Source organism: Mus musculus, chromosome 18 (genome assembly GCF_000001635.26).
Source record: "Mus musculus strain C57BL/6J chromosome 18, GRCm38.p6 C57BL/6J".
Taxonomy (NCBI): Eukaryota; Metazoa; Chordata; class Mammalia; order Rodentia; family Muridae; genus Mus; species Mus musculus.
This window is the reverse complement of record NC_000084.6, coordinates 30,239,384-30,383,562: the sequence shown is the minus strand read 5'-3', so window position 1 is coordinate 30,383,562 and position 144,179 is coordinate 30,239,384. Positions and strand designations below refer to the sequence as shown.

Genomic DNA, 144,179 nt, shown 5'->3' with positions numbered 1-144,179 from the left:
TAGGTGGAACAACAATATGAACTAACCAGTACCCCCTGATGCTCGTGTCTCTAGCTGCATATGTAGCAGAAGATGGCCTAGTCGGCCATCATTGGGAAGAGAGGCCCCTTGGTCTTGCAAACTTTATATGCCCCAGTACAGGGGAAAGCCAGGTCCAAGAAGTGGTAGTGAGTGGGTAGGGGAGCAGGGCAGGGGGGAGGGTATAGGGGACTTTGGGGATAGCATTTGAAATGTAAATGAAGAAAATATCCAATAAAAAAAGGAAAAAAAAAGAAAAAAGTAATTGAGAAGTTGATACACATAAGTGAAATAAAAGTCTAAGATTTTGTAGCTGAGCGCAATGATGCATAGTTGCAATTTCAGCAACTAGGAAACTGAAGTGGGTTCTCTGGTATTTCCTGGACACAAGAAGCCACAAGAAGGAGGAGGTAAAGAAAAAGGACAGGTGCCATCACGAGTAGTGACCCCTGAAACGAGCAGAACCTCGACATGGACTTCCTGGTTACTGCTATTTTACTCTGGCATTACCTTACAATGCCATCAGCTGCTTCATTCAAATTAACCTTTACCTAAAAACATCGGGTTTATTTGTTCAAGGCGGAGAAAGAAGAGGAGGAGGAAGAGATGTTTCAAAGTTTTATTTAAATTGATCAGTGTCTTACTACACAGCAGAAACTTATATTTAAGGTTTGTTTGTTTGTTTTACTTAACAAAAATCATTTGCAATGTATCAGACACCCACGACTTGACATCCAACTCTGCAAAGCCTAATCTAAAAATAAGTAACGAACTCAAGGAAGTTGTCTAACATGAGAGATGGTAGCTTGTGGGTTTGCTATAGAGTACTTTAGGTGACATTGGAAGGACAGGGTCATTCTACGCTATTTCCCCGTTTTGGGTAATCATCATTAACAGTGACAGAACACAAATAGAAAGGAACATTTGAAACAAACATCATTATAGAAAGAGCGAGGGATCAAGGTCGTTATTCAACAGCCCACTCAACTGTAGTGGAAGAAAAACAACACCCTCAGCTATGGATTAGAAATGAGAAGGTAAGATTGTGTTCCAATCTGAACAATATATAGGATCAGAAGTATGTTAAGAATCAATTTTTTCCATTTGCTAAAACCCTTGTGGGTTTCAAATAGACTAATAGTGGAGTGAGCATTCGGGAAGAAATCCTTTCTGAGATTTAGCGACTCCATAGGAAAAGAATAAATCACGAACTGTATACAAGAAGGAACTTGATTTATTAGGTGCTGTTTCCCTAAGAGAAATATAAAATGGTCAACACATGCTGTTTTTAATAAATAGCTAACTAATATGTCCAACACCACCAACATACAGTCAAAACTGATCTTGTTCTTCAATTTCATTCTGAATATAAGAAATCGGGGGAAGGGAAAGAAATGCAGGGAAGAGAAGGCAGATTTGTATGAGCACGAATAAACTATCAGGAAAAAGACAAAAATGAAGGGTTGGGGGTATAAAGACAGGAAGCTGGCAAGAAAAAAAGAACATGTCAGAAATGAGGTCATGACTCAACAAAGAAACGTTGAGAGAGACAGATGAAACCATCATGCCCTACTAAGGTACTAGAACTAATCTGGGATCCTGATTCCAGATGGATTGGAACGCTGAAGATGGGAGGCACTGAAGACTTGCATTCAATGCTGGTCGAGCTTTAACATGGCAGTTGCTCTGGGGCAGCTTGTTAGTTTTCTGTAAAAAAAATCCCTAGATGTTTTCTTGTTGTTATGACCAAAATGCCTGATAAATGCAACTTTCAAAAAGAAGGGTTTGGATTCTCTGATAGTTTGAAAGTTTCATGCATCCCTTTGGGAATGCCGTGGCAGCAGGTGCACAGGTGTCTGCAGTTACACACGGCAAGAAGTGAGTGCTGGGCTAAGCTTGCTCCCTCTGTCTTATTACATCCCTGTTCTCATCCAATGGGATAGTGTCACTCACATTGAGGTATTCCCATTTTGCCTAAACCAGTCTAAATACTCCCTCACAAACATACCCAGAGATTTGTCTACTGGGTGATTACAGATCCTGTCAATTTTACATTATTAACAATCATACTCCAACTGTACATGCCAGTTTTTAATATAACAGAATGTCATAAGCTAGGATCTGGAACAAAAACTATTTCTCATAGTCAGAAAGGCCCGGATGGACAATGGAATATAATTCAGCAGTATAAAGAAATGAGCAATTAATCCATGGGGATAAAAGGAAGTGCTTTGCATGTATATTATTAAGTAAAAGAAGGCAAACCAAAAAGTTTAATACAATATGAGGCCAACTGCATGGAATTCTAGGAAACACAAGTCATGGCAATGTTCAAAAACCTATAATTACAAGAATCTGGGGGAAAGAAGCATGAAATTGGAGCATGGGAGACTTTTAAAGTCATGGAACAATACTGTGAAATACAGTAACCATGAGTACACGTCCCTCATGGGTGGAGGAACATGCTCACCCAGCATACTTCACCTCAGAATAAATGTTGCTTTGAATTAAGTGGTATCTAAAAAACAAAAAGCAAAACAAACAAACAAATAAAAGAAGCGAGGTAAGCAAGGTCACTGCCCATCTTGTTCCAGGAGAAAGGGCTCTTCTCACCAGAGATAGAACTAAAGGCTGAGAAAGGCTTGTTTGAAAAGAGACCTTATAAGATAGCTTCTTGCTTCTCTAGCCTTCTCCTGCATTGTGGTTTCTTTTCCATAATGCCACTCTTTGATCCACCTGCTTTATAAACATATTAGGCTTTCATTTTCCATGCAAACCCTCATATGTGTGTAAAATTGAGTGTGCTATTCTAAGAGTCTATTTTATATGAACTTAAACATAAATTGACACTAGGAGTCAGACTAATAATAGCTAATAATCAAACAGAAAAATTATTGTGTATATGTATATGTGTGCAGTTGTGTGTATGTGTACACATGCGTGTATGCACACACACAAGGAGATTAGAGCACAATCTCAGATGTTGCTCCCAGGTGCTGTCCACCATTCTTTTCAAAACTAGAGTCAGGGTCTCTTGCTGACTTGGAGCTTGTTGAGTAGGCTAAGCTCGCTGGCCAACGAGCCAAGCAATCCTCTTGTCTGCCTCCCCAGGGCTGAGATTACAAGCACAACATAATCCAAGACACGTGTTTTAAATGTAAGTTTTGTGAAACTACCCAATATCCTTAATCGGGCAGGGCAAACACGTTTCCAACAGGGCCATCTCTCCAGGCCTCAAATAAGAAGGTTACAGCAATACAATGTAATAAACGCTATTTCAGTGTGGTCTTTCCTAGGAAGGATCAACAGCATTCTGCTCATGACTTTTGTTGTGTGACTTGACACTTTGGAAATGGATTTGCACCCAGAAGGAATTGGTGCCTATGCAGATGGATATGGGATGGATATGGGATGGATATGGGATATGCAGATGGATATGGGATGGAAATAGAAGCAGAAGAGAGCTGAGGCTCTCCACTTCCTTTCCATGGCTAGCACTGAATCTGTCTCAGTGCTGTGCAGTCCTTAATGTTTACTATTCAAATTTCTGCGGTTACTCTAACCTTTACCTGCAAAGGTAAAAACTGCATTTCCATACGTAGAAAATAGCAGCAATACCTCTTCTGGGCATATATCCAGAAGATGTCCCAACGGGTAAGAAGGACACATGCTCCACTATGTTCATAGCAGCCTTATTTATAATAGCCAGAAGCTGGAAAGAACCCAGATGCCCCTCAACAGAGGAATGGATACAGAAAATGTGGTACATCTACACAATGGAGTACTACTCAGCTATTAAAAAGAATGAATTTATGAAATTCCTAGGCAAATGGATGGACCTGGAGGGCATCATCCTGAGTGAGGTAACACATTCACAAAGGAACTCACTGATAAGTGGATATTAGCCCAAAACCTAGGATACCCAAGATATAAGATACAATTTGCTAAACACATGAAACTCAAGAAGAATGAAGACTGAAGTGTGGACACTATGCCCCTCCTTAGAATTGGGAACAAAACACCCAAGGAAGGAGTTACAGAGACAAAGATTGGAGCTGAGATGAAAGGATGGACCATGTAGAGACTGCCATATCCAGGGATCCACCCCAGAATCAGCATCCAAACGCTGACACCATTGCATACACTAGCAAGATTTTATCGAAAGGACCCAGATGTAGCTGTCTCTTGTGAGACTATGCTGGGACATAGCAAACACAGAAGTGGATGCTCACAGTCGGCTAATGGATGGTTCACAGGGCCCCCAATGGAGGAGCTAGAGAAAATACCCAAGGAGCTAAAGGGATCTGCAACCCTATAGGTGGAACAACATTATGAACTAACCAGTACCCCGGAGCTCTTGACTCTAGCTGCATATGTATCAAAAGATGGCCTAGTCAGCCATCACTGGAAAGAGAGGCCCATTGGACACGAAAACTGTATATGCCCCAGTACAGGGGAACGCCAGGGCCAAAAAAATGGGAATGGGTGGGTAGGGAAGTGGGGGGGAGGGTATGGGGGACTTTTGGAATAGCATTGGAAATGTAATTGAGGAAAATATGTAATAAAAAATATTAAAAAAAATAGAAAATAGCATGCTACCTGGGTGAATACTCAGCTAGAGGCTGAGAGAGATTCCCCGAGGTTTGAGTTCTGCTCCCACTGAAACAGCAGCTCAGATCAAAGTGATCTGGTGGCTTATGTGGTGATAATAACGTTTGATATGTTACAGTGACATAATATAAGATGAGGACACACTGTGAGGACACACTGCCCTGAGGTCTTCTGCAGGTCTGACCCTGTTAATAGGACTAGGTAACTCAGGATGACCCCTTACCCAGAAGCCAAGCTGTATGATGGAGCTAACACCAAATCCTTTTTCTGACCAAACCACCTCCCATGGCCTCTGCCTTACCATTCGTCCTATAGAGATTCCGTTCAGCTTTGAAGAGGTTAACACAAGTCAGAGAAAAGGCGCTCAGAAGTTTTCTGCTTTTAATTTCTGTTTAATGACTTATTGGCCAGGGCACTATCATCTCATCCTACTAAGAGCCTTTCTTGCACAATAAACTGCTGTGCTTGGAGCCCACCTCGGCCCACAAACTCTACAATTAAGTGATCGTTTGTCCTCGGAGCTTGACAGAAGCAAGAATCTGAGGCGGGCTGGGAGGAGCTCCGATTTATTAAAGTAATAAATAACCTGCAAGCCCCCTCTCCCCCAGCCGCTGCCTCCCTTTCTTATTTACTTCCTTGTGCAGCATCTGAGTGGGGATACAGGGAATTTAATTGCTCAGAAAGACAGTTGTCTACAACAGTCGTATCCCAGAAACCATATAATAAAATTGGGGGCTCCAGGGCCAAGGTGGGAATGGTCCTACTGATGGCTGCTCAGCTCCTTAGCAGCGTCTCACTGTAGCTCTAGAAGTATGCATATTTCTGGGCAGAACCAAGCACTCACAGGCAGAGAGCAGTCCTCTGCTCTGAGCAGATAGGTTCTGCAGGGTGTGGTTCTTGCTGTCTTTGCCAAGGGCTCACGACCTATTTTAATTTGAATTTACATTGCTTTTTTAAAAAAATCATTCAATACATATTGCTCCAGATTCAGACATCCCTATTACCTTATACTCAACATTTTAAAATATCACTTTCTCAGACATTTTCTCTCCTTGTGTTGTAGTCTTTAAATTATTATCACATTAGCACATCTATAATTGGGAGTTCTGAAGCTCTCTGTGTAGCAGAATTCACCTCTCTCAAATATCTTCCTTCCCAGAGTCTTAAGTTACTGAAATTATTAATTAAAAGTGTTTTTAGAAAGTCAAAATAAATGTCATGTAGCCTGTTCCATCTGCTTTTTCTTTATTCATACCCAAACTTCACAAATGTATTTAGCTACTCTCCTTTCCCCAGCCTACAAAATAGTGATCTCCCATTGGCCACTATAAGAGACCAGTAACTTCCATTCAGACTTCCTTGTCCAAGTTAAGCTTGTAAATTTTACAGTACATGAAATGAGCTATCTTATCGTGAATAATTCATTGCTATTTAGTACAATCATAACATTGTACAGTTGTTGCTCTGTCTCTTCAGAAACATTTTCATCACTGAAAATCAAAGCCTGTACCACATTAGAAAGTTGCTTCCCACTTCCCCTCAATCAATACTTAGAAGCCTTTATTTCCCTGTGGATTCTCCTCTTCTATGTATATCAGAGGAATGGATTCATACACTCTGTGATAGCTTTTTGTGTCTGGTTTCTTGTTAGTGTTATCAAAGTCCCTCCCTTGTATATTGTAACATGCATTAGTACTTCATTTCTTTCTACAGTAAGTTGTACTTTGTTGTGTGGGGAGCCGCACTCACATTTGCCATTACAAGATGGCGCTGACAGCTGTGTTCTAAGTAGTAAATAATCTGCACATGTGCAGGGGCAGTTTTCCCGCCATGTGCTCTGCCTTTCTTGTGATGACAACTCGGCCAATGGGCTGCAGCCAATCAGGGAGTGACACGTCCTAGGCGGAGGATAATTCTCCTTAAAAGGGACGGGGTTCTGGCACTCCCTCTCTCCCTCTCTTTGCCTCTTCGTCTCTTTCTCTTCGTCTTTTCCTCTGCTCTCTTCCTCTGCTCTCTGCGTCTCTCTCTCTCTTCCTCTCTGCCTCTCTCTGCCGCGCTCTTCCTCTCTTGCTCCTGAAGATATAAGCAATAAAGCTTTTGCTGCAGAAGATTCCGGTTTGTTGCGTCTTTCCTGGCCGGTCGCGAACGCGTGTAAGACTGTTGTATGGACACACTACTATTTATTTAAATTCTAACAAAATTATATCAAAAGAATAAGAAAAGTAAACTAATTTTATAAGAGATCTTATAAATAAGGAAGGACATGGAGACCATGGAAGCCAGGGCCACGGGGTCCATAAGCCAGAGGTATAGCAACCAAGCCAGATGAATGAAGTTCAAATTAGAGGCAAGGAGACCAAGCCAAATGACTAGCAACTATGTCAGAAGCATAGAAAATGAAACATGGAAACCACTTCAGAGGCATGGACATAAAGAAAGCTAATGGGACATGGATCACAGAGGCAGAGTCATATTGACTCTGAAGTCAGAGACATGAAAAACATGAAAGTCAGAGTCACAAAAACTTGGATGCTAGAGGCTGAGAGGTCATAGAAGTCAGGAGCATAGAGATCTTGGAATCTAGGATTCTGAGGATCAGGAAACTAGAGTTATAATGACCATGGAAGCTAGAGGCATGGAGGCCATGAAAGGCAGAAGCATAGAGAACTTGGAAGGCAGAGTAATAGATACCATGGAAGCCAGGCCTGTGAAGACCATGAAACTCAAAAGCTTGAAGACCATGGAAACTAGGGTCATTTTCTTAGTTACTATTTTATTGCTATACAGAGACAAATTGACTGAGGCAACTCTTATAAAAGAAAGCATTTAATTAGAGGCTTGATTACAGTTTTAGTCCATTATCATGGTGAGAACCAGACAGGTATAGCACTAGAACAGTAGCTGAGAGCTTCCCATCTTGATCTGAAGGGATCAGGCAGAGCAAGAAACACTGGGCCTGTCATGGGCTTTTGAAACCTCAAAGCCTGTTTCCATTGACATACTTCTTCCAAAAAGGTCACACCTACTCCAACAAGGTCACAGCTCCTAATCCTTTTAATTCTTCTCAAAACAGTTCCACTCTCCGGTGAGAATGAATTAAATATATGAACCTATGGGAGCCAATCTTATTCACATGACCACAGCCACAGATATCATTGAAGTCGGCAGCATGCAGACGATGGAAATCAGAGAGGTGTCATAGTGTGTTTTTCCATTACTGTAGTAAAATACTGACAAAAACAAGTCAGGTGAGGAAAGGGTATATTTGCCTTACAGGTGATAGTCTGTCATTGATAGAAGCCAAGGCAGGAACTGGAAGCAGGAACCAAAGAAAAGGAACACAACTTAAAAGCTTATTTGCACTGGGTTGTTTATCTAGCTTTCTTATACAGGTTACCTGCCTAGGGATGACACTGCACCTAGTAGGCTGGGGTCTCCTCCATCAATTAGCAGTTAATAGAGTGCCCTGCAGGTATGGCCACAGGCCAATATTATCAAGGAAATTCTTCAGCATATATTCCCTCGACCCAGGTGACTCTAGGTTTGTGTCATGTTGACAACTGAAACTATGACATGTGGAGACCACTTTAGCATGAATAAAATACTTCCCAGGTCTCACAAATGGACAATGGTCCTAAATAATACTTAATATGTTGTGAATTAAACAAGAATTTGAAGGAAAACTGTAACCTCCCCCCACAGCCTGAAACAGGCTAAACCAGAACCTGACCTTGCTGCCACTAGGATGATCACCTGGGGTGGAGCCTGCCTCCCTAGATCACCCTATTGTTCTGCCACACCACTGTTCCTCTTCAACATACTGCTACCTGCTGAGAGGCCCCCCGGAGCTATTCTGGAAACTACGCCCTATTCTACACCTGCAGCTGGTTCCAGGAATGAACTGGCAGGAATGGACTCCCCCCCCCCCCCCACTCTTCTATAAGGCTTGTTCTCCGACATTAGAATTTGAACTTTGAACAGACTAGCATGTCTTGGTTCCATTGTTTCTTGACCTGCCTAGGCTCCCTCTTTTCTTCCAGATTCCAAGACGCCTTCCAGGCTCGAATCTGGACATGTGAGCCGCTGGCCAGCCTCAACAGAAAACTGAAACTATTTTGAGCTGAGTAAAAATGCAAAAAGAACATGTAAGGTTTTTTTTTGTTTTTTTTTTTGTTTTTTTTATTTTTTTGTTTTTTTTATTTTTTTGTTTTTTGTTGTTGTTGTTGTTGTTGTTGTTGTTTTTCAAGACAGGGTCTCTCTGTGTAGCTCTGGCTGTCCTGGAACTCAGTTTGTAGACCAGGCTGGCCTCGAACTCAGAAATCCTCCTGCCTCTGCCTCCCAAGTGCAGGGATTAAAGGTGTGCGCCACCACACCCGGCGTAAGTTTTTTATGAAATTATGGTGAGAGGAATACATAGAAATTTGTAACATCAATCACCTACATTAGGAAAAAATAAGGCTTCTAAGTAATGGTGTTAGCTTTAATCTTAGGACCATAAAGTAAGAATAATAAAGAAGGACAATATATGCATAAAATGAGAGATCAGAGTATAAGCATTGAAAGATCTAAATTCTGAGATTTAATAAGCATAATGTGCTCTGAGCAAGACACATAAAATTACTGGACACGTATTTAGTAAAGCTACAAAATCTAAGAAAGAAAAGAAATTATCAGGAAAAAACTATTATTTTCCTTAAAAGAAATGATAATTCAATTTGTCCTATATATTTGTACAAATAATAAAATACAGAAGACAGAAAAACTAATATCTCCAGAGTTATAGGAAGTAAATAGCAGAGCAGATTTTGAAAAGAACCAAAGTGCAAAGCAAAACATTTTCAGGAATACAAAACCTCCAAGGCCAAACTACTTGCAAACCATTAATAAAATGACTTTGTGAAAGGAACAGAAGAGGCTAACTAAAGCCCAGAGAAAGAAGCAGAACGCAGGCTACAACCAGCACAACATAAGCCTTGAAAACATAAGAATATGTAAGCATTAAATAAGAAAAGGTAATGATGAATATATTTGGGGGTGGTCTTTTAGCAAAGGCTTTAGGTATGGACATAGCTCAGGATAGAGTGCTTAGCATGTAGAGTGCCTTACTATGTCCTGCCTCTCCATTGTTGGGCTTAGGACATAGGGCAAAGTCTGAAACTGAGTCCACAGTTGTTCCCAGTCTCCTCTTTGGATACCCAGGTGTGGCTGGTATACTTGCTGAGACAAAGAGTCAGGAACCAGGGATCCAAGGTCTACCTTTCATATCAGACCATACCCTGGGATGAGCAGAATTCAGTCTGATTGAAAGTGAGGGGCTAGAGGGAAGAAAGCCTTCCTTGGGAGTCTTAGGCATGGCTCTTTAGTTGAGGATCCTTAGCAGCTCTCTGACACAATCTTTGCTTGTTCATACTTGTTTATTTGATGGTGAATATAATACATATATTTTATTAGGGGCAAACCAAGGATTATATATCTTTTGGGGGGAAGGACTACCCAAGGAGGAAAGCTCATTGGCTGAAGGTTCAAGGCTATGTAGATACCTCATTAACACTAAAAAGAACTCCAGGTGTCACTTTGTGTCATTGGCTGGCCATGGTCTTCTCAGTGGGGTGTTGTGGTTACTTGTTCCAGAGCAGGTACACGGATAGGGAATGACTCCATTCCTACCAGTCTCAGATCTCTGAGATTCCTGGGGTCTGAGCTTACTCAGCCTTGCCAGTTGTTATGACTGTTTGGTAACATGTTCCCACCTACCCTACCGTGGAGACCCTCCCTTCAATCTCCAAGGCCATTTAAAAACAACACATTTTAAATCTTTCTTGAATTAAGTATCCATACTTAAAATGTAATGGCAACCCCGGAAGGCAAAATTACATATATAACTCCCACTGTAGTAGAAGTGAAAAGGAACTTCAAAATCTTACAAAAGTCAAAAGAAGTTGTGAAGGTGGTTTTTAAAAATGTTTGGACTTTGCTGATGTACTGGAAACATTACCAAAGGAAGATAGACTTGCTTGAAATGTCAATTACCAATATTCATGAGGTCTGCAAGAATTTAGTCGAGGAAGTGACTTTGCAAGAGTTACAGAAAAAGCCCCAGGAAACAACTGAGATTGGCTGGCCTAGTCAAGGGGAGAAATGTGTTGAAAAGAAGGGCAAAACGCTAAGACAGGTAAAAGGCATTAGCCTCTTGGGCTGGGGTAGCTCCTTGATTAAGCCACTTGCTGCACAAAGATACCACGTCTGCAAACTCTGTGATTGAGAAACCCTGACCAAGGAATGAAGTATAAAGAAGAGTAGTGGAGTATGATTCTTGACATCAATAAACTTGAGATTTCCCCATGGGAGTAAGTGCACACACATGAATGCACACATGCATATGCACACACATACATGTATGTGGTGCCCACACACATGTAAACATTTATACTCACACATATGCACACCACCCTACACTTGCAATTTGAAAATCAGAAAAATATGTTTGTATCTCCACAAAATAAAACTTGTTAACTGAGATAGAGTCAAGAAGGAGAGGTGGTAGAGAGTCGGAAGAGAAGAGGAGATGCAGGAGTTAGAGGTGGGGGTCATCCTAGGCAAAGAGAAAAGCAGCACTGCGGTCAGCTACAAGGCAATCCTGGAGAAACCTTCAGGCACCTGCATACATGGTGGGCCTTCTTCTTCCTATTGGCCTCTTGTCTTTTGACTTTGAAGTGTGGTCTCACTCTGTGATGGTTTGTATAAGCTCTGCCTAGGGAGTGGCACTATTAGAAGGTGTGGTCTTGTTGGAGTAGGTGTGTCACTGTTGGTGTAGGCTTTAAGACCCTCATTCTAGCTGCCTGGAAGCCCGTATTCTCCTACCAGCCTTCAGATAAAGATGTAGAACTCTCAGCTCCTCCTGCACCATGCCTGCCTGGATGATAATGGACTAAACCTCTAAACCTGTAAGCCAGCCCTGATGAAATGTTGTCCTTATAAGAGTTGCCTTGGTCATGGTGTCTGTTCAGAGCAGTAAAACCATAACTAAGACACAAGCTGGTACTGGGATTGGGATATTACTGTGATAGGTCTAACCATGCTTTTGTCTGGAAGAATGTGAATTTGGGGACTTTGGATTTGGAAAGCAGTGTAATGCTTTAGATCGGGCTTAATAGGCTATCCTAGTAGGAATATGCAATCCTTTGTTACTGAGAGTGACTTGAATTGTGCAGACTTGGGCAGAAGAAGTTTCAATGGAGAAGAATTGTAGTATGTGGCCTAGAGACTTTTTTTGTGATGTTTTGGTGAAGAACATGGCTGCTTTTTGCTGTTGTCTGAAGAGATTGCCTAAGGCTAAGACAAAGAGATTTATATTTATTGCATCAACAAAAGAAGTCTCAAAAAAGCCCAACAGAGACTTTGTTCTCTGGTTAAGTCTGATGAAGAACATTTTGAACAAACATAGCAAGCTGAGAAAAGAAAAAATACAAAATATATAGTTTGGGTATTAAAGGGACACCAGGAAGTGAAGTGGAGCTGAACTTTGTGTTCAAGGATATTAAACTGAATTAAGGAAATAGTGTTCTTGGGGCAAGATTCCACCTAGCTAAATTTAGGTCCAGTAATAGTAGTATAAGCCTTTAATCCCAGAATGCAAAGATAAACAGATCTCTGAGTTTGAGGCTAGCCTAGAACAGAGCAAGTTCTAGGTGAAGAAAAACTTAAATCCAGGTTGGTGGGCATGCAGATCTCTGAGTTCAAAGTTCCAGGACAGCCAAGCTTAGACAGTGAAGGAGTTCAGAAACAGAAAACTAGTGATAATGTAATAAAATAAGGGGGCCATGTTCCATTCCAATTCCTGCAAGCAGCAGAATTTGGAAGCTTTGGACACATGGCTCTGGCTTTAGAGTCCAGAATAGAAGGGACTACTGCGACAATTGATGCTCGTTAACTGAAGCTAAGAAATTAGTGATGATTAAGACGAGACCAACATCACTGAAATGAAATCTGGGAAGTGCTTTCTGAGAGCACAAAGAAGCTGTGTTCCAGAAATAGCCAAGGTTGTATCTCATGCTGCAGCTATACTTGGTAATGTGTAAGACTAAATCACCTAGGTGGTACTGGTTTTAAAGACATGAAGGGGTAGTGAAGAGCTTGGAACTGTGAGAGGCCATGAAAAGCCATTGGTGAAGGTGCAGCTTCAGCTGTAGCCCAGGACCAAAGGGGTAATGCAGAGGGTTTGAGGTTTGGCACCATGAAGAGAATCTATGAGAGGCTATTGGTGAAGCCTAGTTTCAGCAGAAGACCCCATTATATTGGAGATGCCAGTACCATGGGATGATCACCAAGAACAGCAGTGGCAGAGGAGTGAATCAACCTGAGATGAGAATGCTACAGAGGACAGAGCTGGAGATATGTCACCAGCCCTTTGGAGGAACCCAGATGATTATGTGTGGATCCCAGACATTGAAATATGAAGCTGTAACATTGAAGTTGCCCTGGAGAGCCCAAGATGTTGAGATGCCAGATCTGTGGCCTATCTGCTGAGGAAAGCTGATGACAAGGAGTGGAACCATCCCAAGAGAAAGAAGTTTGTTGTAGTCAACAAAGACAAAAAAAAAAAAAAAGAGCTGGAGATCTGAAGACCTGACCTTCTTGAAATCAGACATGGAGATGCAGAGTTTGCCCAGATGGTTTCTTGTCTTGCTTTGGGAATTACAGTTAAGTTATTGGATGAAAGAAGAGGCTTTGAACTTTGGACTTTTAACATTGTTGAGACTGCTATAGACTATGGAGACTTTTGAAGCTGGACTAAATGTATTTTGCATTATGCTATGTTAAGGTATGGTCCCCATAGATTCATGTGTTTGAACAAGCCTATGGGGGCCAGGGAGTGGAATGTGATGGTTTGTATAGGATCGGCAGAGGGAATGGCACTATTAGAAGGTATGGCCCTGTTGGAGTAGGTGTGTCACTGTGGGTGTGACCTATAAGACCCTCATCCTAGCTGCCTGGAAACTAGTATTCTGAATGCAGCCTTCAGATGAAGATGTAGAACTCTCAGCTCCTCCTGCACCATGCCTGCCTGGATGGTACCAGTTCCTGCCTTGATGTTATGGACTGAACCTGTGAACCTGTAAGCCAGCCCCCATTAAATGTTGTCCTTATAAGAGTTGCCTTGGTTATGGTGCCTGTTCACAGCAGTAAAATCCTAATTAAGACAAATTCTATCCCAAAAGTTCTTATGGTGTACAACCTCAGAATTAGTGGGGTGAAGGGCAGAAAGTCTCACTCTTTTCTTTCTAAAATATCACACAGTTAAGTGCAATATTATTTTCTGTGCTGACTCCAGGAAAAACCTTCCAACTTTGTGTTTCTGAGTATCCTTGGGGCTTCTGTCTTCAGACCCAGTAATATAGGTTCCATCTCATTATCTGAACGTGTGATAGTCTTCAGTGCAGTATTCTAAAAATTAAACCTCTTTTGAAATATAGAACTGTAAATATTTTAAGACTGAGATGAACTCAATATGAGAAAGACTGAATTCTCCATTTCTGTCATCAGTTTATGTGAAGAATTGTAAAGATCACACACAGAAATTTCCACACAGAATCTCAGCTTCTACACAGAAAATTAGCTTTTACACACAGAATCGCAAGTTCCACACACAGCATCTCAGTTTCCACATGTTATATCTCAGGTCCCACACACAGAATCCCAGTTTCTATACAGAAACCTTACTTCCTTAATGAAATTCGGCTTCCAAGGTACTAGCCTGTTGAGATTTTGCAGTTATCAGAAAGAATGATAGACAGTCAAGAAGGAAGGAACTTAAAAAACGAGGGATCTTCTTTATCTTGAAGTAGAGTCAACTTTGAATTTCAGAGATTCCTGAGATGCAAGGAAGCCATGAAGACCCAGGAGGATGTCTTGTTGTGAATACAATCTCTAAACAAGTGTGAGGAGCTGATTTTGATGCCCTGGTACCCATGAAAAGCAGGTAAGCATAGACGTTGGTGTCTGTAACCAAAGCACTGCATGGTGGAAGTGGAAACAGCAGATAGACACTCTGACCATCCAGTCTAACCAAGACAGTGAGTTCCAGGCTCAGTGAGATGCTGTCTCAAAAGATAAGATGAAGAGCAGTAGAGGAAGACACCAATCACTGACCTCTGACCTCTACACACACACACACACACACACACACACACACAGAGAGAGAGAGAGAGAGAGAGAGAGAGAGAGAGAGAGAGAGAGAGAGAGAGACTATAGGAAGGAAGATAAGAAATCAACTTTTCTTGCTAGCTATAAGATAGCTCCTAGGGAAACCCTTTAAAAAGGACTAAAAGAAAAGGTTTAGAGATAGTATTTTCAAAAGAGATCTACTAAAACACATTATCTTCACAATAGAAAACTAGTGACAAAAAATAAAACAGATTTTTTTTTTATCAGCTTGGATGAGCCAGTTGATAAAATGTGGATATCTTAATTTAGGAAATATTCTAAGCATTTACAAGGGTTTTGATGAATAATATAATGTCTCTTATATGGTCACCATGAGAGTCTAACGACTTTAACTGTTTTCCAGACTTCAGAGTTTTTTGGTCTTTGCACATATGACAGAAGCCTTTTCCAACATTGTGTGTTCTTTGCCTCCTTAGAGATTCATGCTTTGACTATTTTTAAAGTTGAGCAGTTGTGCACTTATAATGTCATACATTTACCCATGGAAGATATTTATTTACTTGACTACCACATATTATATGAAAAGAAGTATTCACACACACACACACACACACACACACACACACACACATGCACACACACACATGCACACACACACATGCACACACACACACGTATGAAGCAACTTTAGAAATAAGGCATCTTCTGTATCTTTTTTTTTTTTTTTAAAGATTTATTTATTTATTTATTATATGTAAGCACACTGTAGCTGTCTTCAGACACGCCAGAAGAGGGCGTCAGATCTCATTACAGATGGTTGTGAGCCACCATGTGGTTGCTGGGATTTGAACTCTGGACCTTCGGAAGAGCAGTCGGGTGCTCTTACCCACTGAGCCATCTCACCAGCCCGCATCTTCTGTATCTTGAAGCAGGGTCAGCTTTGAAGTTCAGAGATGAAGGCTGGACTGTAAACAGTATTAAAGAATAAAAATAAATAAATAAATATTTTTAAAAAGAGCTGAAGATAGAAATTTGAATTTGAATACTTGTCTAGTGTATAAAAGAATCTAGGTTTAAGCCACAATGGATAAATGATAGGTAGATAGATAGATAGATAGATAGATAGATAGATAGATAGATAGATAGATATAGATAGATAGAAGATAGATAGAAGATAGATAGAGATAGATAGATATAGATAGATTGTAGATAGATAGATAGACAGACAGACTGATATCACTATATACCCATGAGGATGGCCACCATTCTGTAATGACAACACACCAAGTCCTGGTAAGAATGTGGAGCAACAAGAGCTCTCCTTACAATAGCACAGATACTCTGGAACACAGTTCAGCAGTTTCTTGCAAAGCTAAACATATTGACATCATACAATTTGTCAATCCATTTCCAAAATAAACTGGAATTTTTTTCACTTTAATACTTGCACATATCTACTTTATTCAGAGCTGCCAAAAACTGGTAGCAACTGTGCTATCCTTACATAGGAGAATGGATAAACAAACAGTAGCAAAACACATTTTAATAAACTATGAACCATGAAAAGACATGAAGAATCGAAAGCATGCTGTCAATAAAGTATGCTAATATAAAAGGACTAAATAGTCTACGATTGTAATTGTGTGATAGTTTGAATAAGGCAAAACTATAGAAGTGTTAACATAGGAGAGAGGTCCATGTGGTTAAAGGCTGTTATTTACTTGTCAAGGAAATGAAGAATGCGTATGCTGGGTGCTAAGAACTTAGAACAAGGAAGGGATTCCTCATGGCATAAGATGGCAAATACCTGTGACTGTGTATTCATCAGAACTCGTAAAACAATGCAGACACTGAAGCCCACTTAAACTATGAGTCTTGGTTAATGGACATCAGTTTACTCTTTCATCGAGTTTAATAAATGTAATGCAGAAATGCAAGACATTTATTACATATACTATCCTGAACGAAGAGGAAGCAGCTTATTAGACTAAACAGATTACAACTGATGTCTGTATTTATCAATGGAGGGAGATAGTTCATTTATGGAATTGCTTGTCCACAAGCAAGAAGACCTGAATTTGGATTCCCAGAGCCCTCTTAAAAAAAAAAAAAAAAAAAAACCAGGCCTGGTACCATATGCAGTCCTGGGAAATCAGATCCTTGGTCTTGCTGACCGATCAGTGAGGCTGAATAAGTGAGCTACATACTCAGTGTGAATGCTAGTCTCAAAAAGTATGACGGAGAGCACTTGAGGACGACATCTGATGTTGACCTCTGCCTCCACATGTGCACAGTTATGGGGAACACACACACACACACACACACACACACACACACAAGAAATTAAACCCACAGTCTGTCATGGCTGTAGGGCTTCAGAGAAAAGAATGACATACGGTGAGTCACTGGTTTGAATTAGAATAGAACACATATTAACAGAGCACAGAGAAAGAAGACGGCTGCATGCTGTGATGCTGTTCCTCATGGATGCAAATCGGAGAGAATGAAACTCCAAAGCAATATTGCTGGCCTCTGAGTTGTTACTCTTGTTATCAAAACCTTAACCAAGTGGTAGGACTTTCTGGTCAAGCATTATTTTCAGTGCTTGCCCTTGTTTCTTTAAGACAATATGTTGCCCAGGAAGCAGTCTCTTTTATTTCTGTATCCTCTGTAATTATTTTTAAAGAATCTAATCTTAAGGAACGTCTCTGTGTTGCCCTAAAAATAAGGCTCACATATTTAAAACACAAAAGCTTATCCCAGGAAGGCCAGGTTCTATCCTATGATCCTGGACTAAACTATGGCTGACAGATGTCGTATCCTACACATTCCCAATGCACACAATTGGGGCACAAAGAAGATGCACTGAGCTTCTGGCCTGCAATACAGAACCTGGGCAGTTGGCCTAGCAGCCATGCTTCCGCTCTGGCTTAGTAAGCACTGCCATCTAGTGGAAATGTACTGTATCTACGCTGCTCTGACAGCTGATGAGCTGTAACTGTGGAAGATGCTATACCATTTCAGCTCCGGGGGTTAAAAAGGTGAAGGAACACAAAGCCTCAGACATCTTTATTTGTCATACCTGCACTACAGAGACACGAGTTCATTTTCATTGTTAGGAAAAGAAACTTCAAGGCCCTGTGAACAGAGATAAATTTGGCCAAAAGCTATTGGTCTGCTCTTTTTATTGCAGTGCATACAAACCTAATTAGAGCGTTTGAAAGTTTATGAAGTGGCTAGCAGGAACCCACCAGCCTTTACTACATGAGGCCCACACAGGCCAATTAGGAGAGCAGAGTTCTGAGGCAATCTGTGGAGGCTGCCATTCTCAGTGAGAAATCAGATCAACTCAGCCATGGAGGTCATGGTTGGATTCCACAGAGATTGGGGGACCGGTGTGTTTTCCCTGTCCAGGGTCCTCTAATTGCTTTTCTGCCTCTGGGTTTCCTCTCTTTCCTCCTGTCTCATTCATATTCAAGACCATGATTGGAAACCTTGAACAGAAATGCAAAGTGCTTCTTAAATGTAGACAATTGAAATATAAATGTTCCTCTCATGCACTATTAATTATTTTATAGCCTCTCCAAGCACCTTTTGTATATCCAGCAGCCTAAATGACAGCCATAAAACAGGGAGGGTATTATTCCAGGGTTTCTTTCTCTGCCTCTCTGTTCCCCAATCTTCCCATCTGTACCCAAATGCCCACTGTCTGGGGATTGTGTTTTAAGGGGGAAAAAGCTGCATCAACGACACGGCTTGCTTTTCTTTCTTTGCCAAATGAGACTAGAAAGACCCCAAGATCTTTCAGTTGGCCACACCCAACCATGTGACTCTGACCAAGTTAACTTGCAGTTGGGTTGTAATTTTCTCCATCTTTAAAAGTCGGGAAACAGCAGCAACAGGAGATTGGGGTATGGGCCTTTAGTCAATAAAGTCCTGCTCAAGCATAGAGCCTAAGGTTGAATACCCAGGCCCTTTGTAAAGAGCCAGGGGTAGAAGTGTGTCCATCTCAATGCTGGGGAGGCAGATGGTAGAAAGGTCCTTGGAGTCCCTTGGCAAGCTAGCCTCCCCAAGGACCTTTTGTATATCTACACCAAATGAGCGGCTCTAGAGTCAGTAAGAGGCACTATCTCAGAAACAGAATAGCTGTGGGTGGACAAGGTAGGGATTGTGGGGACAGGGATTAGATAGGGGTGGGAGTGGGGATGAGAACGGGAGAGATCAGGTTGGGGCAAGACAAAGAAGGAGAGTAATGGGAGAGACTATTGGAGTTGGGGGTGGGCATCTCTAGGATGAGCTAGAAACTGAGGATAACGAAAAATCCCAGGAATCTAATGTTAGCACCTTACCATTACTTCTAGGCTCTGCCCAGCAGTTACCAAGCAACAGCCAGGTAGGCCTGGCTTGCTATAAAAGGGATTGTTTGGGAGGCAGAGGCAGGCAAATTTCTGAGTTCGAGGCCAGCCTGGTCTACAAAGTGAGTTCCAGGACAGCCAGGGCTACACAGAGAAACCCTGTCTTGAAAAACCAAAAAAGAAAAAAAAAAAAAAAAGGCGGAGGAGGGGGGGACCTGTTTGATTCTTTGCCCTCTCTCTTCTCTCTCTCTCTTCTCCTGTCTCCTCTCCTTCTCTGACTCTACTCCCTTCTCAAGTCCCCAAATATACAATACTGGAGGGTGGGGGTGCCTCAGCGTGGGCCTGATGAGGCAACCCTTCCCACCACACCATACTGTGCTCTATAAAACATACCCTTGGCTTTACAAAACACATCACCAATGAGGGTGACCTTACTAAGACTCCTAACAATGGGGAATATGGAACCTGAAGCAGCCGTCCCCTGTAACCAAGCAAGACTTTCAATGGAGGAATTGGGACATCAACTCAGTCACAAGGTCTAAGACCTACAAATTGTCCTGCCTACAAGATGTATAGGGGTAAAAGTGGAGTAGAAATTGAGGGAGTTGGCCCACCAATGACTGGTCTAGCTTGAGACTCATAACATGAGAACCCAATCCTGACACTGGTAATGACATTCTGCTGTACTTGCAGACAGGAACCTAGCATAACTGTCATCAGAGAGTGGCTTCACCCAGCAACTGATGGAAACAGATGCAGAGACCCACTGCCAAACATTAGGTGGAGCTTGGGGAATCCTAAGGAAGAATGGGAGGAAAGATTGTAGGAGTCAGAGCAGTTAAGAACATCACAAGAAAACCTACAGAATCAACTAACCTGGGCCCATAGGGACTCACAGCGACTGAAGCACCAACCAGGGAGCTTGCATGGGACTGACCTAGGCCCTCTGCACACATGCTGCAGTTGTGTAGCTTAGTCTTCAAGTGCTGTCTCAGTCTGTTGCCTGCCTTTGGGACCCTTTCCTTCTACTGGGCTGCCTAGTCTAGCCTGAATAGGAGAGGAGGGTGTACTGAGGTTTATTGCAACTTGATATGCTAGCTCTGGTTGATATCTTGCCCTTTTCTGAAGAGAAATGGGGGAGGGGGCTGCAAGGAGAGGTGGGAGGGCATCTGTGGGCAAGATATAAAGTAATTAATTAGTTGACTAATTAATAGAAAAGAGACCCTATCTCAAAAGTAAGGTAGAGAGCAATTGAGGAAGACCCCCCACCATTCTCTGACCTCCGAACTCATATACACATATTTGTACACACACACGCACACACAAATAGTAGCAAAAAATGGAATCAGTGACTCTGCTTTCCAGCAGCAGATAAGGCTATGGAGTACTGCTTCCTGTGGGCGATGTGACCATAGTCATGAGTTTAGAGTCTGTTAGAAACTGCCATTTAATAATTCAGTGACACAAATCAGAGGAGTGCCCAGGGTTTGTTCACAAGATCCTGTGGTTCTGTTTCATGCACAACATCAATTTGAGTGCTCACGTAACAACTTAGACCAACAAGATAACTACACACAGGTGAAAGGTTACCATCTTCCCTTTCGTGTCCTGTCTGCTTCCTGCTTGACCAGATAAGCATGTTAACCATTCAGGGCTTGCCATTTGACTCCTTTACCCACCACCTTTGAGAATGACAGCACACCGATAAGCTCCTTTCCTAACCCTGAAGGTACCTCACATCCCAGGAATGACTGATGCTCATCTGACTGATTGTCTCACGACAAGAGCAGAAGTGAGCATCCTGTAGGAAGCAAATTAGTCCCCAGAGTCCCTTTTTGACCACCTTGCAGAACCCAAACTAAGATAATAATCAGTCAGACCATGCTTTGACCGTGACTACTACCGGCCCCAATTCCTAGTTCCTCTTTTCAGTAGCCTGAAGAGGGTTCTCATGGATACCTTTTATCTCTTCTTCCCTATAACCTCCCCTCACAGGCTGAAGCAGGCTGAGCCAGGCTTGACTGTGTTGTCACTAGGAGATCACCTGGGGTGGAGCCTGCCTCCCTGGATCACTCTATTGTTCTGCCACTGCTGCTGCTGCTACCTGCTGCCTAGCTATTCCAGAGCCTACACATGGTCACCTGCAGCTGGGCTCCAAGGATGATTTGGCGGGAATGGGCCTCCCCTCTTCTTTATAAGGCGTGTTCCCTGACATTAAAGTTGAGCTTTGATCAGGAAGTCTTGACTTAGCTCCATTCTTTCTCTTGTCTGTCTAGTTCCCTCTCTTTCAGCTCAAGTCTGCCTCTTCAGCCATACCCCGTTTCCCGCTGGACGGTCCGCAACACTTCCCAATTGTTTAACTGATCTGTCTTTGTTTCTCACCATTACAAGTCTCCTAGTTTGAGATGTGATAGGTGGCTGACCCTTTTGGGTCTCCAGGGAACCAGAGTTTTACTCTAAAACACTAGTTACAAAGTGACAAATATGTTTAATGACCTGGGAGGGGAATCTTCTAAGTTATAAAACCTGGCCAGTTTACTAGGAAGGGAGATGAAGGTGTCAGAGGTGGCTGGTGTGCAGCTCAGCATTGCTGCTATGCACCTGATTTCTTTGCAGAGGGCTCTGCACAGGTGCAGATGAGAGTTCATGAATACAAGTTCAGGATGAGTCAGTGTGAAGCCAAGTCAGAGCTTATCTTTATGGGAAAGCATGTGCTTAAACTTAAAGTAGAGGCACTAGGAAAGACCTGTAAATGATAATGCCAGCTGACATGCCAACATGGACAGGGAATTCCGCATGGTGCCGGACATAGATGAAGAGCTACAGGTTGTCAATGGTTTATGAGAAAAGGCGAAATACGATCCTCCATGAATGAGCTCCTGCATAGGTTGTCTTGCGCACGCCCTGACTTGCCAGCAAGAACGACGCTGCAACAGGATCCTTCTGCACACTGCAATCCTTCTGCAACAGGATCCTTCTGCAATTTATTGGGAGAGCTTGATTGCAGAGGCGAAGAGACCCCAAGCCCAGAACTGGTGCTGCTTATATAGGTCTAGGAGAGGCGTGTCTCACACCCGGATTGGTTATGCATGGGTTATGCTTACCACCTCATTTGCATGTCTCACATCTGATTGGTTAACTTGTCTCTCATCTGATTGGTTAACTCTCAAAATCTCATCTTGGCAAAAAAAAAACTTTACTGCCTATGTATGCGAGGTGGCCAGCAGTAACCAGCGCCACCCTGCAACGGCACATGTGGCTTCCCACAGGTTGTTCAATCTTAGACACAATGTGGACTCAGTAGGTTATATGTATGTATACATATATATGCTTTCGTATGCACATACATACATACATATGTGTAACAATAATGAATTTGGAAGGGCAAGAGTACACAGAAGAAGCTGAGAGGGAGGGAGGGAGGGTGGAAAGTGAGGTAGATGTAGTAGTCACGAAAGAAGTTCTCATGAAATTTACTTTTTGAAAGGAAATAAAAAATAAGGCCCAAGGAAGGACAGCAGTAAGCAGTATCCACAGCAGGAGTCACGTTGCTGGGATTTTCTGCTGGTCATTTATGGACTAATTTGATGGAGTGGTATGCTTTAGTAGTGAAGCTTAGTTTATGAGGTGGGGAGTTTCAGAACTGTGTCAATATTTTTCAAAACAGGGTTTTTCTTCCCTCTTGGTGTTGATATGTTGTTTTCCAGCTGTGACTTGGAGTCAGATTCATGCTGAGAGTGAGCCAATGTGGTATCTTGGGGTAACTCTAAGCAAGTAAGCAGTGAGAGACTTATATGGTAAAAATATTAAAATATTGAAGAAAGAAAATGAAGGTGTTAGAAAATGAAAAGACCAAAAGTAATCTACAGCTGCAGTGTAAGCCACATCAAAATTTCAATACAATTCTTTGCAGAACTTGAATGGACATTTTTCAGGCTTGTATGGAAACACAAAAGACCAAGGATAACTAAAACAATCCCAAGTAATAAAAGAACTGCAGGAGGTATCACCATCCCTGACCTCAAATTCTACTTTGGAGAAATATTAATAAAAACAGCATGGCATTGGTGCAAACACAGACACACTGATCAAAGAAATCAAACTGAAGATTCAGACACACCTATGAAAACCTGAATTTTATAAAAATAGCCAGAAATACACAATAGAGAAAAAAGGCAGCATTTCAATAAATGGTGCTGGTCAAACTGAATGTAGAAGAATGCAAATAGATCTATATCTTTCACAAAGCTCAAATCCAAATTTACCAAATTAACCAAAGATCTCACTATAAGGTCAAATATTCACTATCTGATAGGAGAGAAAGTGGAGAATAGTTTTGAACACACTGGCACATAAGATCAATAGCACCGGCACGAAGATCAACAAGTAATAAATAGGAACTCAGGAAATTGAAAAGTTTCAGTATTGCAAAGGATGCCATCATTTGTATAAAGTGGCAGGCTACAAAGTGGAAAAGGGTTTTTGTTGTTGTTGTTCTTTTGTTTTTTCTTTTACTAACTACACATTTGATAGAGGGCTAATATCCAACATATATGAATAACTCAAAGAACTGGATATCAAGAAAACAACCCAATTAAAAACTGGACAGATCTAAACAAAGAAACATTTTCAAAGGCGATGAAATAAATCCTTTCAATCTCTTGTCAGGTCATTGCCTGCACAGTGATTACGAAGAAACCGATTCTCTCCACGAGATGGGAGTTTTGTGATTTAGAAAACAAAGCCACAGTAGATGTCGTTCCTATAATGGTGTGAGGCCTTGGATTCATTCTCAACGTGAGAGTGAGAGAGAGGAAGAAAAAAAAGGAAACAGAAAGGAGAGGGAAGGAGGAAGAGGGGGAAGAGGGAGGTGGAGGAGGAAAGGAAAGGCTGAAAGGAAGAAGGAAAGAAATGCTAAAATATGCAAAAACCCTTTGCCATCTTTCTTTTGTTACAAAGATTACTACTCTTTTAAATCTGCATGCTTGAGGTCTTCAATGGGTACATTTAAAATAGACGAGATAGAGAGCCCCGGGATGATTTGACAACACTGCAGACACAAAGATGGGTGTGTAGCAAAAAAGAAAAGCCTCTGCACTACAACCTCCTTTAACTACACGCCCCTCTGCACTACTCCTTTAACTACACGCCCCTCTGCACTACTCCTTTAACCACATGCCCCTCTGCACTACTCCTTTAACTACATGACCCTCTGCACTACTCCTTTAACTACATGCCAGGCCGCACTAATTTTAAAGGTCACAGTCCTAAGGTCCGGAGGACACAGAACTAACAATGAGCCAAATCCCCTCAGCTTTCATCTTAGTTTAAAATATTAATTTATTTTCCAAGTAATATCTGGAATATTAAGCTGACCAAGAACATTCATCTGATAAAAGATATGCAAATATCTTTATAAATATACAGTATCATTTATAATGTTGACAAGTCAGAAACTCTAAATTCTAAAATCAGGATGCAAACATGAAGATATCCCCTCCTCTCCTCTCCTCTCCTCCCCTCCCCTCTCCCCTCCCCTCTCCTCCCCTCCCCTCCCCTCCCCTCCTCTCCTCTCCTCTCCTCTCTCCTCTTCCTTCTCCTATAAGAGCACACACACACACATTTACCCTCTCTCCCCCCCCACACACAATCTATTTCATTTTCAGCTTGACAGATGGTCACAAATTGCCTACAATATTCATAGACTCCCAACTCCAACTTATATTCATGTACAAACGAAACGTAAACATAATAAGATGTTTTAAAAACCGATAGAGTATCAGACTAATTTTGCAAATGCAATTAAGACATATATCATCATTGGATGTATTAAGGATAAATAATTTTTAAACAATCCAACTAAAATGAAAAACAATAAGATAATCCTAATCTAACATTTGACAAGCCAGAGCTCACCTTGTACCCATTGCCCAGTGCTATCTCATGCTACCCAGATATCAGCCGTTCATTTTGTTGCCCAGGTTGGTAACCAGGGTGTACAATGCAGAATACTTTGAGGCACCGAGATGGTTTTGAGTGAGAAGGTAAGGTGTGGAACAATGCTTTCCCCAAACCAATTTGACTCATTATTAGCAAACTATAATTCTTATCTCTAACTTCAGGAAACACAAGGGGCAAAGAGAACAGAGAAGTGGGAGAAAAGCAGCAATCATGTTGTCCAGGTCATGCCAAATCCTTCAGTGGGGAGCTGATGCATAGCTCCGGTCTACATTTCCAAAGGCAGGCTGTGGAGCTGGGTCAGGTTTATAGTTCTTTGTTCTTGTCTCCATGAACAGTGACTTCCTCTTCCCCTCCTGAAGCTGTTCTCCACATCACTGTACAGTGCCAAGGGATGTTCTCCACATCACTGTACAGTGCCAAGGGATGCTCTCTACATCATTGTACCGTACCAAGAGAGAATAAACATCTAAAGGATGATCAGGGTCAAAGGTTCAATGGCCAGAGTAGAATGTCCATCTGAGGAGGCTTAGGGCTCCATGATTTGTGAGAAGACATCAATGAGGCTAAATTAAAGTGGTGCAAGTCCAGAGTATGTGGCATCAATGACATCAGTGTAGCTCAATGACAGTGGATTTACACGCAGCTATGGAGAGAGAGGAGGCATAACTGATCTGGTCAGTAAGAACTTGAACCAGCCCACAGGGAGGCCCCCAGAGATGGAGAGAGGTGGTCCTGTACCTGAATGGGAAGAATCGGCAGGGTCAGTAGATATGGGTAACTGTGCTGCTAGGTTCAACTTGAATGAAGCTTCCTCTGATTGAGAAAGCTTTAAAAAACCCAGAGAAACGTGGCTCCCTAAAGTATGGCAGAACCTTTCTTGAATGAGGGAAGTGAAACCCAGTAGGTAATTACAGATGTCAGCATCTGTTCAGATTCATGGAGCCCTTGCAATCAGGCATGCTCAGGTTGGGACACAACTAAGACCACAGACACGCGTCTGAAATGAACAACAGTGTAAGTGCTGACAAGCATATATAGTCTGTGGGCAAATGATTCTGTGTTTCCAGTCCTATTGATCTTCCAATTCCATTTAAGATCTCAGCCAAATCATTTACACGTGGATTTTAGAAGTTCATCAATTTCACTGACTAAACTATAGATTACTGCCACTATTCACCAATAGTGTGGTACACTATTTCTTTCAGTTTGACCAAATGTATGATATTTGTGTCGCTGCCCAGTATTTCTGTGTTTCCTATAGTTGAAGTCCAATGCAAAGAAATGGCAGTGATGTTGCTTCTCCTTATCCACATCCTATTTGTTGGCATTTAGTCTAGGCTCTGCCCCACAGTTACTTGGCAACAGCCAGGTGTGCCCAACTCACTATAAAAGGGGCTGCTTGCCTCCTCCTCACTCTCCTATTGTCTTGCTCCTGCTCTCCTCTCTCCCCATTCCCTCTACCCTTCCCCCCTCTCTCCACATGTTCATGGTGGGCCTCTCCCCACCCCCTCTCTCCTCCCTTCTCCCCATGCCCTGAATAATATAATCTTTTCTATACTATGCCATCATGTGTCTAGTGCCTCAGAGGGGGAAGGGATACCTCAGCATGGGTCTGCAGAGGCATCCCCTTCCCCCACACCATACCGTGTCACCACCAAACATATTCCTGGTTTATCTTTTTATAAAACACAACACTATCAAGTAGTAGAGCAGAGAAGCAGAAGCCCACAAACCTCTCTGTTTCTCCAGCCCCAGCCCCACGCTGCCTGTTCTGTAGAACTATAGATCAGGGTGGTCACCTGTGTGGCTATGCGTGATAATGCTTGCATGTCACACTGTGCCAAGCTTTACAACAAGCCATTCACCCTTCATAGACTCTTACAAGGTAGACCTGTGACTATTCTCCTTGTACATCATATCGTGAAAGGTCTCTGTAATCCTCTATTTAGAGAATTATAGTCAGGGGCTCCACAGTTAAGAGTACTTGACATCGACAGAGAAACTAGGTTCAATACTCAGCATCCACGTGGTGGCTCACAACTGTTTGTAATTTTAGTTCCAAGGTATCAGATAGTGTCTTCCAGCCTCTTTGGGAAGCCAGACATACATGTAAATGGTGCATAGACATACACAGACAAAGCATGCATACACATATTTTTTTAATTAAAGAAAACTGTATCTAGTCTGAGGAAATGGACAGACAGACAGACAGACATAGAGAGATAGACTAAAGAGAGACAAAGACACAGAGAATGGAAGCACAGGACCGCGGGCCCAGAGACATTTAAATCTCATGCAGGGAAGGGTAACGGGTTCCGGCAAACAGGGTTATAAAGTAAGTTGGCAAGGAAAGGCCCAGGGCAAGGATAAAGGGATTCCCTGGTAGAGGCAGCGTGCACTCATAAGAGAACGGCTAGCCTCAAATCTCCTCTGCAAGCAAACACCAGAGCAGTCTTGGAGCAGTAGCGCTCAAGTCACCAAATCTCTTCCCCTTTGTCCAGCTCTGCAACTTTTCAAGCAAATAGAGAGAAGTCACGGGCAATATTCCTACCTTCCCCTGACTGTCTGTGCAGTCTCTGTCACCTGTCTGTGCCAGCCACCTGTGGGAGGACAGCAGCCCTGACTCTGGGTGACAATGGATGCTTTAACTACTACTGGCAACTAAGTCAGACAAGGAATGTGTGCTTAGAAAGTAGTGCTGTCACTCACACATGAAAATTCCAGAGAGAGTTGTATCAAGTTGCCATTGAAGGATGGCAGAAAAATTAACCAGTGAGCAAGAGTAAAGGGGACAGGGGGACAAATGACACTGTCCTATTGGTTAAGGCCAGGAGTTTTGTCTGCTTAATACCCTGGTTGAGAGAACAAGATAGCAGGCCCAAATCACAAAGCAGAGAGCTGCAGAGCTGCAATTAAGCTCTTGCCCATTGGGACCTTCTCCCTTTCACTGTTGTCACAGAGTGGGGAGGGGCCAATTTCTAGCCACCTGAAGTATCTATGAAATATTCAGACAAACTTAAATTTAGAATTAAAGATGAAAAATGGATTTTATTTTTTATTCAAAAATACTAAAAGAGGTTAGAGTGTAATCGTTGCTTAGAGAGGGGATTAAATCAAATCTGTATTGAATCAAAGCTGTAATTTTTAGAACGCATGCTAATACTGCTCCTATAGATATTTTAATTCGTAAGCGTGCTTATCCTGTTTTGAGAGCTAAATCTAGATGTGTGAAGTTTGTTTACTTCCTGAGGCTCATAAGCTGCCCACTATCCCCAACCCCCTGCTTCCTTGAGGAAATGCTTCAATCTGGAAGAAACTGCTTTAGAGAAAGAGGCCAGTGTCATGGAGTGAGGAAACAGGACTCCACCACCTGGTTAGCTTTCACCATGCTGGAACGTACTACTCAGGCTTTGGAAGGGAGAATTTAGCCACAGTCTTTACCCAGCTGTGGAAACTGAGTGCTAAAATACCAACTGCCTGGAAAGGTGTTCCCACGGGTGAAATGGTGGAATATTTAAGAGGATAACTGCTTCCTCGTTGGATTTCAGGCAGCACTGGCAGAATTTATACTGTTAAACCTGGTTATAAGCCCATGACTGGGAGGTTCTTGGTCCTAGGTGGCAAGCTACTACTCATGTTTTAGAAGTAAACATCTCAAACTGTCCTCTGAATATTTGTTTATACCCATAGATTAGTGTCACCCTCAGTCTTGGTTACAGAAGCCTCTTTGCCGTGACTGGTACTGAATGCAGAGACTCCCAATGGGTAAAAGGGGTCAAAGGGGTGAGAATGAGCAGTTGCAATGCTTGTCCCTAACAGGGACATTAATCTACCCCCTCCCCATGCCACCCTAATGGCTCAGGGTGTAAGAAAGAAGAGGGTGCCGAAAGAGGGGGACATCCAGGCCACTCAACAACCCATTGGGAATGAAATGAGCTCTTCCTGCGGAGCTACAGGCAGCCAGTGAAGGGATCCTATTCCTGAGGTGAAGTCATGGTAACATTGTCCTGGTAAACAACCACACCCCAGGCCGGGAAGCATCCTTACAGATCAACAGTGGGACTAAATGAGTGGAATTAGGAGAAAGCGAGGAATCTGTAAGGAAGAACAGATTTGATGGAGAAGGGAGGATAAAAGGTGATAGTGATCAAAATACTGTGTGCCTGTGTGTGTGTGTAAAACTGTGGAGAAGTCTTTAGCTCTTCCTATGACTGTTAACCGTACTCAAATGCAGGCCACACAATGTTTCTACTTTTCATCTTTTTTTTTTCTTTTGTTTGAACCTTCAAAGGAGAAAGCTTAAAATACTTAGATTTATTTTTCTGCTCAGCAATATTAAGCAGCTTATTTAGATTCAAAAACCTCTGCTAACGCTGGCGTTTTGATCCCTTCTATCCATCATAGGCAGACAAATGTTCCTCTCCGGCAGCAGAGCTAATTTTTCAAGCTCCTGGTGACACACAGTCGGTATCTCAATTCCTAACGAATCCTTGCCTGCACTTCCTGTTTGCTGCGGCTGCGGCTGCTTTTCACAGGATCTCTAATGTCTTGGACATCAGTGTTTCATATTTTGTCAAAGTCAAGTCGGTGACACAGTCAGTAGTAACACTTTCTTCAGTTTATGACTTGTTCTTATGGAAATGAGTCTCTCTTCCTCTGCTCAAATATGCAACCCTTTATCTGCATATGGAGAGTTCTACGGAGTCACTGATATTTAAAAATCAGTTGACTGGGTATGAAAAAATATGCATATATATGTATAAATAAATACATAAATCTAACTTGGCAATCATTTTTTTCCTAGCCCAAGGCATAGCTTTTAGTGACATCCCCTTACTAAAGTTTCCTTCCAAACTATTCATCATGCTGTTTAAAAGATTAGTGACCTAAAAACACTCCTGCCACCAAGCTCTGCTGCGGCTGCTCCTTCACCCAGTCTTTCCAAGCCTGGTGGGGTCACTATGGCTTCCTGGAAGAAGTCCTGTTGCTGCCATTAATCCAGCCCCTGTACTTCTATTCAGTTTTCTACTACTGATTTTCCTGCATGTTTAAGATTTCCTAGCTACCAGGTTTCTGTTACAAAAGTTGTGATTTTTTTTTTTTTTGTTAAAATACAAGAAAATACGAATAAGAAAATTAAAATGAAGACATCCCAGGATCCTCACACCCCCAATCACCTGTGAACACACATTACTGTACATTTGTTTAGAGCCTTCTCCTTTTAGGGAAACCCCCATGAGGCCTCTACCCTAAACAAAGAACTGCAGCAGGCAACTGTGGAAAGCTGGGAGCAGCAGAGGTGGTCCCCATCGGCCCTGAAAACAGACATTATAAATGACATTACACAGACCAAGTAGGGTGTATCTAGGAATATAGATGTATAGACATACGCATATATGCGTGCAGCAACAATTAAGGGAAGAGGCCAGGGGATTGAAGTAGAGCACAGAAGAATAGATTGAAGGGTTTAGAGAGAAAAGGGAAGGGAGAAAGGCTGTGGTTAAATGATAGTCCCAAGGGAACAACATTCAAAACAGCGATTAAGCTATCAATCACACATTACCTACCACACCCTTAATTTTATAAAGTCACTTGTTGTTAGATGGGCAGATGAAAACCACATTTCACAAAGTACAAAGTCTGTTGAAGAATTTTTTATTGAAGAAGAGGGGGAAAAGATCACAAATTCTAAGCAGAAAAAAATGCTAAAAACCTTTTACGTTACAACGCTGGCCAATGGCATGCCAGTTGGCAATAATAGAAAGTCCCTGCTAAAGAGACCCCTTCCCCCATTCATTTTTATACTTGACCAGTTTTTACCCAGATTTGTTGGACCTTCTCTGTTCTCTAGCTGATGTCATGCAGGTGTCACCATCTGCACTTGCTGCCCGGCTTCCTTTTCTTCATGTTCTTACTCACCCAGGATGGAGCAACCGGTAGTGGGCAGGGCTTCCTATGTGACTAAGTGTAAGTAGCCAGGACCACACTGAATGAATACCCAGGAGACCACTCACCAAGAACCTCTGGGTTTATTTCGAGGCTTTTGTTTCTGACTGGACTCCAGCTCCCTGCTGGGTATAGGCAATTGCATCTGTCTTTCAGTGATGAAAACCTAATTTGCTTAGGCCTAAAGAGTACTTTACTGTCTGTTGTAGTTGGGCAGACTAGGAAGAGCCTTCAGAATATTTATTAATCAAGAGTTTAAATGTCCTCGTTTCCTCATCAGATACTGTGGTCCCCCTCCCCCCACTAGATATTGTATTTACATTTCAAATGTTATCCCCTTTCCTGCCCTCCCCCCGAAACTTCCTATCCCATCCCCCTCCCCACCCCACCCCCCTCTTCTATGAGGGTGTTCACTCACCCACCCACCCACTCCCACCTCCCCACACTGGCATTCCCTACAATAGGGCATCAAGCCTTCATAGGACCAAGGGCCTCTCTTCCCATTGATGCCTGACAAGGCCATCCTCTGCTACATATGCAGCTTAAGCCATGGGTCCCTCCATGTGTACTCTTTGGTTGGTAGTTTAGTCCCTGGGAGCTATGGGGGATCTGGTTGGTTGATATTGCTGTTCCTCCTATGGGGTTGTAATACTTGTGTTTTTAAAACTTTAAACCTCAATGATACAACGAAGGTTTAGTTCTAGATAATATGTGGGGAGAGCTTTACTTGTGTGATGAATTTCAGTGGCAACAGCCCTTTGTAATAACTCTAAGTGTTCCCAATTAAGCAGAATATGGGAAGTCTGTGATGACGCAGGAAAAGTACCCAGGGAAGGGCAAGGAAGCAGAGGCTGTGCTCTCTGCCATTAAACCCATGTGAAGCCCAGTTATACCACAGCTCTACAAGGACACAACTCCTTTCCTTTTGGCCACCATAAGCAGTGGGTGTGTGCCTGCCCAGGCGTGTGCCTGCCTGTGTGTGTCTGTGCATGTGTGTGTACAAAACAAGGTCACTAGAGAAGGGAAAGATCATGTCATTGTTAAAAACTATTGTGTATGTGACAAGAAACTGAACTGGCTGGGACTGTGAGCACAGCTGCTATGCTATCTACTGGGTAACACTGGACAGAAGGACCCGCTCTCATGAACACCTGGATATGGTGGGGGCTGACACAGTTTTCATTCTTCCACATGCACCTGTGTCTCGTTTTCACTTATATATCCAGGAGGGGAGATTTGTCCCGAGCCTTCTCTTTACAGGGGAGAGCTAGTCTTCCACATGGCTGGCGCTTCTCACTCTACAGATTTCCTTCCTGCACTTGCCCCACTGCCTGCAGCATTGCTCCCTGCATCTTCACCACCATCTACGAGGCTGGAGCAATAGATCTGTTTAAATAAACAATCTCTACTGTCATCTACCCGGTCAAGAGCCCATAGGTCCTGGTGGTGGTAAGGTCTACTATTATTTTATGAAATGGTCAGGTTGTCACACTGCCTTCTAAGTATGTTTATAAGCAAAAGTTTGGGCTTTTGACCTCAGTCAGAGAAACTTTTTTTTTTTTTTTTACAGTCAATGGACATTCAATCGGCCAAGGTGATGAGAATAAATGACTGTGAGATCTTAGTCCTAAACCCGACATCTGCATCACTGTCTCCAAAGCTCAGGGAATGTTTTAGAAGTGGGAGGGCAAGAGGTGGAGCATGAGATGGCTGCTATCTTCCTGGCATGACATGGCTGCTGCTCTCACGAGCTCACAGCAGCTGCAACTACCTGTAGAGGACCCATCAGTCCAAATTCCAGCAAGGACTAGGGTGGGGGTGGAATGACAACCCTAGGAGCTACTGGAGACTGATGGTTCTCTGGATTCAGGAGAGTCGTTTTCTTTTCGGTTCTGGTCACTGTAGGTTTCCCCTCGTCCAGTGGATGGCCTGACACCCATACATACAGAAGACTCAGAAGTACACAGAAAATAAGAAGACAGCATGATATCTGGAGGGGGATTCCAGAAGGAACTGGAGGGGAGGGGGGATACAATCAAAACACACATGTGAGTAATTCTCAAAGGAAAAAAATAAAATAAGAAACAAGAGAACATTTCAATGAAAATGTAAGAGAAGTTATACCTGGTGGGAAATGTGCCTGTGCACCTTACACAAATATTTAAGGACGTTATATTAATAATGCAATAGTAAATATCTCACAATGACAGTTTAATTATAGATTACTGTCACCTTAAAAAACTATAAAATGCAAAATTAATAGTAATTGCCACCCTGATGGGCATTCTTAAATGTAGACTGGTAATTGATTTTGCAAACTGGAAAAGCAAGCGGCCTTACAGGTTAATAAGTCACTCTGCTGCTTGGGCAGAATATAGTTCTAGCTCTCAAAGAAAAGACCTTCCTCGGACCCCAAAATACACCTCTTAGGTAATAGTTCAAATCCTGTTTGCAGATGTAAATGGGGGTTCCTGTGAAAATTACTTCAAACTAAAGACATTGGAACAAACTAATCTGCCTTTTGAACTCTGGTGCTTGCTCCATTTTGCAGAGAAAAACAAACAAACAAACAAACAAACATTCAAGCTAATCATGAAGTCTTCTTAGCATATTATCAAATTGTCTAGCTCACCAAGAAACTATGTGATCTTCCAGCAGCTGGGCTCTTCAGTCACCTAGAATTTCCATTGTCAAAATTAGTTTGTCATCTAGCCTTAAATTTGACATTCTGAAAGGGCCCTAGCATACATCTCACCCCTTCCTCTTCAAGTATTTCCCCTGCAGTCAATATCTGAATCTTCTACAGCAAATCTAGAAACATCTAACAGGCCAAGTCTGACTAGGTTCTGCCTGTGAGCCTGTGACATCACCACACCTAACCTGATCTTTTTTCTTTTTAAATTGGGTATTTTCTTTATTTACATTTCAAATGTTTTCCACTTTTCAGGTCTCCCCTTCAGAAACCTCCATCCTATCCTCCCTCCTCCTGCCTCTATGAGGGTGCTCCCCCACCCACTCACACATTCCCCCACCCAGTCCCGTCTTCCTGCCCTGGCATTCCCTACACTGGGGCATTGAACACCCTCAGGTCCAAGGTCCTCTCTTCCCACTGATGTCCAACAAAGCCATCTTCTGCCACATATTTGGCCAGTGCCATTGGTCCTTCCATGAGAAAAAAACCATTAATGGAATTCTCAGAAACTCTGTATAATGTAACCTTTATACATCCTGTTAATTGATATTTAGTATTTACTGGGTCTTAAACATGAATACTCATTTTCCTTACAAGGTCCCATGACCGCAACATGAATGTGCAGGTACAACTGAGGGACTATCATTGTAGATGCTCATTTTCTTCAATATTCTTCTGATTCAATCTTCAATAGACAGATTGGTGGGAATTCTAGTCTTGAAAGGCAAGCATTACTTTGCGTAAGACAGAAAGGATATATTACATGCTTGAGCTATTCCAAATCTGTTTGCATGGAAAAAAAACAAAAACAAACAAACAAAAAACATTATTGGGACAGCAAGATGGCTCACTGAGTGGAGAGAGTTGTTTGTCACGGGGCCTGGCCTCCTGAGTTTGCTCTCAGGAGCACAGTAGGTGGAAGAAGAGACATACCTTAAAAGTTGTCCTCTAACCCTTCACAGTGCTGAGGCACACTTCCCCCGCCTCCCCACGCACACTGATACAGGTAAAAATGGACATGTGTCACAGGACTGTGAGGAACAGTATCTACAACAATGCCACACTTTCACCTTCCACTTTGCATGCATACAACCCAGGAGTGCTGGGAGCTGCAGTTTACAAAACAAAACCTCAATACACAAAGTTCTAAGAGAAGTCTTCCTGATATGAGTGCTGGGAGCTGCAGTTTACAAAACAAAACCTCAATACGCATAGTTCTAAGAGAAGTCTTCCTGATATGTTGCCCCCAACTCAAGGCACTCGCTTGACTGTGTACCTCTCCACGTGGGCAGAAGCAACTCATCTGGACCTGTTCCTGTTGACTTCTTGCACACAGCTCTGCCACCCCTTGCAGAGATGCTCAGTGCTGCCTGCGGGAGCAGTAAACAGGTCGCAGGTCGCAGGCCACAGGGCCAGAGCTGGGCCGATGCTGTGCACCATTGACTCCTGCTTTCTCACTATCCCCTGCCCACAAAAGCTTTCTAAAAAAAAATAATGCTTCAACTATAAAAAGAATGTACTATAGTGTATGAAACTTAGAGAAAATGTAAAAGCAAAAAACTATGTAAATTAGGCAGAAAAAAAAGTGAACAAAAATGTGGGTAAGTAGACAAAGGAAGAGAAGAGGCAAAAACATCTTCAAAATTGAGAAAGACGTGGTGACCTTATGGACAGGGAAAACAAGGCATATGAGACTCAGAGGGTAAAATGCTTTACTGTTTCATATACATAATCCTCTTTCCATCTTTATACACTATAACACAAATATATACAGTGATTTTTGGCTGACCCAGAAGTCATTATGTAGCTGAGGGTGGCTTCAAAAATGTGTCACTCTTCACACTTCGGCCTCCAGAGTTTTGGAATTAGAGATGAGCGACTACTCTGTCTGCAGCAGCTTTAAACAAACCCTGTGGGCTGGATTTAAGCAGTGGCATGCAAGGACACAAAGCCCAGGCACGACGTAACTTCTGGACACCCTCTCTTCCTTGTTCTTTCTTTGATGTCTTTAGTACACAGCAGTGGCTTCTCCTGTGTTTTCTTATTGAGCCAGGCATCAGGATGGGTCAAATCCCCTTTCATTTTCTCCAGTACTATCAAAATTAAAAACAAACAAAAAATAATTTAGTTTTCTGTTTATGAAGAAAGATTAAACAACGATCAATAAAAGGTTTGCTAAACCTCCCAAGAGGATCAGGACTGTGTGGCTGTGCATGGGTTCCCAAGGCTGGCAGGAATCACTTACGTGAGACAATACTTGGGGGAAGAGTTGCTGCCTCACTGCAAGCCCAAGCCCAAGGTGGCAAATTGTTATGTAGGAGAGAAAAGCAGAGCTCCACCCAGCATAGGAAGGCGGGCCATCCTAAATCACACTGCAAATAGTACACTTAGCTCTCAGTGCCCCGCTCTGCCAACAACAAGCTAGCTGCCATGTCTTCCAGAATGGAAGTGCTGAATTCTGCATTGGTCTGAAAACCAAAGCTAAAGCAATTCTGAAAGAACTAAGCCAGCAAACAGCTCAGTAACAGCTGAGTCTAAGATGGGCGCATCCCATATCACCAATACCCCTCATGCTTTTAGTGCCTATCGACTCCATCTCATGGGAAATGACAGTGAGAGATCTTACTGCCAAGAGTTACAGTTGCAGACACCTACTGCTGAGATTCCCATGGAATTTAATCTGATATAAGTATCAACCTAAGCAAGAATATGGTGAAATGTTTATTTTATGCTAATGAAAGAAATAATTTACATTTTCAGAAGCAATTTAAATATTTTCATTATAGGATCCATCAAAGAAATGAACTCTCTAAAGGATGGTCCTTGATATACACAGAATCACAAGGCAAGAAGCAGGTTATGGTCAATGGGTAATCCTGGCGGATGCTTTAGACCCAGCAGGGAGGTCCTGATACTCTTGAACTCAACTCTTTTCTTTATTTCCTTTTTACTTATTAATTTTACATCCTGCTCACTGACCCCTTCCAGGTCACCCCCTTCTCTTCTGAGGCGGTGGGGAGCCCCCCTGGGTATCCCCATCCCCTAGCATTTCAAGTCTCTTTGAGGCTAGATGCTTCCTTTTCCACTGGGGCCAGCCAAGGCAGCCCAGAAGAAGAAGATATCCCTAGAGTCCTCACAAGCAGGAGCTGTACTCCGGGCACAGCACAGGAGTCAGGGAGACTCTGAAGAGAGGGACTGTCATGAAACCTACAGGGTTCTTCTCAAATGCTTTCACGTGATTAAATATTGAAAATGCTGGTAAAGACAAACTATCAAGGACCCACACTGCCATGCTAGCAGTCTGAAGATCCTGGAAGCATCCCAGAAGTAAAATCCCCACGCATGTTTCTGTATGTTTTTATGTGTGTGTGAGAAAAATCCTGTGACTGAACAGATGGTCTCAAATGCTTTCTTAAACACTTCAAAAGTGTCTGCCTATGGGGGAAAAATTGAGACTACTAAGCGTGAGAGCTGGATCCAAACATTCAGCTCCTGACACCTGAAGAACTATCTTTAAAGGGGCCGGAGCCAGCCCAGACCTAAGGCTCAGGGAGTACGCTGTGAGATTGTGTCTCCTTGTAATATCAGAAGTCACACCCACAACATCTTACCAGCCTGACTCCAAACGTGACCTGACCAAGGTGAAGCCAACAAACACGTGAGAAAAGCCCACGAGGCCTCACCCACACCAAGAACTATAGTCAACTGAGGAACACTGGACACAGGAGAGGTGGGCTTCCCCAAGAAGAACATTCGAACTGACTGTCAAACAGTTAGCTTTGAAAACACTAAATAGACTGAATAGGTACTTAAAAGAACAGTGAAAAAAAGAGGACAGGAATTTCCAGGATCATATGAATGGAAGTGTTATAAACCTTTCTTACACAGATAAGTGGAAGATGTATGAAAGAAAAAAATTATCGAGGGAATTTTAGCAGGCATCCATCAGATAGGTAGGGGACTGCCATCACAGTAACGGTGCAATTGGAAGACCTCAATGCCTCCACCATGTACCAAGTGACTGGCAGCCAAGCTTCAGAGCTGACTGTAGTCAAGAGAAAAGCACGGGCCAGAGCCAGTCAGGATAGGCTATGCCCATCAGGTGAATTCAAGGTGGTCAGCATTTATACTATTTATTTCTGATTAACTATTCTGGGCAACTCATGTGCATATTTTTGTGATTTTTTTGAGCAATTTAAAAAATTTTGAATTTAAATTCTTTATTTCTTGAGATAGGGTCTCTATCTAGCACTGGCTGTCCTGGTGGCTTTGAATTCACAAATATCTACCTGCCTCTGCCTCCCAAGTCCTGAGATTAAAAGAATTCGAATCACAAAGATCCTCCTGGTTCTGCCTCTGAAGTGTTGAGATTGAAGGCATGCAAATTCATGTCAGATACTTTGTTTTTATTTCTGATGATCAGAAAAGATGAGAATATTTCTTTTTTATTTATAAGTAAATAATAAAAATAACAAAAACCTATTCATAACAAACTCTGCTCAGGTCTAATAGAGCAACCCTCGATCGCGTATATAGCCATGAAAAACCTTTAGTGACAGTTATGGACCCAGAGCTCGTTACCTATTGGCCTCAATTTACCAGATGGGAACGTATGTCACAGGTCAAACAAGGTAACACAGAGTGCACATCACTGGTGGCTTATATAGGTGTCCGATAGGTGGCTGCTGGGTCCGTCGTTACTGTTTCTCAGCCATATGAGTACTGCCTTGTTATTCCTCCTCAGATAAGCTGAGTGCACTGGGAATACATGTAGGACACGGGCTGACATACCACTGCTTCTGCCACACAACAATGAAAACCTGGCTCTTCAGAAAATTTCTAAATGTAGAAAAAAGTGGGTTTTAGTGAAGACTTTCTTTGGAAAAAGAACTCAGCATTTTATTTTGTCTGGGAGAAATTGTACATGCCTATTCTTCCATCTTACTGGTAAAATGAGAACTGCATAATGAGAACTCTCAACAGCATCTACTGCTTGTCTTCTACAGTTATTTTGCATCTAGGAAAGAAAACAGGCTGATGCCTCCGCTTTCAAACAGATTGGTTATTATACACAATGAGGCTGCTTCTTTACAGAGGAGAGAGAGGAGTCTGGGCACCGGGCACCCTGAAGGATGATAGTTTGGCTGAGAATGTGGTCAGTTAACAACTGTCAGATATATGGCTTCGAACTCCATGGTAAGCATGATTAATATAACCAGTAGAATCAGGTTTTGCTCATCAATATATACACAGGGAAACTCCAAAAGCACAGAACACAAACAAAAATATGGCCCCCCCCAAAGGGAATACTATGCTAAATCACACAATTAAAAACGAAATATAAACATTAGAAAAATCTCTACTACTTAGCACACGAGGAACAGCCAGGATTCAACAGACCAGCTCCCTCAGTTCCCACTCATGACCTCGGCTGGAGTAAAGTCCAGTAGGTATTTTTAGAAGGAAATAATAAATTCACAAAGAGGTTTTGTGGAAATGTTTATTACTTCGGATATTTAATGGTGTGTTCAAAAATTGGTGTATATTTTGTTTTCTACTTATTTATTTATAGAAATGGCATGAATGGTAACACATGTCTAGGTTAGTCCTTACCTGAGCTGATTTTCTCTCCTGGACAGACATTAGCTGGTGTTTGGCCCTTTAGCCTAAGCTGGCCTCACCAGAGAAGTTTTTAAAGACCAAATGCCACCCAAAGTTCCCTAAGCCTTTGGGACGTACCTGGGCAAACTTATGGATCTGCTCCACCACGGCGGCGAACAGTGCGTGGACGCTCTCGTCGATCAGACTCTGCATGTAGTGCACAGCCTCCTCATCTGACAGGTCCAGGCGGAACTTATCCTGAACCTGGAGAGGACCAGGGACAACATCAAGTTCTTTAATGAATGAGTCAGGAATGTGCTCTGAAGAGACATCATTAGGATGCCAAGAGTTATGCCCATCAGGAGCTCTGAATGCTCTCTCCCAATCAGACACTGACTCCTTTTAAATCCAGAAATGCTATTACTTTAGCTCAGAGTTGCACTTTCTGCTTGAACATTCTAGCTCAAGACCTACTATGTAACAGAAATAGACACAATAAGGTGGGAGCATATTTATTACATTATCGCCCTGGCCTGCATACACCTGGTGCTAGTGCACAGCAACTACGTCAACCCCTGGTAACCTAAAGATCTTCTAAAAAAGCCTTTCCCACAGCAGCCCCTTGGACCTTGGCAAGGGATTATTTCAATGGGTCTATAATGTCCAAAGATGGGATTGTGGGTTTTTAAATTCATACTTTAAAGCATTGCTCATTTTCAATAGCACTCAGTACTAGAAGAATAAAGTGTATGCATGCATGAGTTTTCATGTACCTGTGTTTTTCTGAAAACATAAAAGCCAGTGACTGAAGAATTATTTTGGCTAAAACCCGTGTAAGCAGTCTATAAAGTCTCTTATTTGACTTTATTAAGGTGCTACTAAGGACAATGTTTGTCTTCAGAAGCCAAGCATGCTGGAAATTGCCACAGGAACTCGTAACTGGTAAAGGGGTGTGTGTATCCAGACAGGCTTATGCCCTGCACATAATCACTGCACTTTACTGCTCACATATACATAACTCACATACACATAAATAATTCACATATACTCCTTCAACATAGAATGGGAGAAAGCAAGATTCCCAAGTGGACAATACTATTTAATTTGGTATTTCCTTTTATTTTTCACAGCACTGTATAGTCATCAAATTTGCCCTCCATTGCCTGCTTAGCTGCCACTCATTCCTGTAAACTGCTTTCCTCTTCCCAGACAGCACCCTAATCCTGTTCTACCACCCCGTGCTTTCTGTTTCTTTGGTTTGAGTATTGGTCCCTCACTGAGTTCATTAGAAAAGGCAAAGTGCGATTTATGGGATTTAACTACCCACAGACACAGCACATTGAAACATGGAGGCATGTCATACTCCATAGCCCAGGAGAGAAGGGCAAGAGGAAAGTAGATGCAAACTCAGGGACAGGCTGGCACTTTGGAGGGCTGATCTGGGTCTCCTCCAGTTTGAGTCTTTGCTCTTCATATTTTTCTGTGGCAGGACATCTGACAACATTAGAACTACTTCAAGAACATTAACAATAATTAGAAAGCAAATGGATCAAAATAAAACTCTAGCCTACCTTATCAAACTTGTGCACTTAACTGACATACTTACATGAAGAAAGAAAACATAATGGGCATAAAATGCTTTTTACGAAATATGAAACATCTTCTTTAAAGAAGTTTTGCGCATTCAGTCAGCATTGCTCTCCCTGGCTGTGCTAGGCCACCTGTCATTGTCCTCTGGCTTTGCAAGAGTCAGCTAACTAATCAAGCTATAGCTTGTATCCTTTCTCCTTCATCTATGTAACTCCACAAACTGCCACAACACACACCTTGCTGTTATGGCTGTGGGAGTTAACACTGACGGGCCACACTTCCAGCTCTGGTTTTCACTTTGTCCTTGGCCTTTCTTTCTAGTTTTCCTGATGGACTCCCATGCGCAGTCCTGCACTCCGCAAGTGTCTCTTCCTTAGGCGTGTGCACGTGAGCACGTGTGCAACTGCAGAGACTGCAGAGACTGCTTCTGTGTTCTCCGGCTTTGTGTCACGTTTGCCTATCCGCTAACATACTTATTAACATACAGTCTAGACGGTATGGAGAGAGACTGTAAAATTGTGTTGTACTGATGTGAAAGGTCATCCTAGTGGGCAGGCAGTTAAACTGGCCGAGGTTACACTGAACACTAAGGACTGCTGAACACCTGGCTTAGTTTAAAGCATATTTACTAACTTATACCTACTCAAACAATCTGGAAATTGCCTAGAAGCAAAAAGTTGTAAACTGAAATTTTATCCACTGCTACACAACAAGTCTGCTTATGCTTGATGCTAGAAACTCAGTTCTGTGTACTTGTACCTTGTCTTGTAAGTGCCACTTGCATTCTTGGTCACTTGTGAATCAGGGTCCTCTAACGGTCAGTCCGGGAGTTATATGAGAACATGGAAAAGACTCTGTGCATTCAGAGTGTTTCTTCATTTTGGGACTGCAGGCAGTGCTTGGTTCCTGAAAATCTACTTGTGACCTGGACCACAGCAGATCCATTCAACCACTTACTTGCAAGAAACAAGCAACCTCTCTAAGACAGTCACTTAGGCAGCAACAACGTTTCTGCAGTGGATAATTACGCTTTGAGGAGTCGACGTTACCATTAACAGATGCTCAAACGCTCCAAAAGCATAAGTAAGCCAATATAGGTCCAGTTCTGTGCCACACTGACATTCTACTCAACAGCGGGCCACACATCTAACAGTGTCTCCAGTAACTGTAACAGTGGAGAGTCCTAGCCCACAAACGCCAACAGAGGCAGGCAAAACGTAGGAGATATTTAACCATGAAGCCTCTTTATGCAGTCACCCTTTAGCATAATACAGTTAAAGACCTAGTGTCTTTGCCTGCATGGGATATGCACACATCCCTCTCCGAATGATGCACCTAGCAACCTCAAAAGCATTCGACTCCCGCTAACCTGCATCAGGCCACACAAGCAATTTGTATAAGCAATCTCTAAACAATGACATGATTTCCCCTGTTCCTACTAACAATAAAACTCTGTCTTTTATTTATAGAGAACAATTAAATGTGAATCTAATAAAATAACATCTATAGATTAGCTAAAAGCTTTTGTACTATACCAGAATTAGCCTAAGTTTGCCATATTCAATCACACACACACACACACACACACACACACACACACACACACACAATTTGGAGGAAATTTCCAATAAACTACTGAAACACATTTTCATATTAAGAAGCACAGTGGTTTTGTTTAAACTAAGTATTTTTTTATGTTTTCAATTTTACACAAGCTAATATAGAAAAACCTTTGTTTAAAAAACCAATGTTCAGGATTTCTCACACACACAGCAGCTTTCAATTAAAAGCAATGTAGACTTTTCCTCACTAAATTCTTATCCAGAAAGGCAGGTGAAATAACACAGTTGACTCAGCCAGAAGAAAGGACAGGCTTAAACTTATTTTTCTGCTGAGCTCATTTATTTGTGCGATATATAACCCAAAACTCCTTAGTGTAATAGAAAAGGATTTAAAGAGTATCTTAAAAAAAAAAAAAAGGAAAAAAGGAAAAAAAGGAAAACCCAATCCCCACCTAACCGTGGCTACAGGAGAGCCAGCGCCTGGAACTGCTTACAAAGACAGGAGCTGCTGTACAAGCCAACGACAGCCTCCCAAACTGCAAAAGAGCTTGTGCTGCAGAGCCGACAGGCTGATCCGACAGGAGCCATGGGCAACCTCACAGGAACCATGGGTAATTTACTTTTAAAGGTCATCTCAAATATAGTCATCTATTTATGGCTTCTTGTAATACATATAATTTCTTTGTTTTAAAGTTTAGTAGGAAATCAATTTAAAGAAAGAATGTCTCCATTAAATCCTCCGATAGAAAACAGTACCGTAAATTCTGGAATAGGCTCAGCATCAGAATTTAGAGGTTTCTCTTTAATTATGGCAATAAAGGGAGCAGGAACAAGGCTGCTAAGCCATGTTTATATGCGAATCCATTAATATCTCCACTTTGGTGTCCTCTCCCTCCAACTAAAAACAGCTATACATTTGAAAAGCTAGGAACAAACATTTCAAACTCCTAGAAGATAAGGTCATCTTTTCAACCTACCATCCCCAGTCACAAAGCTAAGGCCTGTTAGGGAGTACGCGTTTTGCTTAAGTGATGTGCGCCTCTGTAGTAAGAAGTTTCATCTCAGTGCTGTGGGCTTATGAAATGTCTCCTCCCAATTTCCTCACCAAGACTTTGTGTCTCTCCCACAGCTAACCTCACATCACCGTTACTGCCAGCTCAGTGTGCTGCCCCACCCTCTTCTCTCACCTGAAGCATCCACCACCGTCTAGGAAGTTGGAACTTTACGAACCGTATTCTGTTTGTTGTCTGATTCTGTGATTACAAGGTAGGTTCCCTGGCACAGGGAAATGGTTTCTACTAATCTTGATCAAGCAAACACCAGGACTACCTCAGGAACAAATCAGCACTGCTCACAGTCTACAGGGAGTGGGGATGGGAAGGGGAGCGCTGGAGCAGCCTGGTGCAGGCGAGCCATGCTCACTTCAGAAAAGCAGATCTACACACATCAGGTCCTTAACACAGGCCAAACAGCATACAGGTGTTTTATACTTTTAGTTTTCAATTTACATACTCTTTTTACTTTTTAAGATACTGTTTTGCTACGTGACCCACATGGCACAACATTTGCTATATAAACCACACTGGCTAGGAACTCAAATCCACCTGCCTCAGCTTCCTAGTGTGCATGTGTGTTCGTTTGCTTGTTTACCTATTTTAGCACACTCCCACATCTGTGTGTGCATGTATGTGTGTATGGGCATGCAGCTGTGAAAACCAGACGATAACTTCTGAAAATCAACTTTTGCCTTCTACTATTTAGGTTTTGGGGATCAAACTCAGGTCAACAGGCTTAATGGCAAATAACTTTACCTATTCAACTTTCTTGCTATTCCGAAAGTGTTTATTTTCATATGATTTCAGTATTTCACACATACATTTTAATATTCATAAATAAGCATATTATGCTTATGTAATCAACTAAGGATCTACTTATTCATTGCTGGAATTTAATTCACTAAGCTTTGGTTATATTAATAACAAAATAAACTTTATCAAAATACATTTTTTTATTTATTAAACTATCTGACAGTCTTTATTCGAAGTAATTGGCTTGAGAGAATGACGACAGCTTTGAGCAACTGGCTTGAAAGAATTATGACAGCTTTGAGTGAGCTTTTCCTCTACCTGGGCTTTCTTTGGCAGACTGACCCATGGCTACTCGGTACTCTGTTTACGCTGATGATAGGATGCTTAACTTCTGGCTTGCAGGTAGAGGGAGCCTCCCACACAAGCTTCAGGGTAATAACCTTTGTGCAAAGCCCACAGTAACAGAAAGGTGCGCACATGTATCTATAACGTAATATCCATAGTAATAGAAAGGGACACACATGTATCTGTAATATGTAATGTTCATACTGAATGTAATGTTCAGGAATGTAGGCGTTTATCCATAACATGTAGTATTTATATTAACAGAAAGGCACACATGTTTATCCAAAACAAGAATGTTCTGGTAACGTTAGAACCCTTTCCTCCTTCACAGCGTGATGACCCAGGAACAGGAGCAGCTGTATGCATCTCCTCTCCAGCCTGATGAGGACAGGGAGCACCCTGAGGCTTCCTTACCATTTCTATCCTTATCCCCCAGTTTGTGGTAGGCTTTCTGAACTGAGGGCTTTATGGCTTACTTTAGATGAAGATCAGCGAATTCTGGAAGGTCCACACCAGAGACCTTCCTATCTCGGCTGCTTCATTAAAGGGCAAGGCCCATATTTAGGGGTTGAGCCCTGTTAACTCCATTTCAGATTTCAGAGCCATCGTGTGTCCAGGCACAGCAGTCTGAATAACAAACTGTTAAGTGCAAGGAACCATTTCCCAAAGAATTATAAAAGTTGTTACTTCCTATACAAAGCTAAACACAAAATGTTAGGACCGCTTGGGCAATCTGACCCTCACGCCTGTGAACAAACTGCCTCTTATATACTCTGTGTTCCCATAGCTAGTATACTATTTAATCAATAACACAAGGAAATAGTGGTGGCCACCTTACCTCAGCAAAAATCTACGTCTTTTCAAAGAAGCAATGCACCTAATATGCAAAAAATTTTAGTCAACTACCACATAAATTTCAAGTGTTGTAACTGGGTATTTCACATTTGGATAAAAGATCAGAAAACAAACCCATCTGTTATAAAATACAGTTTTGAAAAAATATGACAAAATGCTTTTTAAAGTTCTATTAAACTGAAACAAAGTGGTAGGAATTACTAGTCTAGAAAATATCTAACAGATTTGCTTTTTTGGCTCATTTTTCATAAAGGGAATTGTTTCATGCTTTAAAACAGCACTGTAAGGACATCTGGTAAGGAAGCCCTGTGACTTCTTGGAATAGGTGGTGGCACAAGAGAGGATGCAGTGAAAACTAGAACTGGCCAAGGATGCCACTGTCTATGGTACAGCTTAAACGGCCAAAGGTACCACCGCCAATGAAACCACTGTCTAGTCCCTGTCTGATAAACACTGCCTGCAATCTCACAGATGACTTCTGAACGTCCACACTCAGGGAAGAGTGAACACGATGGAGATCATATAAACAAGCTTGAAACACACTACGGAAGAGATACTTAATAGAGCAGATCCAAACAGAACTCCAAGTCACTTGAAGCCTGGTGCAGGCATCCTTCACCACTCAATAATTTTCATCAATCAGTTATATTTCCTGATGGGTGGCCCTCATCAGTAAAGTAAAAATAAAAGGACAAAAACCAGGACCTACTCAGGTTATCTTCTCTGGCACAAAACACAATTCCTCTGAATAGTGCAGACTGGGTAAAGGAAGAAAAACAGAAAGGCCAATGTGTCATCCACCTGAACAAAACAGGAACTCTTAGGAGTTCATTTCATGAAGAGACTAAATAAAATACCTCCATTCAAACTCCTCTTAGCCAGCCACCTAAGGGAAGAACTGACCTCCCTCTGGCTCAGTTAGAGCTGAACGTAATTCTCCAGTCCATTCCATTAGACATAGGATCTGTTGATGTCAGCCTCCACTTTTAAATCCTGAGCAGCTAGCTCTATCTTAGAGAATGTCTTTCGGAGATTTTAGTCTTTTCTGAGTTAATATGCTGCAGTCTTTCTCTGAAGTTGAATACTGACAATCATCTTTTTCCCTTTGGATACATAAAGCACTCTTCTATCAGCTCTCCTCTGAAGCTACTACCAGAAATCAGATTAAAGGAAAGGCTTCAAATCCACGGCCTGGTCCAAGTCTCGTTAAGACATTGAGCTGACTGCTGCTGCTCACAGGTGGCGGATCCTACCTGTCATCTCTATAGGTTGTTTACAAAGAAAACTAAAAGCAGGGCTCTATAGTGATCCAGTAAAGTCCAAAACAGAGGGAGGACATATGGGGCTATAGAGACAGCTTCATCTCCATGATAGGGCAGCCTCAGCATGTTCCACCTGCATCCACCAAGTCAGGCATTTTGTTGGCAATGGCAAAGGTGGAGCTACCCACATGGGTACAGAGATGAATCCAGACAGGACTGACCAGGATTGCCACAGAAGAGCTGAGAGTTTGCTGGTCTGAAATGTGACTAAATGTACAGAGAGGACTCTTCCTTAGACTCTGTTAATACTCAATGGTCTATGGCAGTAGATCTCAACCTGTAGCTCAGGACCCTGATCTGCCTGCGAACTATCTGATATTTATATTAGAATTCATCACAGTAGCCAAGCTACCATTATGAAGTAGAAACAACTGTAATTTTGGGGTGGGAGGTCACCACAACATGAGGAACTGTACTAAAGGCTGTAGTATCTGGAAGGGTGGGAACCACTGGTCCAAGGGCTGGGACAAAAAGAAGGCATGCACTGTTAAATTCTTTACCCACTTTTATATGTCAAATGTGAACTGTGTTATATTAAAAAAAATTACCTTTTTTACAGTTTTATCTGGTTCAAGAGCAATATCTGGAATGTTTGCATCAACCATCAAGGAGAACAAGTTCAAGATCAGATTGGAATACCTAAAAAAGCAAGAAAGAAAATGAAATCAGTGAGATAGAATTTTAGATTTCTTTGCCTTATCAAGAACACCCCAAAAGTGGTGACAACTGTAACTTTATGATTATTATTAACTCCAAGACAGCAGGCGTAAGCATTCGCTCGTTACTGTATGGGATGGTTTGTATATTCTTGGACTAGGGAGTGGCACCATTTGGAGGTGTGGCCTTGTTGGAATAGGTGTGACCTGGTTGGAGTAGGTGTGTCACTGTGGGTGTGGGCATAAGATCCTCACTCTAGTTGGCTAGAAGTCAGTCTTCCACTAGCAGCCTTTAAATAAAGACATAGAACTCTCAGCTCCTTCTGTACCATGCCTGGATGCTGCCATGCTCCCACCTTGATGGTAATGGACTGAACCTCTGAATCTGTAAGCCAGCCTCAATTAAATGTTTTTTATAAGACTTGCTGTGATCATGGTATCTGTTCACATCAATAAAGCCCTAACTAATACACCCTGCTTGCTGAAATTATTGTTCGACTCCCTGGGATTTCTCATGAGTGACTCGTGGGATGATGCTATTTCCCTTCCATTGATTGTCTTTGTGGTATTTCTTAGAAGGAATGCGAACCTTGCTACACCCACTCCAGTAGTGACTCATGGGATAGGCCTAGAAGCCTGGAAGCAGTCCTGAGACAAAGAGTTTCATGGAAACTTAGCCTCCTGGATCCTTGGCATTCCTATAGCACGTATGCTCCAATCCTGTCCCCACGTTAGTCTGGTGTATGAATCTGTGTGCTCTCCCTCAATATTGTTTTATTATAAGTGCCTTTAAGGACTGATTTTGACATATAGCTAAGTTAGATTAGCCTCCATCAGTGTTTCAATGTCCTAGAAAGTCCTTGAAGCCAACCCTGAGCTTGGAATTCAGTAAGAATGTTATCTATTCAGTAACATTCAAATTTACCTCTAGTAGAGACAGTAAAAGTAAACAGGCATTACAATTTACTTGAATAGAGCTAGAAAGCTCAGGGCTGGTCTACATAGTAATTACTTAGAACAATAGTCACTTCCATACACAGGAATATACAATGGCCTAGGAAGCAGGTGGGTTGTGGTTTTAGGAGGAACTGAAGTATTATTCATGAAAGGGTTAGTAGAACAGAATTCTTCTGGTGCATATTTTTCACTAGGCCCAGAAGAATAGCGTAATCAGGTATTTACTAGAGGACCCCTGGTGGTGGGTTTAACAATAGACTAGCATAGTCTCAGACAACTCACCTGGCTCCTGTGTTTAGCTGATCTTAATTAAGGGTTGTTCCTATTCTCAGTTGTAAACACGGCCTAGCTCCCCCTAGCTTTTTCTGTACGTATTTTCTTTGTTTTGTGTCAGATGTACCTTGGCAGATGTATTGGCCTAGCTTTCTTGTTTTTCTTCGGTATTATAAGACTAGTGCTTGCTTTTGAGAAATTAATTCAGATACACTCTCGATCTGTGTCCATGTCTGTTTGTCACCCATGCCAACTCCTTGCTCGCCTGTAACCAGAACCCTGATATCTCCCGCAGATTGAGGGGGGGCGACCGAGGCTGGTCTGCGGCAGAACCTCAGCTCTACATTAGTAACTTGCTTCTATTTTCTCACTCTACCTACCTGCTGCCAATGGTCCACTAGCACTTTATAAAGCACACTGATTCCTTCTGCTTTCAGTGTGTGCGTTCTCAGGCATCCATACAGCTATCAGCATGTGACCTCTTGCCTGCCCTCTTTCTCAGGGTCACAGGGCTCATGACTAATCACCTAAAGATTCCTCCTAAAAGTCTATAGAACCCCCTAGGAGTGCCGCTTAACACATGACTCACTGCAGGATAGACAAAACTGAAAGATCTAGCAAAACCCTACAGTTAGCATTGTTCTTAATTTCATAAGACTAAATACTGTAGTAGGGTCCAAGAAGGAACGCCTGCTCTCACTGCTCTTGTTTAATTAGTATTAGCTGCTCTAACTAACAGAACAAGGCAAGAGAAATAAATATGTACAAATCAAAAATAAAACTGCTGCTATTTGTGGATGCCATAATACTATAAGAACATGGTAAGGTTAGTGACACAGACCATGCAGGCTGGCCGCAGCCGCCCTCCTCACATCCTCGGAGAGAATGTCGGCATGTCTTACGATAGAATTTCTGCTGCACTAGGACAATTCCTTTTGCATAGTTAGGTGGTTAAGAGTCCAATGATCTGTCACTTTTGACTAAGAGTCAGAGTTCTGTTCATGCTCAAGTGCATGCCTTTTCTCCTGAGAACATAAGTCATCTAGTGTTTTTAATCAAGCCGTGATGAAAGATGGAAGAGTGACACCGAAGAAGAAAGAACGAGTGAAATCAGCCTTCTTCAAAGCAGCGTGAGCCACGAGGCAGTGAGGAGAACAAAAGGAAACTTCTGGATGGTCCTGAACAGCATCCAAAGCTGGGCTGGACCAAATGCTAGAAAACGAAACGGCTGGAGTATCACGACTGTCCCTAAGCCACTGCCGTGGCTGCCATGCTCATCTCCACTGCCTCCGGGGACAAAGGGTGAAGTGAAACTTCTCTTGGTTTGCCAAATCTCCCACTCACAAAACACCAGCATCTCAACTGGGAGGTTACACACGTGACAGTCAGTGGGAAAGCAGGATAGGCTTGGATACTGGCATTGTATTCTATGTAGCAAATGTGTATTTCAAAAGCATCCTGTCTTTCTGAGAAAGATGTGCCAGCAGCACACGTGGACAGCTAGCGCAGGACCTTACCTTCGCAGGTGGAGGAAGGCTGTGTAGCACTGCTTTCGGAACTCTTGGTACTGCTCACTCTGGGTGCCACCCATCCCTTCCACCATCTCCTTGTTCAGCTTCATCGGAGGAGGGAGGGGCTTCGGATCTCGACCCAAAATATACCCGAAATCTATATGGAAGAGTTTGCCTGGGTGTGAACAAGAAACTCAGTCAGTCTCACAGTCGTTAGCACTGCAAACCAGGAAGGAGATACCATATACAATTCATCAAAATGCCTTTTTGAGAAAGAATGATTAATTCATTAAATTATTCTATACCTTCAAACATGCCCTTCAAAGTACAGTGCAGTTCAATTCTTGGACATGAGAAAGAAAAAAACCTTAAAGCCATTCCAGTTAATATTAAAAGATAAAAGCTCAGGTTTAGAAGTGCAGAATCAAGGAGCATACACCCAAATAACTTTCAAAAGAATCGGCAGCAGCAAATTCGGAAGAAATTGTCTTGTGTATTAAGGTCAGGTAAACTGCTCTTTCTATAACTACTGCTGTGAAACTATGACTACAAAATAAAAATCCTTCAAATTTCAAGTTACATGGTTGGCTTCCTCTACCTGTTCCCTAGCTGGAGACTGGGGATTTGAACACCATATTCAGGACTGCCAAGAGCTGTAATTCCTCTGAGAAAAGTCTTACACTGTCTCAGAGCAGAGCCACAGGAACGGGATCCTAGTGGTGATTCACCATGGAAACCATGAAGCATCTAGTGATTTACAGGCTGCGTGAAGCAAGGATGCTCTAGACTGAATTCTCAGAGCAGAGCCTTGGGGCTAAGTTTTGTTCCTTGCAGCCTCAGAATTATCACCTTATTTTTCCCATCAAGGGTACCGGCCCTGCCTCAGAGTACTAAACTTATTGCTCATGAGCACAAGGGACCCTGTGCAAGCCAATATTCCACACGGACTCCTAATCAAGATGTTAGTCATGCCTTCCTGTTCACTGCTTTTCCTGAGTGCTGTCACACTCATTGTGTAGAGTGTGTAAATGTGTATATTTTATATGTCGCAGTCATTGCACATTGATATACACAGTCACTGAAGTCATATACACATTGTGTATATCACAGTTAAGTGCATTCTCCCTGAAAGATATGCAACAGTGATAGATCCTTTATGTCAACTATAATTAACAAGTACCTCAGATGTAGAATCAAAAGAGAGAACACTGTAACACAGTACCTGGCACTGCACTCAGTAAATGCTTGAAAGGCCAGTTGCCACTATCATTCACACACACACACACACACACACACACACACACACACACACACACAGACACACGGAGATTATCAAGAAAACTACCAATCCAACCAACAAACAAAAACCCTTAAGGCAGGGGTGATTAAAGTCTTAACTTGTTCTGTAAAGAAGAAAACAATTTAAAATGATAGGATTTATTTAAAATTAAATCAAGCCATTTACCATGCAATAATCAAGTCTCTTCAAGTAGCTCATAAATATTTAAGCATTTCAAATAACATGTAAAAATTAAACTCTGAACTTCTCTCAAAAATAACTCTTGAGGCTGGCAAGCTGATCAGCAGGGAACGTATCTGCTGGCAGGCTGTCGATCTGTGTCTCATCACCGAGTCCCACATGGAGGAAAGGAGAGAAGACCCCAGCAATTTACTCACTGACCTTCACCTGCACCGTCGGCCAATAAATAAATGATAATAAAATGTTAATAACAACCACTTTAAAGATGTCTGAGAGTCGAAGGTTGACTGTACCTAAGATTACAGACGACAGAAATTAGATACAGATACAGAGATGCCACCTCCCTTTCTGTAACTTTTAGGCATCTGTGATATTCTTGGCCCAGGGAGTAGAACTATTAGAAGGTGTGGTCCTGTTGGAGTAGGTGTGTCACTGTGGGTGTGGGCTTTAAGAATTTCATCCTAGCTGCCTGGAAGCCAATAAATATTTTGCGAGCAGCCTTCAGATGAGGATATAGAACTCTCAGCTCCTCCTGCACCATGCCTGCCTGGATGCTGCCATGTTCCCCCCTTGGTAATAATGGACTGAACTTCTGAACCTGTAAGCCAGCCCCAATTAAATGTTGTCCTTGTAAGAGTTGCTTTGGTCATGGTCTGTTCACAGCAGTAAGACCCTCACTGAGATAGCATCTTTGTCCGAAGAACAAAGTAAACGATTAGTTAAGCTGGACATTTTCAGGTAAAGGAATAAGGAGACTGTGCCTGAAGAGCTCAGCTGCAAACACCAGGTCTGAGGAACAACCTCACAGCAGAGGGAGCAGGCCAGGGAGGAATGGATGGTTATCTGAACTACCCTAAGGTTCACAGAACACACAGCGCTCACAGAAAAACACTTACACAGAAAAGCAAGCTTCTCTTTTATTGAGCCATCACACGAAGCCTTTCCATAAATACAGAAATGGTCAAATTATGCAGGAACTGGTTTATTTTTGGATGGCTATTTCTTGTTTAAAGGGCCAATGACAGGACTAAGTTCCAGACCAAGACACCCTGATATCCCCAGAGAAGGGAGCATGCTTTGTTTCGAAGACAGTTGTGGTAACAGCTCATGAGCTCTGCAGGCTACAGCAGAGCAGACTTGCCCTAAGCAGTTGCTACCACATTAGAGATAAAGCCTATAAACTAAAGCTTGTTCACTCATCTTTCTCCCCTACTCTACTTACAATGAGCCAATAAAAGTTAAAAATCAAGAGTAATATTCTATTGTTGCTATCCTGAAACCTGGAAAATCCCTAGTACCAGGAACTCTCAATGCATCTGTTTTGCATTTATTAAACCAAGGACCTCTTAATTCCGGTTATAGCCCAGACAATGGTAAATGCTGCTGATAGAGGCTGGAGAGTCATTAGGAGATGCTTTGAATGCCTTTCTTCCCTTCCTTGATCTTGTATTAAAGAGACAGCCGAGTCCATCTGAATGCCATGGTGCTGTTTACTGCATTGATGTGCCTTGTGATTTCTGGGCTGAGGGTTTTATCTACAGCACGGCCATTCTAGATGTTTCCAGCTAATGATACTGACAGAACGGCCAGTTATCCAGATGTTCCTTCAATTATAATGATTACAAATCTGCAAACACACCATAAAATGAAAATGTGAGGAGTAAAATAATTCACTCCCTGAACCCAGCCGGCCAACCCCACACTCTGGCAGCCACCCATTCGACAGAGGACCACCTGCTTAGTCTCAGGGTCACACAGATGTCTGCGAGCTGTGGCTCTTTGCTGCTGCCACAGAAAATGAGGGGATCATACAACTATACATTCAAAATGTATTTTTTAATGACTATACATCACTTATATTGAGTCAGAGACAGTTTGCACTTCATTCCAGTCATTCGGCAAGACTGGAACAGACAGTGGATCTATAGGGGTTCATGTGACATACACCTAAGCACCTTCATAGGGACAGATCTGCCCAAATCCACACCGCGTCACACTGGACGGCACATGGTTTCAATAGCATATTCACTGACACATTAATGTCATTACATTAAATTTCACTAGCTCATAATATTTAATAAATATCGATTTATAGTTATGTCAAACTACTCATACAAGACATCAATATCAAATTTGTGTTGTATATTGTGAAGCCTTCATCTCCACTTGACATAAAAACAACTCTTAGGATTGACAAACAAGTTTTTAGAGGCTGGGATTTGGTGGTAGAGTATACGCATAGAGGTTTAAAGACCCAAGGCTTTAAGTCCAGCACTAAAACAAAACAAAAAGACACCGCCTTTTAAGAATCCCAAAATAGACTTCCTTCCCCTCCAAGCAGGATGAAAGGATTTGGAAACTTCTTAAATATGGCTATTTTTCAAACAATATGACAATCTGCTGCAAAATAAGGGAGCTGGAACCTGTCCAGCTCAATGGAATCGCACGTTTCCTAATCCCTTACAATCCAAGGGTGGAGGGCATCATGATAAGAATGTCACAGCTTAGCCTCTGAGTGCCGCCCTCTGCCTAACTAGGATGCCTGTGTCCAGGCACTCTGCTCTTATGGTAGCTATGGTACCTAGGAGGGGGAAGAGATGGGACGCACACAGTATTAAAGACTGTCCGAGTCACGAAAAAATGGACATGTTCATGGTGTCATTTCTCCTGGGACTCACAGTGGAGCAGATGCCCAGCCCCATCTTCCCTCCTCAACCAGTGTCATCGTTTGTCTAAGGAGCACCTTGTCCAAGTTCTTCATTTCCTTATAAGTACTGCTGGAATTCCAAGGTCTGCTGTTTATCAGTGCTTGCAAGAAAATTCACAGGTCGAGGTTACGACTCAATTGCATGGATTGTAGGTTCTAACAGTGAAACCGTTGTTGAATTTCACAAGTTCAAAGAGCCATGTATTTTAAGAGGATATTAATTTTAAGAAAATTTAAAAAGCGCACCTTATAAAATAAAAAAAAAAAAATCAAGAAATTCAAGAAGCGCGTTCATAACCACACACAAGCAAGCAGTAAAGTGTGTACAAAGCAAACCAGTCACCCATGGTAATTCTCTCCTCTGACCCTACAAGACATAGTAAATGAGCTGCTAAGGAAATGTGGTTGAGTGACACCAACCTATTACAAATTTGATTTATTGTTATTCTTTCACACACATTACTAAAATTAAACATTTAATGGCAGACAATCTGAAAGTCATTTTTACTTTGTCCCACCCTGCTTGGCATCCCACTCGTTTGCTCCCTGTCCATCTTCTGTCACTCCTGCTCTGAAAATTCTAACCTCCTAAGATCCCCTATAATCCCAACCGTAGGGCTGCCTCTCTCACTCTATTCCATGGTTAGTTCAGCTTCTTTCTGTAGACAACCATTTTACCATTTCCCCTTAATTCCTTTATTTCTTTCCTATGTGACTATACCTTTCTTGTTGTTTTATCAGTAAACTCAGAAACAAAAATGTCGCCCAAAGTGATACCATTGTAAAGAACCTCAGACTTAGGCCAGCTGCACGCCCACCATAAGCAATGTAGCAATACCAATGATGTTTATTAAATGGAGTCTCATAGCCAGCTAAGGCCAAGGAACCACTTTTACAGTAATTCTAACAAAGGGTTGGATATATAAATTCAAATCAGTACTGACATCCTAATAATCTGCTAATCATTTCCCCTTTAACCTAAGAAGAGCTTCTTATGAAAAACAACAAGATTAAACTAAGGAAACCAGGAGTAACAAGGATAGTATACCTGACTCCACAGTCAAGTTCCACTCCAGAAGAAAAAAGAAAAACAACCTTAAAATCACACCATACCCCGACAAAGGAAAATTAAACACTCTACTTGTTTTGAAATATCGAAGTGTACCTTATCTGATACATAGAAATTATAACACTAAATAATCAGAATAAATAATTTTCTCATAAGCCATCAAGTTCTTGTTAAAGCATCATTCAAAAATGCTGCAGATAAAAGGAAATATCAAAATATATCAGGTAATTTCTTATCTTTAAAATTATGCATCCAACTATCAGTATGAGCCAAAAGGGCACTCTTAGCTCAGTCAGAACACAGCTTACCCCTAAGGGAAGTCCATAGTGCTTACAGCACCAACACACATGGACCACACTACCTCCTCACACAAGCACACAAACACAAGGATCTAGGCTTACTGTGCTCAGCTAAGAGGCACAGACTAGGCTAAGTAGCCCAGAGTCCTGAGACGTACTTCAGAGACAGATACCTGAACTGCTATGTCAGCTTTTCTTTAAGAATAATAGAGGAGATGTTTTAAATAACTGTCCCTTTAGGTCAGCAGTGTCCAGTGCCACTCAAACTGGTCACTTTGAGGATCTGAAATGGATACAAGCACCACTGGCTTCTCAGAAGTGGACAGGCTATTTGAGAACCTGTAAGTGTGTTCCCATTTAGTCAAGACCCCGAGCATCCAGGCTAAAACCCTCTGAAAATATAAGCAAGCCCCAATTTAAATGCTTTCTTTTCTAAGAGCTTCTTAACTGGTATTTCATCAGAGCAATAGATCAACAACTAAAACAAGTCCTACCATGACTGGTCACCCTGGCTAAACTATGGTTTCTGTGGCTTATTATATTATATATCATAAGCGACAAAGGAGTTCTTCAGTTATTTTGATTACCTGCCTCTAGTTTTTAGATATAAAAATGATTCATTGAAAGCCATATTTAACTTAGCCCCATGGTGGTATAATGAGAATTTTTCCCATAGACTTATGTTTGAATGCTTGGTCCCAGTTAGTAGAACTGTCTGGAAAGGATCAGGAGGTGTGGCCTTGTTGGAGGAGGTGTGGCCTTGTTTGGAGGAAGTGTGTCCCTGTGGATGGGCTTTGAAGTTTCAAAATCCCATGCCAGGCCCACTCTTTCTCTGCTTTCTGCAGATCAAGATATAATAAGGTCCTGGCTGCAGTGCCATGCTCCCTGCCACCATGCTCCCTGTCATGACGGACACAGACTAAAACCCTCTGAAAATATAAGCAAGCCCCAATTTAAATGCTTTCTTTTCTAAGAGCTTCTTAACTGGTATTTCATCAGAGCAATAGATCAACAACTAAAACAAGTCCTACCATGACTGGTCACCCTGGCTAAACTATGGTTTCATCCACAGACATCAACTCTGAATAACAAAAAAATCCTCTTCTCAATCTCATGCCAGTTTAAATTTGCAGCTTCCTGCTTTCTCCAGGATAGCATAATAATTCAATAACAAGTGAAACTCCATTCCAACCCACTAAAACAAAACAAAAACCAAAAACAAACAAAAATCCTTATAATTGACTACAAGGCCTTCTGATAAAGCCTTCAATTTAATGGTGGATATACAGTGCCCCCTGCTGCACAACTAGGGAAACTGCACACAAGTTAAAAGTACTCAAGCTAAGAAAGGAAATTTAGGGATGAATGTCAACTCAGACTCCTGGTCTCAGCACATTGCCTTTACACACATGTTTAAATTTCCACTTTAAGTGGACGACCTATTTCCACATGCCTAGAGTCCACAGTCAGTTCCTCTCTGGCCCATCTATATTCTCCGCGACATCTGCGAATTTAATCTGAAGCCTTTGGCCTCTCAATCAGATGACAGGGACCTCTGACTACGCACAGCACAGCCACTGTCATTGGCAGAGCATTCCCCTGACCTTGGCTACGCTGGCAATGGGAAGAGAAGCAGAGAGACATTCTGCATCAGTTGTTGAGAGACAGCAGCTACACAGAGAACCCAAAGCTCTGAATGTCTACTATGGTATAAGATCCCTGTTCAGGGCATAATGGGCCTTTGATTACTTATTTTAGAGAAAGGACTACAAGGAAGAGCAGAGATGATTAACTCAATTGCTCCAAACGACCTTCCTGTTCTCTTAGTTAAGTGTTTCTGCCGCTCTCCAGACATGCTGCTGACAGACAAGGCCCCTGCTCCACAGGCCTTGCATGCTGACTTGGGATCACTGATGGGCAGTCAGGAAGGATCCTTGCATCTAACAGGTACTTAAAACACACCTGCTGGTGTAAATAAACACCTCCAACCAACATCAAAAAGGCAAAATGAAGTGGTAAGTACAGAGTGACAGAGGACAAGGCAGACGTCAGACAACTGCGGATGTGCTGAGGACATCCTAAGTCATATGAGACGGTAACCAAAGTGTGCCCTAGAGAGACCCGAGCACAGAACTTTCTGGAAAGAGGGCACTTGCCTTGAGGCAGCAGTGATTTAACAAGACAGAGATGTGGGTGGGAGATTTTATGTTGGTGGCTTCAATAAGGGACAGTGAAAATACAGAGCTGGCATGCTATTGACAGGTCCTGGAGGTGAGGAACAGATTTGCTAACAAGGGAAACATCGTGAGGTGGAGCAGGAGGCTTCAGGGACTGGGCTGTTACCTGCTGATGGGAAGGGAGGGGAGAGCAAGGCTGCAGGGAGGTGTCATGGAAGGGGACAGCTAGCTTAAGTGGCTATTCCAAGCTGAAGCTATGGACAGAGTGACTTGTAGAACTGCAGGTTCAGAAACTGCATATAAGGATCTGGGCCAAGGCCAGGTGGGGGCTGGAACCCGGAAATCCTAGTACCTCGGAGGCTGAGGAAGAAAAATCTTTTCAGAGCAAACAAGTTGTCATGCAGAAGGGAGAAAGGAATGGCTATTCCTTGTCCTCTGTGGGGAGAAAACCCTGAGATAGTTGTAACCTGAGGAAATGGGCAGGAGCAGGAGAAGGACCAATTCAGCCTGAGATGCTCCTAAGCGTCTGGCTGCCTACAAGCAGCTGCTCTCTACAGAGGCTCCGAGCGCAGAGTGGGGCACCAGGGTCACTCACAGGCTCCCTGTAAACATGCTCTTACACAGGCCGGGCTTCCCCTAAGTGTCCTTCCTGTGCCCCATTTCAAGGGACTTAAGAAAAACCTTGGCTCAGCGAGATGGCTCAGCAGTTAAAGGCACTTTCCACATGGGCCCAGCAACTTCCCTTGGATCACCCTGGACCACATGGTTGGCAGAGAACTGGCTCTTGACAGTTGTCGTCTGACATCCACACATACACCATGGCACATGTACAACCACATGCACATACGCATACAGAAAGAAAATGAATTAGAAATTTTAAGAGGACCTACACTTTACCAATAAGTGTGCAAATTATATTAATAGGTTGATTCTAGAATAAAAGGAAACCCCCCACTACAGAATCCATCTTCTTCTGACTTGTTACCTGTCTTTGTTAACAAAAGGTTATCCAGGTGCCGGTCTCCAACTCCAAGAATGTACGTAATCACACAGTATCCAGCTGGAAAACAAGCGGGTGGGAAAGATACACTCAGCACTTAGGTTGCATATTGACCATGAGAGTGATAGGTGCTATTTTAATTCCTACGTGGTTTTTACTGTCTCCAATTTCTCCCCCAACTTAAGGAAGCTGCACCCCACCCCCTGGCTCTGTTATATCCTGAACACTAGAGAAATTAATTTGCAACAACAACAAATCTTCAAGAATTTTTGTCAAATTATCAGGTTTTGGGGTTTTATTTATTTATTTATTTATTTATTTTTGTAACTTAAGATTCATGAACCTTAGCTGAAATACTCATTTAGAACTTGTCATTGAAACTGATATGCTACAGGTGACTATCTAAATAAATACATATAAGGTAAACTGCCAATCACCCCATAATGTACAACTAGCTGATTTACATCTCTATTTAATCCCTCCTTTAAAAGTATCATTATACAACAGGGTCTTAAAGAAAAGGAAACTAGTGCTCATGAATATAAGCTGCATGGTGACTGACACACATGACAGGAAAGTATAAAAAGCCCCAAAGCATGGTCCTACTTTCTTCCGAGAACAAACAGCTTCCAAGGCCATGAGAGCCACTGCTAGAGCTGCTCAGCATTAATGAGAACATTATTTCTGACTGAGGTTTTCCATCTCCTTTAATGATAAAGGTTCCCAACAGGAAGTCTTCAGTTGGGGCTAATCGGCTCCTGCATGGGAGAACAGTGAGGGAGAGGGAGCCTGCACCCACTGTGACTAACAGCAGTCAGATGTCACCATGGCCATTTCAAAAGTCCACGGATTCCTTTTACCACCTACATCTTTTACTTTTTCTCTTATAAAACGTTTAAATCGTAACATGTTGTAATTATGAGTTAATACAGCAACATCAGTACTACCAGCTTCCCTCAAATGCACCCACAGAAAACCAACACCCCAAAACGCTTACCACAGCTTTTAACGTAAGTGTCCATGACCTCTGCACTGATGCCATAGGGTCCAGTCTCACTGGGGGCATATTTCCTGAAAAAGTTCTGCAAAGATATGATATACATGTTTACAAATTAACACAGGTAAACAAGTTAGGCATTACCCAATTCTGCGTAATGGAAAGCGACTAGTTTAAAATGGAGTCAAAAAACAGTTCGAGGCCATAAACACAGCAATGGCAGGGCTCGGTAATACATGCTGTTACAAGAGCCTGGAGATCTGGTTATTTCCTTCCTACCCACAGGGAAGCCCTTTCTAGTGGGAGCCTTAAACACACAACATGACTTGGGAATTCCGTAGCAGACCTGAGAATCAGCCTTCTGTTTTCAGCTTTCTGACACTGCATGAATGTGTGGAAAGATCTGTATCTAGGATATGTGGTGACTCATACACACTGATCAAAATGCAAACATCCCCAGAGGAGCGCTGTGATGTGAAGGAGCACTCTGCGGGAGGACTATCACATGCATCTTCAAAGAAAAGACAGAGGAAAGCTGCACTGAGACTCCGAAAGCTAGAAATGTCATTGTGAGGAGCCTGCAAGAGCTTCCTGATGGGCGCTGTCATGTACTCAGGGGTGGAGATAGAAAGGTGAGACTACTGTGAACGCAACCTTTACATTCAATCAAATCTAAAAATAAATGACACATGAGCTGCTAAGCTACCTACAAACATCAGCGGTGGCTGGACTCAGCAGGGGAAATCTTTGCTTCAGCAAACTGTCATCAAAGGCAGCATACTCCAGCAACTCCACAGACAAGCACACAGTCTGAGGACACGACTAGTGTGGCCACAGGGAAAGGGCGTACAGCGGGATTGGATGGAAAAATGGCAAAGTGATGTGGAAGACAGCTCTTTCTTCTGAGGGGATGAAATAAGCATAATTCCCCTACAAGACCTCTAAAAAGAAAAATAGAAAAAAATTCCCCAAATTCAAAATTTGCCACAACATGGGCACAACTGTACAAAGGATGTTTGAAGAAAAATTTTGGTGTAAACTGGTTTTATGAATAAACATTGAAAATAACTAAACATGTTCATGAATTATTGGCTAAATAAATGATAGTATATCTGCACTTTGGAGGAGAACACAACTCTAAGCTTTAGTCTGTATGGCGTATGGGGGAGGGGAGGTTTCGTGTTAAGTGTTTATAGATAGCTATGTCAGTTCAAAGGCTTGGGCATCCACCGACTAACAGCATAACTTTCAACTACAAACAATTCTTATATCTTAAGGAAACAAAACCTTGCAGAGACAAGAAAAACGGAGTCTTGACTTTTAACAGAGTCCTTCTTCGTCAACCTTGAGTATTCCGTGATGACGTCATTACCTGAATGCTTCCCTCTGTGTCAAGAACTTCTGCGACAGGAACCGACTGGATGAACTGCATGAAGCCTACGTGGAAAGAAATAGTAATGCATTAAACACCACGCTCGCCACACCCAGGCCCATCAGGAAGGCTGATGCTCTCCACTCCACCGGGCTGCCTAGCCAGAGAAGCCAAGGCTCCGATGGGCATACCCTGCCCTGTAGCCATGCACTCTTCTGTTTGCAGAGCAAGGTCTGTGGCCACTGTGCCAACTTTATGCTGGTCACAGAATTACTAGGCAACTTTTTCAACTAGTTTGATTTATTTATGTTATGCTCTAGAATGCGTTTCTATAAGCACAAAGAACACAAATAAACTATATTTCTCAAACCTAGCAGCCTTCCATAACTTTAAAACAAAGAGGAATTAACAACAGTAAAAATGTAAAAATCCCTCTAAGAAATGTGGAGTTCTGACCACTAACTCTACCTTCTATCATCTCCTGAAGGGCAGAGAGGAACATGTAAACCCCTTAGACCACCACCAAACAACAACAACAACAACAACAACAACAACAACAACAACAACAACAACACACCAAAACCAAGACCCAGAAGGGTGCAGTATGTAAAACAGTAAGAGTAAGAAGAAGCCTGGAACGAGAAGAGTATAAACAACAAACACGCAAATCTGAGTGAGTGAGGCAGCATGTCTGGATTCAGCAAACAGGACCCATATTCGGTGGTCCTGACACCTTGTGGGCACAGGGCGTCCCTGCAGAGTACAAAGAGAGGGAAAAGCTACAGCTACTCACTTCAACAGGCATGTATTAGTTTTCTATCATGTAGTATGAACTACGGCACATATGAAAGACAAGATGCTTATCTCCAAATACGTAACTTAAAGCTCAAGTTTTACGGAAATAAACATCATAAATGAGAGGAGACCATGAAGTTGGGAAGGGAGATCCAAGGTACACAGAAATCAAAGGCCACAATGCAATTGGGCCATGCTTTTAAGAAGCGGGGCAGTACCGGGTGACGCATTCTAGGAAATGAAGGGGCAGATAGAGATCCCACACCGTTAAAGCTCGGTCTGAAAGAGCCTTAGAGAAGCCCAGGGGATCCACTCTAACCAAAGCCTTATGAAAGCAGGGTAGTGGCCATGAAAGAGCTGGACACAGATGCAGCGGCCTGACAGCAATTCACAACTCACTTAGGTGGCCTCCTCTTTTTCTTTGTCCCAGGAGCAAATAAAGGTGAGAAATAAACTGCTGCAGAAAAGCACAAGGGCACAAACCCCTCAACTGTGCTTTCAGAATTTTGTTCCAAGGAGAGGCTGAAGGGTGTCCTCCTGACACCTCCAAACAGGTGTGGGAGAGGAAGGGAGGGTAAAGCGCGTAGGAAGTGCTGTTCAGTACCACAAACACCTACGTGTTACGTGTGTGCTCAAATGCGTGCATATGTGTTCATGTGTCCATACTGTAAACGCAGCTGACTACAGACTCACCGAGTGACTTTTGCAAACATGGTTCAAAGACTTTCTGGGCCACAGAAACACCCCAAGGACTGTGCAGGCAGCTATGAGAAAAATCCTATGAACTACAGCCAATCAGGAGGTAGGGAGGTGTGTTATTCCGATGTGCATGTGCAAGTATCTTCCAAACACACCCCTGTACCACTGTAAAAAGCAAAGAGGTGGGAAGTGGGACAGGGAAGATGCGGAAACGGAAGAAGACAGAGGAAATGAACAAGGAGGGGGGGGCGTACGACAGGACAAGGGAAGAGAACTGGAGGTCGGGGGACAGGAAGATGGGAAGGACAACCCAGTATGCCTTCAGTTCTCTGAATAAGCTCACACACGTTCTAACTTTCTTAATGATTTTTCAATTTAAAAGGCAAAGTTACTGACCGGAATCTGAAGAAGGCAATCAGGATGCAGAAGGAACTCACCATGTTTTGTGCTAGTGGCTAACACCTTGTATGGGGTCAATTTCAAATCCAGGTTTTCTTTCCGTAACAGCTTTGATTAAAAGATAAAACACATGAAATGAATGTGATGGCCATCGGAAGCAGGCTTGTGGACACACACCGCTGCATATGGACACATACTGTGCATACCATACAGACACAGGAGCAATCTTACGGGCAACACATTAACTCTCAGGGTTAGAGTGAGCTAATCTGTTGGGGTGAAAAGACAGATTTTTATCTATTTTGACTATGTTACACTCTGCCAATAAACGTCACTATTATTCCTAATGCTTCATGCTCACCTTCCCAGACAGAAAGTGCCAGGAAGGGCGGACACAAGGCAAAGGGGAACCAGGTTTCTCTAAAAGCCAGAGACAGGAATGGCAGTCAGCAAAAATCTGACTCAGTAGATCTGACAACACCATGAAGCTTGGGAGAAAAAAAAATGTTGTACTGGCATGCGCAATCCCACTTGCCATTAGAGCCACTTTGCAGTGACAAAAATAAGCTTGGTCAAGGTCAAGAGGAGACTGCTGAGCTTTGTAGCATTGTGAGTAAAGGCCACAAGTGCTTCTGGGTCTGTGAACATGGACATGACACACTGCAGTTTCTAAAGCGAGGTGACGCCCCTGCCAACGCAGACTTGTGTTCACCTTGTCCATGAGGGAGATGATCTGAAGAATAAGCTGATCTTGACGCAAGTCGTCTCCATGCTTGAAAATAACTGGGTATTTGCCTCCATCTTCAGTCTTGAAGAACAGCTGGGCAGGCATAAGAGCACTCTGCAAGAGAAAGACACTGACTGAAAACGGATGCCAGTTAATGAATGAAGTTCTACCGCGTACAGAAGGGAATGCCGCCTCTCAGCTACCCACACAGATACACAGGACCTTAAGCAATGAACTGGCTGTCAGAAAGAAAAGCAGGGTACCATGCAGGAACTGTGAGTGCATGACACAGGCAGGCCAAAGGCACCCGCTTGTCACCATGCCAAGCTGTGCACTGTGGACAGAGGATGTCACCCAGGGGACTGCCAGCCTGCAGCCAATGTGCAATAGGAGCCACCATAATGTGCTGCTCTGAAGGGAAAGAAAGACAGGTGGGGAAGCTTGAGCATCACGGACAGAGAACAAACTAGAACCTTGGGAGAGGCTGTCTGTTATGAGTGATCAGCCCTGCTACCTGGGGCCATGGTGAGGTCCCAGCCCAAGCTGCCACTGAGGGCTATATCTAAGTCTGTGGCAACACGGCAGCAGGGTGGGTGTCAAATGTCTGTGTCTCACAGTACCACTGAGAACACAGGGATATGTCAGGGCAACTGTTGGGGACCACGTGGATGTCTAGGGGCTGTGCAGAATTGACACCACCCCTCACTGAAGAGCTGCTCCCATCTCTCACTGGAGGCGGCACCCAGGAGAGTGGGCCATGTGACTTGTCCAGGCAGCAAAGCAGAGCTGACCCTGGTGGTCTGGGTGAGGCAACCCTGAGGACAGTGAAAGAGAGCTGGCCCCTGCCCCTGGCCACTCACCTGCTGTGAAATGGCCTGTGTGAACGGGATGATGCCTTCCCCTGTCCCTTGCCAGCCGGGTAGTAAGGAGAGCAGGCCCTGAATGCAGAAGCTCCTGAGAGCTAGCTAGCCCTGCCCCCTCACTGGCTGTGGCACTTGGGAGAGTAGGCTCTGTACCTCGCCTTAGCAACTCAGTGGAGCTGGCCATCACAGAGAAGCATGGGTAAGACAGTCCTGAGGCCCTGAGAGGTGGCCTAGCCCCTCAGGCTAAGCTGTGGCACTTGGGAGAGTGGGCCCTGCAACCCAACTGGGCAGCAGAGTGGAGCTGGCACCGTCCCTGAGGGCAGGAGAGCAGACCCTACCTCCACCTCAGGCAGCAATGGGTGGCCCAGCAGGAGCAGTGCTGGAGAGCTTGCCCTGGGGGAATGGATAAGGGAGAGCTGGCGTGCTGACCAGCGCAGCTACCACATAGGCCCAGATCCAGTTATCTGAGTTGGCCCACCCCAAAATCTGTATCATCTATAAATGGAGCTTGTGAGGGAGCCAGTCTAGCTGGTCCAACGCTTCAGGATCTCCACAACTCAGGACAATAACAGAATAACTGGGAGGAGATCAGGTGAGGGTCCAAAATTGATGGTGTCACAGAATGTAACCTCCCTAGCCAGGCTGGTTCAGACCACTGAGGCGGAGCCACCTGCTGTGCTGCTTCTCATCTCTCTCCTTTGAAGTGCCACTGCCTGCTACCTGCCTGAGGCCAAACTGGTTCTCCAAGATCTTCCCAGTTCCTGCTAAAAGGCAGTTCTGACAACTTCATAAGGAACTTGGGGATGGGCTTCCCTCTTTATAAAGTACAGATTATCATTAAACATTTGAGTCTCGAACAGAATACTGTCTTGGCTCCATTTCTCTCTCTACCCGCCTAGATTCCCTCTTGTCTTTCAGTTCCAAGATGCCTCCCAGGCTCGAACCCAGACATGAGAGCCACAGGTCGGCCCCAACAACAGAAGACCAATGATTCACTGGGCAGAGGGCTATACTGTGGGACACACTGTGAAATACTATATCTTCCGGGATGAGGTTTTCTTTTCTGTTTTGTGATTTTATTGTTATTTGTTTGACTGTTTTTTATTTGTGGTGGGGAGACTGCAAGGGCAAAAAGGCGAGGAGATGAGGGGCGGGGAGATGAGGGGCGGGGAGATGAGGAGGACTGCAGTGCATGATGTGAAACTCACAAAGCACCAATGAAAAGCTTAAAAAAAGAGTAAAGAGAACTACTACCTAAAAATGTAACAAAAAAAAAAAATATAAAGTATGTAGAATGAGTATTGGGCTGAGATATGTTTAAAAAAATGTAAAAGGGCCTCACAACTAGACCTTTGAACTTATGTACTTAATATATAATGTAAGTCCTGACATTAACTTTAACATATATATGGCTCTAACTACGATTTAAAGAAGTAAATTTACTAAAAATAAAGTTCCGGAGATAAAAATATGACATATTTTCTTTAGAAATGTCTCTATAATTGTAACAGAAGATCTTAAAATATAATAACAGGCCAGAAAGATATCTCAGTAGTTATGAACACTTTTTGCTCTTACAGAGGACCCAGGTTCAGTTCCCAACAGTTACTTGGTGCTTCACAACCATCTGCAACTCAGGTTCCATAGAATCTACCACCTTCTTCTGACCCGCTGGCACCAGGTATATGGGCAGTACCCACATATACACGCAGGCATAACACTCTTATGGTGGTAGCTCTGCCCTGACTACACACGGGGTCTCACCCATCACACTCACCTTGAACAGGGTAGCTGTTTCCGGGATGATGCCCCTTATTTTCACCTGTGGCTCCAGCGGCAATGGGATCAGTTCCACATCTGATAAGTTCATTTTCTCATTATCTCCAAGCAAGGCCTGAAGTCTCTCATTCTAGGGTGAATTAGAGAGGAGCAATGAGGTGGAAATGAGAGAATTGTTCCCAACATATAATAATGCCATAAAACTGATTCTATTAACATCATTTACAAAGCACAAAAAAGTACCTGAAAAACTACAGCAACGAGGGCCTGCCCTCCACCCAAGAGACAACCAAGGAAGTCTCGAGGACAACCCTGCCCCTTCCCAAGGCAGTTTCTTATGTCTTGTTCTGAAGGTTCTGTTAGTTTATGGCTCTTGTAGGGAGCACTGTCAGACAAGAGTACTTAAAAGATTTTTAAGACACACACACATAAACACATATCCACACACAAACACATACGCACACAGACATAGACACGTTATGTAAATGTGCTATACATACACTCCACGTACACTGATATATTGTATGTAATTTTAGCTAAATATAAAAGAATATGGTTCCTAAGACCAACAGAGTCAACTAAACTGGACCTTTGGGGCTCTCAGTCTGAACCACTACCAAAGAACACACAGGGTTGGACCCTCGGACTCCCTGCTCATATGTAACACATATGCAGCTTGGTCTCCATATGGGTCCTGAACAACTGGAACAGAGGCTATTCCAAAACCCGCATGTGGGATATATTCTTCTAGCTGGACTGCCTTGTCTGGCCTCAGTGGGACAGGAAACACCTAGCCTCACAGAGACTTCAAGTACCATTGTGGGGGGATACCCAAGGGGCCCCACACACTCAGAGGAGAAAAGGGGAATATGGGGGGTGGGTTGTGGAAGGGAGTTTCGGGGGGACAGTGAGTGGGATGCGAACTGAATAAATACAAACATTAAAAAAATAAAAATAAAAAGAATATGGTCCCTAGAGGCTTTGTCAAAAATTGCTGTCCCTTGCCCCTATTGCGGGAGACAGCACACCCGTAGGACACAGGACTCACCTTGAGGCTGAACTGACCTCAAAGCTCTTTCCTGAGACCGAGCTTTCATGCTTCCAAGAGATACAATGCAAGCTGTCAAGGGAGGGAGGCAGTTACGCAGTTCCTGCCTAACTGTAACGCCTATGAACCACAAGGACCAGCATGGCAGGACGAGAACAGAGGTCCAAGAAGCTGCATTCACCCATCGGCAGCAAGCAACAACTGTCACCCAATCTGACTTAATGCCTACTCCAAAGGATGGAAACCATGCCTCCACTGGAAACCTCACCAACTTCCTGGAACAGTGAGGGCATCCACCTTAGAAATCATCAACGACCTCCTCTTTGCTAGGCCAGCATAGTTCTTTGCTCCATTCCAAATCTTCTCCTTATTCTCACAGGTAAGAACACTTCTCATCCAAGCTTCCCCTTCCAGGAAACGGAGCAATCTCCACAGAATCCACAACTGGACCCAATGCGGAGCTCAACTGACTGTGGGGAGCCCAGCCCCAGTGGATGCATGCACACCAGAGCTTCTGCATCTTTGGCTCAGTGAACACAGCAGAAGAGGGGATAGAAGTGTAAGGACCAATACCAGGTGCTGGAACACAGTCCAGGAATGGACTCACGTGAAGAGAGTTCTGAGTACTTGTGACAAAACACCAAGAAAACAAAGCAAGAGACCCATGAGCCCACTTCCTTCAAAACAAGAAATTGTTCTTGGAATGTGTCTTATATTCCTCCAAATGTAGTGGATAGGAGTGCGTTAACTTCACGGTATTAATTATTACTTGTTGTTGCTATTCAATTATGTCTGTATGGAAAACCATGCTTTCGCCACATGCTACTTATTGGGATGCGTACAGCTTGAAATCATTAGAACTTCACTCATGTGACCTTCTTATTCTCAGAGTATAGTTGTCTGAGGCACGGAATAAAGTTGGCTATTGCATGAGACTTGAGTCTGCATCCTTTATCGGTTCCATTCTCCCAGGTCGCACTGCTTCCATTGCTAGAGTTGTGACACCAGGGAGCCTGCTATAAAAGTCTGTCCTAGAAATGGTTGTGTAAATAAGACAGAAACTGTAGCAAGATTAATGGATATGTTAACATAGAAAAAGAAAAACAAGATCACTGAGTCCCAGGCCTAGCCACAGAACCAGAGGCAATTAATTATTTACTACTGGGAGAAGAGAATGAGCCCCCTGATTAGTTTTGTCCGATGCAGAGCGGCCAGCCCTATACACACCACCAAGTGTATATGTAACGCTTGAGTGTGGGGTGGGTGTGAAGGGATAAAGGGAAGGTAACTGGGAGGGCCGAGAAGGAGGCAAGGGAAGAGGGAAGTGATTTTACTAGAGTTAAAAATGCTTATATATAAGAAAGACTATGAATATGTATGTTTGTGTGTCACTTGAATGTGAAGCAGAGTATATATATATATATATATATATATATATATATATATATATGCAACAATAAATAATCCACTTTGCAATAGCAACAGCATGCCTTCAAGAAACACCTCCTCCTGAATACCTAGGCTCCTTCGAGAGCGACAGAAAATGCACTTTCTTACTGCAGCTGAAGAAGAGCCAGGAATAGACATTCAAGTGGAACTTAAAGGTTCAATTTCTTTGTCAAAAGGATTTATGAAGCCACAGAGAAGGGTAATTGTATTTGGTGCTTAATTTTGCATGACCAAATATTAGCCAAATATTCCATTATGCTACCCTAATGCATCTTTTAACTATCTAAGAGGAAAATTTAATTAATTTGGAGGAAGCTGCTACCTACGCACTACCTCTGATTCTCACTTTTATAAACTCATAGACGTACTGGATAGAACACAGATTTGAGAATCTGAGCAATCCAAGTCATCTCTGACATCCACTAAAGCTCATCTACCCAACTTCAAATAATCCATTTTCTTTGAAGCCAGAATCTTGTACTCTTTAAACAGGCAGGCATATCCACGCTTTACGGAGGAAAACCAGACTTCCATATACAGAGAGATAAAGTGCTTCAAGTATGATATATGCATCAGGGGAGGAAGTTCTAGAATCACTTAAGAACTCTATGGTCAACAAATATTTAAGGACTGCCACACACAAGATTATTTCCCTTCAGTAGGACTCCAAGACCTCTGAGGTTAAAATCAATTCTTAGCAGGTACAGGTCTGTTTCTGTATGTCAGTAAGGGGCACGACCAATCCTTCAGAAAAGATGGATGGCAGACTGCTGGTGTGGACCAGTGTCTGAGGAGTCCAAGTCTTGCTGTTACTTACCTTCATCCTCAGGTTTCACCCCTAGTCTCATCAGACTATCCAGAGAATGGCCGATAAGATCAAAGATCCAAGCTACAGGCACACCCACTGCTGGGGACCCACTAGGGTCTGCTTCTCACCCAGGGAGCTCTGGGGCAGGATGTGGTGATGGGCAAATGGCACTGGGACTTTATTTGAACATGACTATGATTCTTCTAAATAATAAGGAAAATGCAAACTTGATAAAAAAGTATTTCTGCTCTGCCAATTTCCTTCTCTCATCAGATGAACAACGTTCCTGATCATCTCTCTGTTTAATTCTTGCCTTTTAAAGTTTGACTCAATTCAACTTCTCCTGTTTTATCTTTGATCTTATAGATCTATATTTCTCAGATGGGTTGTGGTCTTTGACAAAAGCCACCAAGAAACATCCGCCTATTTTTATCTTACAGGATTAGAAGGGACGACACCATGTAAATCCTTCACATCATTAAAGTAGAGGAGATACCTAGCTATCTGGTTTATTATGTGCAAGCTTCCCACTTAGGAGAGATGGCTGCTAGCCAGAGCACACATACAGGCATACCGGTTCTGCAAGGTACTCTGGTCCACTGTTTTCTCACAGTGTGCATGTCAATGATCTTACATCTCTAAACAACTATGATGCTAAGATAAAGACAGCAATGCAATATAGATGACACTACACTTGGGGACACTGGACCAACTGATCCCTTAGTCCTCTAACCTGCCTTTCAGCACCATCTCATGTTAACATGTGTTAACTTACAAACCAGGACCCCACATCACCAGTGCCATGGGCTCCTGGAACTAAAATTACCTATTAGAAGTTCATCTAGAGTCAGGCATAGTGGCTCATTCATGGCTTTAAACCTATCACTGATCATAGGGGGACAGGAGGTTACAGAGCATGTAAGAAACTGTCCCTAAAAAGGAAGCAAACAATGGAATTTGTGTATATGGCAACATCAATGGACTGGACTGTGGGCTTACCTTCTTCTTGCGGTTCCCACTTTCTCTCTGCACCGCCTTCATCAGATGGACCAGGCGATCTACAAAGGTCTGCTGAGCCGCCAGCAGGGAGCGCATGACTCTCACAGACTTGTCACCCTGAGGGAACAAAGTGAGGACATGAGCTCTGCTTTCACAGTGGGATCTTTCTCTTCCTCCCCTAACCTTCAAAGTGAAACTGAAAAAGACCTTGATTCAGAAGTAATGAGAAACCCTCTGTCTAGGCTAAGCACAACCAACAGAGAGAGTAGAAAATTACCTGGGTCCTGAGCAATTGTTAGTGTATATGACCATGTGACACAACAGGATTTATTTACCCTAAAACGCTTCTACTTGCTAAAAAAGATCCTGATTGCAAAGCTTAAGTAAAAATCTCCCTGAAAAAGAAAAACCCAAATGCAGCAAACAGTTGCTGAGTAGATGTCTTAGTACACAGAAACCATCCATGCAGGAATTCCCAGTTCATGCAATATTACACAATGCACTTTCTAGTTCATTGCTCACAGTCGCCTGGAAAGTGCAGTGGAGAAAATTGTATCTTCCCATTTAAAACGCTTAGGCTCAGAGAGAGTGCGGGGCTATAACGGGGTAAGCTGCGGGGCTCATCTGTTAGTTGGCCTGACACTACTCTGGGACCTGTACTTTGTCTAAAAGTGTGTGTCAAGCTGTAGTTTAGCTTTTTAAGGAGTTCAAAAAGAAAACAGCAGATGCAGTAAAGAAATACCAGGAAATCTTTCAGTAGCACCATCAACTGTTTTTCTTTCTCTTGCACCCTCTGCTGGCCAGACATAGACACTGCTTTAGAGAAGCAACAGCAGCAGAAAATGGCCCTGCCCTGTAAGGTGTTTTTTGAAGTCAGGCAAAATATGTACAGGAGAACTACTGCTAGAGCTGAGATGAAAAAGGAGGACAGAAAAAGTAAAATTAAGAGAGCATGGACTTACTCATTGTTTGGCTAATATAATGTTTATTTAAGATAGATATTTAAGGGCAAAAACCTGTTGTAGTGATTCACCCATGGGTATCAAACAAAGAGGCCACACACACTAGGAAATGACTAAGTTCCAATAATTTATAAACACTAAACTTGGGATTTCAAATTTTCATGTGCCAGAAACATCAATCTCCTTTTTTAATAAAACATATATTAATTATTTTATTTTGTCTGAGTGTTTTGTCTGCATGTCAGTGCACGATTGAGCAAGCCTGGTGCCCATTCGGGCTAGAAGAGGGTACCGTGTCAGATCCCCTGAACTGAACTCAGGTCCTCCAGGAGAGCAGCCATCTCACCAACCCTAAACCAGCCAGCTGCAGCATCTGAGTACCTTGAGCAAGGCTTGGCTGAAGCGCCTCATCACGTTCAGGTACATCTCGTGAGTCTTTGGGTCCCGCTGCTGGGTGTCCTGATCTTCACACTCCACTATCACATACCTTCAAAAACACAGTTCAGATGCTGGGGTGATGAGAAGAGACACTCAGGTCCATCCTGTCAGTACTTACACTGCTTCATAAGAGAGATTAAAACACGGCTGTAAGAGCCGAGGAGGAGTAAAGACACCTTCCAGCGCCATCCCTTTACAAGTTAACACTAAGCAGGCACCCATCATGATGATCAATAGGGATAGCATCAACATGCTAAGCTCCACGGTTTTCTAAGTGAGGCCCTGGAACCATGCTCCACTACGATATGAAATACCTGGAAACAGCAATGCCTTCCTTTTCTCTTTGTCAGTAAAACTTACATATCCACCAAGTAACTACCCAACACACATATTACTCCCCTGCCTCATACTTGGGCAATAAAAGGTGTTCTTGCACTGAAAAGCCCTCTGGAGCTACCTTTTCTCAGACATATTTTTGCAAGAAGACAAAGTTTAAATTGATTTTTTAAAAATTTCTAATCCAATCTACCCATTTCTCAAAAACCCATATAAAATCTTCAATACTTCTATTACAAAAGTTGTTTTAGACAGCTAATAAAATTGTTTTCCTAAATCTAAATTTCCTGAATGGTTATAAACACCACACATCCATAAATAAGCTGAGGTGAGAAGTAACGTAATACATGTTTTGAAATGTTTTGATAGTAACAAACCATAACATACAGCATAGATGTAGTTAATTAAAAAGTAGAACCCCTATGGCACTTAATATTTCTTACTTCTTACTTCTCTTATTATTTATTATGTAAGACTTAATATTTCTTACTTCTCTCTTGTTTACCAATGCTAAGCTGTAGAGCAGCTTTAAATCACTTTCAGTGGGCCATGATAAACACATTTCTGTCAACCTGCTTGTTTATCAACAGTGAACCTGGAGAAGAGGCAGGGTGTGCAAGCCTAACTCTAGCACTTGGGAAGCAGAGGACTAAGTGCTGCCCTGGGTTCCATGAGACCCTGACTCAAAACAGTGAACACCGGGAGAGTGTACGTACTTCTCAGGACAGCGCTTTTGGCTGACTGGGGGGGGGGGGGGGGGTTGCCAAGTCAGAATCCATATATTCATACGCATGCTCCCTCCCCAGCCCTGTGTGCGTGCGTGCGCACATGCGTGAGCACATGTGTGAGTGCATGCCTATGTGTATGTGTATGTGCATGTACACAAATATGTTCAGGAACACGTATATGTATTAGCAGACATGCATTTGTGTGTCTATGGAGGTCAGAGGTTGACTCTGCTGTTGACCTTAAGAGAGGATTTCTCCCTGAACTTGGAGCTTACCGATTTGTTAGGAAAACTGGCAGCTCAACTTCAGGCATGTGTCTCTCCTCACCCCAAGGATGGCAGTTACAAGTGTCCCCACTCACCTGGCTTTCTATGTCCGTATTTGGGATCCAAACTTGTGCTTGAAGAGCAAATGCTCTACCCTGAGCATCCCGGAAGAATTACTTCTATCCTGCCAAGCTTACTCAACTCTACGCCAACTCCAAAAACCACCAGAAACTTAGAAACTCCTTAACTGACACACACCGTTACCCTTTATAGATACTGTCCCTAGCAGAATCCATTCAGCCACCTAGAGGATCAACTGCCTGTGACTACAGTGCTCATGTGTTCTCTTCTCCACTACACCCCACCCAGAAGGCTCATGATCGTTATCGCTGTCTGACTTCAATGCCGTTGATTTAGGCAAAATCTCAATAATGGTAATTCTACAATATGAATTTAGATATCTTTTTTTCATGTAAGGTGTCATTTCCATTTTATTATATAGCTCGGTTTCATATTCATCCACAGTGATTTTCAAGCACCAGAAACTTTAAAAAAGACAGTGTAGTATTTTTAAATAAAAAATATAAAATTCAACCTTTCTTTAATTACTGAATGTTCTATCAATAAATTCTTCATGGTTTTAGGATAAAATTTTTCACATAGTAAATAAAATACACAAAAATTAAGTTTTCTTAAAAGTGAAGCAGGAAACGTGTCTCCATCACATGGGTAAAAAAAAAGGGCTGAGGCATGACACAGTCGCATCAGAGAGCAGAAGCCCATAGCTAACACACACCCAGTGCTGACTCAAATACCCAGATGCATGCTCTGCCTGTGGTCCTCCACCCCTCCCTAGCATGCCTGTGCTCAGTCACTCGATGCAGCCTGCTAACTGTGTCCACTGAACGCACATGACGGCTCTGCACCAGTCAGACTGCCACTATGGGGAATTGCACATTAGCGTCGCATGTCTTCAGCTCTCACAAGAACATTCTTAGTCCTCAACTTCACAACATACACATTCTCTTAAAGTAACTTAGTTGTCCTACCTCCAGTAGCAGAAGCATCAACACTCCCCCTTTCAACACCTTAGCCTAACTGTGCTTACCCAGGCTCGAGGATCAAGCCCGCCATGCCTGGGTATAGCTCAGACTCCAGGCAGGTCAGTCCTCTCAGCTGCTAAACACCAACTTTGTGATTTGCTAAACATGGCAGCATGTGCTAAAGACACTGTCCTTGCCCGTCTCTCCATCCTCCCACCCTCTCTCCACTACAAGAAGTCTATGCACCTTGCTCCTGGACTTCCTCGCTAAGTGAGATCCTCCGGACACTTGTACTGACAATCGTTCCTTGTCTGTCCCTGATCCATACTTTTAGCTCTTAGCATTGATGGATGTGTCATACCTCAAATGCTTTCAGAAACTGCTGTTGTATCTGACGTGATCTTATAGACAGATAACTGCTTTAAAATAGGTCTTATTCTCTCTCTTGTCCCAGAGCTAAGCTATACCACAGCAGATGTGCCTGAGATCTGGAGTTTCTGGGAAAGTGCTGTGAGGAATTGAACCCTGACCTAGATATAGTATATCATTTGTCAACAAGAGTGTAAACTAAAATTAATAAAGGTATGAAAGACTAGAGATGCCTTATGGAACATCTACAACCACAACTGGAACACATGATTGTCTTTAAATTAGAATTAATTCCAATTGACCAGGTATTGTGACATATGCCTATAATGCCATCTCTTTGGAAGGCTGAGACAGGTACAACCTACCTTCTGGACCAGCACAGACTTTGAAACAAGACCTTGTCTCAAGAAACAACAAAAGCAATAATAAATCAGATTAGACTCACACTTCAGTGTTTCATCCCAGGTACAAAGGGCAGATGAAGAGCTCTGAGGATCACTTATGGAACAAGCTTAGAGGACTGAGCCAGGACACAAACAAGAAAACTCCTATTTTCTATGATGGTATTTCAGAAGGCGCAGTCACATGACAACTGCACATAATATTGTCAGAACAAGAGATCTGCAAGCTTCAAAATCATCAATGTGCTCACACTAGGCTAAGCCTGGCTGCTGAAATTCACCGATGGTCCCCAGCACCACTGGACGTTCTGTTTCTTTTCCTATGCACAGAAGTAGCAAACTCACTCACAATTGGGCATGGCCATGTACACAGAGCTCACCACTTTACTCAGTAGCCCCTAACTTCAGTGTTAAATAAGTACACAGCTACTAAAGCTTCCAGGGCTCGAGGATGCACGGTGATCTCTATAATTAAACACATTTCTAGTATTTCAAGCCAATGTTCTGCTAAGTAAGAAATGAGTCATCTAACATAAACATAAGCATCATCTCCATGGTCAAATGAGGATCAAAAGACCCAGAGTCTAAGCATCTCACAGTTTGCTGCTCACACCTATACCCTAGAGTCTACTGAGCCCTGCATGCTGTTTCCTGGAGAGCTGTCATCTGAAGGGAAAATGTGACAACCTATCCAGTACTCAACATAAGATGACACCACTAGGCTGACTCTTCCGTGACAATTTCATGGAGTGCTGTCTACCGCTCATGACTGTGAAAGGTATTAGAAGTTAGAGAAAAGCAGGCTGTGGTGGCTTTAATCCCAGCACTTGGGAGGCAGAGGCAGGCAGATTTCTGAGTTCGAGGCCAGCCTGGTCTACAAAGTGAGTTCCAGGACAGCCAGGGATACACAGAGAAACCCTGTCTCGAAAAAAAACAAAAACAAACACAAACAAACAAAAAAAAGAAGTTAGAGAAAACACATCACAGCATACAGAGTTGACCTTCACTTTCAACACACTGGAAGGACAATGAAAATACACAACTGCACAGACTTATAAATTCTGATGCCAGCATTTACAGACTAGAGACATAACTCTGTGTATTATAACATTGACCCTATCCATTTTAAAGGGTTTGTGTGTGCAGTTAGTGGCCCCTCAAGGATTTAGGATAGCAGGAATATTACTGAAATTACTGGAAAGGGAGGAAAAATGACAAAGTAAACCTAGGGTGCTCAGAAGAAAACAGCAGAATCAGTTAAATATAAAGTTATTTAATTCAATGAGTGAAATTTAAATTCATTTGTCAGACATCTGGAACTCCGTCCTTACTGAGACTTGGCTCACGTTCACAGGAAGCTGGATCACTTTAGGCAAACTTAGAAATGATTTCTCATAGAATTCCCCTACCCTCTATAAAATAGCAGTATCAAAGCCAAGCATCACTATCAATGGTTTTTTCACTGATGAATATTTCTAATACATAACATATAGAGTTTGAAATGGAAAGACTAGTTAGCCCTCCAAAAATAAACAGGCTATTCAGTGCATTAGAGACAGAGCGGGAAACCACACAGAGTCTGGGTCTGATAGAATGCGCTGACGAATGGAAGTAGGGCTGTCTGTGTTTTATGTTCCCTGTTATTTTTATGTCATTGAGTCTTTGACTATTTACTTAAGCTTTTCACAAGGAAATGTTTTTTTTTTTTTTCTATAATGGTGCGAACAGAAGCACACTAAATAATTCAGATAGGAATGCAAAACCATTAACCGTAGGTTTCTATTAAATCAAAATAGCAATTTGGCAAGATGAGAATTTGTAAGTGAACTCTTAGAAGGAAAACTGGTACTTAAAACCAACCACAGTGTTCTGCAATGCATGTTCAAGGGCATCCCAACGCTTCATGTGAGGGGAATAGAGTTTTATGAATATTACATTCAACTGCTGAAGTAGATACATAGAGATATTTCGCTTCTAGCAGCTCAGCCATTGGGCGTGTGGAAAACTCACAGGTACAGTGGAGAAAATGACTGATGCCATTAAAATAATTGATATCAATATGGTAGGAAAACACCATAAAGGCTTAGACAACGTTGCTTCTGCAGACCGGGCCTCTGTGCTCTTTACGAGGGCTCAGATTCCATTTCTTTTTGAGAAAGGGAGAATGGGCTGAAGTTTCATTCAAGCTAAAACATCAGGCTCTTCAGACCCAGGCTGAAATAAGACGGCATTTTCAGTTCCTTAAGAACAGCAAGTCTTATGATTCTTAAAAAATAAGGAATTTTTAGATGGAACATCTATTAATTTGCGCCATTTAAGTTAAGACCACACATTAAGTATAAGACAAAGTCAGAGATCATCTCTATAGTTAACAGCTCAGGTTTCCAGAAGGCTCACCCAAGAGGCTGCGCCCTAAGATCCTCTGTAAACGTGATCAGGACTCACACGTCAGTACACAAGCCCAGGGATCGCTGCCACTCAGTCAATGTCCTCAACAATACGGCCACACTTCCTACTACCTTGGTACAGAAAGGAGGCTCTCTGTACCTCATTGTTTTCATGTAAACCATCATGGTTATCCTTGTCTCCTATAACTAACTACACAGGGAAGAGAGGAAATGGTTGCTTGGACTCCTCTAGAAATGGCAGTGTCTATCCTAACCAATGCCTGCCAAGTTCAGTTAGAGCATCCTTCTGCCTCAGCCTCCTCATGTTTAAAATGAGAGAAGGTAATTTTTAATTTCAATTTTCTATTTTTGTAGCATTCTAGTCGTCTGGTAAATAACGTAAAAATGCACTCTTGAAAAGTTATAAAGTGTTATATACTACTTAAGTAGCAGGAAAGGAAAGCAGACCCACCGAGGGAGATGGGGGCCACCATAGTCATTTGCATCTTAGCTCTTGAAAACTTAGCGTTAGAAAGACTACGATTGCACTGACTTCTGTGAACACAGCTAGGAGACGGGAGGCAGGAGCACGGCACCTAGGCACTTGGAGGTGGCCTTCATCTTAAATCATCTGTGCTTACAGCATAGGAAATATAGTTCAAAGGGGTGATACAAAACCAAATTATTTTCACGTACCAGTATAAATAATTAGCCAGTGTTGAGTTCTTACAGGCTCTTGATATCAAGAACGTACATAGATCTTGCTGAAAAAAAATTAAAAGAAAGACATATTACCATCTGCTATTAACAGGAAGAAAACAATGAGAGATCCTAAGCTGGAACAGTTTTCATCTGAAGTGACAGTAGAGATTCTCATCTATCCATCCATTATCCATCCATCTATCATCCATCCATCCATCTCTCGCATCCATCCTACAATCCACCCACACCAAACTGACTACAAACTAAGACAGCACACAGAGGATATGGAATTACCAGTTCTCTTGACCAAAATTATTTGGTAACTGAGAAAGACAATTTGAAGGTGCTGATGGCCTATAGGCTACTGTTACTTTTCTGAGGTTGCCTAAGAGGGAGGTCAACACTCAGAAGGATCCCCACCTTTCTGTGAAGGTTTAAATTATCTGAACTCTGAGTACAAATCAGCCTAGAAAATGTTAGTTCAGCTGAGAGGTGGTGGCGCACGCCTTTAATCCCAGCGCTTGGGAGGCAGAGGCAGGTGGATTTCTGAGTTCGAGGCCAGCCTGGTCTACAGAGTGGGTTCCAGGACAGCCAGGGCTACACAGAGAAACCCTGTCTCAAAAACCACAAAAAAAAAAAAAAAAAAAAAGGGGGTTAGTTTATCAGTCCCAAGAAAAATGTCAGAAGGAGATTAAAAACTGCTCAACCAATAGTTGAAAGCCAGGTGGTAAGGAGGGTGACATCTGGTCACATCACAGCATTCCCAGGGAAGCTAAGGCTGCTAAGCTCTTCACCTCAATTATTTCATCAGCTTTGAGAAAAGCCACATGATGACCTGCAGACCCTACACCAATGACCAGCTACTTCCCCCTCAGAGCTCAGCTCTTCCATGATCATGTCCTCAACACACACACAAGAGCTGGTGATTTTTGTTTTGTTTTGTTTTGATGTACCTACTAGTCTAGCAGAGCTGTTCCCTTCAAAAATGAGTTTACCTGTCTATATGAATTAAAACCACCTACTTAGTATATAATTCTATAGAAACATACATTTCTATAGTAAAATTACAAATATTGATAACTGCACTAACATACATTAATATATTAAAATGAACATCCTGAGTCTCCCTAATAGAATATTTGAACTTAGATTATTTTTAAATTACATCTAAACCCATTTATATGCCCAGAGCATCAATAAAATAAATGAAGCAATATCCAGCCCATTAAGTGAGGGGAAATGTCATAACCATGTACCATAACCCATTACTGAACAACGTTATAATGGTCGGTTTATTAATCAACCCAAGGTTTTAAAGACCAACACAGAATGCTGACTGGCATTCTTCTTCCACCGAAATCTTGACAAGCTTTTACTCACCTCGAGATTTTCCCCATCGGAAACTTCCTTTGCTTTAGATGCAGGAGGAGGGGAGGCCACGGGAGGAAGAGGGTTGGTTATAATTTGGGAGCTGAAAACATAACAGGAGACATAACCAAGATGTAAAATCCTGTGTAGACATTTTTATTCTGCAAGCAAGGAGCTATTGTCATCCTGATTGTTGTTGTTGCTGTTGCTTGTTCTGTTTGTTTTTCAATGTGTATGTAATAAACCCTGGCTGTCCTGGACTTGCTTTGTTGACCAGGATGGCCTCAAACTCAGAGATACGCTCCTGCCTCTGCTTCCTGGGCACTGGGATTAAAGGTGTGCGCCCCCACACCAGGCTGTTATCCTGATTTTTGAGATGAGAAAGCAGAGCTATGTACACGAATATGTAACCCAGGAAGAAGAAAGACCTTAGACAGAATCTCAGGTCTTCTAAGTAGGCATCGAGCAGGAGACTAAACTCTAGTAATCTATGCATACATAAACATACATGTGATACAATAGGAAGGGAAAAGAGGCTAACATGAAAATGGAGAAATTGTTACATTATAAATAATCTTCCCTGGAAGGCCATACCTATCTATGTCTCCAGAACTGACTCCAGAATTTGACAGACTTTCTGATGCTGAAGTTTGACTATCTTTCTTGGTAGGTTCCAAACCATTCTTTATGTCATCAAAGTTTTCATATTTCAGAGCCTGGACCAGCTGCAGTAAGTACATCAGCAAATCCTACAAATAAACAAATGAAAAGAAGCGGGCATTAGAAAATCCAAAGCACACTGAGTAGAGCCACACTTCTCTCCGGCAGACAGGGACACGAGACTTGCACGTCTTCCATTTGTTGCCTTTGGCACGGCATGAAGCCGCTGAGCTGCTGGGTGCATCCTTGTGTCCTTATTTATAAAAAGACCGGCGCAGCAAAGGCTGCAGAAACAGTCACAATCATAAAATAAGTTAAGTCAAAAAAAAAGGAGTGGCAAGTGTGCAGGCCACAGTAAGTGGCCAATGGTGGTTTCTGTTACATAGAGTTGTCTGAACAACAGAACAGGAGAGTGGAGAAGGTAGGAGAGAGGTTGAGATGGTTCCTACAGAAAGAACTAAGGGGTTAAAGAAGGGCCTTGTTAACAGGAGACCATCAAATGCACCCCATGTCTAAGACTGCTGGGGAATAATACACTTCACATTTTCAAAAGAATTTCCATCTCAGGACACTCTTTTTGAAACAACTTTTGTTCTTCTTTTCCTTAAAAACCCTCAAAACCTCAAAAGCTCTAGAACCCGAGTCCTTCTCCTCCTCCTCCCCCTATTCTTTGAGATATCCACAGATCCCTCTAAATCCCCCGGCTCCCACCACCACAGCCCTCTAATAACCTCACATCCTTCTTTTCACCAGGCACAGAAGAGGCTGAGCAGTTGCTAACCCTCCAGTTAAGGAAAGGGCTTGAAACACCAGTGTCTAGGCTGAGTCCCTCTTCTGCTTTCTGGAAGTCAGCAGGAGCCTGGAGCTAAACACAACAAGAAGTTGCTCCTCACCTGAATGTTCTCTAATGTGAGACGTTTTCCAGTGATGGACAAGACTCAGCCAATAAGGCATGAGAACTGCTTCTCGCTGAATTGCCCAGGAGAGGGGAAGTGGGAAACCGCATCCCTCCTTTAAGTCACATATCCCCATCGGCGTGCTGGACACTTGGCAGTGTGCACTCCGACAACACAGTTTTTCATTTGTATGGGAATAAATTAAAGCTAATACGAAGTAAGTCACCTGCTTCCTCATTGTGCTGGAAATAAAAAAGTCCCCAAGCATGGAAGACATAAACTTTGAAGTAAGACAAAGCAAAAGCAGGGTGTTAAAAAACAAAACAAAGCAAACAAACAAACAAACAAACAGATTTCTACCCAAGTTGATGCAATAGAAATTTCCCTAGAGCCAAGGGTGGTGTAGTGAGCGCCACCTTCCCCAATGTTGACTCCATGCTTTGGAAAGCAAGGCTGTGTCAGAGACAGTGTTCCTGTGCTTGCAGACAAGAGTCACTGTCCTCGCATGTACAATTCTTGCTTTACACACTCTGCTGTGTCCCTGCCGGTACTCATGCTGTGCCCTCTGTAGAACACAAACAGCTTTGCCTCAGTGTGCCCCAAACACATTCCTCACTCAATTCTCATGCAGGACTTCCAGGCCTGAACCTTGTAAGAGTAAGAATCAACACTCTACACATTCCTAAATAGAACCCTTAAAAAGCCAAATTCATACAGGTAATCCGAGATTTACAGTACAATTACATGGTGGGGGTGGGGGGAGGGGAAGGCCACACAGATTAACATGATAGGAATAAGAGCCAAAAGGTGATCGATCCATCAAGAGGCTTTCTTGATTGACACTCTCACACTCAGACTCTCACACTCAGAACACAAGCACACGCAAAAAGAACTATTCTGAACTTAGCAAGAATTAAATAAAATGACCATTAAGCACACATCAGATGGCAAGATACTAAAGGCATTCTCATAAAAGCGAAAGCAAGGCAGAGCTGGGACATTATCTGTGCTTGGCTGCAATGAGAGGAGAGCAATCCAGACTTGAAAAACAGGCACAGCTTTTCTGGTACCACCTTACACGTAGGAGATGTGAGAGCCCAAGAAGTATGTATAAGAGCCAGAAAGAGACACAGTGAAGAGACAAAAAGACAAACAGGCATTTTACCTAATGGATAATAAGAGAAATGCACGAATACTTTGTAATAATAATGACACAACTGTCAGATATAATTTAATCTAAAAACAACATAGAACTTTATAAAAGACCTGAGTATAAAATCACAGTACCAGGCAAAAAGGCTCAACGTCATAAAGCGGTTGTCTCTTATGTTGACTTAAGTTTAAGATTCTTTTGAAGGTTTCATAAAACGAGTTACTCTCAACATTGTGGAAAAAATTAACGTCCAAAAGTTAGACCAGCCTGTCCAAAGGGGCAGTTTTAGTTACCAGTTGCCAATGGTTTCATTATTCATATCAATGTGAGGAAGTGTCCAGAACACCAAACAATAGCATGAAGACTGTGTCCACATAGAGGATAATGCTATGCCTAAACTTCCATGGCAATGGAAGCTCCGGGCTCAGGACTTCACCCAAGGATTCTCTTAAATGCCCTTTCTAATTAACCAGCAATAGACAGTAGTGTGTTCTTCAGTTCTGTAAGTCATGCGAGTTATGCATCCTAAGACACTGAACACGGAAAACCCAACTCATAGCCAGCAGGTAAGAGAAAAGCACACCAATTGGTCATCCAATACTACATGGGCAGGCCTGAAAACATACATACAAAAATATAACATTATACAGATGCAAAAATATAACATTATACAGACGGAGCATGTGTATATGTATACACACACACACACATGCACACACACACACATGCACACATACACACACACACATGCACACATACACACACACACACACACACACACACACACACACGCACATGCATGTAACAACAATTAATGAAAAATGAGACCACGGATTTGAAAGAGAGCACGGAGGTATGAACGGGTGTCAGTAACCCACCAGGGAGACTGTGATGGAGACTAGTGTTGTAGATGATGGCTGAAAACAAGTGAATTCTATCAAACCATTTGAGATATATTTAATTTTAACAAAATATGTACATATTTCAATCATAATGTTTCATGTGCTTCTGAAAAATTCATGGCATTTCTAATTAAAAATGACCTTTAGGGTGTCATTAATAACAGCTGTCCCACTAGCTCAGCAGCAATTTACAGTCAGGTTTCACACTGTGTTTTATGTCCCATTGGGCTGGCATAAACTAGTAAGTCACCTTTAAGAACACACTCACTCTAAAAAACAAGAACACTTGCCACATTAGTCCACCTCACTAGGAATGACTAAGGCAAAGTCTAACAATGCCTGTGTCAACTGCATGCCTCCTCAGCTGCGCGGGGTGCATACAGACACTCACATGAAGGTTACAGTTGCTATGGGTACCCAGAGGATGCAAGACCACCTTGGGACATTTTACACATGTGCACAACTGCCAGCAGCTGAAGGTGAAGGCAGGGGGTTGGAAGAGAGTTATGGCCATGCACCTCTGTGCTACAAAGGCTTACAGGCTCTGCAGGGCTATGATGAATGTGGCCTCTTGTACACTGAGTTGGAATGGATCTGAACTACTCCCTAGCTGTGTTGCATTAAAGCATTTTTCATTAGAAGCCTTTTCTCCAGACAGAGGACTAGCAGCTCTGGTGCCAGTGGAAGGCCATCATGTAACAAACTAGAGGGTAGCTCTCCTCTCACAGCAGCTCTTGCAGAAAGACTTTCAATGCTTCTGGAGCCCTAACTAGTCTAGCTGCATGGATCAATAGTTCCTGTGGGCCAGGACCCTTTGGGAATTCAATGGTCTTTTCACAGGGGTTGCATATCAGATATCCTACATATCAGGTATTTACATTACAATTCTTAACAACACATTACAATCATGAAGTAGCAACAAAAGTATTTTTATGGGCGGGTCCCCACAACCTGAGGAACCACAGCATTAGGAAGATTGGGAACCACTGGCCTATATGCTCCCTCTTGTATCTCTCTCCCAGCGCACACATGTAAGAGCCTGTGACCAGTGATTAGTCTTAGACTAGATTTTTTTGTTTTGTTTTGTTTTTGTTTTTTTCGAGACAGAGTTTCTCTATAACCCTGGCTGTCCTGGAACTCACTTTGTAGACCAGGCTAGCCTCGAACTCAGAAATCCGCCTGCCTCTGCCTCTGCCTCCGGAGTGCTGGGTTTAAGGCGTGTGCCACCACGCCAGGCTTAGACTAGATTCTTTAAATGCATCACAGAACAGTCACCAGGGGTACTGAACAGTCATGTACCTCATCATCGGCCTGCCTCAGGCGGGCCACAGCGTAGCGCCTCACGGTGGGGTTGGTGTAATGAGAGGAGAGCAGCTCCAGGGAGTCCTCTACATCCATTGGCTTCCACTTTCCCAGAAGTTCCAGGGCCTGCTTGGCCTCCTGGGGCAGGTCCCAATTAACACACTTCAAGAACTTCGTCAGAGCCTGGAGTCAGAAAAGAGTTAAATAGACAGTTAGGAACTATATCTGATTGCCGGGTCAAAGAGCTCTGGTACAGGCAGAGGTCTACTTGGCCTTGACAGAAGAATCCAGGTCCTTGAGTAGCAGTGCAGGACAAAAAACAACACAAAACAAACAAACCCAAACAAACAAAACCCCTTCCCTGTAACTATATTTTCCAGGATAAAAAAATTGCAGGACACAATAATTTTTTTTAATCTGTTTTTCTGGCTTTAAAATATTGGAGACCTCAAGACAGTAATGGGCTGGGCGAGGTAAATCCCAAGAACATTAACGTGCCTTGGAAACAGTCTTAGCTTTGCAATACCAACAGTGTGTCAAAAGAAACCACAACAAGCTATGGTGAAATCTCCCAACTGGCCTCACTGGTACCTAATCAGGGTCAGTTCCTTAGCTTTAATACACACTCTCAGAGAGATCAAAGACACCAGGATGCCTCTCTAAGAAGCAACTCCTTAAAGAGACATGCAGTTAAAACAAAACAAAAACAACAACAAAAAGAGTATCAAAGCACTCAAAAACCAAACAGCAAGAGAGGTAGGTACAGAGCCAGCCACAAGCAATCTGTGTAACAGACAGCAGGATTTTTCTAGAGGCTTACTTCTCTGGCAATTCCATGTCCTCAAGTTTGGACATGGCTGCCTGGCAGAGGTCAAGTCCTGACAGCACAAACAATACACAACTCACTTCAGAAAGGCACACTCCTGTTTTCCTCACACTAAACCCTGAAAGCCAGGTCTCCTGGCAGCACCCCAGGCAAAATGGAAAGCTCTTTTCATTCTGTCACAAATCTGTCATCTACAGACTCGCTCTTAAAGAAAGATAGCTCTACTCCTTTCAAACTAACTTTCAATAAAACTCCACAGTCAATTCCTCCAGAAGTGCAGATTCCACAAGCCCGAGGCACTTAGGATGGGAGGTGAAGACCAAAGGATCTCTGTGGCTCCATGGCCAGCCAGTCCAGCCAATGGGATACTTCATGCTCACTGAAAGACCCTGGCTCGAAAAATAAGGTAGAGAGCAATCAAGGAAGACACCTGGGTGTGACCTTTGGCCTGTACATGCATGCACACTCAACCCCTGCCCACAATACACAGCAATGGACCTATACATATATGTGCATACATACATGTACATGTATTTATGAGAATGAACAAAATCTAAATGGAAATCTAAATAATGGAGGAGACAATGCTCAACTAGACAGCTTTCATAACCAAGTGAAACTTTGGGCGCCAAGAACAGGTTACATCTAGTAGAGTCAAAAGGGACCCAAGGAAAACACTGAACAGCCCAGGCACTTGCCAGAGCTTGGTTGAAGATTAAGGCCCTACTGCTGAAGACAACACTCACTGGACATGGGAAAAATCAACTGGTACCTAACTGGAGACTTCAACCCTCCCGACTAGGTTCATGGTACTGGGAGGTGCATCACATGCTACCAGGGGAGAAAGATACAACACCAACCCAGCTACCAACCCTGTGATCTACACTGCTGACCTGCCTGCATGATACCCTGGTGCAATAGTGACAGGCCTGGGGAGTAACCAACACAATCTCTTTGGATTTTAGCTCACTCCATAGGATAAAACCCATGCCTGACACTGCTTGGGTCAGCAAGAACGCGAAACTACACAGGTCATGGGCCTAGGGGAAAACCAAAGTGATTCCTAATGACAATCTGTTATACCCAGAGAGCAGTGTCTCTCAGTCAATAGCAGTCATCATCATCTTCACATGGAGAATGTGAAGAAAGTGAGAAGACTCAGTCCTATATGTGGGTGTCTTCATCAAAGCCCTCCCTTTGGGGCTCAGGGAACAATATGGAAGCGGAGGAAGAAACACTGTAAGAGCCAGAGGGGATGGATAACACCAAGGAAATGCAATGAAAATTCTAAGTATCATTTCCTAATAACTAACGCCCACTAAATTGTTTCTAGAGCCTTCCTGAGATTAGAAATGAGAAGTTCTCTGAGAGCCGAAAGCCCGGCAAGCCCATCCCTATGCGAGACACAGACTGAAAGAAGGCTTGTGCATCAGTGATGGCTGCCATCAGCACAGGACACACGGGCTGCTATGTGATGATTACTCCTGCCACTTCAAGGCCAATTTACATTGGTTTGCTCAAGAGCCCTTCTTGCACATTAAAAATACTATTTACTCCCTGCCAGTTACTTACGATCCTTCTGGTCTGAGAACTGCGGCTTCATCAGCATCTCTGAAGACAAGATACTGTCTTCAGGACACCTGCCACTCAGTTTATATCATCGGCAAACATTTAGAAGGGACTGAATTCAGTGGGAAGTGACTACTGAGATCAACGATTTACCTTACAAGCCTTTCCAACTAAGGAAGGTCTCTGTAAGGCTGCCCTGGACTTTGACGCTGTGCATCTTCACATTACAGTCTCCATCTTCCCATGCAGATTACATGACCGCAGCATGCAAGCCATGATTTGTAACCACACGACTCTTCAGTTAGCACAGCAAGGTTGTTAACTAATTCATGCTCTGGAGGAAAAGCAAGCTCTCAAAAGCTGGAGTAACATAAAATCCCACTTCCCCTTTCATAGGTATAAAGGGTAACCGCTAAGACACATCCACAAAAGGTTTCCCAAACCATCAATAAATGAGACAGAGCAAAAGCTGAAGAGCTCAAGATGGTCCCTAACTTCATTTTCACTTCTACCTTAGAAAACTCAACTAAATCAAGAGCCAGCACAGCATGAGACTGCAGCACACGGGTTCACTCTCCAGCATGAGATGGCAGTTGCATGACGCAAACTTTTCCTATCCTAATGCATCTCTGCTCAGCCTCCAGTGGACTCAGAAACCCTGCTGCACATCCTCTATGCTCTCTAGATCTTCACTGACCCCTCCCCTTCTGGAGCTTGAACACCAGCATCTCGAGAAGGAGCATGTATACTTCCGTGGCTCTGTAATGCACCTGATCTGTGTGACAGGGATGTACAATGTGCATAGTGGGTTTGCTGTGGATTTAAAGGTCCCTAGCATTCATCAGCTGTTTAAGAAGTCATGTGGTGGGCTGGTGAGATGGCTCAGTGGGTAAGAGCACCCGACTGCTCTTCCGAAGGTCCGGAGTTCAAATCCCAGCAACCACATGGTGGCTCACAACCATCTGTAACAAAATCTGACTCCGTCTTCTGGAGTGTCTGAAGACAGCGACAGTGTACTTACATATAATAAATAAATAAATAAAATCTTAAAAAAAAAAGAAAAGAAGTCATGTGGTGCACATACATCCATGCAGGTCAAATGGTCATATACATAAAGTAAAATAAATGAATCTATTTTTTAAGTAGATCTTTAGCCCTCGCTCTAAGATAGAATACTTCAAGAATATCAAGATATATACATTTCATTACCAAGGAATCATCCCATATCAAGTACAGGAAACTCGAGCTTTAATCCATCATGACTGGCCTGCAGTTACCAAGCTGCACAGTGGTAGCAGTGTAGGCACAAGAACAAGTCTTCACACTAGAGGCTCGACCTGGCAATTCATCACACTTCTCCCTCCAGTTTCCTTACCAAAGGTCCAGTTCTCATCTCACCCCCACCCTGCTAACCAGCTGCCTGTCACTCTACGAATTCAGTTTCCACATTACGTATCACACTATTTCTTCTATCCCCACGGTCTGAAGAATTCACAAGCTTTGTAGTCAGTATGACTGCATTCCTAATCACTCAGGAACAAAGAGGCGAAGAGGGTAAGAATGAAAGGACTCAGGCTCACTCTGCACGTGCTACGGAACAGGTGCTGTGCCGTCTCATCCAGAATGCCAAGCTGTCTCCACTAGAACAAGAAGAAATGAAATACGCTACTCTATCCTATGCAACGGATACAAACTGCACAGGTAGAAACTGAAAAAAATCTGCCTTCAAAATTCATTCAGACATTTTCTAGGAGTTAACACACAGGAATATGTGTCTCTGTGTATACACCTTTTCCTGTGTAGCCAGTATATTGCTGTGTAGCAAGACTGCTTGACCATAGCTGCATGTTTAGTGTAATTTTACTTTCCTTTTGATCATTAGAAAAAAAGAATATAAGTAAATTTGATACATAAAGTATTCAAAAAACTCACTTTTTCTTGATTAGTAAGATAATATCTAAATTTCCAAACAAGATCTTGTTCTTCATATGTGAGTTGCTTGGTTGGTGGGTAACTCACAATAATCTAAAACAAAAGAAAAAGAATTATATTTGTCAAACATACACTTACTACATATTTCCATTTCATATAATATGTCATTTGCTTAATATTTCTATAACATAATTATTACACAAGGTGGAGGGAGGCACACAGAGGCAATTAAGGCAAAATATATGCTGAGCATCAATTTACAAAGCAACTCATTAGGACATTGAAGGAACAATGAGACGGCCATGCTCTATATAAGCATATGATTTCAGAGTTGATTTAATTCAACTAGACAGGAAGGAAGCCAAAGTGGCAATGTCCTTCACCACAAAATCACGAGAAACAAAATGAGTCCCCCTCTTGTCAAATCAGCATGCAACTCTTAGTGTTTACATGCCGGCCTTCATAGCTCATTTCTAAGAACACTAAACTGTGAAAATACTTACAATTTTCTAGTTATGTTTCCACACAGACAGAATTACTAAAAGTCCCAAAATGATTTAATAACCAATCCAAACCATTCTGTAGATAGCATGAAACTTGAAACCATGAAGTTACGGAATTCAGCAAACTTTGAAATGCTATAAAGTACTGGCTGTAATAAAATGTCCACCTAGCTGTTCTTATCCAGTCTGTATGTTCTCTTACATTTAGCTGATCTCTTGTGGTAGCGTTGGGTTTGAGATCGTGGTCAGATGGCCCGCTTCTTAAGCTCCGAGCAAGCTTGTGGTGTTTGCTCTCCACTAAATTCTCCTTTAAATTGTTTACATATACAGAGAATTGTTTAGATATACAAAAGAGAAGCTTCAGTAGTCACAAACAGCAAAGTCTTTCCTTTAAGCCATGGTTAAGATGTCTGATGTTTGACTCACTCTGGTGCCACTGCAGTCCCTAGGACCCACTACAAGGCTGTGAAACTACATGAGTCAGGTTCCAGTAGTGGAACATGCATGTGACACCCGGCTTCCTCGGGCTCCCCCCACCCAAATCCTTAAGGATCACCACTTTCACACCAGACAAAACCTCCCAGTCACTCCTGCATTAGGCAGACCTCACTCTTCAGATGCCAGTGTTCCTTACAAGCATCCATTAAAACCAATCCCCAATAGCTGAAGAGCACTTATTACAAGTGAACATGTCTGGGTTTGTCAGGTATGTGTATTACAAGTTTAAAATATATTACATGGGTCTGTGTCTACTCTACAGATCATTGTTCTTAAAAACTGTGTAAAGCAGCTTACCATAGACATTTGAGGATCAGGAACTTTCACTAACTCAAAACTGGTTAAAATTGGAGATGATTCGTCACCATCCTAGAATAGTGCAGGGTTTAAAAGATAAAAAAGGAAGACATTTAACCAAATGGTAAGTGGATATAATATTATAAAATGCTAATATATTTACATTCAACTTTAAAAACATCATTGTTTTGTTCATAAATTCTTATCCTCTTTCAATTCCACATTTTTAAATTTCTATTACTAATAAATTTTTTGGAAAATAAGTAGAAAAAATTTTATTATAGTTGTAAAGATATGAAATCTGGAAACAGTTTGTTTTTTATTGTTTGTGGCTACAATTGTTAAATCTTGGTTTATTATGACAATGGGTAAGAAAACAGTCCAATCTTAACCTAAATCAGTCCGGCTGTCACCCACTCAAGTGTGGGTCACATTTCTGGCCAGTGAGAGATTGCAACAACAGGGCAACTCAGGGGACAAAACAAGCCTTCACACGGACAAGAGCATAGCACCAATTCTTGACATATGTTAAGAATTAAAGCTGCCTTACCTTGTTAGCACATCATTCCTGAAGAATGAATGACCTCTGTTTTTAATCCAACTCAGTATAATACATGTCTCTGCAAAATTACTGCAATAGGCTAATTATGATTGGCACTCATCCCTTGTGACTGTGTACCTAGCACTGCTATCGGAGTTCTGCTGTCCTCAGAGCTTAGTGCATTCTCAATTGTAGATATTCAACAAAATCAGAAGCAACTGAAAAGGCACTACCGTAATTGAGTCTTACGGGAAACAGCAGAGCCCCAGAGCTGCTGTCTAACTGGCCTGCTCTCGGTCACAACCAGAAAACACATTCATCAGCCCAACTGTGGCAGCTAATCTTCACTAAGGCTGTCTGTCACAGAAGACAGGTGACGACAAAGTCTGTTTCCACTAGACTGTGCTGCACTGGCCCAGCAAGCCTTATGCTAAAGGAACTAAGAATGGTGAGCAGGCAGGCATGAATTCATGAGCAGCTACCTAGGAGTAACCTTTCAAAGGTTTAAAAAATTATTCCAATTTCTACTCTGTTATTATTTCCTCTATTGCAATGCTGCCTTTCAAAAGGTCCCTCACAATGTTTAAAAGTACTGCCCACTTTGAAGTTTCTTCACATAGAAGCCCCATACGAGCAGCAGTGTGGATTTAATAAACACGCACAGCACAAAACAGGAAGTAATTTTAAGATATTGGTGAAAAGCTTGCTCAATAACCTTTTCCTTTTGTTAACTTAAGTTAACTTATTCTAACTTCGCACTAAAGCGAAAACAGACGACAGGGAGAAGAAGTAAGAACATCAACTGAGAAGGATCACACAGTAATAAATAGCAGGGTAAATCCAAACCCTCTCTTGTGAAAACCTTTCTGCTAGGCAGCCTCTGCAAAGGGTACAGGTATGAGGTAGCCTCTGCAAAGGGTACAGGCATGAGGCAGCCTCTGCAAAGGGTACAGGTATGAGGTAGCCTCTGCAAAGGGTACAGGCATGAGGTAGCCTCTGCAAAGGGTACAGGCATGAGGCAGCCTCTGCAAAGGGTACAGGCATGAGGCAGCCTCTGCAAAGGGTACAGGCATGAGGCAGCCTCTGCAAAGGGTACAGGCATGAGGCAGCCTCTGCAAAGGGTACAGACATGAGGCAGCCTCTGCAAAGGGTACAGGCATGAGGCAGCCTCTGCAAAGGGTACAGGCATGAAGCCACTGGAGGCGGCGTCAACAAGTGACACTAATATGCAAATATAATTTAATAAGCTACTTCTAATGAACAAGTGACCTATATACAAACTTACTGTATGCTACAAGTGTTCATCTCTAGTGTCACATACACAAACTCTGTTCTCATTTGAAATGATTTAAACACTATTTCCATAATATTGAAAGAAACTCTACTTAGGCGGTTTCAAACGAGCATATTTTTACCTATATAATTATTCTGCAGCACTAAAGGAAACCTTTTCAACCTGAATTTAAAGCAAAGAACTTGAAAGAGCTACATTCAGAACACTGAGCTATTCTTCCCATAACGAGAAAACACAAACAATACACAACTGTTCCTTCAGTACAGTAAAAACACTGTCTCAAATTTTTGAATAAATTATATACAAGCATATCAATGAAGGTTTTCATAAGCAAAGATACACACAGTTTCAACATGTTGTGTACATGTTAAATAACAGACACCTGAACTCTCAAAGTCTTGCCAAGGAAACATTAATTATAATTTCCTATTTATTGTGCAAATGGATAACTGTAAATAATGCTATTACTTGGTGTCATACTCACAGGTCTGCAGAAGAATTTTAATCAGAAAATCTTAATCACTTGCATACTTATTGAATTTGTGGCCCAGACCTACATGACCCGACTGGGCTGCAGCTCTGTGGTATGGCTGTGTACGCAGAAGCAGCTGCGGCTGAAAGCCTTTGGTTGGTTGTTCTTCTGCAACCAAAGCATGTGTCTAAGCAGGAAGGGCAGTCATTGGTGGCCAGCCCTTGGCAGCAGAAAGCACAGAGTCGTAAGGAGAATACCTTTTCATAGTAAACAATGCCATACTCCTTGTCATCGCACTTGACACAGCGAAACTCAACCATCAAGTACATGAAATTAGAGCTTCGTTTCTCACTCTAAAAAAGAAAAAGAGAGAGAGCAATAAATGACGACTTTCAAACTTTCTTAAATAAGGGTCTTCATCACAACTCAGCAATACAGGAATCAATGACTACTACTTAAAATATAACTTATGTTATTATCCACATGCAATAGCCATAGAGCATCACTGTTTCATCTAGAAGGGGATGTTACTCCATCTCCAGACTCAATAAGACATTTGGCTTACTCAGCACCTTAGAGTTTATGATTTTAAAACTTGAAAGTGTTTTATTTTATTTTATTTCAAAAATAAAGATGCCAGTTTGTACGTGTAACAACTTTCAGTACTTTCACTTTTAAACTACACTAATTAACTCACTTCAGGAATTATGATGTATATAGGAAAGTAATCTTATTTTTTTTTAAGTCTGTAATCAAAAGTAAGAGGCTTAAGTAATTTTTATAAAATGTTCACAATTTCTGACTGCTCCTAAGATAACTCGTCATTAGCAGCTTTTATCAGGACCCCTTCTTCTAGCTTCTGCTGTTACTGCACGTACACGGTGCACAACGCCAAGGGCACTTAAAGTGTGCAGCCCCATACAGTACTGTCTACTGTCCCCATACAGTACTGTCTACTGTCCCCATGCAGTACTGTCTACTGTCTAGTGACAAGCAGAGAGGAAGGGCAACACAGCCAAGGTGGGAAAGCACGCCCAACGCTACATCTCTACACACGAAGCACTGACCTGGAAGAAAACAGATGGGTTTTGAATAAACTATTTTTCTAATGGAACTATTATTAAAAGTGCAAAAGCTAACTCTTCTAGTGGTCTGTGTTGTAAACATGTGAATACATTTAGAAAGGATCTCAACTGTACAATCAATATAGGTGTTACCGACGACAAGATTCATTTAAGACAAGAATATGGGGCTGTCACACTCAGTCTCCATTGTCTTTCTCCCCACTCCCTCCTCTTCTCCCTTGCTAAGAACCTGTGGAGGTTTAAGTCATGTGATTTGTACACCACAGTGGTCATTATCAGCTAGACAGTGATATTCTCCTCTCGGAATCTGATTCATAAAGTGGTTTCCCCTCTCTAGACACAAATTCTTCCATCAAACCTATGGTATTCTTAAAACAAACCTACAAAGTAAGTCAGCTTTAACAAATACAACTTTTTAAAACTCATTGAAGTCATCTTTTAATTAAATATTTACAATGGCTCAATACACAAGATCGAGAAAAGGTAAACTATGTATAATGGAGTCCTTACTGGGGCTTCAACACCCAGGGAGTAGTAAATGAAGTGCTGAAACAGAGGTGTGGACTGGACAGTGCACTTCTGAAGATGGCACGTGGTGACCTCAGAGAGGAGACAGTACTGCTAATGGAGACTCAACAAGCAGTCAAAGGAACCTAACCAACACGGCAACACACGTGAGGCGCCGGGTCGTCACATATGATAGGTAGGTAGCCCTGCTAATGGTTCAGATGACATTAACACTCTAAAAGGCCAGGTTTATTACTTATTAATATAAAACTCACAGTACCTAAAGGAAGCCATATCTGGCCGAGAACTGACAATAAAAAATTATTTTTAAAGAAAGAATGTTAGCTTAGTCACCGTCAGAATTTTTCCTGATGTGAGGAAGGAAGCAACTCACCTCATTTATCATTTCTATCTCTCTAAATGTTAATCTGTCCAGCCAATCCACTTTCACCATGTGTCCTTGCCGATGAGCCTTGGTGAGCTGTAGGAAAGTGCAACAGGGTTAATCTCAGCACAGATCCAACCAAGGAGGAAGGAAGATGGCCATCCCCATCGCTCCTCCCTGACGTGAAAGTCAAGCGTCTGTAACACTACGCAATCCCAAGCATTTCAGGCCACAAAGGGAGACGGCCCCATCGGCCTCAGAGGATGGGTCGCAGTACACGGGGCATTAAGAATAATTCTGACACTGCTTACGACAATATAATATACATTAAAACAAGTGAATTTTATGCTTTTATTTGGAGCCTACTCTCAAGATATCTAATCAAGTATATACAAATACTTCAAATTCTAAAATGAGCCAAGATTCAGAACACTTTTGGGTTTTAAAGATCTAAGCTAAAAGATGCTGAGTCTATATACCAACTCTGCATAAGTCCTTCTACATATCCAATTCTTCATATTAAGTGTTCCTACACACTAGATTACACACATGAAGAATCCTACACATTGAAGTCTACATATAAATCTTCATACTTAGGACATTAGACTCAACATATGAAAGATTCCTACATTTCAGATTCCCACATAGAAAGCACTATTACATACCAAAACCGCATACTATATCAGAATAAGAAACGAAGCAAGAGACAAACCTTGTCTTAAAAATGAAAATCATTAAAAAAGAAAAAAAAGTTTTAAAATCAAGCCTGTAGTCTTGCCAAGCGCAGAGTGAAGTCCTCCCCGCATGTTATTTGCATGTTTTACAGTTCTTATGTTTTGACTATCATTAGTGAAATTATAGTGAGTAGATCCTTTCGGGAATAATACATCATCTTTTCTTCCCACTTTTAATGTAACATTCTGAAAAAATTACTTAGGCAAAGGTAATTCCTGGGGACCAATAAATCTCCCCTTTAAGGCTTATGTACACGCACATGCATGTGTGCCTTATTTTAGGAGACAATGATAAACGATTTAAATTTCTAAAATTGCTGATGTTTGAGCCCACTGGGGTCTTACACACTAATCTTGGCCTAGTTTCAGAAATTATATCATACTGGATTTTCCAATTCACAGAGAAATCACAGTAAGCTGCAAGGGCCTCAGGTTAGAATTCGCTTTGTTCCTGACAGTGTATATTTTAAACATCAGCGTGACTTACTGATCAAAACCCTTTTTTAATAAATTCATAAAATGGAGCACAACTGGACATCAAAATCTTCTATCCTTGGCAACATCATACCCGTGAGTCCTCCGTATTTCAGAAATCAAAAGTGTTAACCTTATGCAAAACATTTGAGGTTCTGGGGCTAGAAAGATAGCTCAGTGGTTAGGAACATCCGCAGTAACTGCAGAGGATCATGGTTCCGTTCCCAAAACCCACAGAGTAACTCTCATCCATTACTCCAGGTCCAAGGAACTCAATGCCCTCCTCTGCTTTCTGTGAACAGCAGGGCTACATGTGGTTTATTTCTATGTATGCAGGCAAAACACTCATCCATATATAACAAAACCTTCTAAAAAGAGTTTGAGATCAACTGTAATACAAAAGTACTATTGAAGAAATAACCAACTTGCTTTTGCATAGCAAACAGCACTGTTTTCCCTCATGGTAATCACTAACGTGAAAATAGATAGCGATATTAGTAACTGCTATTCATGCTTATAGCTGTGCCAGTCATAACAGCTAAGAAACAGATCTGGTCTAACATCTATCAAGGATGAACACATAAAGAAAATAAGATATGCATATATCACACAGGAATTCTTTTTCAGCTGTAAAGAGTAAAATCTCACCATCAAGAAAAGGATGGAAGTGGGTGGAGATCATTATCCTACAGATCTGGATAAACGCTGAGCATCTCGTCACATGATGATTCTAGGTGTGTGTGAGTGTGTGTGTGTGTGTGTGTGTGTGTGTGTATGTGAGAGAGAGAGAGAGAGAGAGAGAGAGAGAGAGAGAGAGAGAGACAGAGAGAGAGAGAGACAGAGAGAGAGAGACAGAGAGAGAGAGACAGACCAAAGACCAAGCAGTGTGACTTACAGGAGAGTGTCACATTGCAAGCTAGAGAGCTGGTTCTCACACTGACAAATGCTTTTTGAACTCTTGTCACTTTTGAGCCCATGCTGGTAAAAAATATTATCTTCTCTTTGTGCCCTAATATGCAAGTAGATGCAAAACATGAAAGGTGCTATCATTCTATCTAGTTGCTAAGACTGATAAATGTGTCTTTTAGTATTTTCTCCTGTAAAAGCTGGTGTGGAGTGATATGAGGGAGGCTCCACCCCTCTCCACCTGCCTGTCACTCACTCTGTGTCATCACACTGTCACTGTGCTCTTTGGGCCCCTCTAATTTCTATTGTTTACCAAACATTAGTTCTGTGTTTATGCCCAACAGTTGGTCCGTGCAATGACTTGCTATGAGGAAAGAACTGGTAATGGTGAGTTGTATCTTGACGTGGATGCTGACGTGAGGTTTCCTTCTTCTCCATTACGCGCTGGGAACTTTCTGCAGCCTCTGTACCAGCTGAATTTCTGTCGTGGCTAATACATGTCACTCCCTACACATGCTAGGCCTTTTTTCCTCTCTCTTAGCTGCATACCAAATATGACCTTTCTCAATCTTTTCAACAGCTATTACTGAAGCGATACTAAATGTGGTAAAGCCACCACAAAAGCTGAGTGTAAATTACCTTTCAGACCTCAACTGTGGGAGCCATTCAGTAAGTACTGGAACACATACACTCCAAACGCTGCAAACAGAAACAGTGGGCATGGCTGCATGTGTCACCAGAGAGATGTAATGATGAGTTCCAACGTGAATGGAAAATCAAGAGCTATCTGCATATGTTATGATGACTACTTAATAGCTGCCGAGATTACATCTTGATATTTGAAGAAATTCTAGATATTTCTCAGCTTAGTTACAGAAGTTCTGCAGAATTCAATAGTTACCACTGCAAACAGCTTCCAGGCATTTACCCAATTTCCCTATCAGATAAAGTATGCCCTATCAGAGGCTGACGCCATTCACTTCATTATTTCCCATGGTCTTGAGAGACACATGGTCAGATCTGGAGCAACCAGGATGGCTTCAGTGAAAGCTGCATATCATGGTGGGAATGGTGGATGTGTATAAATTCTGAAAGCCTTGAAGAATTACAGCAATTGCCTTAGTTACTTTTCTATGCTATGCTAAAATACAATGACCAAGGCAACTTATACAGGAAAGCTTTTAATCTGGGCTTACAGTTTCAGAGAGTAAGATGGCAGAGCAAGAACATTGCACTAAACATTTGAGAGCTTACATTCTGATCTGCAAGTACGAGTCAGAGAGAGGTAACTAGAAATGATGTGGGCTTTTGAAATCTCTAAACTTGTCCCAAATGACACATCCTCTCAAACAAGGCCAGACCTCCTACTCCTCCTCAAACAGTCCCACCGACTGAGGACCAAGTATTCAAATATATGAGACCATGGTGATCTCACGCAAACCACAACAATTACCATAATTTTATTTTTTATTATTGTCATTTAAAAAACATCTAACAGGTAAACAGAACGACATGAGCCTCTTTCCACAACCTAAATGCTAGGGCCAGGAGTGTATGTTCCCATTTGTACAGGAATGGATTTCTCTGTGAGCTCTGATTAATCAGTAATAATTTTCCTCTGTAAGATAAGCCGTTTAAGAAGACGGCAGTTGTGCTTGCTCACGTGATTAAGGTCCAATCCTACAGTGTTACTACTCCAGGGCAATGTGATTATCTGCAGTGTATTTATTACTGTATATAGTCAAGTCTCTACTGGGACTAACTTCCTAACAGTACTTGCTATGGGTACTTTTCTGTGTCCACATGTTCCTCAAAAATGTGAAAAGGCATTCTTTGTAAGCAATGTCTACACTTCATTAGGTCCCCATTTGTGTAGACAGTTCTCATTCTTTCAAGTGTTATGTCCACTGTGTAGTCAGGTAATGATCTAGGTTATAACTGAGACAGTTGTCCCTCTGTCAACTGTTATGTCCCATTGTGTTGTACTTAACAATCTGGATTATAACTGAGGAGCGTGACTGAAGGCATTGTGCCTTCCGGTCAGTTCTTTTATAAATTCCCATATTATGATATGAAGAGCATGCACAGTGTAGTACTACATGTGAGTACAGACAGCAGGTAGACATGAGTAGCCTTCCTAGAGTCTACAAGCCACATGCAGGCAGCATACGTCAGGACAGTTATTTAGTCCATCCTGTTTCTTCTGTGTACCACGTTCACTTTCTGTCCTCTGCTTCCTGTAGCCCTAAACCTGAGATCCAGACCCCAGCCCACAGGGACCAGACCCCGATGTAGCACTGTAAGTTCCATGACTTCCCCTCCTGGCGGCTTCAGTGCTCAGCTCCCCACACGTTCCAATATCTCCACACGGACCAGGAAACACGCTCCATCTACTTGTTCCCTTCCCTTGGCCTCCTCTTAATCGACCTGACAGAAAGGAAAGCACACTGCAGCGGCATCCAGCCGGGCTGGGAAATGAGGAGGAGGCGGGGGGGGGGGGGGGGGAGCATGCTCTGCACTAACCTTTCAAGTCCCAAGACACAGATTCAATATACATCAGACGCCAGAGCACAGGGGTCACATCCAAAGCCCCAGGACGGTGTGCCACCTACCATCAAATTCTCACACTATGGCAAGCCGGAAAACAGAGGTGAAGGAAACAGTGTAGACACTGGCCACCATTACCAAGAGGCTGGCCCAGACGGTCAAAGTTTACAGACCGTCTTTAAGTCTGGTCTCTCACTATGATCACATATCAGTTGAAACAGAAGTAAGCACTAGTTGAAAATGTTTAGAGATGGAGAAGAAAAGGACAATAAGCAAGATGCAGGAATGAGAAGATTTTAATACATACATTTCCTTCTGTACCTTATCAAAACTCTAGGAAATCCAAATTATAAAAAAAAAAAAAAAAAAAAAAAAAAAAACCAAACAAACAAAAAAAAAACGAGACCCATGGGCCTGGAGAGATGGCTCAGTGGTTAAAAGCATTGACTGTGCTTCCTGAAGTCCCGAGTTCAATTCCCAGCAACCACATGGTGGCTCACAACCATGTGTAGTGGGTTGTAATGGCCTCTTTTGGTGTGTCTGAAGAAAGCTATAATATACTCATATGCATCTAAAAAACAAAAGCAAACAACAATAACAAACAGAGAGGAGACCTAAGCTGAGCAAATACAGTGTTACCTCCTCTTCTCCCAGCCATTGTTCCTCAAAGGAAAGCTAGGCAGGTTTATAAAACAGTCTAAATCCGTAGAGAGACGTATTCCTTTACAACCACTCGCAAAGAACTGTTTTAAGCGGTAAACTGGGAAAGCAGGCTTTTGGGTGTTACTTATTCATTCCATAGTTAGAATTTATCTTCCATAACTAAGTAACGAATCACAGCAAACACATTAATTTCAACATGGAGGCAATACCTCCTGTTTAATAATTACCCAACGCCATTTTTGCATGGGCTATTTAAGTGGTTGGTCTTCACATCACATTCCCATTATCCTTAGGCAGCCAGAGTGAAACTATATTCTTCTGACTCTTAAAAACTGAATCTTTCAAATTTTAGTAGACCACAGACTATAGATGAGATGACTCTAATAAAAAATCTACTAATTGTTTAATCATAGATGTAGCTAAATCGAAGTTCACTGTTAATAGACTCTTAAAGAGTCATATGTAGCAGAGGATGGCCTTGTTGGACATCAATGGGAGGGAGAGGCCCTTGGTCCTGAGAAGGCTGGATGCCCCAGTATAGGGGAATGCCAGGACAAGGAAGCGGGAGTGGGTGGGTTGGTGAGCAGGGGGAGGGAAGGGGATAGGGAAACCAGGAAAGGGGATAACATTTGAAAAGAAAATATCTAATCAAAAAAAAAAAAAAAAAGACAAAGAGGGGCAAACATAAGGGAAACTTGTGAACTGTCTTATATATCCAGTAAGAACACAAGCAAGACCTAGAAACGAGCAGCCAAAGCACATCTTAAGTTTTATTCATTTGGAGAAAGTAAGCTCAAAAGAGTATACCAAACAATACATTCACGCAGGACCTAGGCTATCTTTTTCAATTAAAAGAGCAATATAGGAAACAGATATGATATGAAAATACCAGAGACCCACATTTCCAAATCAGATGCAAGTCCAGACACAAGGCCATATTGAGCGTGATTCCATGCATGCAGAAGTGCACAGATACGGGCGGTGGTGGTGCACGCCTTTAATCCCAGCACTTGGGAGGCAGAGGCAAGCGGATTTCTGAGTTCGAGGCCAGCCTGGTCTACAGAGTGAGTTCCAGGATAGCCAGGACTACACAGAGAAACCCTGTCTCCAAAAACCAAAAAAAAAAAAAAAAAAAGAATAGAAGTGCACAGATAGACAGCGGCCCAGCAGCTGTCAGGAAGCCCAGGGAGGGAAGACTGAGGACTGACTACTGAGTACATGGAGCTTTCAGAGATGAAAACGTCCGCAAGGATGGCTATAAAGGCTATGGACCATATACCGTTCATATACCGTTCAGGAGTGAAGATGTGAATAATATCTCAAAACTGCTACTAAAGGTGGATTTAAATCGACAAGACAAGCAGTAGGACTCACAACATCAAGTACCCTAGGATCTGCTCTGCTCAGAGCTCTACTTGTCGTTGAAGCCTGTGTACCTTGGCGAGGCGGCTCATCTGATCTTCTGACAGTGTGCTGCTTGTTCTGCCGGGAGTTCTTGTAGGTTCAGAACCATCTGCCTCCACGTTAGGCCAGACCTTCAAGTCATGCATTCCTTGGCGAAACATGCTACGAGAAAAAAAAAGTTCAGAGTAGAAGTGAACTAACTTATGAAGTTCATCATAAAGGAATATGTGTCATGCATGCTTATTAAGTCCAGAGACCACCATGGTTTGTGCAACAGAGAGCTAAGCGGCGGCTAAAACCACAAACCTCTCCAGGTCACTCTTTTCTCCCTTAGGGAACTCATTCCCTAATAGAGTTATTCCCTATAGAGCAATCTATAGAAATAAAATACATCCTGAGTGAGGTAACCCAATCACAAAAGAACTCACATGATATGCATTCACTGGTAAGTGGATATTAGCCCAGAAACTTAGAATACCCAAGATACAATTTGCAAAACACATGAAACTCAAGAAGAAGGAAGCCCAAAGTGCGGATACTTCATTCCTTAGAATGGGGAACAAAATACCCATGGAAGGAGTTACAGAGACTAAGTTCGGAGGAGCTGAGACAGAAGGAAGGACCATCCAAAGACTGCTCCACTCGGGGATCCATTCCATAAATAACCACTAAACCCAGACACTATTGCATATGCCAGCAAGATTGCTGACAGGAGCCTGATATAGCTATCTCTTGTGAGGCTATGCCAGCGCCTGGCAAATATAGAAGTGAATGCTCACAGTCATCTATTAGATGGAACACAGGACCCCAATGAAGGAACTAGAGAAAGTACCCAAGGAGCTAAAGGGGTCTGCAACCCTATGGAAGGAACAACAATATGAACTAACCAGTACCCCCCAGAACTGTGTCTCTAGTTGCATATGGAGCAGAGGATGGCCTAGTCGGCCATTAATGGAATGAGAGGCCCTTGGTCTTGTGAAGAGTATGCCCCAGTACAGGGGAATGCCAGGGATAGGAAACAGGAGTGGGTGGGTTGGGGAGGGGGACAGGGGGAGGGTTTAGGGAACTTTCAGGATAGCATTTGAAATGTAAATGAAGAAAATATCTAATAAAAAAATAAAGTGTTAAAAAAAAAGAAAAAAAGAAATAAAATACAACCTAATGTACATGTTATCACTGTTGAGGGAACTCGTTGCTGGGCAGACTTAAGCAATTATTCACTACTTTCTCATACGGCTCTAGTGGCAGAGCAAGGTAAATTTCAGAGCATACGTGAGCAGTTATTACAGAAACTTGGGTGACTGCAAGGCAGCTAGACATGGGCAAGTCTCATCCTAGAACCGATGACTCTTAACTTGCCAGTCTACATAAGCCAGCACCTCCTGATGAGATGAGGCCACATACAATCAAGGCAGAGATGCACCCAAATAGCTGGAAAGTACAAAAGGGTCCAGGGATGCTCCTACACCCTCCTCAGAAGAGAACCCAGTCAACAAGGCCAATCATAGGGAGCCCTGTGAGTATTCACCGCTGTTCAGATGAAAACGGTGTCTGCAGTTTGGAGGACAGCACTCAACACCACTTCAGCAGACATCTTAGAATAGCAGACACTGCACTTCTAGCCAATAGGAACCCACAACTACCGGATGGACAGCAAAGCTCTTAGTTACCTAACTTTTCTGTAAGCTTGTCTGGGTCTGGGCAGCAGTTGTAGCACCTACAGCAGGTGCGGCTGTGACCATGAATAAATAATGTGACTCCTTGGTATAGATCAGTTTTCTCATTATTACAAACATTATATTTTAATTAATGGCTACTACAAAAGCATGCAAAGACAGCCTCTTGTAAGGTTTTCTTTCTTTTAAAATCCAACAGATCAGACAGCATGGAGGCAGGAGGATCACAGATTCTAGACTAGCACAGGCAATCAAATGAGACCTTGTCTCAAATAAAACAAAACAAACAAAACACAGAGCAACCTTACAGCAGTCTCAAAGGAACTGGCAACAGTGAGGTAACTAACATGACTCCTAAAAGTGCGTGTCCCCACCCACCCCTTCAGCACAGCACATGGTGTCCCTTCCTTCTGCCCACCTCTCCACTCCTCAGTGAATACTCTGGCTGAAGTGAACTAAAAACAAACAGCCAGAGATGGCAGGAAGTCAGCTTACTAAATGATTTATGCGACTTGGGATACATCTAGAGAAGTTTAGAGCGGGGTGGAGGGGAGGACGATGCTGAGTGGGTGATGATCAAGTGATCAAATCCTTTCTCTGGACACTAATGGCAACTTGCCGAAAATTACACAGGCCCCAGGTGGAGAGTCAGGCAATGCGTCCACTTGGGAAATTAAGCCAAACAGATGACACAGAAGAACAGTGCGGCAGGCCCTCCTTCAGCTCCATCAGAGGCCCAATACCAGCTGCCACTGTGGCTCTGGCTGGAAGGACCAGGCCACTGTGGCAGACACTGCCATGACGTTAGAATTCGCACACACCTGCACCTCATCTTGCCTGTGGTTCTACCAATTCAAGTAATGACCAATCAGCTCTTAAGCGCCTTAGAAATCTCCGAAGCTAGATGTTCACATTAAAGAGAGTTTGCTGTGGCAGAGCTACTGTACAAAACCAGTCTCTGAATTATTCATTAGAACTCTCTAAGAAGTTCTCCCTCATAATGACTCACATATACAACACAGATGTTGGGAAAGAGCACAACTTGGCAGTCACTGTAGCATCTTGCGGTATTAGAAGCTTTGAGGGACACTTTTATACGCTACTCTAGTACGTGCATACCAGGATCCTTGGAAGAGGCCGCTGATGACATTGTATTGCTAAAGAAACATCTGAGAAAACTATGGCCCCAGCAGTGTTTCCCCAATCACAGAACTGTGGTGGCACAGGACATGGATCAATAGCATGCACAGATTTTTCCAAGATTTAAACATCTTAGTTCATTTCAAGCAAACAGATTTAACTCCAAATTAGTACTACCAATTCCTTGGCAATCTATGTTATTTAATTTGTCTTTCGGGCACACTTTTCACTTCCTTTGGATGGGAAGCAAAGAAAATTTTACTCAGTGAGCTACACAAAGAATTACAAACATAGTCTGCCTGATCCTCCCCTCCATGGACTCTCCCCTAAGCCCTACATCTATCCCGGGTCAAATATCCAGTGCCCTTATACTCTCTAGCCATCTATCAGGACCCAACTAACCTACCCACAACCTCCAGACTCATCCCATACAAATTAAGCCACTGCACCCAGCAGAAGCCATGGGGGATGGCTGCTGGCTAGCCTGCTCCTTCTGGCTTGCTCAGCCTACTTTATGATACAGCTCAGGCTCACCTGCCCTGGGCTGGCACCATCTACAATGAGCTATCACAGGAACTATTTGTAAATAAAATATTCACGAGGCTTATTAAATGTACTTAAATAATCACCATAAACTATGAAGTGGATATGATTTCATTTTACAGAAGAAACAGACTATTCACTAACTCACCCTAGGAGACCAGACACTGAGAAAGGCAAGCAAGCATCAGATCCAGGTAACTACCCCGACCCTCCTTCCCTCACGCTCCACTACCTTACTTCTATGTTGTTTTTCTTAGGTTCAGGATATAATGACAGAATTCTTTTAAATTATCAGAGAAGACAGCGTATGTAAAGGAACTGAGACACATGTATAAAAGACAAGCTTTTGTTGTTAAAGTTGATACATAATGAATCACTCTGTCCACAAAAGTTTATAGATTTAAGTATAAAGGAATAAAAGTGTAATGAAAAACATGCTTCCATAAATCTAATCTAGTGCATATATATATGTGTGTGTGTGTCTACATACATGCATGCATATATATATATGTATAAAAGAACCAACCCCCCCAACACACAAAAAAGAAACATAGTATTTTCAAGGTAACTGTTTAACACAGTACACATATAGCCAATTTCCTCCATGTACAAACACTCCTCAGACATCACTAAGAAGTGAACAATTAGAAAGAAGGCACTTTTAGCTGGGCATGGTGGTACATGCCTTTAATCCTGGAATTCAGGAGGCAGAGGCAGGTAGATCATTATGACATCAAGCCCAGATGGATTTATACAGTGAGTTTTAGGCCAGCTCTAGGGCTACACAGTCAGATCCTGTCTTAGCAACATCAAAAAGGGTTGTTGTGTGAAAAAGAAAATGGGCAAAAGATCCCACTGAAGCAATTTACAGAAAATAGTGAATAAACCTATTAAAATGATAACTCTCATTTACATTTAATGATGTGCAAATTACCATGTTTAAACGTTAAAAGGACAAAAACTAAGGCATCTGGTAGCAGCCAGCTCGTGAAAGCCACTATCATGGTCCACCAAAAGGCACTACAGCTTTCAGTTTCCAGATCTGCACCCAGGTTCTCATTCCTCAGAACGCCATCTTTCTAATAGAAACGACACTAGCATTCACTTAGCAGTAGACAGTGTTTTCATTTAGCTGCTATGGTGGTTAATTCTGATTGTCAAATTTGTAGGATGTAGAACCTCCTAAGAGACAAAATTTGGAACATGTACTGAGGCAGTTTCTAAGACTGGGTTAACTCCAGCGACCCACCCTAACGTAGGCAGTGATGCTCTCGAAGCTAGCATCCTCGACAAAGACATGGGCAGAGGGAAAGCAAGCTGCCAACCTCTGCTTCTGACTGCAGCTGCCATGGGACCAGCTGCCTCACTCTGCCACCGTGCCCTCCCAAGCCACGACAGAATGAGCCCTTAAACATGTGATCCCATCAGGTGCCACTGGTCAGCAATTTGTCACTAATTTAGCAATGGAAAAAAAGTAGCTAATGCAGAATATTAGGAAATCCATTTCAAATCCAATCTCACGAATGTGTAAGGCCCATGGACCTAACTGGTTTTCACAGGATAAAACCACATTACATAAATAATCAAAGTTCTCTAGGAAAGAAAAGAGGCAGCGCTCTGTGCAGTAGTGGGCAGAATGCTTACCCATATTTTCCAAAGAGCGACACGGTTGTTCCTCCCACTGGCACAGCGCTTCCCGGTCCATACACATCCCATATAGTCAAGGCCACTTGGGCATTCCTGGGCAGGTCAGGGTACTTCACCGGAAGTTTCAGCCACTCGTTCCAACTATGGGAACAAAGTCAACAGAATACATACATATCTTTCTTTCAAATTAACCCATAAAAGGTGGTTCAGACAGATGAGAAGGCTCTAAAAAGATTAGGTTTATATGCTAAAAAATGTGGAAACCCTTCAATGTTGCTTGTTTTTGTAACACTTGAACAGTACCGACTTGCACATCTGTTCTATCTCATCAAGTTCACTTTTATTAAATTTTTTCATAATATATTTTGATCACTTCGACTTATTTCACTGACACTGACACTGACACATAAGAATGAGTAGAGCGTAAGAAATTGCTGGTTCTTTCTGTATCCTGTGTTATTAACAAATACACATTAACAAGTTATTTGCGCACATTCTTAGGGAGCGCTCAGTGCTAACAGCTAAGTGTCACCAGTAAGAAACAAGAGAATTTTCAAAGACAACAAAAACGTTATTTATGACCACTGCAAATTCTGAACTCCAGGAAAAGAGAGATGCCATCAATTTTGATTAGAAGCAAAACATTATCAAACCTTTTTTTCTATAAAGTTCTTTAAGAAACCAAATTGCACGTTTATGAGATGGTACAGATGAGTATACGCAACTAAGTAAATTACTACTCACATGACAAAACAGACTGGTAAATACCAAACAGTGTTATTATTTGTGGATGAAGAAACCACAGGAGTTGACAGACATGGAGACAATTAACATGTGGTAAAGTTAAAGAGAAAAACTAGTGTCAATATCCAAATTAATCTATGGAAGTTTTCATCTTGTTGTCTACCCTTACACTCTGAGAGACAGTACCCTGATCACGGGATCCTTCTCCTCAAGTCTTCTGCTCTCTATCTAACTCCTGGGCCCAAGATCGCCTTACAGCAAAGCAACTACAGTTCAACCTGCTTTACACACTGTTCTCTACCGGGAAGTGGTCTTTCAGCTAACACATGAAAAAACTACTCTAGACATTCCAAAATCAATGAAGGGATCAATTCAAACACCAAAGGCTGTGTGTTCTCAACACTGTTTTGCCATCTTCCTCCCCATTCATTGGTGCTTGCCCAATCCGTGATGATCCCCTCTGAAGATTACCAAACCTGAATCTGGACACAGGAATCCCACCACGAGCCCAGTAGACTTGATTCTCTGGGCAAATGAATACACTTTGAAATGAAAATTATTAAATTAATATCCCCCTCCACCCTGTCTCTCTTTCCAAATGTTTTAGAGAAGAAAATATAATCTCAACAGCTTAAAAAGTTTAAGTGGCAGTTACGTTCATTGGAAGAGTGCCTACCTAGCATGCACAAGGTTGTGAGTTCAATCTCCAGCATTGTGTGGGAAAAGAAGGAAAAAACAAAACAAAACAAAACAAAACAAAACAAAAAGACCATGCCTAAAGGACAGGAACAACAACAACTCTCTTAATCTGAATTACAGAAAATTAAAAACAAGACCTTACATTCTCTGTGCAAATCTACATTAGCTGTGACTAAGATCAGAGAACAACTTTCAGGAGACCATTCTCTCCTTCCAGGGATAGAACTCGGACTGTCAGGTTTGATCGACAGTGCCTTTCTTCACTGAGCCACAGAGATCTTAACTGTAGGACATGACAGAAGAGTACAGGTTAAGATAGACTTGGATACGTTTGGGGTGAATTTCTTATTACCAGAACTCACACAGGTCACAACTGGACATTTAGATACTAGTACCTCATAGTTCCTCTAAATATATTATCTAAACCAAGGAAATGCAAAAAATTAACATAGACTACTTCTGATAGGTAATGACTTATACAGGACAATGGAAGTGTGAAAGGTTTAAGTGTAAAGTGTTTATCCAATATTTTATTTTATGAGTTAGGCAATAGATGCACCTTTCAATACTAACAGCTGCTTGCACGAAACCTGTTAAGAACTACACTGACTGAACATTAGAAATGCCCCATAAAGTCTATCAGATAAGAAGTATCAGGACTTTAGATCAAGGATCCATAATACAGAATTTCATGTTATCTTACAGTGACTCTATACCTCAACAATGCCTTGCTATTATGTCATGCAAGTTCATGGATAAACTATGAACATAAAGTTCCATTTGGAAAAAAAGATACACACATACACATATATAAGATCTACTTCTAAAGATCCAAATAGCAGGTTGGCCATTTCAAATTATGACAGTCAGTCAGACAGACAGACAGACAGAGTCCAGCCATGGTTCTTTTCTGGTTCACGTTATAAATGAGTAAAATATTTACTTTGCAAAATGTCAACATACTAAATATAGACATAAAGTCACTACTACATCAATACAACTTTGTTCACATGTGAAATATGTATTTTCAACAGTCTGCCTAATGTTTACAGTAATCCCTGAAAAACTGTCTCTACTTATAACATTAGTAAGGCAATGGAAAGACACTCTAGAAAATCGCATATGGTCAAAACAAAACAATGACAGCAAAAAACAAAAACAAAACCAAGAAAACCAGTAACAACAAACCCTCTGCCCCTCAAAACAACTTACTTCCATCTTGTACTAAACGCCTTGTAGGATGTTCTGACTGGTAAGGCCAGGGGCTTCCCTTCAGCAAACACTTGACAAGTCACATAGAGGTCGGAGCATGTCTCTTGGTATAGCCCAGAAAACTTTAACATGGGATCTTCTAGGACAGCTTTATAGCTCTTTTGTTCTCTCTTCCCTTCCAAGCTCCCTCTGAAAACACAGACACAATGTTTACTTTCACACACACAGATACACACATAAAGAGCTAATAAGCTGAGTCTCTGTTTACGTAACCATAAACTACCCGATAACGCCTTCCTATTTTTACAAGTAACGTCACTTTTGTATGTGATAAGACATTCTGAAAATCCTAACATGGCTAAACTCGTTTTGTCCTCATTAAAAATTTCTCTTCTTTGGGCTTCTTCATGTTAAACTCTGTCACCCACTTGATCCAGGCCTTAAGATTAGCTTTACTGATTTACTAGCACTTAGTGGGGCAGAAGTAGGCCGATCTCTGAGTTCGAGTTCAGCCTAGTCTCCAAAGAGAGTTCCAGAGAGTTCTGTAAATAAATAAATAAATAAATAAATAAATCTGACTTCACATTGACAACTTATTACCCAGTCTTTACGCTACTATACACCTTTAGTTCTAGAGCCATCTCTTACACAGATGCCGGAATTAAGCCTAATTAATGGCATGTAGGAGATAGGAGCAAATGAAGTAAAGAAAACCATACAGTGTGTTCTCTCCAGGTAGGAGTCTGATGTCCTGTCCTCACCAGCAAGAAGGCTCCCAAGGCACGACCCTCAAGTCTCTCTCCCTATCCCTGAGAAATGGCACAGGTCAGTTCTGACAATATGTAAACTACACAACAAAACTACTCTTGTCTGGAGGGTGAGCGTCCCTACTACAAACGTTTCTACTAGTCTGAAGTTAGCAACTTTAGGAACGCTTCTTTCCCACGAGGGTTCTCATTTCAAAACGCCATGCTCTGGATCTTTATTGTAAACGTGCTGCCCCGAGGTTTTACGAAAAGCCTCTTTCCTCCCATCTTCTTGACTCCTCTATAACTGACACGGTCTCCTATGTCCTCTCAACATCTCTGCTTTTAAAAATGTTAAACTGTCCAAAAGTTCGCTTCGTGTGTAATTAAAGCTGCACCCATGTACTCAGTTATCCCACTTTCACGATTTCCGAACTCCCCAAACCACCTTCCATCCCTGCAATAAAGGGAAGACCTTCATTTTCTTCCTCTCTCATGGGCGGGGGAATTTTTTTCCCTAAGGCTTTCCTGGGTAAAATCAGATCGCGGTATTCCCACAAAAGCGGAACACGCAAAGGGCTCCGTAGCCCTCGGGGGCTTCGCCGTGGGTTGTTCTGCCGATTCCCTTCAAGGAGCAGCCCCTCTCGGGGCAATCCCCGGCCCTCGCCGCCCGCCCTCCCGCTCAGCTCTCACATCTTCAGCTGCACGTTGATGTCCAGGTCACAGCTGTAGATGTAGTGGAACTTCTCCGCCTCCCCCATGACAGCTCGGAGCCCAGACGCCACAGAGACAGCCCGCGAGGAGGAAGACTCCAGGAAGAAACCGCCGCTGCATCAAAACATGAAAACTTCCTGTTCCGCCCATCTGCCATAGCCGAGCAATCCCCGCACCTAACGAAAGCAAACGCGACGGAACAGCCCCTGGGCGGGCTGCTGTACGCATGTGCAAATGCAACCAGCCATCTTGCTTAAGGGCAAAGCAGGAGCCAGGAAGCATGGCTTATGTGGTTACATTCCAGTCTTCCTGCTTTGACCAAACCTTTTTTTTTTTTTTTCTTTTTCTTTTCCTACTTTGATTGAGACGGAAACTTCGACTGAAAATTAGTGTAATAACGTTCACATGGTGCAAACCAAATAAAGAAAAAGCACAAAACTATTTTGGCCAATTTACATTCTAGTTTCCATTAAAAAAGAGGCTTGATTATTAATTGGCTATTTCCAGCAGAAGTCCTTTTGGTGTCACGAAAAGGATTAAAAAAAAATCTAGAAAAAGGACTAGACACAGACAAAGACTGAGAAAGATTCGAGTTTCATTTTGGCACTACCAATATTACTGCTTCAGTGTTTTGTATTGGTATATTCTGATCTAATGTGTGGTTCTGCACAAACTTTACAGCTCTTGCTTAGAAGTTGCCACAAAAAAAAAAAAAAGTTGCCAACAATAACTGAAAATCGGGTTTTGAATCTTCTGAGTGCCTGTAATGTATTCTTGTAACGTTTAATATACTCTAATGAAAGACTCCCGAGGTGGGTAGTCAATTAATCTGAGGAGACCCTCCCAAGGATCAGCGAGTCCACGTTTCGGATGCAAACAGCAAGAGGCTTTATTGGGAACACGGGTACCCGGGCGACTCAGTCTATCGGAGGACTGGCGCGCCGAGTGTGGGGTGTTTACCCTTTTTATAGGGCTGGGGAGCAAAAAAGCGCGGGTACAGAAGCAAGAAGCGAGCTGGTTGGTTAGTTCAAATAAGGTTTGGGGTATTTTCCGGTCATTTGGGGAACCTGAAACTGAGGTGGAACTTTTTAGATCTAAACAATGTCTATTTTCAAGAAATGGGTATGGGAGGGGTACAAGGAAAGAGTCTAATGAAGGTGCAGCAATGGGCACACACCTGGTCAGAACATTGGCAGACACACAGGTTCAAGGAGTGGCCAGAGCATTGTGCACCTCTATTTTTCTAAATCAGTGAAGCTAGTTCTGCTAACACTGACGTCTGAGAGCCATCTGTTCTTGGCCCTGAGCCGGGGCCCAGGTGCTTGACCACCGATATTTGGCCCCTGTCCCAGTATTATTCAGCCTTAATCTTTAACTGTTAATCTTTAACTGAACTTTCTTGTAACTTTTGAGAACTCAGCTCTGGTACTTTTTCATGCCTTGCAAAATGGCGTTACTGCAGCTAGCTTGCTAAGCCTGATGGTGGGGTCTTTCATTCCCCCCTCTTTCTGGAAACTGAATAAAATCTTTTATTCACGTGATTTTACTTTTTCTGGATCTCTGATTCCGAGAGGTGTTTTCTCGCTTAAGGGAAATTAGGTCCCTAGGAGGGAGGTAGCGTTAGCTGTTTGTCCTGTACCGCTACTCCTGCCCTTACTAAGATTCTCAGGACTATCAGGGGGCCCCACGGGTTAATCTTATCTTTAAGGGGTTTTGAGAACGCTGGACCTTCCATGTCGGTCCTGATGCTGTTCCGGCCGGAGGAGTTGTCGCCGCCTTTACGTGAGCGGCGTGGATCCACGCAGCGATGCCGTCTACTTTGAGAGCGGTGGGGGTGGTCAGCAGGACGGTGTAGGGTCCTTTTCAGCGAGGTTTTAAGTTCTTAGTCTGGTGCCGGCGTACCCACACAGTGTCACCGACACGGAAGGGGTGTGGTATCACTGGCTGGTCTTGCTGGTCCTGATAAGCAGCAGCTAGTGGCTTCCAGACCTCTCGTTGTACTGCTTGGAGGGCCTGTAAGTGGGCTTGGAGAGAGGGGCTATTAGTAAACTTTGACATTTCAGGATCATGAAAGTTGACAAGGGGCGGTGGCGCCCCATACAGGATCTCATACGGAGTTAATCTATGGGGTCCCGGAGTGTTCCGGGCTCGGTAGAGGGCCAAGGGAAGTAGGAGTACCCAGTCTCTAGTGCCAGTTGCAAGCGTTAATTTGGTCGAAGTCTCTTTGATTGTCCTATTCATTCTTTTTACCTGACCTGAACTCTGGGGTCTGTAAGCACAATGTAGTTTTTAATTAATCCCCAGTAGCTTGGCCACCGACTGACTTACCTGGGAGACGAAGGCAGGCCCATTATCAGTCCCCAATACTTGGGGCATTCTAAACCTTGGAAATATTTCTTTTAGAAGCTTTTTGGTCACAACTTTGGCAGTCTCATGCTTGGTTGGGAAGGCTTTCACCCAGCCAGAGAACGTGTCCACAAACACCAGAAGATACTTATACCCATACAGTCCGGGCTTTACTTCAGTAAAGTCAATTTCTCAATGGGTGCCTGGTCGATGTCCTCTTACTCGCACCCCGGGACCGACCTTAGCTTTACTGGCATTTACTTGGACACAGGCTTGGCATGATTCCGCCACCTCGTGGAGGATCTTATCTTTATTTAGCATGTAATAGGGGCTTTCTTTTCTGTCTAGAAGTGCCCTCATCTTTTGATAGCTAAGGTGGGTGAGCTGGTGAAGGAAGTCTAATAATTTAAAGGTGAACTGGTCAGGCATCACAGGTTTACCTTGCAGGACCCAATATTTTTTCTCTCTATCATATGTGGCTCCCAACTCTTGTAGGTTCTTTATATCTGTTTCAGTATAATGGAAGAAGTCTGGAGTGTACGGGGTTGAGGTCTCTATGAGAAGTGAGGAGGCCTTTGTGTCAGTCCCCATGGCTGCTTTCCGGGCTGCCTGGTCCGCCATTCGGTTGCCTTTAGCTTCAGCACTATTGCCTTTCTGATGTCCTGGGCAGTGAATTATACTGAGTCTTTTGGGCAGAAAGAGAGCTTTCAGTAAGGCCAAGATTTCGCCCTTGTTCTTGATCTCCTTGCCTTCTGAGGTGAGCAACCCACGTCTCTTATATATTTCTCCATGGACATGGGCGGTAGCAAAGGCATAGCGGCTATCAGTATAAACATTTAGCTTTTTACCTTCTGCCATCTTTAGGGCCTGGGTGAGTGCTATTAGTTCAGCTCGCTGGGCGGATGTCCCGGCTGGCAACGCCTTGGCCCAGATTACCTCGGTCTCGGTGGTCACCGCTGCTCCAGCCTTACGTTGCCCCTCCTGCAGGAAGCTGCTTTTATCTGTATACCAGGTGTGGTCGGCATTTGGGAGGGGCTGGTCCGTGAGGTCCGGTCTGGTGCCGTGTGTCTCAGCCAAGATCTCGAGGCAGTCGTGGGGGGTCTCTTTCCCCGGTAGGGGAGCAACGTGGCCGGGTTTAGGGCTACCACCGGTCCGAACTGAACCCGGTCCGTATCTAGGAGCATTGCCTGCATCTTTTGTCAGAACGGCAATGGCTGCTATTATCCGTAGGCAAGGGGGCCACCCAGCTGCCACTGGGTCTAGCTTTTTGGACAGGTAGGCCACAGGCCGACGCCAAGGTCCCAGTTTTTGCGTTAGGACGCCTTTGGCGTAGCCCTGCTTTTCGTCGACAAAGAGTTCAAAGGGCTTAGTCAAATCTGGCAATCCCAGGGCGGGGGCAGTCCTTAGCCCAGTGTCCCGTTTCTTTGCAGTAGGCGCATTGGTCCTTATCAAGTTGGGGCCTCCTCCGCTCTCCCCCCTGTCTATCCTGTCTCTGACCAATAACTACAGTGGCCAAGAGCTTGCTCATCTCTCTATGTCTTCTGCGGTCCCTTTCTTTTTTTTTTTTTTTTTTTTTTTTTTTTCTCTGTTTCTTCCGGGGTTTTTTGCTTATTAAAGATCTTTTCAGCTTCCCTCACTAAGTCTCCTAAGGTCTTGCTCTTTAAATCTTCTAACCGCTCTAACTTTCGCCCGATATCCGGGGCAGACTGCCAGATGAATGACATGGACACATTGGTTTCTTGCCCTGGGTCCTCAGGGTCATAAGGAGTGTACCTGCGATAGGCCTCCTTGAGTCTCTCTAAAAAGGCTGAGGGAGACTCATTAGGTCCCTGGGTTATTTCTCTTACCTTGGCCAAATTGGTGGGGCTTCTGCCCGCGTTTTGGAGACCCGCTAAGAGCAACTGGCGATAGAGGACTAGGTGGTTCCTACCTTCTGTAGTGGTGTAATCCCAATCGGGGCGCTCAAGGGGAAAAGCAGCATTGACTTTATTAGGCAACTGAGTGGGGCGTCCATCATTGCCCCGGACTGCCTTTCTAGCCTCTAGGAGCACCCGCTGCTTTTCTTCTCCGGTCAGCAGGGTCCCCAACAACTGCTGACAGTCGTCCCAGGTGGGCTGGTGGGTGATGAAGACGGACTCAATCAGGGCCGTCAATTTACCTGGATCTTCAGAAAAGGAAGGGTTGAGGAGGAAAACAGCCAGTACTGAAGCTGGCCATCTCCCCCCATGCGGAGTGGGAATGCCTGGGAGGTGGTGGAGTCCGCTGCGGGAGGGTCTCTCCTTTCCCGCAGTCGAGACACCATGGGAGAAGGGGGGGGGGAAACCTCGGAGGTGGTGGCCGCCTCTTTTTCATTGTTCTCCCTGGCAGAGGAGGAAGGTTGTGCTCCGTACGGCGGGGAGCCAGAGGCCGGAGAGCCGCCGCTCGGAGGGACGCTGCCCCGGGGAGGCAGCGGAGGGAGCGAGGCTGCGGGCGGCCGGGAGCGGGGTGCGGCGAGCCCCTTTGTGCCCGCTCGGAACGCCGCTATCAGGGAGAACCTGGGGCTTAGGAGGTTTGGACTTTATAGAGGGGGTAAGGGCAGGGTAAAGGGCAGATCGGGACGGAGGTTGCGCAGAAGGACCGGGCGGAAGGACGGGAGCTGTCGGCAAGGGAGGGGATTCAGGAGAGACAAACGGTTTGACCCACGGAGGGGGGGTCATAAGCAAGTGCCTCCCAGGTGACGATATATGGGACCTGATCCGGGTGTCCGTGGGGACCAGGACAAAACACTCTAGACTTAACCTGAGAGATAATACCTAAATTAAAAATACCATCCTGAGGCCATCCTACATTGAAAGTTGGCCATTCGGCGGAACAGAAGGTAATTCAGCGCCTCTTTCTGACATCCACAGACTGGTTGGGTGCAATGCGCTGGACATCTCCCCAATGCTGCAAGGTTAGACTCAGAGGGGTAGTTACGGTCTGTCCCATGATCTCGAAAACACTTAAAGACAGAAGAAAACTAACGAATAACAAAAGAACAACAAAACAAATCAGACGCGCGGCGCGGTTTCGGCGTAAAACCGAAAGCAAAAATTCAGACGGGGGCGGGAAGTGTCTCTGTCTCTCGTCCCCCAACAAAGCCACGTACAGTGGCGGAGCTCCAAAAAGTCCGACTCGGGTAGGTTAACTGATACAGAATGGGCCACAAAACGGGCCCCCGAGGCCGCTGGGACGTCTCCCAGGGGCTGCGGCCGGGAATACGAACTCGTCAGTTCTTCCGCGGTACCGCCAGATACAGATCTAGTTAGCTAACTAGTACAGACGCAGGCGCAAACATTGGATGCCGGCACAAACACGCACGAAGACAGAGACAGACACGAAACGACCGCTGGCCAGCTTACCTCCCGGCGGGGGGTCGGTGGTCCCTGGGCAGGGGTCTCCAAATCTCGGTGGAACCTCCAAATGAAAGACTCCCGAGGTGGGTAGTCAATTAATCTGAGGAGACCCTCCCAAGGATCAGCGAGTCCACGTTTCGGATGCAAACAGCAAGAGGCTTTATTGGGAACACGGGTACCCGGGCGACTCAGTCTATCGGAGGACTGGCGCGCCGAGTGTGGGGTGTTTACCCTTTTTATAGGGCTGGGGAGCAAAAAAGCGCGGGTACAGAAGCAAGAAGCGAGCTGGTTGGTTAGTTCAAATAAGGTTTGGGGTATTTTCCGGTCATTTGGGGAACCTGAAACTGAGGTGGAACTTTTTAGATCTAAACAATGTCTATTTTCAAGAAATGGGTATGGGAGGGGTACAAGGAAAGAGTCTAATGAAGGTGCAGCAATGGGCACACACCTGGTCAGAACATTGGCAGACACACAGGTTCAAGGAGTGGCCAGAGCATTGTGCACCTCTATTTTTCTAAATCAGTGAAGCTAGTTCTGCTAACACTGACGTCTGAGAGCCATCTGTTCTTGGCCCTGAGCCGGGGCCCAGGTGCTTGACCACCGATATTTGGCCCCTGTCCCAGTATTATTCAGCCTTAATCTTTAACTGTTAATCTTTAACTGAACTTTCTTGTAACTTTTGAGAACTCAGCTCTGGTACTTTTTCATGCCTTGCAAAATGGCGTTACTGCAGCTAGCTTGCTAAGCCTGATGGTGGGGTCTTTCACTAACAATTTGATCTCCATTTACAATTGTACTTAAAAAATTCTTTAAACGCAATTACATTTTGTCGTTTTGTTGTTGTTGTTGTTGTTTTTCTGTCTCCTTGGAGCTTAATATACTACTGATTTTAATAATTCCAATTTATTATCAGAGGTTATATCAAAATTCTCCCTTTTCTGGATATTTCTCAATTTTACACACACACACACACACACACACACACACACACACACACACAAGCCTGCACAATTCGTTATTATGTCAGAAAGAGTGAATGCTGGTGCAGGTTCACCAAGTACAAATACTAAAATTTCCCTTCAAGAAGCTGGTTTTCTCCTTCCACTTGTGAGTTCTGGGAGTCAGAACTCAGGTTGTGAGACTGGCTAGGAAATGCCTTTACCTACTGAACCATCTTGCTGGCCCTGTATAATTATTTCTAAGCAACATATTTTAAAACAAAAATGTCCAAGTAATCACAAATTCATGTTATTTAGAATTTTGAGTGGTAAAATTAAAATAAAAAACAAAAACAAAAAATGTTTGACAAGAATGGGAAGATTTAAACAAAAAGAGCAAATTTGACTTTTGTCTAGATGTAAGTACCACCAAATAGTTATGGATTACAGGAAACATGTTTTCAACAATAAAATAGGAAATTTATAAATACCAGAGTTGTGCAAGAGTAAACCAAATAGCCACAAGTGCTTTATTTTTGGCATACTTTTGACAGAAATTATAAATTGGGTTTTGAATCAGATTGTTTAAACATGAGTGGATTTTTATTTTTGAAAATGTGTGTATGTATCCACGAGAGAATTTGTCATGAGAAGGCAGGTTCCTGTGGAAGCCAGAAGAGAGTGCCACAACCCCTGCATGTGGAGTCACAGAATATTGTGAGCTGCCCCCATGTGAATCTCAGAGCTGAACTCGGATCCTCTGGAAGAGCAACAAATGCTTTTCAACACTGGGCCCTCTATCTAACACTATGGAATCTGTCATATGAATATAGTTGAATTATCTGGATCTAGAGATTAAATTCCTCTTGGAATAATGAAATTTAACTCATATATTATAACATATATATATATGTGTATACATATCACAAACACACACACACATTAATTATAATTATATATATATATATAACCAAATAAATGTAATTACATACAAGTCTTCCAATCAGGAATTTAGTAAATTACAATTATTTTTTTGTTGTTGTTGGAACTCTATGGTCTGCAGCATGTATGGCATCTGATATTGACTATTCCTACTGAACTGGCTCTTTGAAATTTAGCAAGTTTGCTTAGTATTACACAGGGCAAGTTCCACTTTTCTAGCCTCTCTTTTCTATTTAAATTAACATGACATATCGGTAGTTTATTATCATGGTATTATTTGGCTTTACTTTGTCTCCAAATTGTTTGTTTCATTTTATTCTAACTCTATCCCTCTCCAGGTAGCTTATGACAATTAAAACAATACTAATTGAACCTTACATAATTATGAACACAACACAATACTAAATGTATTAATAATTCAAGAAAAGCAAAGCCAGTATTAAGATTGTCTTGGTAATCCATTTATGCATGGTAAGGGTCCCATAAACTCAAGCTGATAGTGTCTCTTCTAAACTACACATAAGTCAGATTATTGGTGGATTTTAGACATCTAATTGGCAAGATACATCCACAGGGAATATGAGAGCAGCCTCAGGCATCTTCACTCTGAAAAGAATTATTTTTTCTTTCCACTCATGAATATAACACGCACTAATAATTATGCAACACAATTTGTACTGCAAGCAACCACAATTGCCTGTCTGTAGAGAAATAGCTTACAGCTGTGAATGCTTTCTTTGTTTAATAGCCTGTCCCATTGACTATGTGATCTGGCATTTAATTTTCCTTTGGAGGTGCAGTTTTTATTTTGTTTTTGTTTTCCATTTCATTTCAATTTCATGTTTAATTATTCTAATAGCAGTTTTTAATAATGGTTTAGAAATTTGTTCATTGTGATCTCTTCCTCCAATTGCTCATGACTCACAGTGATAATCACTTTAGCTTTTTCCCATTTCCAAGATCCAATTTATTCTCTCTAGCTTATAATTTTAAAAAATGCAATTAGAGCTTTAAAGGCAACTATCTATTATTGGGCTTCCATCATGAACAAATTATGATACTGAAAGATTAAGAGTGACTCACAAATCCTTTTTCTCTAATTAAATTTTTTCTTATAAGTTTTTAATACCCTTAAGTATTTTAAAATTCAGTAACTCAATAGAACATACAATAGTGCTAAGAAATGCTAAAAGTCTTACCCTAATTTAAGATGCTGACAATTTTTTAAGTGACAATATGTGAAAACATGGGCTTAATAAATATCCATTAGTAAGTGAAGGATCCCCAAGATTCCACTCAAGAATACAATTTACATTAGCTATAAAAAAGGAAAGATAAAAAGTGAATGATTGTGAACATATGAAATCATGCTTAAATGCAAATTCCTTTGCCATTGCGTCATATCATGAAGAAGAAACTGTCTTCTCCATGGCAGAGTGAGAAAAGAAGACCTGGATTTGCATAATACCCTTATCAAGCATCTCAGCTGTGAAGCAGGAATAGAATTACATTTATTTCCCTAGAAAGTATAATTAGAAAGCTTTGGTTATGGAAATGGGAAGATGGCTCATCCAGCGAAGTACATGGCATGCATCTTGTTATGCAATATGAGTACCTGAGTTTGAACCCCCAGACCCTGTGTAAAATGCTGGACACAAGGGTTTGTGCTTGTAATTCAAGTGCCTTGGAGATGGAGGCAGGGGATCCTGAAGCTTGGTTAACCACCAAGCCTAGCCTAGACTGATTGGTATGCACCAAACTACTGAGAAAGCCTGGCATAGATGAAATCAGGCACATTCAGCGTGGTGCTGTGGGCTGGACTCAGTTGGTACCTCAACCCACGGGAGAACTCAGGGTCACAGTACTCAGGTGGGCAAGGAGTTGGCAAAATGACAAACAGACACGGACACAAGGGAGTGCTGTATCTGAATGTAATTCCTCAAGGCGAGCATCAGACTTATATTACAGAAGAAAACAAGGAAGTTAGGTGTTACATCAGCCAAGGTACATTGAAGTTATCCCATGTATAATGACACAAAACAAAGAAATGCATACATAAAGGGCTGGCAGGAACCAGGCAGTGATTACAACTAAGATAAAAAGCAGCCTTATCTAAAGTAAGCTATTCTAGGATCCAGTGGAGGATTTCGCACCCTAGTCACAATTCTAGTCTATTGAATAACCCACCACTAGGGGGTTTCTGCTCTTGCTAACCTTTTCATGAATAATGAAATACTCTAGTTCCTCCTTAAACCACAACCTTTCTTCTTCCTAGACCATTTTAATTTCCTGCATATGGGAGTAACTCAGCTGCTATTCTAAATTTACTTTGTTGAACTAGCCCCAAGATTTCTAGCTCTTATCCAGTAAAATACTGAAAGAAAGCATGCAAGACCCTTCACCAGACTATTACAAGGACAAATCTGGTTATGGAACGCCAGAGACTCCCCAGGAGACAAGTTTCCATGAAACTTTTTGCCTCAGGACTGTGGCCAACTTTTTGGACTTGCCACTCAGACTTCACTGGAGTGGGTGTGGCAGCGTGGTACAGCCATAGATGATAGAGCCTGTCTTTAAAACTAAACTCCATGGTCTTTCTGGGGAATATGCATAAAGTTGATGGCCAGCTTCAAAAATGCATGCACTTAAACATTTGCACACACACACACACACACACACACACACACACACACACAGAAGAGAGGGGGAGGGTGTGAGAGTATTATGGACAGAACTCTTGGTGCCTCCCTTCTCTGCTATATAGGAGTGATCTCTAGTACTTAGATCTCAGGAAATAGGATTGAAAACAAGCATGGAAAAGATCTTGTTATTTTCACTGTTGCAGTAATGTTTTACTTTTTTGTAAATACAGCTTTTGCTTTACTAGGTGTGTGTGTGTGTGTGTGTGTGTGTGTGTGTGTGTGTGTGTGTGTATTCTGTAGGAATGTGTGGAAATATGTATTTGTAGGTGGCAACTGTATGCACACATATAGACCAAGAGATCAATGCTGGGTGTCTCCTTGTATTGCTCTCTGATCTTTTGGCCACAGTCATTGGGATTCACCTGGCTTCACCCTTCCAGTACCACCCTTGAAGGCACAAGATACTGTGCCCAATTTTACATGATTCCTGGGATTTGGATTTAGATTCTGATGCTTGAACAGCAAGCCCTTTATAGAGTAAAGCATCTCTTCAACCTCTAATTCTGTGTTTTAGAGTTATGAAACTTTCACTTATTTTCTTCACTTAGCTATTGACAAATAAAGAGCTTTTCACTAGTTGTTATACTAAACATGTTCTTTAAACAGTATTATCACCAACATCCCTTTTGCTATTACAATGCTCCATAGCTTCCTTCTGATGATAATTTGCCTTTCCATATTCTCTTTCTGGCTCAAAAGTGGCATATCTTCTCATTTTTAACACCCTGAGCTTCCAGAGACAGGGCCAGTTTTATCTACATCCCTGGGCATTGTGTATTTGTGACTAATGATTAACTGTACCCTCTTTTCTTCTCTTTGAACAGAATACCCTGGTAAAATACAGGCTCTGAAAAGCCCAATGTGGCCACCTGTGGCTATATTAAGGCTCCATGACTGGTGGTTATAATTACAGATTCAGAGATACCAAGTTTTTCTGAACACACAGTTTGTACAAGCTCTGTTTCACTTTCTCTATGACTTTGTAACTTGTTCCACAGTACCGACCTTTGCCTGTTGCTTTCTTAACAATCTCACTACAGGGTTACAGCTATTAATTATTACACTATCATCTCCTTACAAAATTTGTGGTCATGTATTGGCTTTTCATCTCCATCTAGGTATTTTGTTATATTTTATCTTGCCTACGCCTTTCCATTTAAACAAATAAATTTTCTCATCCTTATCACCAACACATCATTATAAAAATAGGATCATATTGTAAACTCATTATCACAATATATACCATATATTTTGACTTGTCTCCATTTTTAAAAATTTTTTTTAAATTAGGTATTTTCCTCATTTACATTTCCAATGCTATCCCAAAAGTCCCCCATACCCTCCCCCCCACCACTCCCCTACCCACCCACTCCCACTTTTTGGCCCTGGCGGTCCCCTGTACTGGGGCATATAAAGTTTGCAAGTCCACGGGCCTCTCTTTCCAGTGATGGCTGGCTAGGCCATCTTTTGATACATATGCAGCTAGAGTCAAGAGCTCCAGGCTACTGGTTAGTTCATAATGTTGTTCCACCTATAGGGTTGCAGATCCCCTTAGCTCCTTGGGTACTTTCTCTAGCTCCTCCATCGGGGGCTCTGTGATCCATCCAATAGCTGACTGTGAGCATCCACTTCTGTGTTTGCTAGGCCCCGGCATAGTCTCACATGAGACAGCTATATCTGGGTCCTTTCAGCAAAATCTTGCTGGTGTATGCAATGGTGTCAGCGTTTGGAGGCTGATTATGGGGTGGATCCCTGGATATGGCAGTCTCTAGATGGTCCATCCTTTTGTCTCAGCTCTAAACTTTGTCTCTGTAACTCCTTCCATGTTGTCTCCATTTTTATCCAGGAACCAATATTTCTTTTTCTATGCTGTTCTGTGGCAAAGGTGACATTGTGTAAATGCTGAATTTCATCATATTCCTTGAGACTCCTGGAAGACCACATTTCTCAATCCAGACTAAAGCCATGAAACTCAATCTGGAAGGTGAAATCTGGAGAAATGAAAGAACATAGCTTGCAGCCTTGGCCATCAAATCTCAATGTCATTTATCATACTCTATCTCTGTTTTGAATGCTAGGTGGATAAGAAGTCATGCAGAGTTGAGGAATGCTCTAAAAGTAAGCAAGCCACAGTATAGGAAAACTCTCCATCTCTAAATAACTGCTTGGGACAAAAACACCTATCTGGACTGTGTTATAAATTAAAAATATATATCATGTTGCTAAGTAGTGAAGTTCTGGGTTATAATATTAGAATCCTCAGCTACACTAGCTAATATATTTCCTGATTGCTTGGCTAATACTCACCCTTTTCTTTGCATCTTTATGTTATTTCACTGATTAAGACCTCTTAAAATCTTTAGGATGTGGCAGCAAGTGAAGGGCTCATCTTTATTAGAGGTTATAAAGGCACTTTGTGCACTTGACATAGCGAAAAATGTTAACCACCTCTATTTATGCTTAGTGGAATGCCAAATGTAATCTCAGAAGTGTAAAAGTTTAAGAGTGAGGAAAAGGAAAGCTTTCAGCATGCCCTGAATGGGCATTGTTGGCAAGCAGAAGCTAGGGCCAGCTCAATAAAAGACATGGTTTGTGACTGGATGGTATATCATCCTTGCTTTTCTCTGGTTGGTCCAAAATTAGAAGATGGGAGAGGGGTGGAGCTATGACGGCTACTAGTTACTTGGCTATGGTCATTTCAATCAGGCAGCTATCTAGGCTTTGTTTGGCCTCCTGGGCTGGCTGGTGCAGAATGGATCAGAGTCGCTCTGTGTAATTTTTGGCCTTTTTCATTTGCTATATCTCTTCGATCAAATTCCAAAGTTCTCAACACGATGTGAACATGAGTTTCTACTATCTATGCACCCCCTTTTTAAAGCACCCTTCTCCTTTTCTAGCAGAGCTTGAATTTAATTTGGTAATAATTGTGCTCACCCTCTCTTCTCACATAGAAAGATGTCATGATAAAATGACAGCCATATGGAGAACTTCAGATGTGATTTGATAATATAAGTTAAAAATTAGAGTTGGCAGAAGGGAAGAAATTGGGGTCCCTATGCCTTTGGTAGCATAATGGGATCACCAAATAATGTCACATTTGTTTGCATCTAGATTTCTTATGAGGTAAATCATGATTATATTTGAAGTTAAGCCACTTTATTTTTTGCTACTATAGATGAAATCTTACTAATCTTAATAGAGCATTAAAGAATATGTTACATTCTGACACTGGCTGCCTTCTTTAGGTATTTGCTTTGGTTTAATGAAAATCTCCAAACTTCATTAAGACCAGATCTTTCAGTTACTGTGAGCCTTGGGATCCTCATGGTCCCTCGCTCCCACTAAAGAAACTTCTGTCAGATGTTTTAAATGGGCAGACCAAGCCACTCACAGCTTCTTGGTTCTACATCAGCGCGGCATTAGTAAATAGTGTCAATCAAAAAACTATTCCTTCACATGAGTCAGATAACAGTCCTGTAAACACAACATGAAAGAGACTGAAGCAAGAAGTCACAAGTTCAAAGCCCTATCTTAAAAAGACAAGTGGTTACTCAGTGTGTTTATCTTTCACAGCACTTCCAAGATACTATAATACAATTTTGGTTGATAACTTTCCCTCAATACAAAACTCTAAACTTTGATTTTAGAACCAAGTTTGTGTCAATTTTGTTTACAATTTTTTTTTTTTTTTGTGAAAGCAATGTTGTGGTTCCAAAATTCTTATGCTGGTTCAACGCACTGATACAAAGGTGAATAAACACTGGGTCATGGGGGTAGAATCTTCATAAAGGAGATTAGAGCACTTATAAATTAGAATATAGAAGAGACCAAAGAACCCTCTGGCACTCTTATTATGAGAAGACATGATGGATGAGAGTTGGTAGATTGCAACCTGTAAAGTAATTTACTCCTGATCCTGATCCTGATCCTGATCCTGATCCTGATCCTGATCCTGATCCTGATCGTGATCGTGATATCATGTTTCCAGCATCCATAGCTGTGTGGGTAAGCCAACAAACAGTAGTGATTTACAACTAAGATACCACAACACCCTATTGCCTACTTCAGTTCAGAAAACATGCTGAAGATAAAGAAGGAAGAAACAAGATAGCACTTGAAAAACACTTGCATTGATATTGTTTTATTTAATGATTTCAATAAATGATTGATGTAACTCTTTTTCAAAAGATTTTTTTTTATTTATTTGTATTGGTGGTGGTATGTGAACCACCATCCTGCAAAAGTCCTTCCTGTAAAGGACAGAAGACTGCATCCATATTACTGATATGTGACTGCATGCTTTGGTTGTTTAATTGCCTTCCTTGTGAGACTGAACTCAGAAAAGGCAGGGGCTGTATTTTGGAGCATTTTTTCTCCAGCAGAATGTCTAGCTTGTGGCAGATGTCCAATAACTATCTGCTGAAAATTGTTAATAGATGTCAGGTGCAACAATAAATATGCATGCTGTTCTGGAGTGGAAAATACAAAGATAAATTAATTTTGGCTCCCAGCCATCTACCTAAGATGACAACGCAGATATATTCATATCAATAAGTGTAGAGATTTCAGTGATACCTCAGAGTTTGGAACAGTTGTGTCTGAAGATTAAGGGGGGGGGGCTATAAAAATGAGTTAATTATGGAAATAAGTAACACAATGAGAAAAGGGGACAGATTTTTGGAAGAGAATAGAGCATTTAGAGGACATATGAAGAATGGAATTATCTCTTCTCAGAGCTTGTTAGAAAGTTTTGAAGGCATTTAAGAAATGCAAGAAGATATCTTAGAAATGTCCTCAACAAAGCATTGTGATGGCTATTCCTGATTGTCAACTTGACTACATCTGAAATAAACTACAACTCAGAAAAGGAGGATACACCTGTGATCCAGATCTTGCCACTGGAAGACACAGACTTCTGATCTCAATCTTGAAATGGGAGAACACAAGCTTTTGATCCAGATCTCGAGGTGTAGAGGCCATGAAAAGTTTAGGCCATGGAAAAGTGATATAAACCTTTAATCCTAGGAGACAGAGGCAAGCAGGTCTCTTGAATTCAAGGCCAGTCTGGGAGAGAACAAGTTCCAAATCCAGGCCTGGTGATACACACCTTTAATCTGAGCCATACCTCCTGCTGGAGGCCTACATAAGGACATTGGAAGAAGAAAGAATCACTCTTCTCTGTCTGCTTGCACTTACTTGCCAGTATATCTGTTGGAACCTACTTCTTCAGGATTCCAGCTTATACAGAAGACCAGGAGAAACACCTGCACTCCTGTGATTGAGCAACTACAGAGTTCTTGGACTTCCCATCCACAGTTGACTATGGTTGGGTTAGTTGGACTGCAGACTGTAAGTCATTTCAATAATTTCCTTTAATATATATAGACATTTCATAAGTTCTATGAATCTAGAGAGCCCTGACTAATATAAGTATTGAGTAAAGGGTAGAGAAAGACAGAACCAAAAAACTACCAGGACAAACCACAGCCCCCAGGGTTGCTTGAACCATAACTACTCAAGGCCTAGAACATCTCAGAGCAGCATCATTTGATACCGGAACTGTATTGAAGTTGCAACTCTATAATTCCATTATTACCAGCATGACCATGGGCAACTTACTATACTTGGTACAGGATTAAATTTCTGAAGCTGCAAATGACAAGAAATTAGGAATCCGAATTAGTATGCTCAAGGCAATTTGAGCTTTGTTCATGAAAAATGAAGACTTGTGCTTATGGAATAAATCCACACCTATGAGATCATGATTCTCTTTTCTGTAAGAACTTCTAGTGGGTCACATCTGGTGGATCATGGTTCCTTCTGAGGAAAAATACTGCTGATTGCCATTATTTGAGGATGCTACTACTGCAAATTTGTCTTCATGATTAAAATGTATTTGCAGCCCCACAATCAACACTAATGCAGAATGGAAAAACATCAAGGCTGGATTGCACAATCTTTTAAAAACCTTTTGTTGATTCTTCATGAATTTCACATATGTACCCCAATCCCCCTTACCTCCCTCTTCTTTTCCCTCTTTTTTATTGGTTATTTTATTTACATTTCAAATGTTATCCCCCTTCCCAGTTTCCCCTCCACAAGCCCCCTATCCCCGCCTCCTTCTCCATGCCTCTACTACGCTGCTTCAGCAGCCTAGTGTTCCCATATTTTGGATCATCAAGCGTCCACAGGACCAAGGTGATGCCAGATAAGTCAGTCCTCTACTACATATCCAGCTGGAGTCATGGGTACTCCCTGTGTACTCTTTGGTTGGTGGTTTGTCCCTGGGAGCTTTGAGGGGGCGTCTGGTTGGTTGATATTTTTGTTCTTCCTATGAAGTTGCAAACCCCTTCAGCTCCTACAGTTCTTGCCTTAACTTCCCCTATTTGGATCCCTGCACTTAGTCCAATGATTGGCTGTATATATCCGCATCTGTATTGGTCTGGCTCTGGAAGAGTCTCTTAGGGGACAGTTATACCGGGCTCCTGTCAGTAAGCGCTTCTTGGCATCAGCAATGGTATCTGGGTTTGGTGTCACTAGATGGAATGGATCCCTACGTGGGGCAGTCTCTGGATGTCCTTTCCTTCCATTTCTGTGCAACCCATCCTTCCCCCCCAAAAAGAACAAACAAACAAACAAACAAACAAGGAAAAATGAAAAAAAAAACTTGGCATGGAAGCTCAGGTGTGTCATAGAGTGTCACACAGTATACCCTTTACAAACAAACATTTGTTATCATTAGTCATTGATCTGTTTGAAGCCTCTGGCTTCTGCTGCACTGTCAATACTGGATCCTCACCACTATCCAAAGAGAGGCACCCAAGCACCTGCCCTGTAAGAAAATATGTGATAGAGAGATGGGAAAGAGGGAGTATGCCCTGGAGAGATGGGTGAGAATTTGAAGCCAAGAGGTTCAAGGAGAGAACTGGCAGATATAAGGATCACACATTTTTAGCAGAGGTTAAACTCTGGGTCTTCCCTCTTCAGCTTTCATTCCGTAAACAAGCGTCCCGTTTGTGTTTTATTGGATACTGTGCATTTACAGTTTCGTGCTTTATGTTCATCTATTCAAACTTTAAAGATTTTTTTATGGTTCTTAAAATCTGGAAGCCATGGTGCACTTTATGCAGAAATTTCTGAGTTGGATAAATTTTCTTAAGATGGTAGTTACAGCACTGGTGATCATGAGCAAAGCATGAATTAATCAATAGTATATATTAATGAAGAGGCTTTTATGAAACACAGATGAGGTCCATGTGGTGGTTTGAACAATGGCCTGCATAGGCTCATACAGTTGGATGTTTAGTCACTAGGGAATGGTATTATTGGTGAAGGATGTGGCCTTGTTTGGAGTAGGTATGACTTGTTGGAGCAAGTGTGTCACTGGACCTGGGATTGGAGGTTCCAAAGCCCACACCTAGCCCAGGGTCTTTCCTTCTCTTTGACTGCTGCCTGAGGATAAGGGTATTGTTCTCAGCTAATTCTTCAGCATCATGCTTGCTTGTGTGCTGCTGTGCTCCCTGCCATGATAATGGACCAACCTTCCAAAGCTGTAAGACCCCAATTAAATGATTTCTTGTATAAAAGTTGTCTTGATCATGGTGTGTCTTCACAGCAATAGAACAGTGACTAGTTAGTTAATGGCCAAATTGTGACAGAGGTTTGAGGACCATAATCCTGATTCCATTTCACAAGAGTTCAAACTTTCCAAACTTTCTGTTTACTATGTCTTTACATTAACTATCACAAATGAGAAAGAAATATTTTACTTCTGGGAGAAGATGATAAAAATGTGATCTGAATATGCAAAAAGGGTGTTACTCAGAACTGTCATACTCAAACACTGAGAAAAAGAATCAGTAATAATTCCATAAGTAAGCAAAAACATCTCTATGTCCTACAAATTTTTATGAAGAATCAAAGCTCAGTAAAACTTTGGTTTTGGTTTATGATAAAAAAGAGACACTTGCAGAACTGCTCCCTGGTTTGACTTGTTGTCTCTAGGAACATGGAAGTCCAGGTGTTTCATTGTCTCTTTGAATCTTTGTTCTCTTATCAAATCTCATTTCTAGCCTGGACAAGCATTCTTTTCTTCAAGGTAGGAGTAATTACTATGGAAATTCTTAAAGAGACACATAACTGAAATTGGAGACTCTGGAGTGGAAATTTTCACTCTTTCTACTTTTTATTCTGCAGTTTCTTTCTCTTAGCACTTACATCCATTATTACTGTATTCTCCTGTCCACTTGGCTGTGCTGTCCTTGATTTGACTCAGGTCCCTTCCACCTGACTCTTTCTTCCCCTCCTGTGCCTTTAAGGAGCCTTCTGGAATTCTTGCTCTGAGATAAGAATGGAGGGCTCTGCCTCACTTCTGACAGGCTTCTAATCTTTGTGCTGTTCTGCTGCATAATCTGATCAAAACTGTCTTTCTTATACACAGCCTCTCTCTTGTCTTGTCTTGTCTTGTCTTGTCTTGTCTTTTCTTTTCTCTTTTGTTTTCTTTTCTTTTCTTTTGTTTTCTTTTCTTTTCTTTCCTTTTTTCTTCTTTTCTCTTTTCTCTCCTTCCTTCCTTCCTCTCTCTCTCTCTCTCTCTCTCTCTCTCTTTCTTTCTTTCTTCCTTTCCTTCCAACTCACTGAGGGCCAAGAGGCAATTGAGGTGCTGGTCTCCACTCTTCCAATCAAAACATTTCTCATCTTACACAATCCTTCAAGTTGGCAATGGCTTCTCTACTGCCAGAATAGAAAAAATGGCCTTAGACTTCAATTTTGAGGAAAATATTTTAATTCCTTTTAAAAATCAAAAGACTAGTGATTGTAAGCACCTGATGTGACATTTATTTTATTCTGACACACCACTCACCCATTAAACATCTTCAATGTTTATGTTTTCATATAAAGAAGTGGCTGATCTGTCTCAGGCCACCGAGTCGTATATGGCTTTGCTTCAGATCTCTACATATCTCCCAGCTTTTTTGTTTGTTTTTGTTTGTTTGTTTTTGTTTTTCGAGACAGGGTTTCTCTGTATAGCCCTGGCTGTCCTGGAACTCACTTTGTAGACCAGGCTGGCCTCAAACTCAGAAATCTGCCTGCCTCTGCCTCCTGAGTACTGTGATTAAAGGCGTGCACCACCACACCCGGCTTATCTCCCATATTTGTGACCAGAGTCAACATGTCCTTCCCTTACTTACCCGAGGGTCAGGAACATGCCCTTATTCTTTCACTTAGGCCTTTGTTTTCTTTGAAATCTATACTATAATATCTGGAGTTAAGCCACCATGTTTTGAAAAACAATGGACTGGAGTGTGTATGTGTGTGTGTTTGTGTTGTGTGTGTATGTGTGTGTGTGTACAAGAACATTTGCACAGGTGTGTGCAGAATTGAGCAATAAGAACAGGTCATGGGTAACATTGGTGTACAGTACTTCCTGTTCAGCCACATCATTATAGGCATTGAGGAAAGATAGAGTCTACATGGAGAGGTTACCATCAGCCCTTGGGAGAAGGCCTATAGCAGAAATGGTATAATCAATAGAGGCCAAAGTCAAAACAAAAGACATTGGTGTGCTCATCTGTATTAGGGTTTTACTGCTGTGAACAGACACCATGACAAAGGCAAGTCTTATAAAAACAACATTTAATTGCGGCTGGCTTTCAGGTTCAGAGGTTCAGTCCTTTATCATCAAGGTGGGAGCATGGCAGTATCCAGGCAGGCATGCCGCAGGCAGAGCTGAGAGTTCTACATCTTCATCTAAAGGCTGCTAGTAGAAGACTGACTTCCAGACAGCTAGGGTGAAGGTCTTAAACCCACACCCACAGTGACACACCTATTCCAACCAGGTCACACCTATTCCAACAAGGCCACACCTCCAGATAGTGCCACTCCCTGGTCCAAGAATATACAAACCATCACATCATCTTTCACAACTGGTAGAGAGAGCAGAGGGGTAGACCACTTCACTTAGAGGGCTTTCCAGGCTTTGGAAGTGTGCTTCCATGGTAGAGCCCTCACTTATCTTGCACTAGGCCTAAGCTTGTTCCCAGTACAGGAAGATAAACATTTGCTTGCCTTCTAGCCCTGGCTCCATAGACCACATCCTACTCCCCGAGAATCTCCAGCTCTGTAAGCAGCCTTCAAATTTCCAAGGTGTCTGATCGTAACCTGAAGGGAAGGAAGAGTAAACATTCATCAAGGCAGAGATTAGGAAACAATCCTGAGTCTGTATTCCCTGCAATTTCCCAGTTGCTTGAGGTGCAAAGGAGAAAAGCTCCAAGCTTTGTGCAAGGGGCTCCCAGGGGTCACTAGACAGATAGAAGACAAAGACATCTTTCAAGGTATAAAAACCTGGGGCCAAACAACAATGCTGGCCAGATGTGCTGTGTTCAGGGTCTGCTCTAACGGAAGAAAGAATGTCTAAGGTCAGATGATGATCTAACATCTCTGTCTTTGTCTGTCTGTGTGTCCTCCCCCCCCTCCCCCTCCCTCTCCTGCTCCACCCTCTCCCTCTCCCTCCACCCTCTCCCTCTCCCCTCCCTCTCCTTCTCCTCCCTCTCCCTCCACCCTCTCCCTCTACCCTCTACCCTCCACTCTCTCCCTCCACACTCTCCCTCCCCCTCCCCCCCATTCTTAATGTGGAAGATGATCTGTGTGCAGATACAAGCTCTAATTAATGAATTAATGGAGTACTGGAAGGAAAGACAAAATTGTTTTATGAAGTCATCCTGAGATTCAAATCACATAAATGGCCCTGCCAGCCTCCTTCTGAAAAAGAAAATTGGTATCTTAGGTTCTGTAGGTGTTAATTCTTCCACTGATCTGCAAACCTTTCTCCAACTCTGAGCTCAGTCTTTTAACCTATTGAACTTGCAAACTTAGCCTTCTCACATAAGGAAGAATAGAAATTAAAATTCCTTTTTCTTGGTTTGTTTGTTAAGCATTAAATTTATTGCATTTCTTCTGGGGGAAAAAAAGGGATTTTAATCTGATTTTCTCCAAGGGATGCCCTGGGGTTATTTAGTTTACTATTCATCCTCGTATTTAAAAGATTAACAATTAATAAACACAGGGATTTGTAAATTCTCGCTGTCATCCACCAAGAAGCCATTACTCAAAAGATAAGCAATTTTACATCAATCACTCTTCTTCTGAGTGTCAATGTCTGCCCCTGTTCTTGGATATTTAGTGAATACTAGAAAGCAAAACTCATATCCTATGCTGAAGGGCATGTGCTGGAAAAGCAAATGCATGTGTAACAATAGCAAATAATAAAATAAAAAAGTACCAACAGCCACAGCAGGACACCTTATGAATTCTAAGTGTTCCACACAGACGCCGCGTAAGTGAAGCTTATGACTTATGTATAATTCTCACCTGAAATATGCATTTGCTTTGCATGGTTGTAATCATCTCATCCATAGGACATGCAAATCCCCTGTTCAAATGAAATGGAAAAAGGATAGGTCCCTTTCTTGAGCTGAGATTGTTTCTGATGCTGAAAAAAAAAAAGGATAATCATAAACAACAGAAAAGGATTCATGCAAAAATACTTTATTTTTACATTTTTTTTTGTTTTTGTGCAAGATTTCATTAAATGTCTTTAGAGAGAACCATTCATCTCCAGTTGCAGCTGCCAAGACTGAGTTTTTCAGTTGTCTTGAGTTTTTCAGTTGTCTCACAAAGTGCTGGTTTCTAGATGGGATTTTCATACGTTTAATTTTTGATAGCAGATGCCAACTCCTGACACTTTCCCCCACTATACTCTTTAGCCACTGGTATCTCCAACTCTTCTTGGACCTACTGACTTCTCTAACCTCTCCTTTCAAGTCTCTTCCTAACTCCAGTCAATGTTTTGTTTCTTGGACTTTACCTATATTAATTCCACAATTAACAGCTAGAGCCTGAGATTTACATATGAGAAAGAAGATGAGGGTTTGTCTTTCTGAGCCTGAGTCACCTCACATATTTCCATCTCCACAGAAAGATGCTCAAGTCATGAGATGACTATTCAATCAAGGTTTAGAAAAGATTAGTCTTTAGAATGGGCTTGTACCACAGGAAAAACCTTTTATTCTGGACAGTGAAAAACCTTTCAGTAATTCTGAAATTGACTGTGAAGCTGAGTTTGGAGATGCATTCAAAACATAGTCAGATCACACGAAGCACCTACACACCAAGTGCTATCAAAGATCAAAACAGCAGTTAGCTTAATGTCACCCTTAGAAATGGCCATTTACTTATGTAGCTATAGATTACTTTTAGCTCAAGTTATAAATAATTAAATATACTAAGATGCTTTTATTTTTATCACAGGCCTGTTGAGCAGGGAGATACCAGTACTCTTGTAGAGAGTCCCAGCAGAAATTATACAGTGAATATCAAAACCACATATGGAAACTACAGATATCTAAAGAGACCTGACTGTTGAACACCTATAATCCTAGCATCCTGGAGGCTGAGGATGGAGTATTTCTGCGAATTTGAAGTCGTTCTTGGCTACATAGTTTTTTCAAGGTCATACTAGGACAGTTATACTCTTTTAAATCCATTACCCTCAGAAGAAAGGTGGGAAAGGAGAATACAGCTGACAGAAAGAATGTCATTGAATCTGCTAACTAAACGCAAGGTATATTTTCAGAGCTCTCTTTGAAGGCACTTGATATTTACCTTGGAATCTAACCATTAAATACATTGTTTAATTCAAATTCTTGAATATCAAGAACATTCTCTACTAAAGATCCTCAGTGGGGTGGAGAATAGACATGTTACAGGTGTGTGTGTGTGTGTGTGTGTGTGTGTGTGTGTGTGTGTGTGTGGTGGAGGAAGGTTAAGTTGGAACTACTTTTATAACCATAGGGGTCTTGGTCAACCCTCAAAACAATATTCACCTCAGTGTCTAGCTAATTTGAGGAGGACAAACGGTTCATAGTCTAAAAGAGTTTATTAACAACTTTTGTCTATGGCATCTTAGCAAGAATGGCTCTTGGAGGTAAGCTGTTTCCTTCATCACAGAATCTGACTTTCTCAACCATCCCTCATTTCTCAAACCATGGGACTTCTAAATCTCATCCTTGTTGACAAGGAAGAAACTCTCTTTCCTCTTAGAAGGGAACCTAGTGTATAACCTGAATCACCCACATATTTTCCTTTGCTGGCATGTCACCCATTGAAGGCTTCACACTGTTGTGCAAGATGACTTTCCCGAAAAAGATAAACACAGTGTCTCAGTTTGAATTTTATTGCTGTGAAGAGAAACCATAACCACAATTCTTAATTGAGGCTGATTTACAGTTTCAGAAGTTTAGTTCATTATCATTCTGACAGGAACCATGGCAGTATACAGTCAGGCATGGGTGTTGATCCACAGGCAGCAGAAGGAGACTGTGTCACACTGCCCAGACTTGAGCTTATAAGACCTGAAATCTTGCCTCCACAGTAACATACTTCCTCCAACAAGGCCACACCTACTCTAACAAGGCCCCCTAGGAGTGCCACCCACTATGGTCAAACATTCAAACACACAAATAAATCTATCAGGAACATGCTTATTCAAAGCACTATGAACAGTAACTTTTATCTACATATAGAAATGAACATATGTTAATAATTATCTTCTGCTCATTAATCAATGAAAGTACTGGAATCAAACAGCTGTCATAAATACATGCAAATTAGAAATATGAAGCCAAGCATGATTTTTGAGAAGTCAATTGCATTTGTCTATAGGAATTATTTTGTATTGTAAATTATAGTTGCAAAACATTAAAATAGATCAAAGTCAACAGAACACTAACACCATATAATCTTGAAATAGTCAACACTTCACAGTTCCTATTGCAGACCATGGCTCCAAATCTCTCCACCCGTTGTTTTCTGGCTTTCCTCCTTTGGGTGGCTTGATTTGTGGTTTCCCCCCCTCAGTTTTAGATTTTAAAGTCTTCGCTCTCAGTTACTCTAGAATGTAACCTTATTTGAACAAAAGGTATTAGAATTTCACTGTGAAGCTGTCCTACAAAAGTACCCTATTTTAGTATGACTGGTTTCCTTGGAAAAAAGGGAAATACAGACTCAGACAACTGAAGAGAGAGAATATCATATACAAGTGATATCACATTAGCTAAGGAAACACACAGGTTACAGGTAAACCATCAGAAACCAAATCAATCAACACTCAATAGATTCTTCATCATGATTCTCTGAAGGAATCAACCTCGTTGATCTTGATCTTGGACTTTTAGGTACACCACCAGGGGTATTTTGTGTACCTATCTTAGAAGACTGATTTGTTGTCCTTCCCTATGTAATGATAGCATCTTCTTTCAAGGAACTCAAGTTGTATTCTCTGTTCAGAACACTCTCTAAGTCAGGACCATTGTAGTTTTCAGTCATTTAAGCAGTGTCTATCCACCCTTCATAGTTATACTTCATCAGCTCTTTGTTTGTTTGTTTGTTTGTTTGTTTTTTCAAGACAGGGTTTCTCTGTGCAGCCCTGGCTGTCCTGGAACTCACTCTGTAGACCAGGCTGGCCTCGAACTCAGAAATCCACCTGCCTCTGCCTCCCAAGTTCTGGGATTAAAGGCGTTCGCCACCACAGCCTGGCTTCATCAGCTCTTTATAGCCCTGTAGCATCTGCCTGTCAACACTGTATGGATGGGCTTCTATAGTTTGTGTGTTACTTCTTATACTTATAGCTAGTTACAGGTGGCTCTGGTCATTTGTTGAAGTGATTTGCTACAAAATACTATAACCAGTAAGCTACCAGACACAGAAGCATTTCTACAGTGGGAGATACAGTGTTAGTTTTCCACAAGTCACTAGTTACACTATTTTCATTAGCCAATGTATAATCTCACTTTCTGCATGTTTGTGTTTAAAGGCAACTTGTTGATATATATTTTCAGTTAATGAGAACTGAATTCTTAGCCAGTAGCATTATAATTCATTCCCAAAGGTAGGGAACTATGCTGGCTGGTATTGTGTGTCAACTTGATACAAGCTGGAGTTATCACGGAGAAGGAGCTTCCCTTGAGGAAATGCCTCCATAAGATACAGCTATGGGGCATTTTCTCAACTAGTGATCAAGGGTGGGAGGGCCCATTGTGAGTGATGCCATTCCTGGGCTGGGAGTCTTGGGTTCTATAAGAAAGCAAGTTGAGCAAGCCAGGGGAAGCAATCCAGTAAGCAGCATTCCTCCATGGCCTCTGGATTAGTTCCTTCTTCCTGACCTGCTTGAGTTCCAGTCCTGACTTCTTTGGTGATGAACAGCAATGTGGAAAGTGTAAGCTGAACAAACCCTTTCCTCCCCAACTTGCTTCTTGGCCATGATGTTTTTCGAAGAAATACAAACCCCGACTAAGACAAGAATCTAATGTGTCGCCTCAGTAAAGCATATGTCAACCTTCTTATAATTATTTTATTTTATTTTATTTTATTTTATTTTATTTTATTTGTTTTTTTCGAGACAGGGTTTCTCTGTGTAGCCCTGGCTGTCCTGGAACTCACTCTGTAGACCAGGCTGGCCTCGAACTCAGATATTCTCCTGCCTCTGCCTCCCAAGTGCTGGGATTAAAGGCGTGCGCCACCACGCCCAGCTTTTTAAAAGCACCCAGTAGTACAGTGCTGAAGTGCTGGGCTTGGAAGCCATTTCAAACAGTCACAAAACAACTACAGTTACAAGTGTGTATTCAAATGCTGATTTCTCTGCCCAGATGTCCAGAGACGGTCTAAGCATGCAGGCATTGTCATAAATATTGAAATATCTCCTGTATCAAAGTGGTGTAAAGTATGCTCCCAGATTATCTCTGATTGCTTAATAAAAGGCTGAACAGCCAATGATTGGGCAGAGGAGATAAAAAGGCTGGTCTTCTGCTATCATCCAGCAGGTTCCAGGGAGAAGTGCTAAGAGAAGGAGTTGGCTAAGGGGCAGACGAGGTCAGGCATGAGGAGGAAGCACCAAGGGTGTTTGCCATGGGAACACAAATGGAACAGAGCAAGCCAAGGAAAACTCGGACTGCAAATAACATGGGGTCTGTGGCTGGGATGTAGATAGCACAGAGGTTTAGAATAGATTAGAATGTGCCCAGTCAAAGTGCTTAAAGCTTGCTAGTAAACATAATAGATCCATCTCAACTATTCGGGAGCTAAGTGGGTTAGAAAAACTTCCACAGTAAAATTTCATCTTACAAGACTTCAGAAAATGTACTTGTTTAGCATATAATATCTGAAGCAAGAAGCCATGTTTGACATCAGTGGCAATGTATGTGTTGGGATGCTGTGATATTAACTTTGGCATTGTTCTAGTATGCTTCTTTGTGGCTGTGATAAACACAGCAATAAAAGGTTTATTTCATCTCACAGGTTCCAGACCATCATCAAAGGGAGGCCTAGGCCAGAACTCAAAAAACATAGACTTAAGCAGAAACCATGGTGGGATGTTTTACTGGTTTGTTCCCATAATATAGTCCAAGGCATTAAAGCCACATAGTATGTTTTTTGTTTTGTTTTATTTTGTTTGTTTGGTTTGTTTTATTTTTTTTTCCTAGCAGTACCAGAGACTGATACTAAGTTTTGTTGTAGTTTGATTTTTGTTGTTGTGATAAAACTCTGACCAAAACTAACATTGGGAGTTGTGATGGTTTGTATATGCTCAGCCCAGGGAGTGGCACTATTAGAAAGTGTGGTTTTGTTGGAGTAGGTATGTCACTGTGGATGTGGGCTTTAAGACCCTCATCCTAACTGCCTGGAAGTCAGTAGTCTCATAGCAGACTACTGATGAACACGTAGAACTCTCAGGTCCTCCTGCACCATGTCTGCCTGGATGCTGTTGAGCTCCCACCTTGATAAGCTGAACCCTGAACCTGAAAGCCAGCCCTAATTAAATGCTTATAAGACTTGCCTTTGTCATGGTGTCTGTACACAGCAGTAAAGCTCTAACTAAAACAGGAGTAAAGGATTTATTTCAGCTTACAGATTATAGTCTATCCTCAACTGAAGCCAATGCAGGAACTGAAGCCAATGCAGGAACTGAAGCAGGGGCTACGGAAGAATGCTGCTTTCTCTCTGACTTCTTTAGCTACAATTCTCATACAGCTCAGGCCCACTTTTACAGGATGCCGTTGACCTGGGTGGACTGGGTAGTTTAAGTGAGAATGTCCTCCTATAGGCTCACATATTAATGATTAAATGCCTATTTGTTGTAAATGTTTGGGATGGATTAGGAGGTATGGCCTCATTGGAAGGTATGTGTCACTCAGGTTGGGCTTTGAAGGTTCTAAACCCCATGCTACTTCCAGTTAGATCTCTCTCTGCCTTGTTTGTGAATCAGGTGTGAGCTCTCAGCTACTGCTTTAGTACCATGCCTTCCAGTCTGCTAGCATGATCCCTGCCATAATGATCCTAGACTCAAACTCTGAAACTATAAATCGTCATTAAATTTTTATTCTGGAAGTTGTCTTTGTTGTGGTGATTTGTCACATCAGTAGAAAAATAACAATGGAACTACGCCAATACTTAGCAATCCAGAATTTCATTTTGATCGTGTAACTCCTCAATTGAGATTCCTTTTTTCCAAGTATGTCCAGATTTCTGTAAGGTTCACAAAAACTAACTGGAATATCTGTATTATAGTTAGAAAAGGCACCTGTGGCTATCTGAAATCCATGCCTAAGAACTGTATAATTAAGATTTACAAACCAAAGAAAATCATACATAATATTAAAATGTTACAAGATGAAAATTTATTTAGGATTGTTTTCTATGATATTAGAACCTTCACAATGTGTTGACAATCTAAAGAAATAGTTGTACTTGTGTGTTTTCCTGATGACTTAGTGGGGCAATGGACTATTAAGAATTATAATTGGGTTGCAACCCCATAGGAAGAACAACAATATCAACCAACCAACCCCCGCAGAGCTCACAAGGACTAAACCACTGACCAAAGAGAACACTTGGATGGACCCACAGCTCCAGACGAATATGTAGCAGAGGATGGCCTTGTTGGGAATCAATGGGAGGAGAAGCCTTTGGTCTTGTGAAGGCTCGATGCCCCAGTGTAGGGGAATGTCAGGGCGGGGAGGTGGGGATGAGTGTGTGGGTGAACACCCTTATAGAAGCAGGGAGAATGGGCTAGTGGGTTTCAGGAGGGGAAACCAGGAAATGGGATAACATTAGAAATGTAAATAAAGAAAATATCCAATAAAAGAAAGAAAAAGAAAGAATTATAATTGAACATGGACAAAGACAAAATGGTCATAAACTAGGGAAGATTGATTAAGGCTTGAGTACTGAGATTTCTGTGATCCATCTTCAAAGACAAATATGCATCTTTCTTCTGGGCACAGAAAGGATTCCTTTCAAGTGAGGCTCTCCGGGACAATCAGAACTACTTCCATGTCATAGCCTGCTTGCTTTGGAGTGATCCTTCCTATTCTGATGTGCTCTGAATTGTCGTGGCACTGGATCATAATGCTGAGTCCTAGACCCTGCTTGGGGGTGGGGGGCGGGCATGAACTTGAAGCTTGATACACTTGCATTAGTCACAAGAATTGTTTATAAGTGTTTGAGTATCCTACTGGACGTCTGCCATGAGACTGGAACTCTGTGGACCTCTAACCATGACTGTGGAGGACCTCTTGCTGCCATGGATACTTTCTACCACTCTATCTCATTTTATTCTCACAATAAACCCATCTTAGATAGGAGAACACAGAGAAATTGCTAGAATTTGCCTAGAGGCACTCATTAGTAAGGTCTCCCTATTTCTCTCTATATGTATACCCAGACCTCTTCTTTAATGGATGTAAATGTGTGTCAGCATGCATGTATGTATAAATGAATGGACCAGTATGCTATCTTTGCTGTTGTTTAAAGTACAACATGAAAAGTAGATTCCTTACTTGTTACTTGATGGTCTGTTAACATATTACGGCAAATCTTTTATTATCTAGGCTATATGCTCTTTTTGTAATGTAAGTGTCCTGCAGTCTAGCATTCTAAAGGGAAGGCCCAACCATTCGTGTTTTGTAACAGCAGACAGGTTTAGGAAGTATCAGTAATAGTGAGTTCTCTGCAATGTCTCTTACATGACAAATAACTAGGTCTTGGGAATTCAAGGGCACTCTTAAGGGGTTCCTTATCAAGGGAAGAGACAGTGGAACTATTTAGTATGCCAGGACCTAAGGAAATGTACATATAGTTACCAGGACGCACAAGACTTATGAACTACAGAAAGATCAGCTACTTAATAGTAAAACTTAATAGGAAAAGGAGGCAAGGAACTACCCTTAGAAGATGGTAGTATTTAGCTTAATTCTCTCTCTCACTCTCTCTCTCTCTCTCTCTCTCTCTCTCTCTCTCTCTCTGTATGTCTGTGTGTCTGTGTGTCTGTGTCTGTGTAAAGGGTGGTCATCACTATCTAAAACTGTCTGTCATTTGTGGCTATCTCTGGAAGAACAAGGCATTATGGAGGAGAAAAGATGCACTGTGGAAGTTTTTACTCTATGGCTCATTCTACTCTATGCCTCCTCCTTCCCACCTTACTGTCATCTCTCAAGCCTTTCAGAATCAGACAGGCTACTCAATAATGAGTAACACAGGGCACATGAGAGTCTTTCCTTTACACATTCCTTTTCTGTTCTTCCTACTTCTCTTTTGTAAGTTTATTCTTGCTAAATTAGCAGTGAGAACTCCAAACTTAATATTTCTTGGACTCAACAGTATAGAGTTCTGTGTTGCTCACAGTGTTGAGAGTTTTTACCTCTTTGGGAATATCGGCCTTTTCACAATGCTGATGCCTTTTTTTTTTTTTTTTTTTGGCCTGGGTTAGTTCTGTGAAGTTAGTTCTGAATGTTTTCATAATATTCCCCTGGTAGTTCGAAGTGGGAAAAGATTTATTTTAAAGGGAAGAAAAATAGATCATTATTTCAGCCCCAGAGTCACAAGGTAAGAAAGGAAACTTGGAATATGTGAATGCAATACTCCCAACTCAAACTGTAAACCACCCCGGGCTCTGCCCAGATCATTTCAATTACAGAAGAGAGCCGCTGCTCCAGAGTCATATTTATATTGTTTTTTAAAGGAAGAAAAGGCAATTTAATATTTAGACTCTATTATTCAAATATTCTTTACTCTGGAATTCGAAAATAATGAATTTCATCCATATCAAATTTCTTCTAATTTTAATACTACCTAAGTAAGTGCAAAAAGAAGCATTCGTTTTTGTGACATTTCACACACCCCCTTTCATTAGTGCATAGTTATTATGCCTTAGGCTGTAAACAGTTTCACCTTAAAAAACACACACATACTTCTAATACACAAAAGATACTTAAAAGGTTCACTGATTTGCATGTTCCCTAAGGGTGTCCTTATCAAACTGTGTTCAACAATGTTTTCCCATAGAAAATTCAGGAATTTATGTGGTATGTGTTTTCTTATGCTACTAAAAACCATAATGTTGCCAACACTACCGTCCCCAAACAACCATGTATCCAAGAATACATGTTAAAGCAGTTCTTAACTTTCTTAGCCCTCTGACCCTTTTAATACAGTTCCTTGTGATATGCTGACCCCCCCAAACATAAAATTGTTTCATTGCTACTTTATAACTGTAATTTTGCTACTGTTATGAATTGTAATTTAAACATTTGATATGTAACCCAAAATGGCCTTGACCCACAGGTTGAGAACCACTGTTTTAATGACACCATCACTATTTCAGATTAAAAATTGAGTAGTCACATTTCAATGGGAAAATCAGACGTGACAGGCAAGAAGCATCCATCACTTGCTAGGGGGACTGGGGACATTTCAGAAGCTAAAGCAGTTTCAACAGAGCTGGGAGAAATACATGATGTAAACATGAACTAGGAATATGGTCTTCTCACTTTCAACATAAATACACATTTAACTACATGTTTTCACAGTGCGCTGAAAGACCCAGGATGTGAAAACTGCTTATTTTCTCAACTGACAGAAAGAGTGGTGTTAATATGATTGGAAACTGTCTTTTGAAATGAAGTGAAGGACAAGTGATCTAGCCTAAGAAAAGAAGTAAGGTGTTAGGAAAATGAGCCCAGCAAGGTGGGACATAAACACTCTTCTGTTTCTCTCACTACATTTCAACAGCTGGACTCCTTGCTAAAAAAGACTGAGGGTCAGGGGTGCCACAGAGTGCAGAATCCAGGACAAATTAAGCACCTATTTTCAAAAGGAGAACCAGGAAAGCTACAATGTAAATGTGAAAAGAAAACAGATATGAACACTGATACAAACAATATATAAGAAGCCTGATAAAGACTTTAAAGCAGCTGCCATTGAGAGATTCAGTTATGAATCTTCCTGATGCAAAAACATAGGAATCCCAGCATAGAAGTAAAAATGTAAAGGAAATGAACAGAGTAAAGTATTAGAAATAAAAATAATGGTAACAGAAAGATTAATAGATGGATTTAGAGGTAGAGAAGTGAAGCTGTGAACTTGAGGCCAGGTCAATGGAATGGGCTTTACTTGACCAAAGTGAAAACATACTGACAAGATTAGAGTATTAGAGAGCAGAGCTAATCTTTAAATCTTTTGGATTTTCTAAAGAGAAGAGAGAGTGAAGAGTTATTCAAACAAATAGGGACTGGCATGTCCTCAAAGTTGATGAACAACAGAAATAGCACAGGTAAAAAATCTGAACCCATTCCAAATAAGTCGACCCAAAGCGTTGCCTCCTGCATGTACCTTTGTGTGACTACAGCTTCTAGAGCCAAAAGGGAAAAAAGCTTCTGGGTTACAGGGCCAGAACCAAAGAGTGCTCTTTTGTGTTACCAAAACCCTGTTTATGAAACAGAATTTATAAATGTTCAGTTTCAGATCTGGGGAACAAGGGACTGAGGCACATATTTTACCTATCAAAGCAGACCTGGACTCTAGGTTCTCCCAGCATCCCTCAGTTCCTACTTGACATACCCTGTCCTCAATGAGCTGCCCTTCCCCTGAGGCTCCTCCCTATACAATCCAGACATTTTGTTCTCCCTCTCCCTCTCCCTCTCCCTCTCCCTCTCCCTCTCCCTCTCCCTCTCCCTCTCCCTCTCCCTCTCCCTCTCCCTCTCCCTCTCCCTCTCCCTCTTCCTCTTCCTCTTCCTCTCCCTCTATTCCCCCCTTCCCTCTCCCTTCTCTTCTCCTTTTCTTCTCTCTGTGCACTCTTTCTCTCTTACTCTTACCCTCCTCCCACCTCTCTCCCCACAGAGATTCCCCTGGGACCAGTGAGCTCTCGTAAGAGCAGATTCTCAATAAACCTGCCTTTAATATAATCTAATCTGGCTTGGATCAGCTCATTTTACTGGCAGAGAACCTATCAATAAACAAATGTCAGAATGAGTCAGTTGGCTTGATCCTTTCCTGAAAACCTCAGAGAGAACACAACAGTCTTCTTACTTGCCAGGCTAGAACCCTAATTAAACTCACTACAGCACTAAGTCCAAAGAGAATGGAAATTCAGAATTTAAAGAATGAGGGAATGCATTATTTATAACTTGAGAAGCCAAAATAGTAAATTCTTCTCTAAAATTTTAAAGATTGGAAAGTTCCCATTCTTATCTAGGAGGTATTAATAGTTGATCAGGATTTTTATAAAGATGGCCTGTATGTATTTTTAAATTTTTAGAAACCGACCTCGTCAGACCACTAAGATAGTAATTTCACACTCCACATGACTGTAACTGAATGAAAGATTGGTTAAATGCCCATTTTACTAATTTCTAATTACTAAGATCTTTAAGGCTCAAAAATTCCTGAGACCTAGGCCTGGGGAAGAGGGGAGATGCAATCATTGATTTACCTTGACTTAGTTCGACACACTGTTTTTCATTCCACAGATAGGTATTCTCATCTTGTATTTATATGTTCTTAAGTTCTCATCTTATATTCACATTTTTTTTCCTGTTCTGGCCATAGATTGGTCAATTTAAATAAATTCTAGTGCTAAAACCCAAAGAGATAACTTTTGTCCTGGTCTGGCTTCTCCAACTGCAGTCTAGGAGGCTGGATTGCAAGGTAAACACACACGTAAAAAGCGCACACAATCTGTAAAGTAAGGGTCTCCTAGAAGGTAGATTGACTGGTTGACATGACAGTCCATTAGGCTGTGTGTGCTGTAACCCCAACACTAGAGAAGCTGAAGCAGGATAATTTTGATCTCTATGATAGTACAGGTTAAAATGAAAGGCTTTTTTTTTTTAATTTGGTTTTTCGAGACAGGGTTTCTCTGTGCAGCCCTGGCTGTCCTGGAACTCACTCTGTAGACCAGGCTGGCCTTGATCTCAGAAATCCGC

General features: G+C 42.2%; 1 protein-coding gene across 4 annotated transcripts; it reads right to left on the bottom strand.

Annotated features, from left to right (window-relative positions):
- Nucleotides 1–35,436: 35,436 nt before the first annotated feature.
- On the bottom strand, nucleotides 35,437–117,948 carry Pik3c3 (phosphatidylinositol 3-kinase catalytic subunit type 3). 4 transcript variants are annotated; one of them, XM_030250425.1, is made up of 26 exons: nucleotides 116,292–117,948; nucleotides 110,545–112,589; nucleotides 109,106–109,294; nucleotides 106,448–106,591; nucleotides 101,477–101,606; nucleotides 94,726–94,812; nucleotides 92,997–93,092; nucleotides 90,433–90,504; nucleotides 89,840–89,944; nucleotides 89,135–89,227; nucleotides 84,805–84,990; nucleotides 80,489–80,643; nucleotides 79,907–79,997; nucleotides 78,521–78,588; nucleotides 72,238–72,343; nucleotides 70,895–71,011; nucleotides 66,589–66,720; nucleotides 63,934–64,062; nucleotides 63,260–63,329; nucleotides 61,329–61,393; nucleotides 59,957–60,041; nucleotides 58,945–59,019; nucleotides 50,234–50,402; nucleotides 47,379–47,469; nucleotides 39,487–39,612; nucleotides 35,437–35,840 (listed from the first exon to the last, which is right to left on the bottom strand). In XM_030250425.1, exons 2-26 carry the CDS (start codon nucleotides 110,610–110,612, stop codon nucleotides 35,826–35,828), a joined length of 2,664 nt encoding a protein of 887 aa, XP_030106285.1. In that variant the 5' UTR covers nucleotides 110,613–112,589; nucleotides 116,292–117,948; the 3' UTR covers nucleotides 35,437–35,825. The 4 variants fall into 4 exon arrangements, 3 of the variants coding, with proteins under 3 accessions (XP_030106285.1, XP_030106284.1, NP_852079.2); XM_030250424.1 differs by lacking the exon at nucleotides 116,292–117,948 and adding an exon at nucleotides 115,070–116,045; NR_151699.1 differs by lacking the exon at nucleotides 116,292–117,948 and having other exon boundaries at nucleotides 72,238–72,416; nucleotides 110,545–110,698.
- Nucleotides 117,949–144,179: the final 26,231 nt, after the last annotated feature.

Coding starts and splice junctions, on each gene's coding strand:
- Pik3c3 (XM_030250425.1), bottom strand. CDS start 110,612: ATGGGGGAGGCGGAGAAGTTCCACTACATCTACAGCTGTGACCTGGAC. Junction 89,945..90,432: donor CTGATCCTCAAATGTCTATG/GTAAGCTGCTTT, acceptor AACAATTTAAAG/GAGAATTTAGTGGAGAGCAA. Junction 59,020..59,956: donor CACTTACGTTAAAAGCTGTG/GTAAGCGTTTTG, acceptor CTTGTTTTCCAG/CTGGATACTGTGTGATTACG.